The sequence below is a fragment of the Onychomys torridus genome, chromosome 9 (genome assembly GCF_903995425.1).
Source record: "Onychomys torridus chromosome 9, mOncTor1.1, whole genome shotgun sequence".
NCBI lineage: Eukaryota > Metazoa > Chordata > Mammalia > Rodentia > Cricetidae > Onychomys > Onychomys torridus.
This window is the reverse complement of record NC_050451.1, coordinates 46425993-46570171: the sequence shown is the minus strand read 5'-3', so window position 1 is coordinate 46570171 and position 144179 is coordinate 46425993. Positions and strand designations below refer to the sequence as shown.

Genomic DNA, 144179 nt, shown 5'->3' with positions numbered 1-144179 from the left:
AGCATGAGTGAGGGAAGAGATCATGAAATCCCATCCACATGTGATGAGCGGTTGGAAGTTGATGTCTACTAGCAGAGGGGAAATCAATTTTCTTCAGGGATGCAGCTCCTGGCAGGGTGCCCATGCCCCGGTGAATGGCCTTACCCCCTCCCGTAAACACGCCAGCAGCACTGGAAGGACTTGGTGGGTCAGTAAATAAGTGCGATGAGTTGGGAAAGACAAATGGTGGAGAACCAAGAAGAGTTGGAAGAGAAGGAACAGAGGCTGGCTTTGCCCAAAGCCTATGTATAAGATTCTCAAACATTAAGTTAAAATGCTGACCTAGACTTTCGCTCAGACTGTTGGTTTGCTTTATCTAAACACTCCCAAAGTAAACAGTTGAAAAAATAATAGTACTAGACATGTAAAATATGGTTAGTTGTTAATAATAATAATAATAATAATAATAATGCTACAATTTCAGAGGCAAGGTCTCCAAAACTATTTTCTCTGTACTTCATTTTATTTTAAAATAAAGTTTTGGATCAACCAAAGTCTTATACTAATGTCATTTTTCAAGGTAATCATCAAGCAAAAAAAAATGTAGTAATTATTTTAATGTGATCAATGTCTAGGAGAAAATTTTCAGAATTTGCTTATGCATTTATAATCCGTCTATCTGCTAATGATACATACATTCTTAAATGCTGGTTCATTGGAGCTTAGCCCTCTGATATTGATGACATTTTTGTCATTATATATTTTAATGTATATGTATCACATGTAATGTGTGACCTGAGACAAAGTCTAAAGAAATACTGAATATTTTCAGGATCTGAGTGCTGTGGAATAATGCTTTTTTACACTGGTTTAATAAAACGCTGATTGACCCGTAGCCAGGCAGGAAGGAAGTATAGGTGGGATAAGCGGACAAGGAGAATTCTGGGGAAAGGAAGGCTGAGTCAGGAGACACTAGCCTGCTGTCCAGGGAGCAGCATGTAATAGCACACAGGTAAAGCCACGGAATACGTGGTGACATATAGATTAACAGAAATGGGCTGAACTTAAGTGTAAGAGGTCGTCAATAATAAGCCTGAGCTAATGGCTAAGCAGTTATATTTAACATAAGTCTCTGTGTGTTCACTTGGGTTTGAGCAGCTTTGGACCAGGCAGGACACAGGAAAATTCAGCTACATCTGAGCTTTGATTATGAAGCTGTCCCCGTTCTAGTCTAGAGACTGAGGCCAGTACAAACTCCAAAAGAGCCGCCACAAGAGGAGTACCTGCAAAAGAGGTCAAAATTCCTAGCAGAAGAAGCCGCTAGTATTGCCAGCACTTAGGAGCCTGAGGCAGGAGGAACACCAGGAGTTCAAGACCATCATGGGATAAATAGTGAGACCATGGCTCAGCCCACTGCCACACAAAAAAGAAAGAAAGAAACCAAATACAAACTAAAAAACCCTGAAGACACTGTGCTACCACAGCTGGAGGAAGCCACCACTGGTGCAATCACTGTTGTTTAGTTTTGCAAACCCAGTTACCCAAAGACATGTCTACGGGGTCAAGTGAATGAATTCATTCTTCTTCAACCTAAAATTATTGAACAAGGACCATCCTTCCTAACACACACACACACACACACACACACACACACACACACACACACACACCAAAAAAAAAAAAAAAAAAAAAAAAACAACAACAACAACTCCATAACTAACTACCAGGCAAATGGGCTGCTGCTACTGGACCACTTACCCATTGGCAAGAAATCCTGGAGCCTCACTGAGCTCTCTGGGCACCCATCTGTAATCTTGATTTAAAACGCACATTCTAGGGCCAGAGAAAAGCTCCATGATTAAGAGCACTGGCTGCTCTCCCAGAGGACCCTGGTTCAATTCCCAGCACCCACATGGTAGCTTACAACCATCTGAAACTCCAGTTCTGGGACATGCAACATCCTCTCTGGCCTCAGTGGGCACCAGGCACACACAGGGTGCACAGACATATATGAATGGGAAACATCCATACACATAAAATAAAAATAAACAAACATCTCAAAAAAATTAAAATACCACTGGTTTAAGTTAACTACAGGTGGCCTCCCACTCACCCAGCTACTTCACCACCACCTTTGGAACGCATGGCCAGATTTCCAACTCCAGAGAACAATGAGGTCATAGAGATTAAGAACGTTAATGCTAACCAAAAGAAGTCCTTCTGAACTGAAGCCTCCACATCCTGTGCATGATCTCAGAGAAGCTCTTTGGGAAAACTGTCCCTTCCTCCCTATGGTGGTTTGAATAAAAATGTCCCCCATAAACCCATAGGGAGTGGCACTATTAGGAGGTGTGGCTTTGTTGGAGGAAGTGTGTCACTAGGGGATGGGCTTTGAGGTCTCAGAAGCTCAAATCTGGCCCAGTTTGTCACTGCCACTTCCTGTTGCCTGAGGATCCAGATGTAGAACTCTCAACTACCTCTCCAGTACTATGTCTGCCTGCATGATGCCATGTTTTGCAACATGGCAATAACTGACTAAACTTCTGAACTGTAAGATAGCCTCAATTAAATGCTTTTCCTTATAAGAGTTGTCATGGTCATGACATCTATTCATAGCAATAAAACCCTAACTAAGACACTCCCCCAAAGAATAATACAAGCTGAATGCAATGATAGGCTTTCAGTCACAGAACATGTGGTTTTCCCACTAAGGCCAGGGGGCCTGGCTCATTCATGAGAAATGCTTTGCTTTAGTAAGCCAACACAACATAAATAGTAAATAAATTTATAGGCACTAAATATTTAATAAATGTATTTGTTACTTTTCTTCAGGTGTGATAAAATGCCTTTAAGAAAGGGTTTGTTTGGGCTTGCTGTTTAAGAGTACATACAGTCCATTGTGGGAGGAAAGACATGGTGACAGAGGTATGAGGTGGCTGGTCACATTGTGGGTACAGTCAGGAAGCAGAAAGTGGACAAAAAGTAGCGCCAGGCTGTAGGAAACAAGTGTTAAAACACATGAGTCTATAGAGGGATTTCACACTCAAACCACAACATTCCCACCTCTGGCCCCCATAAGGTCACAGCCACCTTATAATGTAAACTGTATTCATTCCAACTTCAGCTGGTTTTTACCAGTTCCAACACTATTTAGGTCCAAAGTCTTTTCTGAAGATCAAGGTGATATCTCAACCCTAAGTCCCTGATAAAGTAAAATAAATAATAAATAAATAAGGAGAAAACCCCAGTTATAAGCTTGCAGTATACAATGCTGCAGAGTAGACACTTCTATTTGCCAATAGGGCAAATACCAACCCCTATAGCTCTGTGCCCAGCATCTGGAACACATGGTGGAATCATCTGGGCTCCACAGCCTTCAATGGCCCCACTCCTCTGCTTCTTCCAGTTGCAGTACAAGTAGACTTTCTCTTGGATAGCTCTTCTCTGCCGCCTGCAGCTCTCCTCGGTAAATGCCTAGTGGTCCAGGCATTTCCAGCCTTCTGGGGCCTACATTGCAACTTAAGCATCACTTTCCCTTCTTCATGCAATGACTGGTCAAGCCCTCCTTCAGAAAATCCAGCCCTGCCACACTACCTGTCTTTCACAGCTCTCTAGATCATGGTGCAAATCTCCATGATCCATTCACTCTTGCAGCTTTCATGACTGAAAACCAGTACCCTATATCAACATTGACAAGTTCTCCTCAGCCCCGAGAAACAGCTGCAAAGGGCCCTGTGTGCCTCTGTGTTTGATCCTAGGGAAATGCTTCTCCAGGTGTTTTTTCAGGGAGGATCCCCTTCAGTAGCAGTCTCAGTTCATGCTCTCTCCCCTTCCAGTGAATATGCATTTCACAGGCTTAATTTTTCAAGGATGGGGTCTTACCCTCAAAGAACCTTTCCCATTGTTTCAATCAGAGCAAGACTTGTCTTTTTAAAAAGTGTTAATCTGTAACAACTGCAGATCTTTTAAACATGTTCATGGTTTGTTTTTTTTTTCACCAAGATACATATTTCCCATATATTTCTGCTCTAACTGTTAGAATATCTCATTGGATAAGAGCAGAAAACAATAAACATGCCACAGAATTAACACTATCCTCTACTGAAATATACTCTACCAAACAAATTTGTCTATTACTTTTAGCTTGGCTTCAAACAAGTTCTCAGGACACAGGCAGAATGAAATCAGACTTTTTGCCAGACTATAACATAAATGGCCTCCAATCCAGTTCCCAAAAGAGTTCTTTTCCTTACTAAAACTACAGTCCATATTTCATTGAGCATTGTAGTCTTCCAAACTCCCACCAGAATGACCCATTGGGTTCTGCTTATGTCATTCTAGAACTTCTCAAGCGTGCAGCCCCAAACTCTTCAGCATTCAGCTGGCAAAATAAGTCCAAAGGCTCATGAGCAGCATGGCCAGGCTCATCACAGCCATAGCTCCACTCTTCAGGGTTCCTTGTCTATGCTACTTTTCTTTTGCTGTGACCAAATGCCTGCTAAGAAGCAACATAAAGGGCAAAGGGTTTATTTCTGATCACACTTTGAGGGGTCACCATGGAAGGGAAGGCGTAGGAGCAGATGGTATCAGAAGTGTACAGCTGGCCCTCTTAACTCCTCACACCTTTGTAGAAGTGAAAGCAGGGAGCAGACAGGAAGGAGGGCCACCTATAAAACCTTAATGCCTGTTTGCAGTGACCCACTTCCTCCATCATGGCTCCACCTCCTAAAGGATCCACAACCTTCCAAAACAGTCCAACTGGATGACGTCCAAGTGTTCAAACACCTGAGTCTATGCAGTACATGTAATATTTAAACCACAATTAATGTTTGAGATGCTCTTTTCTTTATATTTACCATTTTACTGTTGGCTACCTGAACTAGAACAGTTCTTATAATGGGAAGGGACTCCTCTTTTTTTTATTAATACACACAGAAACACACACACATATACACACACACACACACACACACACACACACACACACACGAAATATTTTTTTAAAATCAATGCAATCTTAATGTACGACACCCCAACAATCAGAAGTACAGAAAGTAAAAGCAGCATTTTTTAAAAAATCAGCACTTCATCCTGAAGACTCTTCTCTGTCCAAGACGCCATGCCTCACTCTCTGTAAGACCGCTTTGTTGCCCATAGTACAAATATGCCATACTTTCTCAGTTTTCTCCTCAGTCACCAACTGCTTTTCACTGTTCTGAACAATGCTACAAAGAACAACCTTCCACTGAGCACTGTCCCCTCCACTAGGCAGTACCCTTTGCACAGCTTCAGGTAACAGGCCACAGAAAAGGCAACAACTGGAACTGAGCTGAAAGATCTGGGGCTGGGAGTGGGGGTGAGTTGTCGTATTTTGCATGGAGCTGTGGCTCTTACCATTTATTTGTGTTAGTTATTGTCCTAACTGGTGGTTGGTGACCAAAGACCTGGCAAAACAAGTAAAGAAAGGTTTGCTTGGGCTCACAGTCAGAGGACATGGTCCTTCACAGCAGGGAAGGCAGATAACAGGCAGCTGGTCACACTGAGACCACAATCAGGAAACAAGGAAGATGAACGTTGTTGCTTGGCTCACATTCTCCTTGTTATTCATTCTAGGACCCATACTATGGAACAGTGATGCTCACATTCAAGGAAGGTCTTCCCTACTCAACTGGACCTTTCCAGAAACACCCACGTAGACACACCCAGAAGTCTATGTCTGTGATGATTATTAATCAGCCACCTGGACAATGAAGGCTGATCACGGCATCATTCTGCATGAGGAGACGTTTCTTACCTATTTATAATACTCAGTTCAGATGGAAAGATAAACCCACAGATTGAGTTGCTATTCAGTGCTCAGACAGAGGGACTCAGTGCTGCCTGGGGTAGAGTCGCTGCCCTCAGCTTGCTCACCCTAACATTCTATGGAGAGTATCAATCATCAGGGAAAGTGGCAATTCAGGTGGGTGGAACGCCTTTCTAAGCTGTGCTGTGAGCCTATGCTTCTGCCCTCACGAGGTGCATCCCTAACCAACATGGTTGCTCTCTCAGTACCTGCCTAACTTTTTGTTTAGCAATATATTAAAAGATTTATTTTGTGTGACCTAGATTAGCAATGATAGAATCAAAGTTGTTTAACATAGTGTTATTTTTTTCACTTATTCTGAGTGAAAGTATATTATTTTCTTTTTTTTCATTTTTCTTTATTAAGAAAATTTTCTACTCACTCCACATATCATCCACAGATCCCCACTCCTCCCTCCTTCCACCCTCCCAGCCCTCTTTCCCAAGCCACCCCGCATCCCCACATCCCCCAAATCTAAGTCTCCCATGGGGAGTCAGCAGAGCCCAGCACACTGAGCCTAGGCAGGTCCAAGCCCCTACCCACTGCACCAAGGCACCGGATCCGGGAATCCAATTAATGAGAGAGAGGAGAGATTCTGCAGATGAGGGACGTCAAGATCATGATGGGAGGATGGGCAGAGATGACCAGCCACACTAGTGGAAGCCCATAAACTGTGGACTGGTGGCTGTGGAGCACCCATGGGTCTGGATTAGGCCCGATAGATACGGAAGATGGTTGTTTGGCTCGAACTATTGGGGGTCACTCAGGCAGGGGGATCGGGATATGTCCCTGGTCTATGGGCAGGCTTCTGGGAATCCGGTGCCTATGGTGTGACGTCTAACTTTTAAAAGATAACACTAGGACAGTCAAGAACATTTCTTCTGGAAAAACACACTGGCTATATATCTGGAAAATATTATAAGTATACACACACATTTTGTGTGTGAGCATGTGCAACATACCTAGAAGTTATGAACCAGCATCACGAATGAATGTTAAATCAATTAACATTAGACAACAAAAACTTATTTCTTTATAAGCCCCCCATCAACCTACAAGTCAGATCCATGCATCTGTTTCCTAAATACCCAAGGCTATGTGCTAGGCTACACGTATCTCACTAAGACAATGACTTACTATTTACTTACGCTAAATACATTTATGGCTGCTTCAAGTTTTAAAGATACTCTCTGTAACTATGAAGATGAATTTTATGTATTAATTTGACTGAGCCATGAAGTGCCTAGATATTTGGTCAGACACTTTTCCTGCATATGTTTTAAGGGTGTTTCTGGATAAGATTGACATTTTAATTGGTGTTCAGAAGAAAACAGATTGCCCTCCCTAACGTGGGTGGGCTTCATCTATTGAAGGAAGGCCCAGACAGAACAAAAAGCTGAAAAAGAAAGAATTCCCTCTGCCTGACTGACGACCAGCCTTTGAGTTGGCGTTGGTCTCCTGCCTTGGAACTCAGATGTGAGCATGCTCAGTCCGCCTGGTCCTCAGGCCTAGACACCAGCTCCCTCGAACCACTACCCCACGTGCAAATTTTCAGACTGCTCAGACTCCATAATCACACGGGCCGATGTTATACAGTAAATAATACGGTGTAAAGGATGGGGAAGAGTAAACATCCCTAATCTGAAAAGTTAAAATCCAAAGTGTTCCAAAATCTGAAGTTTTCTGACCAGAAAATGATGCCCGAGTAGAAAATCGTACACTGTGAAACCTTATTTTCTGCATAAAATTGTTTTAAATACGGTTTTTAAATTACCTTCAAGATATTTGTACAAGGTATGTATGAAACATAGATGAATTTAGTGTTTATACTTGAGTACCGCCCCCAAGACAGACAGACAGGTAGATAGATAGAGACATTCTGTACATATGAAATATATATGATATATACTATATATATTACATAAATACTATATATAAATGTATATTAATGCTGTATATATGTATGTATGTTGAAATACTATACTTATGTAAAATATCTATGCTATATCTACCTATACCATATGTTTATGCATAGTAGATATCATATACTATATATATGAAATATGAACTATGTATTATATAAGTTTTTTTTTTTTCATATACACGAAAATACTACAAAATCCCTAACATTTCTAACCCCCAAATTTCAGGTATAGGGAACATTGACAGACAATATTGACTGTCGACAAGATTTAGCGCCAAGAAGTCGAGCTTCTAGAAACATCAGTAAGGGATGTTCTAGGTTCGGTTAACTGAGATGGGAAGGACCCATTCTAAGAGGTAGACCACACACAGGAGAAAGCAACTGAGCGCTGGTGTCCACGGCTCTCAGTGGATACCCCATGGCCATGCCATGCCGTGACTGCCCTGCTATGGCAGACAGCACCCTTTAAGTCTGAGCTAGGCCCTCCTTCTCCGCAGCTGCATTGGTTGAGCGTTCAGTCACAGAAATGAGAAGAGTAACTGGTATACGCACCAGCCCTGCTAACCTCAGTTCTCTGAGGAAGACAGCCCTCCGCCATTTTCAGACATGACACTAATTCGTCAACCTGGTTTTTCTCCCATCAACACTGCATCCTGGTTCCCACTGCTGCTCTGCCACCTATTGAAGCCTGGGCTCTCCCCGCCACACACCCACCCACACTTGGCTTGGTTGATTCTGTACTTTCCTCAAGTGGGTAAGAGCTCTTCTTCAGATACTTGAGCGTCGCCAATGAGTCTCATTTCAACTGTCTCCCCGAGCAGAGTGACACAGAGTTCCTTGTTTCAGCTTAATTTTCTTCACCTTTCAACCTCCACTGTACTGCAGATTTCCTGTCACGTCACACCCAGTAGGGTGTGCTCCTCAATGTTACTGAAATGTAAGACCTGCTGCCAGGACTCGGGCCTCATCCTGCTCACTGAGACATCCAGGGCTCTAGGAGAGAAGCTGGTCCTGATTAAGTGCTTGGTGAGGGTTTGTTGATAGACTAAATGAGTGTTCTTGTATCGCTCTTTGATGTTTCAAATCAGATTACCTGACAAGTGTACCAGTTAAGGTGAAAAGCCAGAAAATGAATCACGATTTCGATGGTTATCAGGATGTGTGACTGCGCCTCATAGTTTTCTGCTGGAGTACAAGGAGAAAAACTTCAAGTTCTATAAAACAATTTGTGTGGCTACTTTCCAAATTTTTCTCACTCTCAAGACATTTTATATTCATGAGCCTTGATGTTATGGCAATAACTCTGCCTTCAACCACATTTCATTTCTGGTTTCTAAAAAGCTAGGCACTGTTTTTGTGCCAAGTCCCAGCTGGGCTATTATTGATGAGTAAGCGTACTATTTGGCTTCATAGGTCAATGACTATTAGGTCTTGGATCAGAGACCAATTTTTGAACGAAAGGCTAAGCTAACGCGTTTTACTTTTCATGGTGAGTGGTTATCATCTGGTCAACTTTGTTCTACAGAACTAAGATCTCTAGAAGAATGTGCTTGGCTTGGAGAGGCTAGAGGAGATTGACTCTTAGATAAGGTAAATGTCACCTCTTCCATTTTCTCTGGGTCCTGGGTAAGTTTCCCATTGTTCTTTAAATTATGCAAAAATGAGAGAAACCTGAAAGAGAAATCCGAACAACTATGAAGGCTCCATTAGATGTTGGCAGAGGCCCAAAGAGACCACCAAGCTTGCTCATAAATGTGCGGTGTCTAATAAAAATGTGCTGGTTATTATTATTATACATTTATTGAGTAGCAAAAATGCACTAAATTAAAAAATGTATACTCTCTGGTTTTCATATCTCCTGATGGGGGGATAGAAACTGCTGGATGTTTGTTTGTCCCAATGACTGGCACAACGTTCTCATAGATGGTGGCTGCCAGGGGTCACTATCCAATTCAAAGGCTGAAGTTTCCAATGGACCATGGTCCACACCTCCCTGCCTCACTTCACACTGGTGCCATTAAATTACAGATCAATTCTATCCTCTGAGTGGAGGTGGGTTAGGAATTTTTACCAAATCCATTGAATTTTCCTGTATTTTTCCAAAAGAAAGGCTTCCATTTGAGGTTTCAAAGTGAGCAATTTGCCTCATTTTTAAAAAAATATTTATTTTTATTTATGTGTATGAGTGTTTTGCCTGCACGTATGTAGATGTACCATGTGTATGCAGGGTCCTTGGTGGCCAGAAGAGAGCATCAGATTCCCTGGAGTTGAGTTAGACAGTTGTGAGTTGCCATGTGGGTGCTGAGAACCGAACCCAGGTCCTCCAAAAGAGCAGCCAATGTTCTTAACCACTGAGCCATCTCTGCTCCTGCCACACAATTTGCTTCTTAACCTAGAAATCATGCAAAGGGGACAGACTTGGCTCCCTGCATCTACTTGTGATTGATGTATCACTGAAGGCATCCTTAACCATTAAGCAAACTTTCATTCAAGCTGGGAAGCCAACAACAACAAAAAAAAATTAGTTCCACATAATTAATTAATTAATTAATAAACAAATAAATAAATAACTCCCTACACAAGCATTTCCCAACTCTTAGGCAACCGGTCTTAAAGATAAACACAGCAAATGAGCAGGAAATTACACCCCACACCTGACACCTGAAATGGGTACCTCAGGAACTGCGTGCTGTCTCTAAACAAAGACACAAGAGTAACACACAGTTAGGGAGAGCTCTTAAGGCGAGGCTGATGTCATCCTGGCCTCCTCTTAAAGCTCCACACCACAGTGAGGGCAGCCGAAGCAGAAGGCAAGGGTGACAGGACCCAACTTGACTGGGCACTGTTAGCCCAGCACACCTAAGGCAGCTGCTGAGAAAGGAGACTCCCTTTTGACACCTACAATTATTTTCATGCACTAATAATATACATTAAATTGGTCATTTGTGAGCTGAATTCAGCACTGGCTCCTCATTTTGACCAAATAAGGGATCATTTTCTGGTGAAATTATATTTTACAAGCAATCTCTGTGTCTGCATACCTCAGCTGAGACAAACTCTTAGTGCAACAAATGACAGCAAAAGCATTCTTTAACACTCCACATGGTAGCATCGGGGCTCCAGCCCAGCCGCAGAGTGCTTGCCTAAGACGTGCAAAGTCCTAGGTTGGACCCTTGCAGTGTGGAAAAACCAAAGCAAATCAAGAACACTAAATGCATCAATTCTTCACCTTCCATTTTGAATCTTTCCTAAGACCATGCATCAACAGCAATCATATACACATACAGATTCCAAACAGCTTTTCTTGTGTCTTCTTCCAACTCCAAATCGGTTGAGTCAAACAATTATCCTCAAAGGAAAGCACAATCGTGATGAACAAGACTTTTTTTACCCTCATCAAAGAAGCTCCTTTTTGCAACAGAGGCTCTTACAGAGATTCACAACTGGTCAAAATGAAGAGAATAAATGCCCATGGAGTGCCCAGCTCCATCTGGTACATCTGCAATGCAACCCCAACACCTAAGGCTGTGAGAGCATCGCACAGAGGGAGTAGAAAGATCAGAAGAGCCCACGAGATGCCTGTAGCAATATAGTGTCTTCTGTATATGACAGGGATGCTACACCCATGAAATCTAAAAGATACAGTTGCTTAAACTAGACTTGTATAATGACACCAGTCAATAGGCCAGCATAGATGCAGGAAATTTCCCACAAGTCCCTACCCCAGATGACAAGCTACAGGCAATCAATGGGTGCTGTGAGAAAGAGAATCAGTCTTCTCCTGGGATGAGTCCCCGATAAACTGTCCAATCCCAATTGGTCAGCCCTAAACACATGTAAATATGAGTAAGACTAAGTTATCTCAGTAGGTGTGTTACGATAAGCTATTGGAAGAATTTGGAAGTGAGTTGGGGAGGACACAGGAGTGGTTGAAGAGGGGAGAGTGAGGAGTGGAAATGATATAAAGACAGAATGAAAATATCAAAACTAAAAATAATAATTAAAATAAAGACTTAGCTTATTTTTGAATCTACCTAATTTTCTTAACTCATGCTTCCTTAGGTAATTTTATAATCAGAAATATTTGGCATGCCTGGGTACTCAGTAGCAGAACACTTGCTTGGCATTCAAAAGACCCTTGGATCAATCCCGGCACAGAAAGAAAACACACATACACACACACACAAATGTATTCACACAGAGAAATACACTTGTAGGCTTTGCAATTCATTCATCACCTCTATCTTTCCACGCAGAAGAGTCTGTGCGTCCATAGGATGCTAACTTCAGTAGTATGTTAAATTCAGTGAAAAATATTTTAAACACATCATTAAGGAAATGGTTCTGGTGGATAAATAATGCAAGATTATTCTCGGTGTCAAGGCTAGGATGAGGCGAGTGAAATGTCAAGGTGCAGGATCTGAGAGGCCCCCTCTCAGGAACTCATCCTGTGTATATGATCTCTAAGAGAGCCCCTCACTCTGTGCTTGTGGGTTGCCTCTCCACATGCCTGAGTCATGCCCTTCTGGGGTCCAGTCACTGTTGCCGTGAGTGAACAGGACCGGTCACTCTAACACATGGAATAAAGTCAAGTCCCACTGCATGGGTCACCAGGAGCCATCCTGTCACTGTAAAATAAGGAGATTTTCTAGGCAAGGGCTAACCACACCCACGTTGCCACATGTGTGTTGAGACCTGTGGTGACAAAACAGTTATTTTAAAGTATTTATATTTTTAATTGGTTCATAATAATTGTGCATAGTTAGAGGATACAGTGTGGCCTTTCACTACATGCATACAATGTATAAAGATCAGATCAAGGTTGTTGGCCTACCCATCACTTCCTCAAGATATCTTCAGTCTCATTTTATTTCTGTAGTACTGGGAATGGAATCTGGGGCACTGGGCATGCTGGGCAAATACTCGAACACTGAGATACACCTCCAGACCCAAGAATTATGTTTAGGTCTTACTCACCAACTTTCCATTGATTTCCAACTCTTGGATGTTCTTCTGTCTTTTATTCCTTTGTGTTTCCTCCTCAAGTGTTTGTAGATTGTAAGTGGGAAGTCAGAAGCCCCAAAGGGCCATGGCTACCCTGGTCTGTCTGCTTGGATGTTCATTCACTTGCCATCCCAAACTCAGTTTCTGCAGCCAGGCACATCACGTCTCCCTCTGCATCTTTCTGCTTCCACAAGATGTGAAAATGACATCCAGCCAACCACGCTGAGGCACTGGTCATTCAATGGACATTACTAGGAGACCTGTCGTTGCTCAAATGAGATTAGTCCCTAACTGATGAACACGGGTCTCACTGAAAGGGCCATTCTGTAATTGTTGCCATTAGTGCAGTGACCTTGAGGTAGTCACAGAACCTTCCTGGAGGGACTGGGAAGCTCCAGAGGCCAGGGCACTCATGTAGAACAGAAGGCTCTGTGCTAATTTCCAGGCTCCTGGCCATTAGGGGACAGAAGCAGCTCGTTAGAGGTCCTACCCTCTCAACGCCAATTACCCCAGGATAATGACCCAACGTAGAGCACCCTGGGAACTCTTGGGACTCCACATATCCCTCTCATTCATGATCTCTGCTGATGACAGCTACAGACATAAATAAACCAGGCCCTCACATCTTCTCACAGCCAGGTTGGGTGACACAGCCAGTCATGTGGACATGGGGTCATGTTAATTTAAAGACTGATCATTTTTAGTTACCTGTGTCTTAGAGAAAATGCTTACACTTCACATAAGAGGGTAGCCTAGAACACTGTTCTTTTGTGCTACACACACACACACACACACACACACACACACACACACACACACACCAATTCCTGTTCCTCTGATAAGGAAACAGATTTTTGCAGCAAGGCAAGGCAAAAATTATTAGTTTTTGAAGTGCTAATATCCCTAATCTTCCTTTCCTTGTGTTTTTCCTTGTGTGTGTATGTGTGTGTGTATGTGTATGTGTGTGTGTACATATTCAAGCACGCATGTGTGTGTGTATTCATGTGTGTGCTTTTAGAAGCCAGGAGCCAACTCTTAAAGAGACAGAGTACCTCACTGGATCTGAAGCTCACCAGCTCTTCCAGATTGGCTAGCCAGAGAACTGCAGAAATCTCCCAGTCTCTGCACTGGGATTTCAGGCATGCACTGCCATGCCTGGATTTTCTTGTGCACACTGAGGATCAGAACTTGCCTCCTCACACCTGTGACCACGTGCCTTACCAACTGAACCATCCTCTCAGAACCTAATATCTCTAATCTTTGCAGAAAGCTACACAGAATTGGAAAACTAACCTGGATGTCCTCTCAGCCTGTGACATATTTATTTGGTGGGAGAGAGTTTGGTAGGAAGAAATGGAATTTTCTAGAAAAGCAGAAAATGAAAAAAATTGCTTTGTGCACCGGTATATTTCACCCTCAAGCATTACAGAGCCCTGGCACCAGGGCCTGGATTTTGATAACTTTAATCCAATGACATTAAAGTTTCTCCTCTTCTTTGCTCTCTTCTGCCTAGTTCATTATTTATTTTGCAATTTTATACCAAACCCAGAAGACACCATTTTGGGGAGTTTCCACTTCCTTCTCCTACTCTTAACATACCCACCCCCCCCCCACATAGGCCCTCCTCTTGGATAGACAGCCCCTCTCTTACTCCGAAGTGACATCTGAAAAAAGGAGCCAAGTTACTCAGGTCCCAGCTTGTTGCCAGAGAGGTCTCCAAAGTGCTGTAATAAGAAAACGTACCACACAATTGTTTCATGACTTTAAATGAATCAAGGAGTTGTTTTCTGTGTTATGTAAATATTCTTTCAAATATGCAGAGGCATATTTTGGAGACGGTTTCACTGACAGATCTTGTTCGTAGGCACTAATGAAGAAGATGTTTTTGCAGATAATCCAAATAGCATCAGGCTCGTAAAAGGAGACTGTTAGCAGAAACACCGCCCGTGTTTTTCTAGCGTCTTAAGCTGGCATCCTAAAATCCCAAAGGAAAAAGATGTAACTGTTTGGAACATCGTTGAACCATCAAAACTACATGAAATAAACCCTGCAATGATAAAACAGAAGTCACACATGTTTAATTTGTGGTAGAATGAAAATACAATGTGTGTTCTCAGACAGAAAACATAAACGAGGAATCTAGGCTCCCTCGTGTGGAGGGAGCCGGTACTACCCGTCCTCAATTGCCATCTTTCTCTGAACCGGTGTCCCAAATCCTGTGGATGTGTTTAAGGTCATTATTGCTCAAGTGAGTGCATGTCCTTCTAGACAATAGCGTGATGATTTCTTTCAGCCTATAGCCAGAGGTCCTTTCTCCAAATTTTAAGTTCTTGGGCTAGCTAAGCAGACCCATCTGCAGGTTAGTTACCATTGTAGAAATTTCCTGCTTCAGGACCTCTGTGGGTTATAGAGATGCCAAGTCAGCTCCCTTTGGGACCTGCCCCTTTGGGAAGATACTGAAGCCACCGTAGCCTTATTCATCCACATCTAATGAATTACTTCCTACCTTTTTCAACACTCTGTGAATGTTAGCTTATGAGAAAGTAGGTCTTGTGACCATATGATCCTCAGAGCAGCCATACTGCTGTTCTTAAGTCTTGAAGACAGGCCAGGACAAGAACTCCTCCACAGCAGCCAATGTGATGCATTTGAACTGCTCCTGCCTATGTGAGCCTTCCTCCACTCTCAGTGCTGGGAGGCTGGGGACCGTCCTGTCAGCTGCGACATCTTGCCATTTCTGACAAGCAAGGCATGCTTTATAACATGGGGTTGCGTACATGTCAATTCTACCCACACATACGATATATAAGTATTAGCATGCGTATGGAAGCAGCAAGTGGCAAGGGGAAATGTGGCTGTGGTGGTAAAGGCAGCTCCCTTGGCAGCTGGGTGAGAGCAGAGGACAGAGAGAGAGAAGGTCCGGGCACCCAAACCTCTTAGGCACAGAATGCTCATCTGCCTAATGCACCTTTGCCCAAGCTTCAGCAGGCATCAGACCCGCCTAGGATGGTTGTTAAATGCTGGTTTCTGGGATCCACTGTGGAGACTCTGAGCCAGGGCCTCTGGAGCCCTGGGGCTTGCACCTCTCCTGTACCACCAAGCACGTCAAGGGTCACACTTTGGAAGCAGTTGGTGCAAAGCAGTGGTTTAATTCTCACCCAGACTACATTCAGAAACCACCAGAAGACTTCAGAAATGTTGGGTTTTCCAGAAGACACCCAACACAACTGAAATCAGTGAGGTCCTAGCAGCGGCATTTAAAGGTCTCCCAGGCAGAAGACCTGCATGAAGAACTTTGACAAGATACTCTGTAAGTGACAGAAACATGCACTAAAATGCATGCCTCTACAAGGAGTTCCCTCCTTGACTCCATGGATCTTCAAACAATCCTAAGAGGAAGAAAAAGAAGAAAAAAGAAGCTTCCTTTTTAAAAAGGAGAGGTCACGCATCAAGTGTGAATTCTTGGGCTTAAGTCAGATTTGTTGTTGTTGTTGTTGATGTTGTTAATGTCAGCTTTTAAGTAAAACGTGGAATAGATGCAAGATCCAATTGCAGAAGCAGAGACATCTTGAAAAACAAAATGGATCAGCTGGTCATAGAAACTATAGCAGAGAAGCATGGGATAGCCTAAAGGATGGCGGCAACGGAAAACTCCCGCCACCCAGAACTAAGAGGGAGGCAGTGTTCCTGGAGCCAGGGTCCAATAGTATTGAATTATGGTAGAAGCTATGGTGGACCACTGGATTGGCCATGGAAAAGGGTAAGGCAGAGCAGGGTGGTAAGAGACAGGGAGGAGGAGGAGAGAAGGAGGAGGTAAACAAGAGATGGAAGAGAGAGAGAGAGAGAGAGAGAGAGAGAGAGAGAGAGAGAGACCTCCTGTCTTCTCTTCCCAGCAAGCTCCAACCAGAGCCTTCTTCTTCAGAAGCCACATGACCTGAGAGCTTGGGAACTTGCACAGTGGGAATCAGAAAATAACATCAAGTTCTAAAACCAACCCCATGGAGTGAATCCCGGACCTGTCTGTAAACTGAGTACCCTTGGGTAAGTCAGCCCACTTCTTACAAACGGAATGTTCCAGTCTAGCAAATGGGGATCACAGGTTTGAATTCAGTGGCTGAGTGAGGTGATATTTCCAGACTCTAATTGTCATTGTGTTAAGTACGCACCTTACAAACACTCGTTCCTTCTTGTCGCTGGTCCTCCACTATCAAGCAATGTGGCCTTTCCACTATCCTAGGAGTGATAAAATTCCAGGAAATGATGGATCCCTGCATTAGCAATGCCACCACTCCCATGACCAGGGCTAGGCCTTTTCCCATGAGGCCTTGCTGCTGCCGTTGCTAAAGATATGATCAGATCCTAGGGACAGCACTTGCTAGGGTGACATTGTCAGTGCAGAGTCTGTTGCACAAATGCAATGCCACCACTGTAGAAGTTGACATAGAGGTATGAGGTGCAAACAGGCCCCCAAAACATTACAGTGCCTTCGGGCTGGTGGCCGTATGCTGGAGGATCCGGCAGTTTCTGACTTCCAATAGAATGTGAAAAAGGTAAAACATTTTCCCAGGGTGTTTTCAGATACATGTGAAGGGATTTGTTTGTTTGTTTGTTTTGGGTTTTGTTTTTACATCATTATTTTTTATACTCAATCAGAAACAATATACTTATCCTCTGATCACCTCCAATTAAGAGAAACCGGATGCATCTCATACAAGAATTAATCTATTAAGAGAAAAAATACAACAGAAAGGAGGAAGAGAAAGGAATTAGTCAGATCTGGTGGCACCAACCTGCAATCTCAGCTACTAGGGAGGCTGAAGCAAGAGAATCACAAGTTCAAGGCCAACCTGGGCTAGAGGTAAGTTCAAAAACAGCCTGGGTAACTTAGCAAAACCCTGTCTCAAAATAAAAAAGTAAAAAGAAACAGTTAGTGAGATAGCTCAGTGGTTAAAAGTGCTTGCTGGGTAACCCCGATGGCCTGAGTTGGATCCTGGATGTAATGGCGGAAGGGAAGAACAGACTCCCAAAAGTTATCCTCTGACCTCCATCATTGTGATGTGCCTCATGGACCACATATGCATCCGTCTGCACACACACACAATAATAATAAATATGGCACTTTTTAAAAGTAAAATGAGGGTGGGGCTATAGCTTAGGGAGAGAGTACATGAATACCATGTGTGGAGCCTTCAGTTCCACACCCAGAACTACAAAACATGAGAGAGGAAGAGACGGGGGAAGGAAGGGGTAGGTAAGAAAAGAGAAAAGTATAAAATACCATTTTGTGACGACTTGGTAAGAAGTTAGCAAGACTTCATCAATAGCCTAGTGTGGCAGGATTTGTTTCTTATTAGACTATTTGATAGGAAGTAAAATTCTCGAGGTCCAATAACCAGTGCAGGGAATGGGGACAGCTAGAAAGTTGGCTTGGTGGTTAAGAGCACTGGCTGCTCTTTCAAGGGACCTGGGTTCAATTCCCAGCACCTACATGGAGGCCCATAACCATTTGTAACTCCAATTCCAGGGGATCCAACATCCCTATCCAGCCTCCTCAGGCATGTGGTGCAGGCAAAACACACCGTCTTAGAGTTACTATGGTTGTGAAGAGACACTATGACCACCACAGCAACTCTTACCAAGGAAACATTTAATTGGGGTGGCTCCCTTACAGTTCTGAGGTTCAGTCCATCATGTTGGGGAGCATGGCAGCATGCAGACAGGCATGGTGCTGGAGAAATAGCCAAGTGCCATATACCTTGCAGGCAACAGGAAGTCGACTGATATCACACTGAGGGAAGCTTGAGAAAAGCGACCTCAAAGCCCGCCCCCGCAGTGACACACTTCCTCCCACAAGGCCACACCTCCTAATAGTGCCACTCCCTTTGGGGGCCATTTTCTTTCAAACCACCACACACCCATACACATTAAAAAATTTTAATAAAAATAAAAATTTTTGTTCGTTTGTTTTGTTTTTCCAGGCAGGGTTTCTCTGTGTAGCTTTGGAACCCGTCCTGGAACTCGCTCTATAGACCAGGCTGGCCTTGAACTCACAGAGATCCGCCTGCCTCTGCCTCCCGAGTGCTGGGATTAAAGGCATGCGCCACCACCACCCGGCAAAATAAAATTTTTTGAAAAATAAAGTCTTTAGAAGAAAATACTTGACCCAGTTCTGCTGGATTCAACGTGAGTCTCTAGGGTTGTTTTGTTTCCTTCTTAAACTCGGAGTTAGCAAATAACTTCAAAGGTTTCTTCCAGATCTACAATTATACAGAGTTTTTTTTTTTTTTTTTTTTTTTTTTTTTTTTTTTTTTTTTTCTGGAAAGGAATTGAGTTGAAAAAGAAATTACAAATTATATATTTTATACTACTGAAAATTCATTAGTTGGATTTGGGGGTCTGGCTTTTTTTCTTTCTTTTTTTTTTTTTTGTTTTGTTTTGTTTTTCAAGATAAGGTTTCTCTGTGTAGCCCTAACTGTCCTGGAACTTACTCTGTAGAATAGGCTGGCCTCAAACTCACAGATGCCCACCTACCTCTGCCTCCTATAGGATTAAAGGCATGAGCCACCACTGCCCAACTGGAGTCTGTCTTTTTAACAGAAACAAGATTAAAATATGACTCTGTGACTCCCTCCCTGAGAAGCAACAACCCTATGGTCAAAAGCTGGGTCTGGGCTTGAAGTCCATGGAAGAGTGGCTAGGTAGTATGAATGATGCCCTGGTTTCCAACCTCAGCAACACACACATACTCACAGGCACACACAAGTGAGCCTGAGCACACATAGCAACACACACATGTGTGCCATTGGAATGTCATTTCCATAACTTTCCTGAACGCCTGTAGTGAAACAAGATGACTTCCTGGCATGAATGTTGGGAAGACGGAGTGAGCCCCATGCATTGCTCACCATTCAGTACCAGGGCTGGGCATGTGCGTGACATCATTTACAGTAGCGCTCCTGTTTTTATTACATAGTTAAGTGCTAAGGGGGAAAAAGTTTCTTTTTCTTGGTCAGTATTTCAGAACTTTGCAGAATACTATGCCAAAATTTGTGACTGAAAAAGTATTTTAAAATTCTGAGGTCAACTAAATCGTCATTCCAAAGTAAAATGAACTCCTAGTGAAGGCAAAGATTCACACTGAGGCACAAGATAGGCAAGCAGGCTTGCTTGCTTGTTTGTTAACAATGCCAGCATTAGAATAACAATAACAGCCCTCTGCTCAGGTAACACTTATCCCTAAGGTTTGGGTGTATTTTTTTTTCAGAGCTATTTTCTTTAACTATCTTGGCTAGAGGAAATAATACCAGTTAAAATAAGTTGTGTTTTGTAGGAAATAATAATTATGATGGTTTTTTTACAACCTGAAACTTTATTGAGGAGGAAAAAATGATATACGCTCTGTCATCTTCAGTAGTATTTTTAAAAGCATCACATCTTAAAACAGGCTTTCTTATTAATTATTATTATTAACAATAATAACACTAATTATAATCATCAGCCTCTGGCAGCTGCTCAGACAGAGGAATGAGAGGTTCAATAAGCCTGTTCAAGTTTAAGGTTTACATGCAACATATAATTTTAAAATCTGAAAATAGATTTAAACACAAGTAACTCTATATTTGTTTCCTTAATAGTGTCGTGACATAAGAGACTCCTTCCTATTGGACCTGTTCCTTCCAGCTGCACAGGTAACAGCTCTTCACACCCCTGTAACATACATTCAAGAGAGACAGAAACCGTAATAAACTTCACTAGGGTCTGGAGGAAAGCAACTGATTGACTTTCTTCATCTCAAGCTGGCGAGGTGACTCCATGGGTAAATGTGCTTGCTGTCAAGCCTGCGAGCCTGAGTTTGATCCTCCGGACTCACACAACGGAAGTGTCTTGAGTCCCATGAGTTGTCCTCTGACTACCACAAGGGCGATATGACAAGTGTGTGCCTTAACACACACTAATAAGTAATAATAAGTAAATGCAACTGGAATTTCAAAACCAATAAAAGAAGTTAAAAAATAATAATAATCATTTTAGTCAGAACTTAGGAGAGCTAATTCCACTGATGTTACACATCCTACATGATCCAGAAGTAATAACTTCATCCGAGCATGACTACAGATATTTCTCGGAGAAGGATGTGATGAGGTTCAGCTACTTCAAAGGACAAGTGGTGAGTGACAGTTGGCATGCTTGTGCAATTTCCCTAACATTGTTCCCGTCCCCAATCTTATCTGACTGCATTGCTTTCAAACAGCTTCCCTTATGTCATATGCACTGTGGTGTGCTGTCTCTGTTCATGTCCACTCTATTCTAGTCCATTAAACTCGAAGAAAGTAAAAACACTTGCTATTATCTCCTTACTCCCAAGAATGCAAAAAAATTATGTCGCTTAAATTTTTAAGGACTCAAAACAGCCTGTGTGACACTTATTTGTTCTCAAATCCCAGTGCAACATTAGGTAGTTATCTGGAACCTTCTGGTGCAGCAGTACACACTAGACAGTTGAGCATTGGCAATGGGCTTTTGGTAGTTAGCAGTGTTGGGCATTACTAGGACTCACCAAAGCCTGCTTCTCTCCTTCCTGGGAATACAGAAGGCTGAATGTCCCAGCTTTCTCACAGCTGCAGAGGTCAAGAACACTTCCGGCCAGTTAGTAAACAGGATGACAAGGATCAGACTTGAGTGGGGAGAGTAAGGATTGAGTGTGCTTTCCACCACACTCTCCTAAATATTGACACACTAGAAACTTAGCCACAAATGGACTGTTGGTGCATGTAGTCGCTGTGGCCTAGACACGGGTTGAGATTCCAACTTGTACTATTTTAGACCACTCAGACTAAAATCGTGGGACTTGGCCTATTCTAATTGGTTCATGATGGAGACCCTCAAGGAGGAAAAATAAGCAGCAAACTCTCAGTACAGGTGAGGAGGGGAGGCATTGCTCTGGAGATAAACGTGAACATCAAACTAGCCAGTACTAAGGAATAGGTGTTAAGCTAAGAGGCAAGAATTTGACCAGAGACTACAAAAGTGCAGTGAAAACTATGGCTTCCTACATCCGCAAACTTTAGTTTTAGTTAATAGTTCTCCAGGTTTTCCAGACATTAAGATCAACCAAATATGAGGTTCCAATCAAAACTTACAAAATCAAAACAGAAAAATGACCGTGAGCAAGAATCAGCAGAAACAAACAGAACTGGACACTCAGATTTTTCAGATATTTACATTTCCACCTACGGCCTACAAAATACTCATGTATCATGTATAAACTGAATCACAAAAATTAGCAGTCAACAGGAAATTATCAAAAGTAAAACACACACAATCTGTAAATGAAAAGTAGCAATTCATAAATTAAAGGCCAAAGATTGAAAACCAGAAAACAGAGGTAAAATTAAAATCAGCGTAGTGGAAGTCTTATCTGAGGAAGTTATTCAATATTCAGAAGAGAGGGACAAGAAAACTAAAAGAGTAACTGTAAATACAGTGGAAAGTACAACTCTTAATAATAGGCCAAGAGTGCTGGCACACGCCTTTAATCCCAGCACTCAAGGTGAAGAGGCCAGTGGATCTCTGGGAGGTCAAGGCCAGTGTGGTCTACAGAGAGAGTTCCAGGACCGCCAGAGTTACATACTGAGACCCTGTCTCAAAAACAAACAAATGAAACCTCTAAAATGAAATGGATGGGAGGCATCAGTTGAAAAGATAATGAGGGGTTGGGGATTTAGCTCAGTGGTAGAGCCCTTGCCTAGCAAGCACAAGGCCCTGAGTTCAATCCTCAGCTTAAAAAAAAAAAAAAGGAAAAGATAGTGACATGATTTTACAGATCTAACACATGGATTCTCAGACATTGGATGCAGCGCATTGTTTGGGCAGGCAATCTTTTACTTTGCCTTATGAAAAATTCAATTGTTCCACAGTGAGAGGACCTATCTAGTCTATCAATTTGCTTAGTCAGAAACTCCTAGGTAGTTCTTAAGCTGTACTAGATTCGAGAACCAATAGGTATTACGAATATGTATTAAGCAGGGTAGGTGAGATGGCTTGTAGGTAAAGCACTTGCTGCTAGGCTTGATGACCTGTGTCTGATCCCCAGGACCTACATAGTAGAAGGCAAGAAGTGACTTTCAGTTGTCCACAAGTGTGTTATGGAATGTATAAAACTGCCATACATACACACACACACACACAATTTATTTGTTTATCTATCTATCTATTTATTTATTTATTAAGTATAAACAATTAATTTGTTTTTTTAAGAGGTAAAGGATGCTTCCCAACTGCACATCTAGATGTATTTTAAACTGCTGTTTATAAATTTTTAAAAGATCATTGAAACTTAAAAAACAGATCACAAACCAACAGCGGTATTGTGAGTCGAGTCTCTGTTTTGCTGTCTGGTAACCTCAGTGCCTGACAGGAACAACCTAGGGAGTAAGGGTAGATTTTCACTCATAATTCAGAGGGTTTCAGTCCATCATGATGGGGAAGTCATGACTCCACCTACCCCATGCTCATTTCCTTCTCTCCATCATGGTGGGGAAGCCATGACTCCCACCTACCCCATGCTCATTTCCTTCTCTCCATCATGGTGGGGAAGCCACGATTCCCACCTACCCCATGTTCATTCCCTTCTCTCCATCGTGGTGTGGAAGCCATGATTCCCACCTACCCCATGCTCTGTTTCCCTTCTCTGGCCACCCACCTGCACTTGCCCTTTGTCCTTTATGTCACGTGTTTAATTACCCTCCCTGGTTTCCCCATCTCCTCCCTTTAGACATTTCCTCCCCTGTTTTAGTCCCTTCCAGACTTCCATATAACTTATATACATGTATATATAAATCTATATCTCAGTCCTATAAATGTGAGAAGACATGGACTATTTATCTTTACAAGTCTGGGTTACTTCTCTTGCCCTTCAAGGAATACCCTGGAATGTCATAGCTGAGTCAAGAGGTGGCTCCCATTTGACTTTCTAGAAACGGCCATTCTGATTTCTATATTACTGTACCAGTTTGCATTTCCACAGGGCTTCTCTTCTACCTACATTCTTGCTAGCATTTATTATTTGTTCTCTTGATAAGCCATTCTGAATGGTGTGAAGTAGACTGACGACTCCCAATGTACTTTTAATTCACATTTTCCTAATGGCTAAGGATACTGAGCATTTTAAAAAATATTCATTGGCCATTTGTATTCTTCCTTTTGAGAACTTCGTACTCAATTCATTATCCCATTTACTGCCTGGATGATTTAAGGGGGTTGGTTTAATTTTTTAGTTACTTAGAGGTTGTAGATACTAATTCCTTGCCAGATACACAGTCGTCAAAGATTTCTTTCCTCAGACTGCCTCTTCACTCTTCTGACTGTGAAATCCAATTTTACTTCATAGGAAAGGGAAAAAATTAAGAGGAAGATTTAATTTCATATTTAAGAAGTTAACATGAGAAAGGAAAACAAAGAACTGTAAGAGGGAAAGAATGAATGGTAGGATAAAAATTAGCATTAAGACAAAGAGGAAACAAAGGAGATGGTTTCTGAGGACGTTCAGTTATCTAAGCTGATAACTCTTAACCTTCATTTTTGAAAAATAATATTTTTACTTATTTGTTGAAGATTGCATAGTTATAGAATGTATTTGATCATCTCCATCCACTATTCCTCCCTCCAGCTCCCTCTGGTGTCCTCCCACCCATCTCCCTTCCAACTCCTTGTCTTCTTTGTTGTTGTTGTTGTTGTTATTTATAAACCTGACTCCAATGACTGCTTCCCATATGCACAAGGGTGTTGTTTCACCCACTGGGGCATTGGTAATCAACTAGTCCATGTCCCCAAAGAATAGTAACTCTCTCTCCTTCAACAATCAATGGCCCATAGCTCCTCCACCAAGGGTGAGGCCTTGGGGTCCCCTACCCCATTCATGCTGGAACTTTGACTGGCTTGATGTTGTACAGGTCTTCCACATGCAAAACTACAGCTAGTGTGGGTTGGTGTGCCAGGCAGCCATGGCATGTCCAGAAGTCAGCATTTCATAGCCCTCTTTCCAGTTCACCAGCTGCTACATTCCTTCTGCCTGCTCTTCCATTGTGTTCCCTGAGCTTTGGATGGCAGGATCAGGATTCATCTGCACTCACCGTTAATTGTACTTGACACCTTGACCAGCTACAGATTTCTGCATTAACTGCTGTCCACTGCAAAAGGAAGCTTGTCTGAAAAAAGTTGAAAGCCACACAAATCTATGGGTGTAAATATTTAGAAGGTGGCCTAATAACATGACCATTTCATATAACAACAACATGTTTCCCCCACTGAAGTCTATGATCTCCCCAATCATGGGCTTTTTGCCAGGTTTATAGTACTAGGCATGAAATCCCTCCTGTGAAGCAGGCCTTAGAGCCAATCAGGGAGTGGTTGGTTGTCCCTTAACTGTCATACCACTACTGCACCAATGGGCACATTTTGCTACACAGGTCAGTTAAGCTTTCTTTTTCAGAGAAGCACCCAGAGGGAGTAAAGTGTGGGCTGGCTGCCTCTACCCTGAAAGTCTCTGGTTCAGTAGGTGTAGGGTGTACCTAAGGTTTTGCGTTTATAACTCACCCCTAGGTGCTACAGCTGCTGGTGGTAATCTCAGGACCAAACTTTAAGAATCACTAATCTAAGTTAATGTTTTAAAGTTCTAACCAAAATAATCATAGAGACCCTTTTTTTACTTCAAGTTGCAGAAAGCAGAGTACATGTGTTCATTTACCTTCGTTCCTTTCTTACACCCATGAATGTAAACCTATGTAAAAAAACAAGAAATCCACCAGCAGGTGAACACTACAATAAAGCTTTAGAAGAAAGCCATGGGACTAAGGAAGCAGCCAACAAGGTGACAGACAAACACAGCTTTCTTCAAGACTAGAAAGGTATTGGATTTCTGTTGATAGAACCCACACAAGATCGAGGCCAATAAAGGATGTGATCATAGAAGACAGAGGAAATCAATGAAGGAGAAAAAGAAAAAGCAGCAAAAAGTTATCAGCAAAATACACAAGAAAATAATTCGGCTTCAAGTGTCCTCAGGTCTTCTGGGAGAGAACTATACACAGACCTAAGTATCAAGCTCAGTCAAACTGGATGATCAGGGATGGCAAGAGGGATTCTACAAGAGAAGTAGAATTTGACCTAATCCTCTAAACTGCCATATGTTATGAGAGTTGTATGTGTTTCTTGAAGCTATTTTTCAATGCTTTCTCTTCCAATGCATTTTGAATTATCAATAGGGGTTAAGTCATTACCAAGCCTATTGAATTGCTAAGGGGAAATACTAATTTTAAGTGCCTGGTTTAAAAAAAATAGCATTTTACATGTATCTATAGCTTCAGTGGGCAAACAGAAGTGGGTAACTGGATAGAGTTGTAATTCAATTGGTGAGTACTTGCCTAACATGCTCAAAGCCCTGGGTTTGATCCCCATCATGAAAATGGAGGAGGAGGAGGAGACAAATAACCATAAATTTCGTTAGAAAAGATATTTAAAAGTATATATATAATCAAAGGAATTTAGTTTTACTCCAAAGACCATGAAGTCCAGAAACACTTGATCTATAACATAGCCTCCAGTAGATGTTTGATATTAGGACAGAGTCAAAAGTAGAAAGGAAATTTAAAACAATTGCCTTTAAAGCAATAAGAAAGTTGTAATTCAAAGCATTTGTGGTTCTTTAAATATTCTAGAACAATATAGGGATATTTTGAATATTCTATCTTTTACATTTTGTAAACAAATTAAAGAGAATCAGTGATATTAAATTAATCCATTAATTGGGCTTTTCCTTTTTGTCCATCTATGGGCATGGGCATACATGTACATGTGGGTGTACATATGGAGTCAGACAACAGCATTGGGCCCTGGTCCTCACTTTCTGTCTTGTCTGAAACAAGGTTTCCAGTGGTTTTCCAGTGTACAGTAGACTAGCCTGCCAGCAAACTCTGGGGTGTTCTCTTGTCTCCACCTCCCATCTCCCATAGGAACACAGGGGCTACGGGTGTCCTCAGCTCTACGTGGCTCCTGGGGATCTGAGCTCAATTCCTCATGCTTACACAGCAAATGCTTTCCCCACTGAGCCATTTCTTCAGCCTTCTGCTCTTCTAATAAAGGTTTCTAGTTTAAAGAGAACACTTAACAGCAATTAGATTTTTATGTGGTGGTATAAAATTCGACTTGGCTTATTTAGAAAGGAGTCTTTGTTTGATTGTAATTGGCACCAATCTGGGGACAAACACGCAATTTGCAGTGCTCCTTAAATAGACTTTAATGAGAGGAACTTTCCACCTGTGCGAGCTTTGCAGACTTGGAGCTGTGAGTGACTGCCAGTGTCATATGGGAATATCACCCATTCTTCATCTTTACGGGTGGTGTTCTCCCCAGAGGACATTTTCTTAGACATCTAATGTGAACATCTCACTTTCTATACTTCTTAGAAAGAAATAAGGAGTCTCAGGCACCCTTTACCGATGTTTCAAATGTCCAAGCCATTCAATCATTGTCCAAACCCCCTCTTATTCCTTCCCCTACACTTCCACATCGCCTTCTGCCAAGGGATTGCAGCTGACTTCACAGGCACAATCTAGTATTCTTTTACTGCTAACTACAACAAGCTATGTTGTGTATCTTAGAAGTATAAGTACATGGATCGTCTTCTTGCCCCAGAACAACCTTCATGTCCCCACATATCTACCCATCAGAACAAATTCCCTGAGTTCAAGCAACTTGTATTTCTGACACCTCCCTGCCACCTGGGAGCACTTCTGATGTATCCGTGGGGATGAGAGGCTGTGTGCTAGCGCCACCTGTTGTTGAAATGCTGACATGACTGTGACTTGAGATGACAAATCAAATGATGGAACTACCATTTTGTTTTAACCTACGGCAGAAGCACCATGGCACTAAGGCATGCCAAGCAGTTGTACTATTTCTTCCATTTTATTTATGATTTACAAAGACTATTTTCACTTTTGTGCTATTCCACTGAACTAATTTTATGAAAAAAAAAAAGGTGAGCATAAAGACACAGAGAGATTGACATTCAAATATTAAAGGGACGTTAAATAGTGAATTGTACCAAAAATACAGACAAAATAGTCAGCTTTTTTCAATTCAAAAGTTTAAGATATAAAGTTGGGTGTGGTCATGCACTTGTAATCCCCGCACTTGGGAGGTGGAGGCAGAAGGAGTTCAAGGTCATCCTCAGCTACACAGTAAGTTAAGAAGAGCCTGGACAACGTGAGCCCCTGTCTCAAAGCACACATAAAATGAGGATGCATATGTACACATCTGGAAGCATTCTATGATACCCATTGATATGTGCATAGTTTGTGTTTTATGATTCGGTTGAAAATAAACTTTTAAATTAATGTGGGATCTAAAAAAGCCAGGCTCACAGAATCAGAGAGAGCGGTGGTTGCCAGCACTGAGGAGATGGGAGAAATGGAAAGACGTTGGTCAAAAGGGCATAAAGTTCAGTTATGGAGAAAAACTTATACCAGAGGTTCTCAGCCTTCCTAATGCTGTGACCCTTTAATGCAGTTCCTCACATTGTGGTGACCACCCAACCATTAAATTATTTCATTGCTACTTTATAAGTGTAATTTTCCTACTGTTTGAAATCATAGTGTAAATATCTTTGTTTCCATGGTCTTAGGTGACCCCAGAGGGGCCACAACTCACAGGTTGAGACCACTGCTCTAAAGGATGCTATTACCAATCATTAATAAACTTGTGTGTGGTGTGTGTGTACACATGTGTGTATGTGTGTGCATGTGTGTGTGCATATGCAAGTCAGAAGACAACTTTATGGGGTTTGTTTTATCTTTCCACATCTTTGTGAGCTCTGGAGATAGAACTTAGGTTGCCAGCCTCTCTGGGCAGGCACTTGGCTGCTGAGCCATCTCGTCTACCCTAGTGTTGGTCATTTATAAATCATCTTCAATTTTTAAAAAATTATTTAATTTTTGGTGTGTGTCTATGTGTCTGTGTGTCTGTATGTGGGTTTGTGCACAGGAATGCAGGGGCCTACAGCAGCCAGAAGAGGGCGCTGGATCTCCTGAAGCTGGAGTTACAGAGGCTTGTGAGTGGCCAGATTTGCTAGGACCCAAACTTGAGTTCTCTGGAAAACCAGGAGGTTCTCCTCACTGCTGAGCCATCTCTGCAGCCCCCTCAGTCACCCAATAAGACTTCTTCCAACCAACAAACATAGCTGTCCCTCCATATCCACAGGGATTGCTTCCAGGACCACACATCTCCTGACCCTTGGATTCTAAAATCTACGGATTCTTAGGTACCGTCACTTGCCTTTCAATGACAGAGTATCTAATAGAATGTAAATGTTCTGTAGACAGTTATCTGTACTGTGGGATTCCTGACAGTACGAGTCTATAAACTTTCAGTTCTGACACAGTAATTTTCAATAGCTTTGATTTACTAACGGGGAGTCCACTGATACAGAGAGCTGTGTAACTCTTTAAATCAATCAGCTCTAAGGAAGACAGATTCCCCTCTTCCTAGAATGTTTAAGCCTTTTCTTAACCTATTGTTCTTTCTGTTTAGAAAACGATGCTTTTGTGCCTGGTTTTCCAACCATGGTGCATTTACTCTAAAGGTGGACAAAGTAATATTTCTATTACCTACAAAGGGCTGAGTGCCCTTTCCTCTCTCAAATTCACACTGTGGTTAATAATCTTCACTTTATCTGAGCTCAGTAACTTAGGCCTGCCTGCTCTCTAATTCTATGCATGTACCTCTACTTTCTGCTGGACTGTAGAGACCACAAGCCCCATTCTGCCCTCCGGCTCATCTCCCTGCGGATCTCCCTCCCCCCTTGGCCTGCCCTGCCCTTTTCATGATGGTGCCAAGATTTTACTTGCTCCCTGCTCACCAGCAGCAGCAATCTCTCGTCTGCCAGATTCTTTTGAGTCTACCTTGAACTTCAAGCCCCTGGCTCTCTGTTTTGTTTTTTTGTTTTTTTTGTTTGTTTGTTTTTTCTTATTTCTCAAGTACTGGGCCATTCCAAGAGTTTTTGAGCTAGCCTTCTGCTGTTCCTACAGTTAGAAATGCTGTTGCCTCCCCTATTAAACACAAAATGGAGACCAAACATTACCACCTAGAAGCTGAAGTGAACCCCATTTTCTCGGATTCATAAGCCTTCCTGCCTCATCTTCCACCATATTCCCCATATCCTGCCTATATGGGCGTTCTTCCCAATTGTGCCCCACTGTATCAAATGACAATACCTTGGTTCAAGTACCTGGATGGTGAATCCTTCATGGGAAAGCTGCTAGTGAGTATCGTTTCCATTCCTGAATTCCCAGAACTGGCCGACCTCTTCTAACAACACTCCCATCATGACTGCTCCTCCGCCAAACACAGCAAACCCTTCTGGGGCATTTGTAGCATATATCATAGTTAGTGTGTACAGTCTTTCTCCCCCTAAATTATAAGCTCCTCAAAAGCAAGAACTGTGAGTCTGAAACATTTCTACACATTCTAGCAAGACCCTTCATTCCCAGCAGCCACTTTATAAATACTTGTAATAGAAATGACCAAACATTTCCTCCAGAAGTCAGAATGGGTTAACCCACAGTGTGAGAAAACTCTTTAGGATACTGAGATGCCTTCCTGCTCTCCTCACTTGTTTTATCTCTCCTCGCCGATAGAAACATGTTGGACATTCTACTGTGTGCTATGGGAATGAATGAGACAGGATGGAAGGATCCGAGGACACTGAACAGAGGGACTTTGCAGACCCTGCCCCTCGGTTGGTGCTCAGAGTGTTGCATGGATATTGTCCTGATCATGAACAATAGCATTTCATAAAGTACTGATAACCTAATGGGAACATGCCAATGGCCTTTGGAAGTCCTTTGATCACATTAATATATTTCTTCCTTGCTTTGGGGCTCAGAGAAGGAGGATGACAGAGAAGACAGAGAAGAAGCAAGTGGCAGAAAAGAGTGGTTCAAGAAAAATGAAAGGTCCAAAGAGCAAGTTAAAAGGGCTAGAGATGATTGATGACCTTCGGGGTGTCTGACTGGTACCCCACTCGCGGTACTGCTGGTCTTTGATCTTTCTCTCAGCTCATCCCATCTGCCTCCTGGTTGGGAGGACCAAGAGCGGGGATGCTGCTACTTCTTCCTTTGCTGAACTACAGGCTCCATCTGCAGTCTTGCTTCCTTGTGGCCGGAGTGGATACAGACCTGTATCTAGATATAAAGGGACTCAGCTTAATGTCAGAGCACTTGCCTAGCATGAACAAAGCCCCAGGCTCTGGACTACATTGGAGGGGCATTATTGTGGGTCAAATTATGTTCCCCAAAATGGTATGTTCGAATAGTGGCCCCCAGACACCAATAAATGTGACACCTGTGTGTGTGTGCCAACAGCAGCAACAGCAGCTATGTGACAGTGGAAACAGGGACCAGAACAGTGCAGTAGAAAGAGATGGAACAGGGACACCAGCTCCCACCAGAAAGCTAGAAGACGCAAGGAGGGATTCTCCCCAGAGCCCTCAGAACAAGCAGGCCCCCATGCCTGTAAGAGAATGTGTTTCTGTCGTTTCAAGCCATCCAGTTTGTGGGCATTTGCACAGCACCCCTACGAAACTGATACAGCGACTAAGGATATTGAGTAATCAGAGACCTCAGAGCAAGAAGAAAGCTATGAAAGTTCTCCCCTCCCGAGGCAGAAGCTAATCCATTTGGCTCATGTCACTAAACAATGCGGTCTGCGCTACTTAGAAAATATTTTGTAACATTAAGTTCTGGCCGGACAATTTCACTTTATTAAGGTTTGAAATCTCAGCCAGAACAAAGGAGCTGCCACTGAAGAGAAAACACGGGAGTCGGCTAACTCTTGGCATCTGGTAGTTGTTTAATAAATACTTGTTGAATGAATACATGGAGATGGGATTATCAGAAAATATCATAGGGCATAAAAGCAGAATTTCTAATCCTGAACCCTAGAAGATGGAGCTCCCATGGTCTGAGCTGAGAAAATCAAGAGCCTCAGGGGAGCCCCAAAATTCAGGAGCCTGGCATAAAATGTGTATAAAGTAATGTGCTGAAGCATTGCAGGAAGAACTGTAGAATCAAGTAAACAGAATGGATGGATTCTAGGACAGATCTGACAGGTAATGGAGCATGCACTCACGGCTCATAAAACAGGTAGTCAGGCAAAATAATTGATCATGATGCAAGCAAAGAATGCTTCATCTTTCTTTGTTACCACAGTTCCCTCCTCAGCATCTACATATTGTCTCCCGAAGAAGCAGGAGCAGCTGGCCAAAAGCTCTACGTGAGAACAGCATCTCATGTTTCCCCTCCCTAACAGTCCATGGGACTCTCTCCTTCCACAGCACCCCGGCTGCACCAGCATCCTGCATCCCTTCCCTTCAGTTCAAATGCAGTCCTCAGAGCAACTGCTGTCTGGCTCTGTCTGTCTTGAAGACTTCCAGCCACCCCAGGAACCAAGCTTCCATTTGCTCTGTGTTCTTTGAGTGGCACTGCCCAGCTGAGCTTCTGAAATGGTGAGGTATTCTAGCTGTCCTAACATCTACTCACTTGAACTGTAGTGACAGGAATTGCAGAACTTGCTTTAAAATTTTGACTTATTAATTTAAATTTAAGCAGTTGTTCATGGTTGGCACCTACTGTGTTGATAAGCCAGCATTAGACATTTTTAAGAATACTAGCAATTTTCAGTGTATCTCTCTTCATCTACCTCCTAACCCCTGACTCTGAGTGACCAGAGACAGCTCATGGGCATCCTGCCCCTGTTCTGCTTGTGGAGTGACAAACATATAGAGGACTGGTGAAGTGACAAAGGACCCCACCATCCAGCCACTTGGATAATCCATCACTGGAAGGAATTCTATCACAAGAATGAATTAACCCAGCTCTACTTGGGTTTTCATCTGATGGTTCAAGTGACCTGTATGTCAGCCACTTGGCATTTCTTAACAGCCACTGTGGATGGAGTGACTTTCTAGAGAGTAACACTGCTCAGGAGGGGCTTCCCTCTAACTGAGGAAAATCCATCATTGCTAATGAAATAAAATTCATATTAAAATGAGATATTCAGGATATGTGTGTCTGATGTCTAACTTTTGCTTATTTATTTCATGTCCTGGTGCAAAGTGAACACTTCTTTTTTTGAAAGAGTCCTCTTTTTATTTTGTATGTTTGAGTGTTTTACACACACACACACACACTCACAACTCACTTAAGCATTCATGCACTATGTAAGTGCCTAGTGACTTTGGAGACCAAAGAGGATGATCTGCCTTGTGAGTGCTAGGAACTGAATCCCAGTCCTCTGCAAAACCAGCAAGTGCTCTTAACCACTGAGCCATCTTTCCAGCTCCAAACTCTAGGCTTCTCACAGGAAGATACTGTGCCTTTTCTAGGACACAAAGATTCTCCCATCTCAGTCTGAACTCTTTCTACTTAATGTGGTTCTCACTGAGTTACATCAGGGACTCTTGGGAAATCTTAGAAACAGTCCCCACCTAGTTCCTACCAAACCTGAACTTATCTTTGAACAAGCTTCCCTGATCATGTGTTTACATGCTCATAGTGTTGAAAAGCACTAATCTAAATAGAGTTGTCCATGCTAACTTCAGTGAAAGATATACACACTGGTCTTTGACTGATATTATATTTTATGGGATATTTAGATTATTTGCAGAAAGCTCACCAATTATCTAATTAACTGTTAGGGTCTGCAAGACGCAAAGGAATTAGAAGGACCGTGAGAGGAGGCTACTCAAATCTTTCATATGCTAACGTTTTAGGAAGCGGTCCCCAAATTGCTTGTCACTACTTGGTGAGATAATGAGCCAGAAGAGCAGTTTGCGGCCCTACACTGGCCACAAATCTAAAGGGTAAACTATGACAGTGATTATAATTATCTATGTTTTCCTGGCCCAAAGCTAACAAAAAGTAAGCTCACAATATTACATTCAGGTTAGCTGCCTCCTATCTCAAATGTCCATCTTGGGTTTGGGAGAAACACAAAACAGAGTGACTGCAGAGTTAAACCATCAGAAATGAATGGGGTTCATTCTTTTTTTTTCCCCTCAGTTGGACCAAGGAGACAGAGGACAGGTCTGTGCCCAGGCTCACATCATTCCAAGCAAAATGCAATTTTCACTCCAATAAAAGTTAATAGACAAGGACTCCATGAGCCTAGGGGTTTTTTGTTTTTTGGGTTTTTTTTCCCTGTTTGTTTTTTGTTTGTTTGTTGCAGGTCTGCCCACCTCTCCCTTTTTCAAGGAGAGGCCTCCACAACCTTAGGCTACCTTCTTAGAGGACCAAGGTGACTTTCCCGTTCTCCAGTGGTTTACATTTAAGAAATTCTTTAGTATTGCAGAAAGACATTGAGATTAAAAACTTGCATTTTCTGCTGTTGTTTCCACCTAAACAATCAGAATTATCCACTTAATCACAAAAATACTACACAGAATGTTCTCTTTACCTGTGTCCTCGTTTTGTCCCCAGATTAAAATGGAAGACTAAACTGTTTCAAGCATAGAGAAAGTCTCCCATAACTTCCGGAATTAACGTGAAACTGATATTTAGTAGTCTTCATTGAAAAATGAACCTAAATCCTCCATCTTTAGGCTGTAGTTCGAACCTAAGCCCTCATAGTCTGGGGGCTTAAGGACAGCAAGTCACCGTTTTCTGAAAAGAGATTTGACTGTAGACTCTACAGAGATTGGCAGGCAAAGTCGCCCCAGGAATGTGCCGGCAGCGGGATAGAGTCGAGAAGGAAGCATAATTTCACAGGTGACCCGCCTCCCAGTCTAGGGCCAAAGGCCTTTCCGGTCAGAGGCAGAAAAAAGGTGGTTCCTGTGCGTGCATTTCTGCTCAGCTTCCTTCTTTGGATCTGCTAAGAAGATGACGCTTGCGCTTTTTTCAATTCTGGAAACTGAACCCCAGGTCTTAAGTTCGACGCTGTATCACCCCATCCCCCAGCTTCATTTTCTACTTGCTTTGAGAGACCTCAGACAAATCCGTCCTTACGAGAGACACCTGAGAATTTTCCAGTCTCTGAACATTCCGGGGACTTAGAAAAGACTTTGAATACTACACCGTGTCTTCGGGAAAATCTGATTCTTCTTTAAGAGCTCGTCCCCACATCCCCTCCTTACACCAAACATACTTTTGTGTATCATAAAAGCTCTTCTAGCCATGGAAGCAGACCTGGCTGCAATTAACCGAGGAGACACTTTATACAGGAAAGTGTGTTCTTTGGTTAAAGCACAAATATGAAATCCACAAAAGGAGATGACAAGATACAGTTTGCGTTGCCATTTCTTTATTTCTGTTTTAACCGTGAACTTGTTGCATTCTAATGTACTTCCGGTGTCATACGTGGTAACTACAGTGAAGACTGTAAAAATGACTTGAAATCCCCATGTCAAGTGGGGCGTGAGGATTTGGTTTCATTCTCAAAACTGCTCCGTGGAGACATAGGCGCTACAAAGCTATTCTCATTTTACTCCATGATAACTCCAACAGCTGTGGGATGAATTATAAAATGTATTTAACCCAATCTGAAATTTAGAGTTTTGATCTCTAAAGAAAGCATTTAGAAAGTATAATATTTTGGAAGGGTCTCACACCTGCTTTAAAAAAAAAAAAAGAGTGGGGGGACTTAAAACTTGGATAAAGCATCAGCAAACAGGAAACATTGTGAAATTTTAATAAAGGCCCACCCCCTTAAGAATGCTTTAGATCTACAGTATGCAATCTACTTTGCATATCTATATGGATTAGCAGCATTTTCTTCCTACATTCTCCCAGGCACATCATATTACCACAGACGAAAAGAAACCTTATACAGACTCAAGTGAACACTTCTTTTTTCACATGTAAGTAAATATTACACATATCAATATACTTGGTCATATATATTTGTGTTTTCTGACTAGTCACTCATAATAGTAACTTGTAAACTCAGTGTATCTTTCTCAAGTTGCATCCACCCCTTTGATGTGTTAGCTAATCAGGACCCAGTGTCACAGTGATTTTTAAGTCCATTCATCACAGGTAGCCACAGGAGTATGCAAATAGTCCATTCTGTGGAGCTGCATGTCTGTACTGATGGTCCATAGGACACATACTTACCTTTCCTTCTACCACAAGCAAGCCTCAGACAGGGCTAATGCCAAAGTTTTTCTCTGCACTTTTGGTGAGGTATAATTCATCACTGCCATCACCTCTGAAGAAAATTACAATACAGAATGTGGGATCTTTTTCTGCAGCCTTGATAATCTTGGTATCTTCATTAGAGAAAAATAAATAATTCTGACTCTGTGAGTGATACATGAATGTGGATATGTAGGTGTGTGTGCCCCATACATGCATGCAGAAGCCAGGGGAGGATATCAGGAGACTGTTTTGACTAGGCTGGCTGGCCAGCGAGCTTCTGAGATCCACCTGTCAATCTACCTCTCAATGCTGAGGTTACAGGTATGTGCATCTATGGCCAGCTTTTTACATGGGTGCTAGAGATGCTAAGTGAAGTCCTCAAGCTTGCCCACTAGGCCATCTCCTCAGACCCCAAACAGATATTCTTATATTTATTTTTTAGGTCTCATGTGCTATCTCACTGATTTTTTTATTTTAAATTCATCATAAGACTTTCAGTGAAATTTATAAACACTCTATAATCATCCACAATGGAGTGGTTCCAGGTTTTCATTTCACCATGGGCACCACACTCTGAAGCTGCTAAGTCTCCTGTAAAAATGGCATAGTATTTTCATAGAATCTTACACCTCCTCCCACTACTTTAAATTATCTCTGGATTACTTATAATGCTTGACACAATATAAATTCTCTCTATACATGATAGTCATGTTGTAGCATTAATGAATAATATCCCCCCCAAAGTCTGTACATGTTCAGTACAGATACAACTTTTTCCAAATATTCTCTTGAGGGGTGTATGTATATGTGTATATACATGTGTGTGTGGAGATGGGTGTATATGCGTGTGAGGGCCAGAAGTCAACATCAGGTGACTTATTTAACAGCTCTCTACCTTGGTTTTAGACACAGGGTCTCTCAGTGAACCTAGGGCTCATTCAAAGGACAAGCTGGATGGTCCAGGAGCCTTCCTCTCTGTCTCCCCAGCATTAGTATTCCAAGCCTGAACTTCCATGTCTGGCTTCTTACATAGGTACTGGGGACCCAAAACTGGGTCATCATACTTGCACATTAAATGATTTACTGAATGAGCCAATTCCACAGCTCCTCAAATATTTTGGACGTGTATGTGTGTGTGTGTGTGTGTGTGTGTGTGTGTGTGTGTGTGTGTGTGTGTGTGTATGTGTATGTGTATGTGTGTATGTGTAAGTAATATGATATATAGATATATAGATATTCATAACCAAGACAGAGATCACTAATTGTATTCTGCCTAAAAAAATCAGTTGTTATATTTCTCCATGTCTACGTTTAAATGAAATCCAAAATCTTCTTGTAGTTTGTTTATAGCTGAATGTAGTAGTGCATGCCTACAGTCCCAGTTGCCTGCAAGGCTGAGGCTAGAGAATCACTTGAGCCCAGGAGTTAGAAGCCAGCCTGGACAATAGAGTGGAAACTTGTTTTTTAAAAAGAGTGTTTCTGGCCAAACAGTCACACATAAAATGAAATAAATGGATCTAATTGTAAACAAAGTTTTAAAGAAGGGGCTGGAGAGCTGGCTCAGTGGTTAAGAGCACTCATTACTCTTGCAGAGGACCTAGGTTTGGTTCCCGGCACCCACATGGTGGCTCACAACATCTGTAACTCCAGTACCACGGATCCAATACTTCTGACCTCCAAGGACACTATAATAATAATTTTCAAGAAGTTTATTTGAGAAACAAATGTTTTAGCTGAGCTGGTATTGCACACCTGTGATGAACTTCATGATGACATCGCCATCTCCTCTGAGGTGTGTGACCAATCACAAAGACAAAGCGTCAACCCCTTGCTCTTTCTTGTCATAATAAAAATTAGGAAAATGATGCTCCTCTGCTTGTTCATCTGTTTGCTTATTCATTTAAGAAGTAGCTATTGAGCCAGGTGGTACTGGCACACACTTTTAATCCCAGCACTTGGGAGGTAAAGACAGGCGGATCTCTATGAGTTTGATACCAGCCTGGTCTACAAAGCAAGTTCCAGGACAGCCAAGGCTATACAGAGAAACCCTGTCTCAAAAAACCAAGGAGGAAGAGGAGGAGGAGGAGGAGGAGGAGGAGGAGGAGGAGGAGGAGGAGGAGGAAGAAGAGGAGAGCAGTTGATACCTACTATGAGCTAGGCATTGTTATACGAAACAAAAATAGAGATTTAGGAGTACACAAAATAGGCAAAATTCTCTGCCCTCAAGGATCTGACATTCAAGGACAGTGGTTCCATCCCTGAGGGCCATTCCGCAATAATCGGGAGGTATTTTTGCTTTTCACAGCCAGGGTAAGGTGGCTTACTATTATCCCAGAGTATCTATAATGTAAAAGTCATGGGTTCTGCTAATCATACTGCAGTAGCGGACAGCTTAATGAAAGGAAACCAGAAAGGAAAGGAAGGAATGAAGGAGAAGAAGAGAGAGTTGAGAGAAAGGAAACCAGAAAGGAAAGGAAGGAATGAAGGAGAAGAAGAGAGAGTTGAGAAAAAAGAAGAGGGAAAGGAGAAGACATGGAGACAAGATGGAGTGGAGAAGAGGGGAAGGAGAAGACATGGAGACAAGATGGAGTGGAGAAGAGGGGAAGGAGAAGACATGGAGACAAGATGGAGTGGAGAAGAGGGGAAGGAGAAGACATGGAGACAAGATGGAGTGGAGAAGAGGGGAAGGAGAAGAGAACAAAGAGAGTGGAGAAAGGGAGGGATAGAGGAGGGAAGAGATGAGCAGAGGAGAGGAGAGGTCAGAGGCACCCCTGGATCACTGAAACTGGAATCATGGAGGGCTGTGAGCCACTGTGTGAGTTCTAAGAATCAAACCTGGGTCCTCTGCAAGAGCAGCAGTGAGTAAGTGTTCTTAACCACTGGGCCACCTCTCCAGTCCCCCTCCCCCCAAATCTTAGTTAGGACTTTTATTGTTTTGAAGTGGGATCATGACCACAGCAATTATTATAAAGAAAACATTTATAGTGGGGGGGGGGGCTTTCTTATAGTTTCAGAAGTTCAGTCCATTATCATCATGGCAGGGAGCATGGCAGCATGCAGGCAGAGGTGGTGCTGGAGCTGAGAGTCCTACATCTTGCAGGCAACAGGATGTCAACTGACACACTGGCAGTATCATGAACATAGAAAACCTCAAAGCCCGCCCCCACAGTGACACACTTCCTCTAACAGGGCCATACCCACACCAACAAAGCCACACCTCCTAATAGTGCCACTCTCTATGAGATTATGGGGGCCAATTACATTCAGATTACCACACCCCACAATGGGCTTTTGAACATGTCTCCCCACATTCCTAGCATTTAATACAATTTGTCAACTTTTTCCCAAGAGAAGTTGTATGTGTCCATTGAATTACAAAGCACTATTAAGAAACACAGAAGAGCCAGGTGGTGGTGGTGCACACTTTTTATCCCACCACTCAAACCATGAGGCAAATGAAATCATTCCTTAAGTTGCTTTTGTAGGATATTTTGTTGCAACAACAAGACAAATAATGAATACAGTGAATCTGACAATTATGTAAATATAATCTAGTCCAAGAAAAAGAAGACAAAACAACATTGACAATATGTTGAAAATTGAAGGAGGCAGGCCAGGTGCATTATACACAGATACTCATGTTTTATTATCTCTAATTTTGTTCATATTTACATTCCATTCCATGATAAAAGGCTGAAAAGACACAATATCACCATTTTGCTACTTTGGCTAACAATAGTCACTCCTTCCTTTTGAATTAATGTATCTCTGTGTGATATTCTCTTGAGCTGTGACAGTGATTCAAAAGTAATGTCTAAATTAACTGAGCATTGCATCAGACTTTGTGTCTTTATCACAGATAACTCAAACCAAAACAACTTCCAAGCTGGGCTGTAATGATGTCTCAGTCTTAAAGCACTTGCTGAACAAATATGAAGACCTGAATTCAGATCCCCAAAAGCCATGTAAAGCCAGACGCAGTTCCATGTGTCTGCAACGCCAGCACTCCTCCAGTGAGGTGGGAGGCAGAGACAAGAGAATCCTTAGCAAGTTTCTGATCAGCTAGCCTGGTGTCCTGCTTTTCTATTGCTGTGACAAAGTGCCATGACCAAGACAGCTTATAAAAGAAAGCATTTAATTGGGCTTATGGTTACAAAAGTTAGAGTCCATGGTGGCAGAGCAAACATGTGGCAGCAGGGACAGCTGAGATCTCACACCTTGAATCACAATCAGGAGTCAAAGAGAGAAAGAACTGGGAATGGCACAAGTCTTTTGAAACCTCAAAGCCTACCTGCAGTGACACACCTCCAACAAGGCCACACCTCCGAATCCTTCCCAAACAGTTCCACAAACTGGGGACCAAGCACATGAGCCTATTTTTCATGAGCTGTTTTCATTCAAATCACCACACCTGGTATAAACAAGGTGGAAATCAAGGACCTAAAGTTTTCCTCTGACCTCCAACACATATGCACTGTGGCATGAATGCACCTGCACTAACACATGTAAATATGCGCATGTACTACACACACACACACACACACACACACACACACACACACACACTCCCCAAGCCAATTTCATTTTACTAAATAGTATTAACATTTTTGGAGAAAGCAAGTTTTTGTTGCATCTCTGAATAAATTTTAAATTTTATTTTGTAAAAATTATTTCATCTTTATGCAAAAATTTAAAATTTTAATTTTTAATGTGTGTGGTATATGTGAGTATGCACACATACGTGTAGGGGCATGTATGTATGTGTGTTCATGAATGCTAAAGGTTGGCATTGGGTGTCTTGCTCTGTCCCCCTGCCCCTTACCCTTTGAAGAATACTTGTACACTGTGTACACTGTGTGAAGATGTGTTGCTGTGATTTGGGGTAATAATAAAGCTGAATGGCCAATAGCTAGGCAGGAGAGATAGGCGGGACTTCCAGGCAGAGAGAGGAAGATCAAGATGCTAAAGGAGGCAGACACACAAAATGGGAGAGAGGTAAAAGCCTGTGACAGAACATAGGTTAATAAAAATTAATAAAATATGGGTTGATTTAAGTTAGAAGAGCTAGTGGAACAAGCCTAAGCTAACGGCCAAGCTTTCGTACTTAGTAAGTCTCTGTGTTGTTATTTGTGGGCTGATAACAAAGCTTGCCACATATAGCGTCCAGTGTTGAGTCTCAAATATCCAAACATGGGGTCTGAGAAAGCTAAGACAAGTCCAGGACCAGGAGCTGGACACGGCTTCCTGGTCCCACAGTCTCCAGGCTGATGCTCACTGCATAGAGAGGCACGGATCCCAGCCACTGCCTGTGGGCATGAAGAGTTGGCTCTCCTGAACCAAGTGGGGCATAGCCAGCCACCAAAGCAGTGCTGCAGAGTGCCTAGCTGCTGCCTAACAGTTTAAGACATGTCTCACACAGTCAGTGAATGCTGCAGGAGCTTAGTAAAGCCAGGTTCAGACACAGAAGACCTCTAAAAAAGTACAGTATGCTTAAGAGGGGGCTTAGGTGCTGAAGAAAAGAAAATAGGTACAGGCAGGCATAGGAAAAAAGTTTAAAAATAATAGTCTTAAAAAAAAAAAAAAGAAAAGAAAAGAATGAGCCACATAAGGATGGGAAATATATAAGGCATCTAGATCCTGTATGGCATTTTGTTAACTTTGAATTTTTTAAATGTTGATGAGCAAACAGCAGCTGCTAGAACATAGTGGATTGTGGAAGGGACTTCTGAATTAAACCAACCTATATACTTTAGGGATATCTTGGCCTCAGAATGGAAATCAGGAAATGTGTTGTGTGGGGGGAGAGGTTGTGCTTTTCCACAGGAAATGAAAAGTTATGGATTCCTTCAAAGTTAAACAAGATCAGATTTGACCAGGGGAGACCTCCTGAGGCTCTTGGCTACAGACATGAGGGGAAAAGCCAGGAAAGACTACAAGTTAGGTGATGATTCCTCAACATGGGAACAGCTCTGAGAATGGATGACATGTGATAAATTTTGTTGGCTACAGAATCCTCATGACTCATTATTACATGTCATCTTTTCATATGGCATGGATAGAGGTTTTTAAGTCCAAACGGACTTATAAAGTTGACAGATACCTTTTTCTGTTCAAACATAGAACACAAAAAATAATCTTTAACTGACTTGTAACTGACTTGTACACACTGCACATTCTATACTTGTGTTAATGCAAATACATGCTACCTTTAAAAGTTTGTGTGTTTTCAGAAAAGGACAGACATCAATAAAGACAAGTAGCACAGGTGATCCAGCCTCTCAGAGTGCCTCTGTTGCAGTTTCCTCAAAATTCTGCATCTAGAACAACTTCAAAGCTGCTAGCTGAGATGGTCCAGCCTCACAGACTACTCTAGCCAAGACTTCAGATAATCTCTGCACTTCCTCATCACACAGAGACTGGACAAAAAAATGTTACAGCTAGTTTTTCCAGGAGTTGACCATTATCTCAATTTTCCAGGGACTGCTAAGGATACTGTTGCCCCCAGACAACAGGAGTAATTTTCAGAACACAACGCCCATATTCCCAAGAGGTAGGGTGGGTGGTTTTTGGTTGTTTGGTGGATTATGGATATTTATCTTCATTTAGCGGGGGTTGGCTGAAAGTTGTTATTGGTCATAGTCAGGGAGGAAACTAAGCAAAGGAGATTAGATTCAGATATCTAGTTCCAAAAAGAAAAAGGGGGATACAGGGATGATAGGATAAGAGTCAATTACTGAATCTACTTTTAGACTAAAAAAAAAAAAAAAAAAAAAAAACAAAAAAACTACTAGTCTTAAATATTTTACATTGATATGGATTTTTGTATAATGATACAAATTTAAGATATTTTTGTTATACTGTATATATGTTTCTACTCTTGTTTAAGGTATTTTACCTATGCAGCTCATTTTAAAATGTAATTTAAAGTTCTAGTCCTTAAAGGCTATTATAATAAACTGTTTAAGAAAATTAACAACTGTAAGTTAGTAGTCAGTCATCTATAACAATGAAATTCGTGGCCATGTTAGGTATGTTTTTCATGTCAAATAGAGATATATTTTAGATAGATGGCCTACAAACACTTCAGAGACCTACTGAATATGTCATTTAAGATGTTTTAATAATATATAAGGCTTTTTATGACAGTGAGACATAGCTGCTCCTGGCAGCATCAATTTATTTCAAAAAAGGATGATAGGCATCAAAGAACCTCCATATGAAGTTTTCTTTGTGACAAAGTTAGCCACTGGGCAAGAAACTGCCTTTGCCTCGACTGCTGTCAGTATGCTATCCAAACTGGACAAGGATACAAAAGAAAGTGACTGCCGAACTTTGCCAAAACAATGTAGGACAGTCCTTCAAAATTCCTGCTTCACAGAAAAGTCGGTCAGACATCCTAGGCCTGTAGGTCAAAGAGGATGTCCTAACATTGCAGAGGAACATTGGGTGACTGTCTAGGCAGCCAGATATCTCTGTTGTTTTCTATAGTTTGGGAAGTTGCTTGCTCTACACTTCCTGTATACTCAGATAACATATCATTCTCAGGTCTCTGATGGAGTTGAAGATGATATAGTTATAGTTTTCCTTGTTACCAAATTCAGAAAAGAAACTCACAAAAGAGGTGTAAAATGTATAAGGTTGAGAGACATAAAAGCTTAAATTGTTTATCTAAGAAAATGTTTTGAGGTCTAAAAAGATAGTTTGGGGTTGGTAATGCAAGTTAGGATGGAAACTGAGTTAGGTATAGAACTTTAAACTCATCAAGATAAGATAGATAATGGAGTATTTTCTCTGAATTTGCCAAATGCAAATGGATTGGAGATTGTGAACGTAATTCTTACCTAATAATTGTTCTTATTGTATGTAGTTTTACTGTGTTAAGAGTTAAAACCTTCCCTTTTTATTTAGACAAAAAGGGGGAATGTTGTGTGATATTTTGATTGCACTAGGACACTCCAGAGATGGACAATAAAGTTTACTTTGAATCAGAGGACAGAGCTAGCCACTAGCTGACCAAAATTAGCCATAGAGGCTTCAGAGAACCAAGGACATATAGAGAGACAGAGGAAGTAGAGTGGGCCTTAGAAAGATTCTCGGCCCTTTTTGGATCGAGGAAAGAGAGAGAGGGAGGGTCACTAGTTGCTTCTCCACTGCTTCTCTGATTATTCAGGTTCTTACCCCCGATATCTGACTCCTGAGTTATTATTTATAAAGAATAATTAGATAAACATTTCAGACAGTGTGTCTCACTGAACCCAGAGGTCACTGACTGGCTAGTCTGGCTGGCCAATAAGCTTCAGGGCTCTGCTCCCTAAAGCCCATTGTGCTGGCACAGTTGCATGCCACAGTGAAAATACAGGTTCTGGGTACCAAACTCAAGTCCTCATGCTTGTTCAGCAGGCACTTTCCCAATTCAGTGCCCTCCCTCAGCACCCAAATTTAAATTTTTAGTATGTATTTTTAAACGTTTAGTTATAAATGTGTAGAGTTAAGAAATAAACACATAGATGGAGATCACATGTTGTAAAGTCTTAAGCGAGGACTACTGTGAGAGGCCTGGGCACCACACAGGGAGCTCAATCTTAATTCTCTTTTCACACACACCCCCGGGCATGGTACCATGCCTGGCACGTATTTCACACTCCATACAACTTGTCAAATGAAAAACACAGAACACAAATGTTAGAACTGGGAAAATAAACTGAAACCCATCTTCTCGTTTTCTGACAGGGAGATGGAGGCCTAGAGGTTAAAGCACCCGGCTAATGGACGCGTGCTGAAAGAAATGTTTTAGGGAGACTGAGCTGACATCCAGCTATGGAATGCTGGGGAGGAGGACAAGACGGGAAGCAAAGGCATGCGTTAAGAGATGCTTGCAATCATCACAGCGCGAGGTAATGAGAGTGTAAGCTGGGATGATGGGGATGGAATGAGAACCAGGGGAGGACCTGAAAGACACAGAAAAGGCTCCTCTTGGCAGGGCTGTCTTGCTGTCAGTGAGATTTCATCTTGACCTATTTCTACACATGCTGGTATCAATCATGATCCCCAGATATTTTTACCCATGCCCCAAACTGCACAGAAAGACATAATTAGCAATCCTTTTGACTCATCTAGGGCCTCTGAGAGTGAATCATACCCTCCACCACCCAATTATCTACCATAAACATAGTTCAACCTCCAACTATTCTAAGCAATGGTTCTTTATAACGTCCGTTCAAGGGCTGGTTTCTCCATTAACATTGGACTAAACCCAGCCTCTTTAACTTATCTTTTAAGAATTCCCCGTATTTTTCTCCTCCACCAAAGATAATCAATCTTAATGCACATTCTTCTGTAATGTAACAGTAAACAGCCTTGCAGAATCAGATCACAATCTTTATTTATCCCACGCATGCTAAGATCAAAGTAGCATTTGACTTCATAGCATCTTTTAAGATGTTACAGAAGTACAATGTCCTCCTCAGTTAGAAGAACTGGTTGATTTCTTTGTTCAAGACCAGCAATTCATAGGAAACTATATTATTGTATGTCGGGAGTTAGGGTAACTTGCAGAAAGTCATTGGTGAGAAAAGCCAAAGTGGTCTTGGCAGGCAAAAGACAGGCATGGGGTAGAAAGTGTGAGGTGCAGAGGTCAGCTTCAGGGCAGATGAGAATGCAGGAGATGAAACATGAAGCCACAGGGAAATGTGTGGAAGGCCAAGGGGGCTGACAACTGTTCCCTAGACAGCCACCAGCAAGAGGACATTGTAGACAGTAACAGGCCACATATACAGCCATGGTCCTATAAACTTATAATGACATTGAGCATGGTAGCACAAGTATAATAATCCCAGTATTCTGGAGGCTGAGACAGTAGGATTGTCTTTGGGGACGTGTCATATTTTTGTTTTTGTTTTTTGTTTTTGTTTATGGGTGTTTTGCCCGTACATTTGTCTGAATACCACAAGGCCAGAATCAGATACTTTGGAATTGGCATTATAGAAAGGTGTGAATCATCATGTAGGTGCTGCAAATCGAACCCAGTCTCTTTGCAAGAGTATCCAGAGCTCTTAATCACTGCGCTATCTCTCCAGTCCCCAGATGGGTCAATTTTTTAAGCAGCACATGAATGCACATACTGTGCATCCTCCCACCCCACCCCACCCCAGCCACTAAGACATTCAAGGTCAACTCCAACCCAGCATTTCTGCTCCAAGCCTCATAAACACACATTGTATACAGTCATCTCTACATTCTACCCCGGACCCTTCCTCTGCCTGCTTCTCTTCCCTGTGTGCTTCTCACCCACTGCTCCAGCCCACTGCATCCTACCCCTTCTGTGCAGCCCAATGGTGAGGGACCACCTGGCACTGTTGCTGAATCTAGCCTAGTCTTGCCACCGGTGGGGGGGGGAAAGACCCCCTGTGATAATTTTTTCTGCCATATCATGTTGTCCCTCCTCCAGAGAAAGAGCCCTGAGTAAGTGAATTAAGAACAATATTTTGAAACCGTCCGTGGTAGCATTCTGCTTCTCTCCAATTACCATTTAAAACAGACTGGGTGTTACAGCTGAAGAAGCAGCAGTTCCTTATTTGGGGATTGGTTTATAAACTGCATGGTTGAAAATACATCCCAGCTCAGGGCTTTTTCTATAGCTGGGAATGAAGGAATGAACAAAGCCAGGGCCCCAAAAGACCAGTATAGTCAGCAGCTGCCAGGGACAATTTCATACTTAGCATGCTTAGCTGGCTAGAGATTGGTTCTATTAAAAGACTTTGTTTCCTCTGCAAAAGAAAAGTTTGACTACATTAATTCTTAACTGAGAGCTTGAGGGGCTGGACATGGAACATGAAAACAAGCAAATTACAAAGCAGTTTTCCAAGCAAGTTCAAAGATTTCCACCTTTTAAAAAAAAAATTGCAAATCTAACATGAGGCTTTTGTTCTGAAGAGCAATTGTAGCAAAGCATGTCATCACCCCAGATATGGGGTGTCCCAATATGTCATCAGTGCCATGGATTCATTCACTTATTCCTATGTCTGTTAATTGAATGTCTAGTGTATACTGGACACTGTGTTTGCTAGGTGCTGGGAAAACTAAGAAAATGAAAACATTCTCACCCATGAGGATGTCAAAATGTGGGGGAAACAAGTGTTTTAAATATGCTGAGTGATGTGGCGAGATTCTGCACCTCATGGGCTCAGGGCCATGACTGAGTAGTAGGTGTTAACTCCACTAAATAGGTGATGGAGCTCTGCAAGTTAGACAACTTGAAGCAGATAAAGAAGTGGTTTCTGGAAACTGAGGGTAATCTACAAGATAAGATATCCATTGTGTCTCAGCATGTCCTAGAAATCTATTGAATCACCAAGAGTTAGAAGCAAGCCATGCATCAGTAATTCAAAACAACGGGATGCATATCAAGAATTAGGAAATCTAACAGAGAGGTAAATAAACCTGAGGACGCACATCAGGTGAGACACGAAGAGGCAGGAAGTCTCCGGCTAACGTGGGTTAGTGATCTGGAATCATGGACATCCAGTCAAGCTCATTTGTGATGACAGAGCTCCAGCCAGATCTTAAGACTAACTCCCATCTGTCATGAGTGTACCATGTGCCAGGCATTTGGCTAATCACTTCCTACAAATTATCCCATTTCATTTCCCATCTGAAACTGTGAGAGGGTTGTTTATAGATGAGAAAATTGAGACTTGGTGCCCTTAATCACAGTGATGTTCCTGGTAGAGCCAGAACGCAAACATTGAGGCCTGGCTTACAAGTCTATACAGAGTGAGTCTACTTACTTCCCTGTTAGGAAGGCACGTTGGAAGGGTTTAGGCACCTTGGAGGAAGTGAGGAAGCTATGGTTGCAGATCAGAACAAACTGGCTAGGGTAACGGGAGTGAAGATTAGGCATGGATAATAATAACTCAAGTGGGCTTCTAGGAACTTGTCAAATAAGATTTGGAATGGCAGCTTTTGCTGTTGTCCTTATTACCTTGGAGCACTTCAAAATGGCAGTTATACATCAGGGATTCTGGCACCTCTGACTTGGGCATCACAGCCTTGCTACACCACACTTGCTACACACCCACATAAAGATTTTAATGACTGAGGCCATTTCAGATGTTGAACAAGAACATATTAAGTTTACTCAGTGGTGAAGAACAGAGGAGCCCAGGCTACAAAATGAAGCCAAATCTTCTTCAAGGATGAAACCTTTCTACCACAAAAGAACAACCAGGATGGAGGTCCCGGTCTACATCTGCTCTAGGGAAGGCAAGTGGGGCCCTGGTGACAGGGGCATGGAACAGGTGGGTAACTGCTGTTAGTGTCAGGTGGGAATCATAGCTATCATTCAATGTTTTGTAAGAACAAAATCTAAATGGAACATTCAGTAATTAGCAATTGTTTAAAATACAGTGGCTTTGTCTGGAATTTCTGAAGAAAATCTTTGTCACAAGTCTGAATCAGATATTACTTAATAGAAATGAAAGACCAGGAGCTCATGAGGAGGGAACAAACAGTGGGAGACCCTTGAAAAGTGTTAGCCAGTTGAAAAAATTCCAGAGATTGGTGATAGATTTTGTATAACAATGTAAGACTTAATGTCACTGACCTTTATACTTAAATGTGTAAAATACTAGCATCATGCACATTTAACTGCAATTAAAAACCAAATTTTGGGGACTGAGGACATAGATCATCAGTTAAGAGTTCTTGCTGCTCTTTCAGGGGACCAGGGTTCATTCCCAACATCAGGTTGATTAATACTGTCTCTATCTCCAGTTACAGGGGATCCAACACCCTCTTCTGGACTCTGAGGGCACCCACCCATATGTGCCATACATACCACACATGCATATACATAAATAAAAAAGTAAGTCTTGAAAAATAACATTTAAAGTTTGCTTAGCTGCAAAAATGGAAATCTGTAAGAGTGAGCATGCACACACATTCTTTATTTTCTTTTGACACAGGATCTCACTACGTAGCCATGGGTGGCCTGGAACTGTGCGTAGACCAGAAAGGTAGGAAACTAACTTGTAGGAGTCTCCTGTCTCCTTCCACCATGTGTGTCCTGAGGATCCAACTCAGGTAGTCAGGCTTGGCATGATGTGCCTTTACCCACTGAACCAACTTTCTGGCTCAAGATACTCTTAAAATAAACAGACATGTGCCATTTAGGGCAAATATAGTGTAGAAAATGCAGGACTTTTCATCCCGTACCCCAGGCACTTTGAGGATGGGATTCTACTGTCGCAATCATGCTTACAGTGATGCTTATTAACACTCTTTCCTGCTTATTATTAGAAGCGTCTCCCTCTACAGATCCAAAAGTGCCCACTTAACGCTGACATCCACTTTCCAGAGAAGGCTGGCAAATGAAAAGTCATGCTAAAACGAATTTGGCTCCGTATTTATCATCAAACACCCTTCCGACTTATTCCCTTTTATTTCCTCCCTTTTAAAATCTAGCTTGTCTGATATATACATAGTCATACATAGCCTTCCACCCAGTACCTACTTCCCTTTCTTCTTTTTTTATTTTATTTTTATGGGGGTGGTGGTGTTAAGAGGCCAGAAGAGGGCGCTGGATCCCCTGGGGCTGGAGTTACATGTGGCTTTAAGTCTCGGGAATCGAACTCTGGTCCTCTGGAAGGGCAGCAAGTCCTCTTACCTCCGACCCATCCCTCCAGCCTTGTCTTGGACTGGGATGGTGCCCCCGCCTTGTTTGTACAACCTTCCAGTTAACTCATGGCTGGGAACCTGTCACCCCTACGGGAGGGTCACCTCCAACCACCCTCAAACGTCGAGGAGGCAGCCACACCTAGCTCACACGCGGAAGGGCCGGGGTGGGAGGCCGCCGAGGTCTCGCGAGAGCCAAGCCACTCCTCGTGAATTCCCAGGCCACAGGAGGTGGGGGGCGGGGCGCGGCGCGCAGGCGCTTCCGCAAAGATGGCGGCGGCGGCGGCGGGGAGAAGCGCTCGGCTGGCGGCTTGGGGCGGCAGGCTGCGGCGCGGGCTCGCGGCCGGCCGACGAGCTGTCCCGAGTCCCGGCCCTCTGGCAGCGGCGGTGGCCGGCGTGGCCCTGGCAGGGGCAGGAGCGGTGTGGCATCACGGCCGCGTGCAAGCCGCCGCGCGCGAGGGCAGCCCTAAGGTGCTGGCGCAGGTACGGGACGGGCTCGGCACAGCTCCGCCCTCTGACGCCCCTGGGAGGGAGGCCCCGGAGACCCCAGAGCGCTGCGCGTGCCCGGAGGGCCTGGGAGGAGGGTGGCAGCTCCCACCCCAGCCCCGCCGCCACCGCTGGAGAGCGTGTGGGCGTGGCTAGGAGTGGGCGTGGTTCGGGGTGGGCGTTGCCTCGCCACGCCCCTGCCCACCTGGTGGAGAAGGGACCCTCATTAACCTTTAATGGCTAAAGGTTTCCCCCGATCGCTTCATTGTGTGGACCGGTGGAGTCGTCCTACTATGTGACTTTTTCCAGCCATGAAACTATCAACTGTAAAAGTTGGAACAGTTGGTAGTTATAAATTTTATATGTTCTGATGACTACTATGATTACTAAGTCTTAATAAGCCTTAATGTTTTAGAGGTCACCCGCCTACTCAGCAAGACAATTTTTCTTAACGCCTGGGCTGTTAGGGTGCAAATGTTAATTATCTTACTTCCCGATAAGTATCGCCGTGTAAAAACATTGGGAAGTCTTGAGTGTACTACCTAAGATAGAGACATTTCAGTGTTTTGTTTGTTTTCATTGTCTTAGAATTAAAGGTACTATTTTCTTTCTTTATTTGTTAGGGTTTCTATTATCTAGTTCTAATGAAAAACTCAAGAAACATTAAAATACAACAAAAAGAACAGCAAACCTTACAAATTAAAGGTTGGTAAATGTTGTTAGTATGAAGAAACAATAAATATAGTTTATACGTGCATTCACTCCAGCCTCGCACCACATCTGATTTGAGGTGCAGAAAACTTCTTATGCTATATAGCCTTTTTGTTAAGTTTTTCTAAGATTTATTTTTATTTTATGTGTATGACTATTTTGCCTGCATGTATGTGTATACACTGCACACAGGCACGGTGCCCATTTGCCGGAAGAGGGCATTGGGCCCCTGGAACTGGAGTTACAGGAGGTTGTAAACCACCACATGAGTGCTGGGAACTGAGCCCAGGCCCCTTGCAAGAGCAGCAAGTGCTTTTAATCACTGAGCCATCTCTCCAGCCCTGACATTTTTGTTAATCTTATGTCAAACATTTATTTTTCATTATTGGTTTTTCTGCTTGCATATTCAATTCCACCCTATTCAGAACCTTAGGTTAATTCCCCACGTGGTATTATTTTAACTTAGAAACTACTAGTGCCTTGAATAATAAATTCACCTTTTTTTTCCCTGTTGCTGAGTTTGCCATATACTATGCAAGTGCTCTACTACTGAACTATATCCCCAGCCCTCTACACTTGAAAACTTCGTAATTCACAGCCATTGTAGTCACATTCCCTGTCCTGTTATTAACTCAAAACACTTCCAGCCAGTGACTCACTCACTGTCTAGGAACCAAGTTTAATTCCCACCCACGAGCCCTCAGCAATTTGTAAGATGATTTCACTTCAATCCCCTTTGAATTTTAAGGTTTTTTGTTTTTTTTTTCTGGTTTTGTTTGTTTTCTGGCTCCTTTCTATTTCCACTCTAAATTACTAACTTCACCGTAGAGTTCACACCAGTGTAGGATTTTGGATTCCTTCTCCAACTCTTATCCTCTTCATTCTCTGCCATTCTGTAACCTTCAGCCTAGCTAAAGTAACACAGAATCTTATCAGTGGCTTTCTGAGGTCTGTTGACACAAGTTGGCTTGGTCTGCTCTTTGGACGAACTGAAAATGAGTTTTTGTGCCTTTACTCCCACAGTGGACATTCCTTCCTCAACAGTGGCTGAAAACTAGTGTGATCAGTGTAGCTGGGGCTTGAGAACTCTCCCCTAAGGCAGGGATTTGCGTGCCTTTTCCTGTAAAGGGACCTGTTAATCCCCCTCCACCATTTGGAGTGCATGTGTGCACACAGTTTTATTTTGTGTTTCTTTTACTCAGTACCACGTGTGGATCTGGATTAATATCAAAAATAGCCTTCATTCTCGTTCATCACACTGAATGATTTTTCCAGTAAAAATGGAGAGATCGTGTTAGTGGTATCCCACTCTTTTGTTTTCCATGGTGACCAACAGCTTGTGGTTTGTGTGGGATCAACAGGGATAAGTGTAGATGTCCAGGTCATGAAGCAAGAGACAGTTTGGAACCCTTCTTTCTTTCCTCTCATAACTACTGAAATCCTTTGTACCGAGGACATGTGCAAGGAGTCGGGTTAGAAAGACAGCTTACGTCCTTAGTATGACAGCAGGGGCCAATTTTAATGCAGTGTTGTAAATGCTGGCTGCCCATTGGAGGGTCCCAAAAGAGCACCCAGCACACTCCTGCTTTCCTGAAGGGATGATAAATAAATGGTCATCCTGTGGCTGCTTGAGAATTCATTTGGCAAAAAAAAAAGGGGTGGGGAGGAATACCTGCTCAGGGAACTACAAGGAAGTTAGACTCAACAAGAGTGAGCTATGAGATGGGTGTGTGCAGTGGCCTGGAACGTCATTAAGTCACACAAGCCATGTGGCAGGACTTTTTATCTTAAGGACTGTAGGAAGCTATTGCAGGAGTTCTAAAGTCTCATGGACAGGCACCCACGCATGCACACGCACGCTCCTACTCCCACAGAAAGCATCTTAAGGTGAGGAGGTTACTTTGTTTTCAGTGGCCTGTGATTTAAACTTGTCTAATTAGGAATGCAAACAAGGCACTCTGGACCAACTACTTAACTGTGGGTGACACCCTCATACAGGCTTCCATATGGAGCCATAACTGGCTGAGGGGTTGTTTTTAAAAAAAAAAAAAAAAAAAAAAAAGAACTGCCAAGAATAGAAGGTTTCTAAGCACCCATGACCAAAAAAAATAAATAAATAAATTCAAACATAAAATACACAGTGAATCTCAGGTGTTTCTAGCAGTGCTTGCCAATGTTAGAACATGTGACTTCACCAAAGTCTTGTTCTGAACACACAACTTTGGCTCAGATTCCAGACTGTTGTGTGTTATGAACTGCAGGGGTTTTTTTTGTTTTGTTTTGTTTTGTTTTGCTATATGTACAGTTTTTACTCTTACAGATAAATAGTGATTTAATAACAGAAAAGAAACATTTGGTATGTTTCTACCATCATTCCTCAGTGTGTATCAAATTATTATATCTGTACTTGTATTGTGTGTAAATATTTGCTTGGAAAAATTTAGGTTACTGATTTTAAAAAGTCATTACACGAATTTTGATTTGGGATTAAGACATAACTTCCAGCAATTTCTGAAGTGCTCCTAAATGTTCATGTGTCTTTATGCATATTGTGTGTTTGCATTGATAACTAGAAAAGCAGAGTGTCAGTCAAGTCCCAAAAAAAACCCAAACAAACAAACAAAAACATTGAAAATGCTCCACGTCCTGCAGTGTCAGATCTCCAGCCAGGATTTAAGAAGCACATCTGTCTTATTAAGTACTTTTTAAATTTTTATTAAATGTATTTGTGTTTATGTGTGGGCTCAAGTGCTCTGCACGTGTGGAGGTCAGAGGCAACTTAACTGTTGGAGCTTGTTCTCTCCTTCACCCTGTGGATCTTAGTGATCACACTCAGCTTCAGTCTGAGCAGCAGGCTCCTCTACCCACCCAGCCACCTGGCAGACCCGAGTTTTGGTTTTTTGGGTGGTTGTTTTTTTATTATTCATATGTATGTATGTATGTATGTATGTATGTATGTATGTATGTATGTATGTGTGTGTGTATGTGTGTGTGTAGAGTGTGTGCTTATGTGTAAAATGGAGGTATTGAGGTGATGTCAGGAATCTTCCTAGAACTTGCAGATTCTGGGCGGTCTTGCTAGTCAGATTGCTCTGAGAAACCCGGGTCTGCCCTCTTTCCTAACTGGAACTGCAGGCAGGGCACCGCACCCAGCTGACCCGGCATTTACGGTATCCACGTGAGCTCTGGGATCTGAACTGTGGTCCCAAGTTACTGCAAGTGCTGTAACAGCTGAGCCATCTTTCCATCCTACCCCCAGATTTGCTCTCCTCTTTAATAAATGGTAAAAATGAATGTATAAAAAGCAGTGGTTGTAAGATAGCTTGATAGTTTACTGTCAGTAAATGGTTTGTATACCTGTTTTGCATATCTCTATCCCTAGGGTCTTATCAAAAAAGTTCAGTAAAAGAGGGAAAATGTAAGAAGCCGGGCACTAGCGTTTTACAGCATCCAACTCTGTCTTGAATAGAAATGTTACTTTCCTATTATAATTATTACAGCATCTCAGTATCATTTTGCAACCCCTGAGAAGCCTGACATCTTATCAAGCTGTATAATATTTGCTTTGCTCTGTGGGAAAATGTCAAGGCCTTAGAAAAATGAGTGAATTATAAACAAGTTACAGAGTTGTCCCAGTAATCAGGAAATGGTGGCGCCTTATCAGGGGACTGGTTTACAAGATAAGCTGTACAGATCTGAATTGCACATGTCTTATGTAAATGTGACTATACTGTTTCAGAACATAATAAGTACAACAGGGTAAACACAATACTGCCTCCTGCCAGAAGTTTGTAGTAGAACTTGTTTTAGGGTTCGTTAGTAAATGAATTGCTTCTAAATTTTGTCAAGTTATACAGAATATTGGATACTAGCAGTTTCCCTGGCTTCATTTCAGATTTATTTTCTTTGCTTCTCAATGACAGATTTGTCTTCTACTATCTAATAGTAAAATTATTTGGCCTAACAGTAGACATTACTGCATTTCTCTATTCTAAGTACAAGTTGGTCCACACTTCTTTATTATATAAACTCATTCATATTTTATTCCCCTTAGTAGGTTTAGTTGCATTTGTATTTATAAATTCTTAAAAACTTCTGCTCCACTAATCAGATTCTTCTTCGCTTTTGGAATTATTTTATTATTTTGACTTCTGGTGGAAAGGCCATGTGTCTGTCCATTTTATCTCTGCATTTTGTGCATAGAACAGTGATGGAATGAACTGAACTGCATTGCTTAATAAAGTGGTTTTGGTTTAGCTGGCATCTATAGAAAGGTTAGACAGAAGCATAGAGCAATTCCCCATTGTCCCAGATCAACTCCGTGATACTCCTGGAACCCTAGAGACATGTCATGCCTTGTTTCTAGTACAAGAAAGTGAAGATGAGGCTGTACTCTTCTTCTGTGTTCCACAAGTGTTATGACTGGCATATAGATGCAATAAATATTAACTGAATGAGTAAATTGATATAGCCTTAATTCTAATAATAATTATGTTATTTTCTCAAAAGTGTAAAACTTCATCTCTTTTACCTATCCATATGAAATTGAGATTTTTAATATTACTAGCATTTATGTGTCTCTATACAACAAGATTTTGTCTTTTGCTATCACATTTAATAGAGCAAATGTCAATTTTAGAGTTTATGTAAAATCAATGACTTTACTCCAACTAAACTGAGAGGCTTCCACTAATTAACCTCAAACTAATTAGATTATTTTTAATTTAATAGTCCTGGCATATGGCAAAAGCCAACTGAATAGTATATTTGGGTGTTATAGGATGGTTAGATGCTGGGGATTGGCAAGATGGGTCTGTGAGTAAAGGAGCATTTGCCAAACCTGACAACCTGAGTTGTCCCTAGACCTACATGGTAAAGGGGAGAACTAATTCCTGAAAGTTCCTCTCTGACCTCCACAAAAATGTGCGTGTGTATGCATACAGCATGAATCAGCAAATAAATGTTGTTTTAATTTTTTTTATTATATGCATGCATTTGTGTAATACTCCTCACCTCAACTGAAGGTTATAGAATAATGTCTGCATCTTTGCAATGCCCTCAAAACTTCTTAGGAGAAAGAAATCCAGATAAGTAGCAGGGCCAAAAATAGCTACCTACCCATAGGCAAGGAAGAATGGACAGTGAAGGAAGTAAGGTGTTGGGACATATAAAGCTGAATGTTGGCCCTTTGAAGCTGGCGTGGATAGATACCACAGCAATATAAAGCCTTCTGCTGGTGCAGAAACCTGCCAACAGGAGTCTGCCATTGTTGGCAAGGGTGAATGGGCTGAATCTGGTCCTGTACAGTCATTCAGCTCCACAGCATTTCCTAAGCAGTGCATGCTGAACTGTGTGAGACTCAAGACCCCTCTGGAATTGCCATGGTGTGAAGGATCTTTTCCTGAAGGTGCAGCCAAAGTCATTGTACCTACCAGTTGGAAGTGGCCTTAACTTTTGATGTGGGCCTTTGAGCTCCATCTCTGAATAAATAAAACAGACTGGGACATAGGAACAAATGCCTTTCTATTTTTGGTGTCTTGCAATATCCACTGTCCTCTGTTGTAGGCTAAAGTTGTTCCAGCTGGCAAAGGAGAAGAATTAACAAATTCCAGCTCCAGTGTCATAGATCAGACCTGAGAACGGTGGCTGAGGAGTTAACAGTACACTGGTATAGAGTGAAAACAGTTCCACCAGGTTTCAGGGGACAAGGAAACTCTTAGTTGACTAGTGATAGCAAGGATTTGATATGTGAGCTTTGAAGAAATGTGAGTAAGTACCTAGCCACCCTAGATAGAGCACTGATGGGCCAAGGAAGAGTTCATCAGTCCTTTGTCACAGTGAACTAGTAAGTTTGAACTTAGTTTCCGGAGCATGCGTGATGACAAAACAGCTATATCACTGGAATGCCCTACCCTTGCATGGGTGTCAACCTCCCCAAAACTGCATAGATGGAGTCTCCCACTTCATTAGCTTCCTGCCTCCTACATATACTCGAGCATCTTCCAAGGCCACAGCAGGGACGAATCACACATAGCTGAGAGTATGGGGCTTAGGTAGGAGGAAGTGGCTGAAGTCTTAGGGGAGGGTCTGGTAGTCTTCCTTTCCTGTGAGGGAACTCAACAGACCCAATCTTATGAGGGCCTCTGGCAGGTCGTCCCAGCTGCTATGCTTAAGATGGCAGTGGCTGAACTGTGGGGCCTGTACTGGAAGTGTAGTTGATAGACCAGGTACCATGCTGTCTTAGGATTTCTGTTGCTGTGAAGAGACACCATGACCATGGCAACTCTTATAAAGGAAAACATTTAATTGGGTGGCTTACAGTTCAGAGATTCGGTCCATTATCATCATGGTAGAACATGGCAGCTTGCAGGCAGGTGCAGTGCTGGAGAAGGAGCTGAGAGTTCTACATCTTGCATAGACAACAGGAAGTGAACAGAGACACTGGGCAGTATTTGAGCATAGGAGACCTCAAAGCCCTCCCCCACAGTGACCCTTCCTCCAACAAAGCCATACCTCTAACAGTGCCACTACCTGTGAGCTTATGGGAGCCAATTGCGTTCAGATTACCACACACACCATTAAAGAAAACTGACTGTTTCCAGGAATGGTGGTACACACCTTTAATCCTAGCACTCAGGAGGCAGAGGCAGGTGGATCTCTGTGAGTTCTGGGACAAGATGGTATACATAGTAAGTTCCAGGATAGCCAAGGTTCTGTAGAAATACTGCCTCAAAAACAGAGAGAGAGAGAGAGAGAGAGAGAGAGAGAGAGAGAGAGAAGAGAAGAGAAGAGAAGAGAAGAGAAGAGAAGAGAAGAGAGAAAGAGAGAAGAAGAAAAAAAGAAAAGAAAACTGACTCCCCCTCTTCCAGCAGCAGTCAGATGCCGGCAGCTCCCTCCATGCCTCTTTCCCTCCATGCTGGGATTTCTTCTAACTTGAGCTTGCACGGCTCTTGTGCACATGGTAGCAATTGCTGTAAGTTCATATGTACACTTGCCCTCTTAGGTCCTGCAACAAATGCTTTTAAGGTAGAGCTTTATAAATATTTGGTTGGCATAATAAAATTATTAATAAATGTCAACATACCTTAGAAATAATGCATTAGTATGATTTTTACATCTATGTCCCCTATAATCACCTCCATGATCCAGATCTTTAGACATGTATTTTGCCTTTCAATGTTACCTCATTCTTTCACTATGATTGAGCACTTCAGGGACATCATGACAGACTGCAGAAGTATTAGGGCGCTAGGATTACTCTTCAATTTTAAAATGTTGACATCCACAGTGACATTTAGTTTCTGTTGGTATCAGTTATTCTCACTGTCTATCTCCTGCTCATCCTGATTCTATCCACAAAGATGCTATCCATGCTGTTAGTTAGCATTTGCATTTTCTTATAAGAATCTAACGTCTCTATTATTAGTTGTGAAGCTCAGCTCAGACTGTTTTTATAGTGTGGTCTAGCTCACTGTTTAAATATTAACTTGTCAGAATACCAAGTAACTTTTAAAAAATCACTTTAATAGATTTGAGTATCCTAGCACCTCTATACTTATATTTTAACCTATTCAAGAACACCTCCCAACACACATTTTAACATGTCTGAAACATACATATATATATATATATATCATAGAATAAACCCATGGTGCTTTATAAAACCTTTGTTTTGGCCTGGTGGCAGACATGGCCTATCATTGCATGAGAGTTGAGAACTCAGACATGACTTCTTCACTTCAGTTAAGGTATGCTCATTGTTTAACAGAATTTTCATCCTTAGGAAAGGGAAATCTTGAGTATAGAAAAGACTCTTAAAACAAAAACATGTTATTGGGAGGCAGAAGTAAGTGCATCTCTGAGTTCAAGGAGGCCAACCTGCACCACACAGTGAGACTTCATCTCAAAAATGTGTGTGCCAGGGTTGGAGAGATGGCTTAGCAGTTAAGAGCGCAGTTAAGAGCACTGACTGCTCTTCCAGAGGTCCTGAGTTCAATTCCCAGCACCCACATGGTGGCTCACAACCATCTGTAATGAGATCTGGCGCCCTCTTCTGGCCTGCAGGGATAAATGCAGTACAGAACACTGTGCATAATCAATAAATAAATCTTTTTTTTAATGTGCATGCCTTTAAGCCCAGCACTTGAGAGGTAGAAGGAGGCAGATCTCTAAATTTGAGGCCAGCCTAGTCTACAGGATGAGTTCCGTGATAGCCAAGGCTACACAGAGAAGCCCTGTTTCAAAAAACAAAAACAAAAAATGTGTTTGTGGTACATACCTTTAATTCCAGCACTGGGGAATTGGAGAATTGGATCTCTGTGAGTTCAAGGCCATCCTGGTCTACAAAGTGAGTTCCAGGATAGCCAGGGCTATACAGAGAAACCCTGTCTCAAAAAACCAAAGGGGTGGAGGGGAGGGGGAAGGGAGAAAGAAAGAAAAAGAACAAAAAGGCTACACTTAGTTCAAACTCTGTAGGCCTTTCCTCCTAGCTGTAGTCCATCTCCATTCTCCAAGCATTTCTCCTGTCACTGAGTGGTGGCTTGTCGCTGGAGATTTCTCCAGTCCTGCCAGGGCCCACAGCCACTCAGACCCAAGTAAACACATAGAAACTTATATTACTTATAAACTGTATGGCTGTGGCAGGCTTCTTGCTATCTAGTTCTTATATCTTAAATTAACCCATTTCTGTTCATCTGTAAGTTGCCACGTGGCATATGGCTTACCGGTACTTTATATCTTACTTCTCATGGCAGCAGCTGACAGTGTCTCCTGACTCAGCCTTCCACTTCCCAGAATTCTCCTCTATGTGCCTATACTATACTTCCTGCCTGGCTACTGGCCAATCAATGTTTTATTTATCAATCAATCAGAGCAACACATTCACAGCATACAGAAAGAAATCCCCAGCACTTCCCCTTTTCTTTTTTTTTTCAAAAAGGAAGGTTTTAACTTTAACATAGTAAATTACATATAACAAAACAATTATCAAGCAGGAATTACAGTTACAATATCTAGTCTATTTGTATTTGGCAAAATTAAAGAAGATATCCTATCTATCCTATATTTGTGAGTCTAAGGTTTCATATCTAACTTATCTTTTATCATAACTAAGGAAATTATAACTATCTCGTCTTCAACTACATCAAAGACCTCAGAAGATATAATAATTACCTGAGAAACGGGAAAAGGATGCAAGCAACTTTTGGGAGTCTTGCAAGAGTAGACAGAAACAGCTGGCAGCCTTGACAGTCACCTAATGTTCCTCTGTAAACTTGGGGCATCTGTCTTCAGCCCACAGATCTAGAGTCTCTCAGTCACTTCTCTCTGTGTCCTGTAGAATGTCTGGTAGTTTCTTTTGTGAAGCAGGAACCTAAAGGACCATTTTTCCAAGCAAAGTTCAGTGGTCTCCTTCCTATGGGTCCTGCATGTCCAGTTGATCAAGCAGTCCAGACAAGAACAGTTTCTTGTCCAAATGGCTATTTTTGCCAAGAAGATAAACTCCATATAGAGTGTCTTTGATACCCATCCTCCTCTCTGAGGTAAATCTGTGTTGTCAGAAACAGACATGTCTCACTGTCCAGAAAGTCAAAAATTTTAAAACATTTTAAATGCCATATTCTGTATGTTTTTGAAGTGTTTGAAGATTACTTACGTAATTGAATTATATCTATGTATACCTAGAAAACTTAACATGACTATAAGTTTGACTCTCATAGAAGACTAATTATTAATCTGTATTTTTAAATTATCCATTACAATCTAAATGAATTACATAAACATAATACCTCAAACAAGAGTATAAATATATATAGTATAACAAAATTAAGTTTAAACTTGTATCAATAAATTAAAATCCATACCAATGTAAAACATTTCCAAACAAGTTGTTGCTCTTTAAAAGTAGGTTCATTAATCTACCCTTTCATCCTATTATATCTATAATATCCTCTTTTCTTCTTTAGAAAGAGATTACATTTATAATCAATCTGCTTTAAATAAAAATAGACATTCATAAACAATATTTTGGTAATTTGGGCATAGCTTCATATACTATTTCCTGCTGGATGAGGGCACTGTATTCTTATGGGGACACAAAGAAAATTTTAGGATTATGGAGTAGTCTGTGAGGCTTTATTGTCTGAGCCAGTTGCCTTGAAACCATTCTAGATGGTAGATCATCTGGGCCATGGTGTCATCGGAGACCTTTCAGGGGGTCTTGGCTGGTCTAACCTGATGTATCTTAATCTGCAACAAATCCATAGCCTCTTGCTTTCTGGAGAAATAAAAGCAGAGCCACATTTCCAAAGCAACATATTCTTAGATCCAAATTTTGAAGTCAAGATACCTTTAATATATATATATTGGCTTAATTTAGCAGCCTTTACAATCTATGTCTTTCTATAGTTAAAAATCCCAAAGGCAACACAATCCAGATTCTCTGTGTGATGGCCATCTTTACGTGTGGCTTATTTTTTTTATATTACTTTTACTTTCTCCTTAAAGGTTTTAATTTTTTAAACTATTTCTTTATATAACTGGATATATTACTTTTTCTCTCTCTTTCAAGCCTATGTACATTTTTACATACATTGTAAATAGTCCATCTGAATCTATCTTATTGTGAATCTATTGTTTTAAACTGCAGCATTTCCACCCACCTCAGCTTCCCAACATGGCGGTAGTACATTTACCACCAGCTCTGGGTCTGGAAGCCATGTATACCATCAACTCTCAGAAGCAGTGGGTCTATGCTTCTATCAAAGCAGCTTGTAGCCCAGAAACCTTTTTTTTTAATTAGCAAAGGCTAAATCCACCACACACCATGTTGCGCACTTACACAAACCTCTGTGTAACTCAACAGGAATAGGTCAAGCCCACATGCCATGAACCCGCCATAGAGTAGTAGCTCAAGCCCACATGTTGCAGTATCTCACCGCCCACATGAGACATGTTTTTGGTTCCATTTAGAATTGTTTATTAAGTCAGGTTTTAGGTAGAAACTCAAGCCATTGGGCACCATTTGTAGCTGGAGATTTCTCCAGTCCCGCCTGAGCCTGCAGCTACTCAGACCCAAGTAAACACATAGAAACTTATATTACTTACAAACTGGCTGTGGCAGGCTTCTTGCTGTCTAGTTCTTATATCTTAAGTGGCCAGTTGCTTTGTAGATTGTCCCTTAAAAGAGTTGATTGCTTTTTCCTTGTGGTTTGTGTACTTTTGTTAAGAATACTACTAGCCATACTGTGTCCTTACAGTGCATTAGATCAGAAGGTGAGGTAGAGACATAGTTTTCTCCTAATAGTTATCATATGGTGAGTATTTGTCAGGGTTCTTCACTGTAGACTTAAAACGTACTATGTAGTCACTGGATAATGAAAGTTCTCTGGGGAGCTACCTCAAGGCTTCATTGGGCATTAAAATAAAAGAAAGTTCAATTTTTGTCTGTCATAAATAAAATAGTCCAGGATATCTAGGAAGATAAAAGTAAGCCTCACCGCTGGTGCTGCTGCTGCCCTTCTATGAGTTCAGATGTTTGTTTATGCTGATTAGATACTGGAGAGATCTGTGGTGCCTTAGAAAAAGTGTTGTTGCTGGGTACAGGCTTCTGGTAGAGGGAAGGGTAACAGGAGTCATACAGGCCATGGCAGTGAAAATGCTGTGAGATCTGCATTGCGCATCAAGTGAGTCACTGGAGAGGAACAGGCCCGTTACATGCTTCCTGCAGAAGCATAATTGATCCTGTGATGTAAAAGTATTTCCTCCTGTTTCCTGGAGTTTCCTGTCAGGTTCCTGTAGTAAATATAGCAGAGTCCTCTGTGTGGCCATTTCCTGTCCTCTAAAGCGGAATGCTTGTCTAACGAAAAAGTGTTGGGTAAGGAGCAGCAGACGTGTGCACACCAGTAGAGTCACGGGACGGCGTTAGGAGTAAACGAGTGCTTTTGTATGTGTGGTGTGTATGGGGGCAAAGGAGTAAAAAGATGGTGAGATGTTACCAGTGGGTAAAACAGACTTCCTGGCCTGGACTGAGTGTGTGTGTGTTCATTTGAATTGATGTGCCCCAGGTGATGAACTTTACAGCAAAATGGAGAAGTGTGATGACCATGAGACTCTGTAAGACCAACGCTTACGTAAACTGTCTCACTAGAATGCCAAGAAGGTTGGGCATTTTTTCTTTTTTCATTTTTAATCTTACTGCCTCAGATAAAAATGCCTGACAACAGATAAATGCTGACCAACTTTGATGTTAATAAACCCAAATGGAAGTAAAAAAAAAAAAATCAAAGTGTATAAATGACTAGATTATGAAAAGAAAGATGCCACAGCTATCCCCTGTAATTAGAGATAATTTGTGATTTGGCATAGCTATTTATAGGACGGGAATAAGAGCCTGTCTTCCCGTCCTCATAATAGAACATACTTTGTCTGTCTTACTGTACATCTGGGGAGGAGATTTCCTGCAGCGCCAGGGACAAAAGAAAGACAACTGGCAGGGAGAGAAGCAGGAGGTAGTTCATCTTTCCTTTCCCAGCTCAGTTAGTTCACTGAGCCCAGTAAGAAGTTGCTCCTGCCCGTGCTGGGTCTGTGAGGCTGCTGGGTCTGTGAGGCTGCTGGGTCTGTGAGGCTGCTGTGGCCTGTGCTGTGTGTGTGAGAGGCTGCTGTGGCCTGTGCTGTGTGTGTGAGAGGCTGCTGTGGCCTGTGCTGTGTGTGTGAGAGGCTGCTGTGGCCTGTGCTGTGTGTGTGAGAGGCTGCTGTGGCCTGTGCTGTGTGTGTGTGAGGCTGCTGTGGCCTGTGCTGTGTGCATGAGACTGCTGTGGCCTGTGCTGTGTGTGTGAGAGGCTGCTGTGGCCTGTGCTGTGTGTGTGTGAGGCTGCTGTGGCTTGGCCCTTTTAACGTTTTGAGAATGACACCAATGCGTATTCTGAACTACTCTTGGTAACAATGTATGAGCTTAAAGATCAAGTGCATGCTATAATAGGAGTAACAAATCTGTAATAACCTAATTCCACAGATAACCATAGTATTTAATGTTTCTGGATTTCAATGCAACTTAAATCTAAAGTAATATTTCATGATTCATCAAAATGTTCATCCATGGAAGTCCCATGAATGTATGATATATAGAGTAAAAGTTGTAATTACTGTGAATAAAGTCTTATCCAATCTTAGCTTTACCCACACTCAGTGTTCCATATGTCGTATACTAGGAGCCTCATACCTTAAGATCCCAGGTATCTTTGTCCTCAGTCCCTTAGCTGCTATGCACCTGGGAAATGAACATCGCTTTTTAAGTTAGATAGAATGAAATTTTTGAAAGCACAGGCATATGTCACCAAACTGCTTCAAGTATGGCAGGCTTGTTGTAAAGGGCTTGGCTGTCTTCTGGGGTTATGTACAAGAAGCTGTACATGGTTTGTGTATGCAGTATGGATGTCAAGAGATTAAATCACATCCTTGTGTTTTTAAAACAAAGTCTTTTTCGGTTTCATTTAGCTATAATCACCCAATTAAGGAGCCAGCTTAAATCAAAAGCAGACCCCTAGGAAGGTTTCTCTGCCTGTTTAAACCCACAGTCCTGGAGTTTGTGGGATACGAGGAATTGCTCCAAGATGGAAGTCCAGGCCAGAGCACCACTGTGGTGGTGTGGCAGCACTCCTTTGTCTGTATGTGGCTCAGTAGGTGCCCCAAAGGTAGAGCTGTGACTGCTATACTGCCAGGGGAAAGCAGTAACTGAGTGCCTGAAGGTTCGTCTGATCATCACATGGTTAGCTGAGCCAGCGTCCTACCTGCATGGAAAGGCAAGCTTGCTTAGCCCTTCTGGTAGCTCTCACTTGGATGTACTAAGTATAAAAGATAGTTTAGTGACAACCAGAAAAAGTAAGAAGGAAGCTTTGGAATGTGACCACAAACCACTGTGATCAAGAGAGAACAGTCAAGGGGCTGGAGAGGTGGCTTAGCAGTTTAGAGCACTGACTGCTGTTCCTGCCGCTCATAGCTGCCTGTAACTCCAGTTCCAGTGGACACAGGCCTGCCTCCTGGCCTCCCAGGGCACCAAGCATGCACAGGCGGACATATGTCGGCACGGGCACTCTTACCCATAAAGTAAACAGCATGGGGCGGAGATGACAAAAACAATCAGTATAGCAGTATTTTCTAGAAAGACACTTTCTCAAAAATTCCTTACTGATTAATCGTGTCTTATCAGTGATTGATACTTGCATATTTAACACTCCAGTTTTTTTTTTTCTTTTTAAATTAGGACTTCATATTTTGCCAGTAGATTTGATATGAGCGGTAATTAGGTACATTTATGTTATAGCCATGACAATTATTTCTTGAAACACTAAAATAATATGTAATTACTGAAACTCCTTGAAATACGTTAAGGTCCTTGAAATACGTTAGGAACAGATCTGGAGATGTTTGTTTCTTAAAAGTTACTTATGTTTCATCTTTTTTGTTTGTTTTTTGAGACAGGGTTTCTCTGTATAGCCCTGGCTGTCCTGGAACTCACTCTGTAGACCAGGCTGGCATTGAACTCACAGAGATCCACCTGCCTCTGCCTCTCAAGTACACTGTTATTAAAGATGTGTGCCACCACCACCTGGCTCATATTTTCTCTTATTGGAGTATTTGTATATTATAGAAAATTTAGGGGGAAGTAAAAAAAAAAATGTAAAAAAATTCTGCCTCCTGGCATTACTTGAAAAGACTAGTTACTCTTGAACTTTGGAAGCTATATCTTAAATAGAAAAGTTTCTTTAAACTTACTTAAAACTTTACAGTGCTTTAAGACTCAGGAAGGGACAAAGATATATCCTAAAGCTTCAGGTCAGAGACCTTGAACTTAGTATGTGACTGGACACTGCAGACTGGATCATGTTCTCAGTTCATGAAATTATATAGGAAGTGTCTGTGCATTTTTTTCAGAGACTTAACAAATAGTCAAAAGATGAAGGAAGCTGGCAGTAAATGAATTATTGAAGAAGAAAGCCAGACATGGTGGTGCAGCCCTGTACTCCCAGCAGTTGGGAAACAGACCAATAATTCAAGATCATTCTTCATTACATACCAAATTGAAGGCCAACTCAAGCAACATGTAGCTCTGTGCGTGCGTGTACACACACACACACACACACACACACCCCTAAGTTCTACTATAAAAATAAACCTTTATGCTCTGAAGGTGATAATTAAGGTGGCTCCAAATGCTCTGGCCATAGCAGAGTGAGGTGCTTTGGCCCTTCTAGAAAAGCACACCTTTCCCTGAGTCCTAGTAAAGGTGTATTTTTTTTTTTCTTATTGGGACATCTGCTTGTGTGTAGAGCAGTGAAGAAGGCATCCACAAAGGAAGACATCCACAGTGGCTTTGCTACAGTGTTAAGGAAACAACAGAGTGAAAACAAAATCAGAATTCTAGAGACATCCATGTGAGACTACATCAAGGCAAGCTTTGGTTGGATCTTTCTTTCTTAGGTGCCATCTCTGAAGAGGAACACATTTCCCATTAGGTTTCATGGACGAGAACTCAGGATGTTTTTCCCTCTGGGGTAAAGTAAAAGGACTGTGCTCCCAGTTTTTAGGATCTGTCTTTGTGCCTTCCTGGTTCTTAACATTTGGAAGTCTTCACAGTGTGTTTCCAATGTCTGCAAGAAAGAATGGTTTCTCTGCTCTAAGTGCACAGGTGGGCTTGCCATGAGGTCATGTCCTTTACGGCCTTCCCTCTCGTCCCTCATCACTTAGTTCTTTGGGCCTTTTATTTCTGTTCCAGTGTGCTCTGTGAGCCCTGCTTTACTACCTTATCCATTTACAACTTTACAAATAGGAACAGACACCTTTGTCTGTTGTTCATTATCTATGGAACTTGAAGATTATCCTGTTCCCTCTCTAGCCTGTGAGTGAGTTGAGTAATTCAGGTTTTCACAGCCTAGCAGGTCTACTTATAAATTTATAGGTACATTATTAATACTAGTAAAATATAAAAATTACTGTTTATTGTGTATATTTATATGTATATTGTGGTGGGTATTGTGTTCCCTGAAATATTGTGTGTTCCCTGAAATAAACATATCTGGGGTCAGAGAACAGACAGCCACTAGAACAAAGCCAAAAATGGTGGCTAAAAAATGGGAAGAGTAAGGCATAGCAGAAGTTGGGCAGTGGTGGTGCACACCTTTAATCCCAGCACTGGGGAGGTGGAGCCAGGTGGATCTCTGTGTGTTCAAGGCCACTTTAGAAACAGCTAAGCATGGTGACCCACGCCTTTAATCCCAGAAACCCAACCTTTAATACCAGGGAGTGGGGGCAGAAAGAGAAAGGTATATAAAGCGTGAGGACCAGGAACTAAAGGAGTAAAGCATTTAGTTAGTTAAGCATTTGGTTGGTTAAGCGTTCAGGCTTTGGAGCAACACAGTTCAGCTGAGATTCATGTGGAGGAGGACTCAGAAGCTTCCAGCCTGAGGAAAAAGGATCACCTGAGGAACTAGCAAGGTGAGATAGCTGTGGCTTGTTCTGTGTCTCTGATCTTCCAGCAATCACCCCAATAACTGGCCTCGGTTTGAGTTTCATTAATAAGAACACTTAAGATTCATGCTACAGTATATCAGTAATGAACATATGTAAATTCTTAAAGAAGAGCTTACAAAAATTTAAATTGAGAGACTATACAAGCAATAAATGGCCTATAAATATTCAGAAACTAATTTAAACAAAGTTCCAAAATCTACCCAAATTTTCAAAAACTGGAAGTTACTCTTTGCTATTTCACTAGCAAGGCAGGCAGAATGAGTCTGGGCAGATCTGGTGCCTAAACCAATTGAGAGCTTCAGGGTCCGTCTACTCAAGGCTGCAAGTGTGTGTTCACTCTCTCCCCAAGCCTGGCATCATCTACTAATTATCACCAGAGTTCAGACCCTGAGACCCAGGATATGGCCGGAAAAACATGACTCTTGAAAGTTGACCTTTGACCTCCACACGCATACCACTGCGTCGTGTACAGAGGTGTGCACTCACACTCTCTCCCTGAAACACAGATGTAAATAATAAATAAGGGGAACTAAGTGAAAGATGACCCAAATGCTGGCTCCATCCACAGTCTACCCTTAGAGTTTGTAACAACTTACAAAATTTCATATTTTCTCTGGTTTTTGTCTTTCTGTTGGTGGTGATGATGGTAGTTTTTTGAGACACAGTGTGTCTGTCTGTCTGTCTGTCCACATGATTATGTGGACCACAAACATTCCGGTGCCTGTGGAAACCAGAAGAGGGCACCTGATCCCCTCGAGCTGGATTGCAGGTGGTTGGGAGCCGCCCAGCACGGTTCCGGGAACTAAACCCGGGTCCTCTGGGTTATTCATAAGCGCTCTTAACCATTGAGTCATCTTTCCACCCCACAGGTTTTGTTCCTTATGTAAGATTTTTAGGGGTAGTCAAGTTACATACACCCACACAGGGACACACATGCATGCGTGTAATTAAAAATAAATTGTAAAGAAGAACATTAGGGTTTTTTTTTTTTAATAATTTTTAAATTCTCTGGCATTTCCAGGGTTTGTTTTTGTTTGTCGTTTGTTTCTTTGCTTACATACCTCTGAAGAGCTTCATTGGGTACCGGCTGCCTGACACATGTTACCAGCTCTGCACACTTGACTCACTGGCAGGTTGTTTTGGGGTGTGTGTGTGTGTGTGTGTGTGTGTGTGTGTGTGTGTGTGTGTGTTGTTCCAGTGTAATTCAAATTGCCAAATGGTCTTTTGATTAAAAACCTGGAGCCAGGGGTTGGGGATTTAGTTCAGTGGTAGAGTGCTTGCCTAGCAAGCGAAAGGTTTGATCCTCAGCTCTACAAAAATAAATAAATAAATAAATAAAAATAAAAACCTGGAGCCAAATATTGGGGTAAATGCTGAAAGATCAGAGAGACAAAGGAACAAGCCACTGCCCCTCTTACCTCTAGGACTCCTCAGCCTGGAAAAGCTTTAGCCAGAAGGGCCTTAGTTCTCCTCACACCTTATATACCTTTCTCCACCCAGCCATATCACTTCCTTAGTGCTAGGATTAAAGGTGTGTACCACCACTGCCTGGCTCTGTTTTCTCCTAGACTGAGTCAGTCTGATGTAATCCAGGGTGGCTTTGAACTCACAGAGAACCAGACAGATCTCTGCCTCTCGAGTGTTAGGATTAAAGGTGTGTGCCACCACTGCCTGGCCTCTATGTTTAATCTAATGGCTTGTTCTGTCCTCTGATCTTCAGACTAATTTTATCAGGGTACACAATATATCACCACATTTGGGTTGGTTTGGTTTAGTTGTTTGTAACAGGATCTCTCTGTAGCCCAGGTTGGTCTGGAATTCATGGCTGACCTGCTGCCTCAGTATTCCAAGTACTGAAATTGTAGGCGTGAGCAAGCACACCCACCTGGCTTTTCTGGCAGTTTTACACTGCTACTTTCTTGTACTTGAGATTAAGGTAAAGAACTCACAGTCCCCATTTGACCCCACTTACCATAAAAGCTGCAGGAACTAAAAAAGGGTAATGTTGGATACTAGTAGTGGTAGCGTCTGTTAAAGAAACTGGTTCACTTTCTTGCCGGCTGTTTTATTTTTATTTTTGGTTTTTCAGGAATTACACATCAAATCCAGTACAGAGTTTTAACAAAATATTATCAAAGTATCTTCAGAAATTAATAAGAGCATACATACATCATCATGAACTCGGTTGAGAGTGATGTAAAAGTGGAATGGAAGTGTTGGCAAACCCCAGGTCTTAGATGATTTTGCTACCCCTTTTGCACAGGGGATCCTGAGCAGTCTTTTCCTGAACTATGAAATCCTGTGTTTGCTCTTTGTATTACACACTGACATCCTGTGGTTCATGTGTTATTTGAGTTGCTGGTGACTTGTTATGAGCCCGCAGAATGTGGACAGCATTTCGGTGCCCTCACTGGTGCAACTGCCTGTTCATTGGCTTTCTGCTCGTTTCCTGCGGATGCATTCTAATAGCAGAACTGTTTCAGAAATACAGTATTTCAGGCTGTCGATGGACTCAAAGATGAAGCACAGGGAAAAATCCATTGAGACGTAAACCAACTGTGTAGAATCATTGAGATTGACAGGAGGGTGAGACAGCTAGCTGGTGTAATCCAGGTTCAGAGCATCCTGTTTCTGAGAGATTCCATGGCTTCTGTGCTGAGCAGAACCAAAGCAGTACCCTCTGGTGTAGTTAACACAGCCAGCACTCGTCAATGGCTTCGTTTCTTCTTTCCCCTTTAAGAGAACATATGAAAATCTATAGCAATAAATATGTGTCATTTGCATTTGTAATATAATGAGTACAAAGGGCTTTTCTTTCTGGTCATGTGTGTAGCTCTTTTGTGAAATTGCATGTTGCAGAGCACACACCAAGGCATCTAAAACTTTTAATACATTGTTAATGCTTTGAGATATATGCATAAAGCAGATTTTTGTATATTGAATCTAAGACTAAACTCTTTTCTTTCAAGTTATCTATAGTAGCATCCCGTAAATTTTACTGGTTCCATTGGTTCATGGTATGTATCTTCAAAGTACTAACAGTGTTAGCTGTGTACTGGGCACTGGGGTACGTTTCCTGTTCTTGGGTGCTCTGGTGAGGGGCAGACAGTCCCAATATAGGGCACTGGAGCTCCGACAAGTGTCCTCACAGGGAGGACCCTAACGCACATGGCTGCTCCAGGAAGGGCTCGCAGAGAAGGAAAATTAACTCTTGACAAATAAGGGGGGGGGGGGAACCACACACAACCGACTGTGTAGCATACTCAGCTTCGTCACGTTGTTGCTTTGCAGTCAGAAGCAAATGAGTGGTCCATCTTTCTTCCGGAAAGGTTCGCTGAGGTAGGTCAAAGGCAGCAGAATGAGTGCTAAAGCGAAGGACACCCCAGCGGTCAGATGGGTTGTAAAACAGGTCTGACAGCAGTCAGAAGAACTGTGGTCGACAGTGTGAGTTAGTGCGTGTGCTTCTTACAGAGGCCATTCAGTAAAGAGCAGTGCTAGCAGTGAAAGTACGGGTTTTGATGAGGACTTGCTAACCTGCCCCTTCGTTCTCTTTAGTTTTGTTCATGTGTGTACTTCTGTAGTGAAACTTAAGACTGAATACATTTAAGCTTTCATAATCTTGCCATTTACCTATGAGTTTTCTAACTTCTGTTCTTTCTTTGTTCTGGATAAGTCCTCATTTATGTGCAGTCAGCATACATGCTAGAGGGTTATTTTTTTTTTTTTAAGAATTTCATGTTTTTATAGAATTAAGATGTGGGGACTGAGAGACTGCTGTCACTGGTCAGCAGTGAGCTTTGGAAAGCCGCCTCACTGTTCTCCACTGTAACTGAGGGATCACCTGAAGCCATGTGCCAAGGGTCAGGACGGAGGGTGAGGGAGTACTGGGACTGTGGGGGCACGAGAAAGTGTGGCAAGGTCATCTCTGGATGAATCCTCGCCTTCACAGCCCGCGGCCGCCGGCCTGCAGCTGTTCTCAGGAAGGGGTGGGAGGAGGAAGGGAATCCCTTAATCCAGCCCTTCCTGCTCCACTCTGCATCCACACTGCAGGACACTATCCTGGGTGCTGGCTCCCTGCGGCAGCTTCTGTTCAGGACTCTGCCCCCACAGTATTCCAGGCTTCTCTGAAGCTCCGTTTCTCAAGAGCTTTTTTGCTTGGGTGCCTTTTGTCCCTCCATTAGATCAGAAAGTCTGTCACAAAAGTTCCCTCTTAACTGCTCAGCAGCTCACCTGGGAGGAGCGTTCACACCCCAAACGAATGCTCTCCTACCAGAGCTCTTACTGGTTTATGCATAAGTTTAATTACAAAATCTTTAAAGATACTAGTCTGGTGCATATCTCATAAAAAATAGAAATCTGCCAGGTGGTGGTAGTGCACACCTTTAATCCCAGCACTCAGGAGGCAGAGGCAGGAGGATCTCTTGAGTTCAAGGCCAGCCTGGTCTACATAGTGAGTTCCAGGACAGCCAGGGCTACACAGAGAAACCTGTCTTTGGGGTTGGGGGAGGAGGAAAAAGAAAAATCCTTGAAAAATAGAGAACCAAAATGCCATGATTTATACCCTTCAAAAATAATGGTCGGAGCTTAAATGTTACTCTTATAGAATATACATACTGGCTAACTGCTGCTCACTTCTTTCCTGTCTGGTCCAGGACCACCTTCTGGAATGTCCCTCCACTGGGAAGCAAATAGTCTTTCTATCTCTGCTTGTTGCTTTGTCATAGGAGGTGTGTTCTATTCGTTAAATACTGATGTTAGTAATTGTTGAAAAAGTTCACGCAGTGCTATTTACCTGCTACTATGTAGGGAATAAGCCAAAGTAACTCAACTCTTTCTTTAAAAAAAAACACTATTTATATTTTAAGTGGAAGTGGATGAGACTGGTGCTATTTTAGGATGATGATGAGATTTTAACTGAAGACCCTAGAGTGTGTATGTGTGTGTGATCACTTGAGTTCTAAGTTAAACTTGTTTAGACCACAGAAGTTATGATGTGGATCTTAGAAGGCAGTAGTAGAGAGGAAAAATGAATATTATGCTAAGTAATGTAGTTAGGAAGAAAAAACAAAACAATAAAAGAGAAGATATGTATTTCACTTCCTGACAGCCTTTCTGCCCTAGACACAAGTTGTTTGGAGGGTGGAGGTAAAGTGCATCAGGGTCTGTGTGTTATGTAGTAATAAAACATAACAACAGTATATAATACACACACGCTCACACTCACACACACAATTTCCTCTTGCTGTGTTCTTCTAAGCAAAGCCCCCTCCACTCCCCTAGCTTTATAAGAAGGCTGGAGTATCATCACTGGAGAAACAGTTCTGAAACGCCAGGGAGGTATTCCCAGTGCCCAGGTTTTCTGGGAATAGCTTTTGTCTCCTTGGCTAAGGCTCCATCATTCTGTAGAACTTATCATGAGACATCGCTTACCCAGTGAAGATTTCTAATTTAGTCTGGGGTATTTTGTTTCTTATACAATAAAATCTCCTTCATCCGGAACAAAGTAGAAAATGTGTAATGAGTGAAAATTTCCAATTGTAAAGTTTTCGTTAAGAGAAAACATTCAGTCATGGCACAGAATGTTCAGAAGCAAAGCAATTTTATTTCGTCCAGATTATTACCAATTCCAAAATCAAGGCCCCAGATGACTAGGTCTTACTTACTGTATTTTGTCTAGTGCAATGTGTGTGTATTAGATGTTCTGAAAGCTGTAATACTGTAAGAAAGGCCCTTTCTGTTCCCACTTTATTCTTGAGAAATGTGGACACCAAGGAATGTTCAACAAAGAACAGAGAACTTACTTTTTGTAATTTGTCACTTCATGGATAAAAAGTAGAGACAGAAGGGTGAAGCACCTGTTGCTTTAAAGGCAATAAATGAGTGAAATGTTTTAACAGAAGTCATCGGCTTTCAAAGATCTCTTTTATCCAGTTCCCATCACTCACTGCTCTTAATTCCTCTGTCACATTTTTTACTGCATTACAAGTAATCCTTGAAATCCATGGAGCATTTTATATATAACTAGAACCATGTGGATGGGTCTCACATGCTCAGATAGCCCCAAATCCCAGCAGTTTTTTCTGTCCCTGCTTCCCCGCGTATTTAGTCTTAGATGCAGGTTTGAGGAACAGTCATGGGGTAATAGGAGGAATTCCACCCCCTCACCAGCTTCCACCTAGCAAGTCTCGGAACAGTCTCCCTAGGGTTAGGGTAACAGAGCCTCCAGCAGGCCTGAGCCTTTGATCTCAGCCCAGCATTCTTCCCTCCCTCTTCCCTAGGAGCTGGCTCCTCAGGCAGCTGCTTTGCAATGGAGCCCTCGTTATTTATATGTAACTGTATACACTGGCCAACAGAGTCGATTGTAGAAGTACCTTATGAAATCTCGTCCAGATAAAGAGTAAGATTAGCAGTGTTTATTCCAGTCCTCTGGAATAGTTCTGTTTATAACCAACAGGTTAGAGTAAGAAGGGGCAAAAATTCCAAACTCCCAGGTAAATTAAGTTCAGTGCTGATCCATGGGTGGATGTGTGGACACAGCCCACATCTGCTGCTAACATCACTTCTCCACATTATAGTATAGGAATATGGCTCTGGTTTGGGTGGGTTTTTTTAACATTTCGTTTTATGGAGCTTGATAAGGACATACTCTCATGGAAGCCAGAGGACGGCTAGTAGGCTTTATCCCTCTCCATGTGTGTTCTGCAGACCCAATTCAGGTTAGAGAGTTGGCAGCAAGCACTTTGCCTGCTGAGCCATCTTCCTGGCCATTTTAAGAATCACCTTAGAGCTAATTCTAACCCCACACTGTAGCTTTTTGAGAGAGAGAGAGAGAGAGAGAGAGAGAGAGAGAGAGAGAGAGTGTGTGTGTGTGTGTGTGTTTAAACAAGTTTTATAAGATTGAATCCGGCAATAAAGATACCATATTTGAAAGCCTATCTTAGAAGATGAAAATTGATCAGTCTTTCCTGGGGTATTGTAAAATTATTGAAACATGGAATGCACACATGCAGGACAGTGGAAAATGGTGTTTTCTTGATTTTTTATTTATTTTTCTGTCTTTTTCTGTTTTTACTTAGCTCGGTCCCTTTCCAGGTACTACCATGTCTTCCCTGTGCTCTCCTGACGGTCCGTTGCCTCGCTGATTTCCTCATCTTCCCGTTCTCTTTCAGAAAAGATTCTGTCGTCTCCTGCTGCTGTTCTTGCCTTCATTTTTCCCACAGAACTTTGCATAGGTACTACCTTAGATTGTAAGGAGACATTCTAGCCAGTTATGCCATTTGCCAAAACTTATGTGAATACATTTCCTGATCCTATCCATCTTGATCTAAGGCTCTTTTATCTTTGCATTAAAATAGCTTCTGAAGAACACAACGGTGCTAGTAGCCTCTACTATACAGTACCTGAGCAGTAGAAGATTTGAGAGGTGGCTGGCTGAGCCAGGGACATACCTGTGACCTAAATGTGCTTAGAAGTTCTCCCTGTGCTCAGGTTGGAGCTGATCATATCCAGTGGGGGTGTGCTTTTCAATTTCATTTGTTCTCTCATTTTGGGATACCTGCCAATTTAGCTTCACAGTTCCTAGATCAGTTCCACAAATATAGTATGTTCCTCTCCCAACAAAGTCATAACTTGATGATGTTGGCCCTTCCCTGGCCAGGACCTGGCAAGAAAGGCTGACATTGGGCCTTCGCTGGGCACAGAGTGATGGGGACGTGAGTAGGAGATCTGCTCTTGTCTTGCCTTTGCACAGCCCTGACAACAGTGGTGCCGGGCCACAGGAGGCCTCTGTGCACACCAGAACAGACAGCCCTTCATCTGCACCTCACTGCCCACAAACCCAAGCTGCAGTAGCCCCCCCCTCCCCCATCTGAGGTGGCTCAGGAGTTCACTGGTGCAGACACACTGCATTGTTCTCCCTGGAAGAAGACACTGCTTCTGCCTGGGTTGTCATGGAGGTTCAGACACATTTTACTGTCTGGAAGGAAGGCCCTTTAAGTCAAGTTTAAAATCTTTCATTTTAGCGTCGCTGTTTACTTCTGGGTTTTGGTGTTTTGGTAAAAGTCAAGAACTTACTGATCTCATTAATTTGTAAATTTTTTAAATGACCTTTTGCTTAAAGTAAGAGTTGTCATCAGAAAGATACATTGTGCTGGGTTTTGTTTTGTTTTGGTTGAAGAAAACTAGCGAATAGATCTGATGGCCCCAGATTTTATTTCCTGCATTTGTCTATAAAATGAGAGTAAATCACAAAGGCCAAAGTGCATAGGAAAGGGAGCCAGTAACACCTGGAGCTTCCCACTCCCTCCAGATGCAGACCAGGGTCCAGGACAAGGATTTTAGGTGTAAGCCGCAACATCAGTACTGAAATTTATATACAAAGTACAGTGCTTAAAGTTAAGAGTTCGCTTTCTGATACTTACTATTTTTGTAAGCAGTTGATCTAACCCTAGGATATAATTTCAGTCACATTTTTCTTGGTTTCCTGAAATCCCAAATCTGTGTGTCAGCACACTGGATTTTTGCTCACAAAGATTCTTCTCCTGGTGCCTCGTTATGACAAAGAATGAACTAATAGTGAGCTCTTAAAAAGTGTGTGTTGACATTATTGGGAAGATGAAAGCATGTGTGCCTTGTGATTTAGTTTTATTTGACGTGTAACAGTTATTCATGACAGTGTAGAACTCTGTCTACTTGTACTTTTCCGAAAGACGTTCTGTTTTCACTCATAGCTCTAATCATTTGCAGTTTATATAAGCAAAGCCCTGGTTTGTCCATGGCGTGCACTCTGTAGAGTACTGTGGCCGTCTAGGGAGTCAGGGAGTAATGCTGACTTCATATAGCACAGTAGAGTGTGAGGTCTGACATGTCAGTGAATCTTCCAGATAATTCCAGCTCATTTGTTAGAAGGTATTTTTCTCATAAAAGATTTACATTAAATGCTTTTAAGCTATACTTCTCATCTTCCTACATTTTAAGCAGCATTTTCTGTGAGTAAGTGGCTTCTGGGGGTTATTCATGTATGTGCATTGGGGCCATTGGTTGACAGTAGTAACCTTGGCTGGCCCAAAGCTTTGCAGCCGTGTGTTGTTATCCTTTCCTGTCTCACTGCCTCCCTGCAGCTGTGAGTGGACTGGACTCCAGCATTTACATAGTTGTTAAGTGTGAAATACATGGTTCATAATTTAAAAAACAAACATTTGGGAGGATCCATTCAAAGACACGTTATGCTTAGTAAAAATGAACTGTACTGTACAGGCTGTGACCCAGTATATATTTGTGTGGTATTTACACGTACATTGTTTAGTCTTTGGGACTGGTTAATTTCAGTGTGTGTGGTTTTTTTTATTTGCAGTATTTTTATAATAAAATTTAAAAACAAAATTGGCAGAAGATTAAAATAGAGTATGTGATAGAAAACATTAATGAGAAATACCTTACAGATGGTTCAGACTTAGTGTGTAAGAAATTTAAGTATTCTACACTTCTAGTTTGGATTCAGAAGTTCAAAGAAATTTATAACCATGTCACACCCTTATCAAAATAAAAGTGTGGAGTTGGACTTTGTATAAATCTGAACAATTAATAATTTCCACTGGTTTCTTATCTACCACAGATATGTCATTCCATACTCTGGCTTAGTCCATTTTTTTGTTTGTAAAATTAACAGTGTCTCGATATCACTCTGCCTTTTACCTTCCCAGGTCCCCACTTCTGGGAGCTTCATAAAGACTGAATATTTGTCCAAATGTGTGTGTGTGTGTGTGTGTGTACACCACCTGAATTCAGAATAGCACAAAACTAGAAATTTGTAGCAATTTTAATCAGTACAGACTTAATTGTGAGAATTTACTTCTTCCCATTACCATGTACGCACACACGCACACACATGAGCTTGACTGAGGTAGTGGCCAAGGAGCAAACAGGCAGATGGAATGCCAACTGTTTATCACTAATTTTGCTTACCACTTTGGAAAATCACTGTGGAGAGCTTTGTGTGGCTCAGAAACTATGGACCTGCTACCCCATGGGATTTGAGAGAGGGAGGGAGGGAACGAGAGAGGGAGCGAGCATAGCTGAATTCACTGTACCTGACCATTCTTGATGTTTGTATATGCACAGTTGCAAGCATTCATTTTCTTACTTGGCTTCTTATCCCTAAGACAGAATTCGTAGCCTGTGTTAGCCTCCCTACAGCAGGGATTACAGACATATGCCACCATTCCTTGCTTGAGACAGGCTTTTTAAACTAGCCAAAACAGACCTCACCTGATCAAGAAGTGAAATCATAACTGCTTACAAATATGTTGGTTTGGTTTTGTTTGCTTTTGTTTTTGCAGCTCGCCTTTCTGTCTTGAGGATGAACTTCTTGTGAGAGTCTGGCCCTGAGTATCAGTGACAGGACACTTAAAACATTTGTCCTATCTCCTTTTTCCTTCAGAGAAGCCAGGGGAGGGGCCTGTGGGAGGGGTTAGAGGGAGGCAATATACTATAACCTCAAAGATAAAATAAGAGAATAGTAATATTATTTCTATTATATACAGAAAAACAAAAAACCAGAATTGTTACTTCCTTAAGGCACATGTAAGTTTTGTCTACCTTGCCTTTTATTAGCAATGGGCTCACTAGAACCCTGACTTGGCTCAGGAGTCATAGCATGTTCCAGTTCCCATGAGGGTGAGTCTATAGATGTTAATATTTACATGGAACTTGGTGTAAAACATGCATTTACAATAGAATGTTAGCAGTAAACAAAATAACCAAGTTTATTTAATATGTAGATTAAGTGTAAATAAGTGCTCAGTCATGGTATGAAAATCCTACTTTTGCAGTTCTTTATAAGCCCTAGTATCTTTATATGTGATGACTATTGTATAGACTGTGGGGGCAGAATCTATGATCTTTGGTGCTGGAGAGAGAGCTGGGTTGACAAGCTGTAAGCTGTATAAGAATGGACTAAGGTCAGTTCCCAGAACCCACATTTTAAAAGCTGGGCATGATGGCATGTATTTCTAATCCCAGCACTGAACCCTGGGGCTTTCTGGTCAATCTGCCTAGCCAAATTAGTGATCCCCAGGCCAGTAAGACACCCTGTCTCAAAAAACCAAGGTAGATAGCTCCTGAGGAATAGTATCTCAGGTTTCCTGACATACACACATACACACACACACACAATTGTGCTTCCACACATACACACAGAGGGAAACAACTGTGATCTTTATAGTATGCCACTGCTCTCGTCTGTACATTTTCGTCATGGGCCTCAGAACAGTACATCAGCAGGTTCTGAAATAGCTCCCTGAGCATGGACACCTCTGCCTAGTATATAACACCACTCCACTAGACACCTGGTTTCTCAGGTGCAGTTTTGATATCTTGACATCTGTCACACCTCCTCTCCTCCATCCTATCTGTGCTCACTGAGTCTTCAAGCCGCTTCCTTGGCATCACTCACTTAGGAACTCCAGCCTGCCTCAAATGTACACAATCGGTGAGAGAGAAGACAGAGAGGAGAGGCAGTCAGTGCCCAAAACAGTATGGCTGGTTGGTGGCACTGAAAGCGTCACAACAAAGCCACCTTGTGTGTGTATGTGAGAAAGAGGGACAAAGAATGGTGAAGGGAGCCCGGGCACCCGGGATAGGCCAAAAACAGACAAGAGGAAGGAAGGAAGGAACAAAAGAAGCAGACAGGGAAGAGTGAGGGCTCCCGCCAAAGCATTCTGCAGAACTGTTCAAGGCACTAGAGCAGGATTCGACATCTGGTCCTGTGCCTTGCCCTGTATAACCAAACATGGTCTGGAACTCAGAAGCTGTGATGCTGGTGTTTGCACAGAGCTAGAATTAGATGCTCCCTAGGTCCTTTTAGCTCCTAAAATTCTGGGCTGTACTTTGCTGAAGATACCACATACATGTCTTTATTGCAAGATATGAAATTAAGCTAGAACTGCACCAGAAACTTCCTCCCTGCTGGCAAGCTTTCACATTGCCAGAAGGAGCTATGCATGCTACTGGGGGCAAAAGGGCATCCATCAATTGTCTATGAACCCTACAAACTACAGTACCAAATTGCAAGGTAATACATGCCCCCAGGTATTAATGACACAACATTACAGTGTAACCATTTGCTCTCTGACTTGATCTGAGGCCTGCTTCACAAGAGGGACTTTATTCCTGGTACTGTGAACACAGTCAGGATCCAGTGGCTACAAGTTCTTAGAGAACTTAACTACAGTTGCTTACATAAATTGGTATGGCATCAAATTCCCTTATAAATATTTTATTTATACCCATAGATGAATTCTACACTCAACCCTAATCAGAGAAGCTTCTCTTTGCAAAGGACTGTAGTGAATGCAGAGATTCATGGCTGCACAAGGCCATAGAATAAGTCATCACTTATTATTAACAGATCATCTCTACCACCACCTCCACAGCTCAGAGAACAAGAAAGAAGTTTTGGAAAGAACATAAGAAGGGCTGCAAAATGCTGTCTTTTGGGCATGACACAGCTATTGCAAATAGGATCCCATAACAGCAGAGGTTAAGCTGGGTGGCAGTGGCACACAACCTTAATCCCAGCACTCAGAGGTGGAGCTCTGAGTTCGAGTCCAGCCTGGTCTACAGAGTGAGTTCCAGGACAGCCAAGGTTACACAGAGAAACCCTGTCTCAAAAATAAAAATATTAATAATTATAATACAATTTTTTTTAAAAAAACCAGCAGAGGTTATCTGTGCTAGGCCTGTACAAGACTGAGCCTGTCGTCAGTCAGCCAGCCATGGATGGAGAAGGTTCATGCAGCTGAACTTTTGGCTGCTAGTAAACTCTGGGGAAGGGCAGGCATTGTCTTCAGTTCTGTGCCCACAGGTGAGCCCACCAGGATAAAATGGAAAATTTGAAACCCCTGGTCACACAGATGGCCCTGGTTAAACATAGTATGTAGCAAGTCCCCACCCCAGCCCCCCAAAAAAGAAAAAAAACCTGAATGTGAGGAAGGGAGACTTGTAGGGAGCAGAGGGCTTCATAGGAGGAAAATCGTGGGGGTGCAAGTAACCATAATATGCATGTATGGAACTGTGAAAGAACAAGGCTTTTTTTAATTTGTAAAGAAATCTGGGCCTGGAGAGACGGCTCAGCAGTTGAAAGCACTGGCTGCTCTTCCAGAGGACCTAGCACCCACATGGCAACTCACAACTGTCTGTAACTCCAGTTCCAGAGAACCCAAAACCCATACATAGACATGCATGCAAGCAAAACACCAGTGCACCTAAAATAAAAATAAATAAATTCTTTAAATTTCTGGGTTGTAAATAACAACTGTACTTCCATTGTGTACAAAACAGCAGCTCGGTGTGCTGCTATGCATTAGAGTAAGACAAGCTGAGGCGTCGTCACTCCAGGCTTGTCGGTCTGCATGAAAACCAGGCAGAAAGAATTTGGGTGTTATGATAGCACATCTTTAGGAACTCACACAGTAAAGCATCTTTCTCTTAGTAATATCATGACTGACTGTTGGCTTTATTGACCATCTAGTAGGTTTGAGATTTGATCAAAATAGTTATGAGTGTAAAGTAAAGCAAGATAAAGCCTAACAGATAAAAGACTAAAGCATTGAAACTGGCATTGGCAAGGCAACCCAAAGTATATAAAATAGCCATAAAGGTACAATGACCACTAACTGCACTTGTGAGCCTTCAAAATTTACTTTTAAAATTTGAGTACTGATTGGTTAAAAGATAATAATAGCCCAAGCAAAACTGTGTCGATACATTCATTTGTAAAGTGATAATTTCACAAAGTCCTTCCCTACCCCACCCACCCCTGCTTAAATTTTGTAGTAGCAAACTAATCTATTCAGGACATTCTACTCAGCTTAGATTTGATATAACCAGGGTAATAATGCATACTAGTTAGGAAATGGGCAACATTTAGCCTGGGACTTGAAGAATGGCTAATTCTAAACCTTTTCTTTGTTAATCTCTAGAGTCTAGTTTATAGCCTCCCTTATTTGCATGAGATCTTACTACACTGCAGCTTCTCTCACAGGAGCTACTCTGGGAACTTGTTAGGAACTGAAGTTGGTGCCATATGGCCTGTGCCGTCAGGTAACCACCGTGTTAATCTGGGCAAGCTGGCTGACCTTAACAAGCCTACATCCCTTTTATAAAACAGGGGTGATGTTAAAAAACTTTGGTTGCAACTGGGTATTTTGAGAGAGCATGCTTATAAAGATGCTCCCAGCCTGCCTTGTACATCCTGTTCACTTAATTATCTACTTCATTGCTGCTGACATTTTCTGCTACACAATTATCCCCTTTGGTTCATTTGCATTCTGCCTCCTAGTGTGTTTCTGAAATTAGTAGATGCTCAATTAAGTGTTTAAGTCAGAGAGGGTAAAGCTATGATAAAGAAAGGGAAGATTGGTAGTAAGATGTGAGCTGGGAGCATCCACTGTATACTTCATAAAGGAAATAGAAGGGTACTGTTGACTGAATAGCAAAGTACTCAATCTCTGAGAGAGGCAGTGGAGAGTACCACTGGTGAGGATACGCAGGGTATTGATGCTGATAATGGGGATGGAAAGGCTTTGGGCTAGTAGAATGGGTTTGTTTATACTAGGGAGTAACAGGAATTCAGAAAGCTACCATAGCAAATTAAGTTGGAAGGGTGCTGGCAGACGGTACTGTAGAGTTTCAGCCATCTGCTGGTGAAGAGGGTCACGGTTGCAGGTCACATTTGGAAGTCGTTTGTGTTGACATGACCTGCAGTTCTATGCAAACTTCAAGCTTAGAGATTAGCTAGTAAAAAGGATCCTTATTTCCTCTCTCTTGTATTGTTCACTAGAAAATATATTTAGCCAAAATGTTAACTGGATGCAAACAACCCAATCAACTATCCAACTCTATAAAATGTTACTTCCTAAGGGGTTGGCTCTTCAGAAATGTGAGTCTGTGCGAGTGAAAGGTTCTTAGAGGCACATGGAATATGATAACCATGGTTAGGAGCACTTGACGCCAGCACTTGATTCCCAGCTCCCACATTAAGCATCTCAACAGTCGCCCATGTCTTGAGGGGATCTGACACCATCTTCTGGCCTCTGTGGACACCCACACATGTGTCATATGCACATATTCACATTGTTTTTAATTAAATAAGTATTTTAATAAAAAAAAAAAGATAACCACTAGGTAGAGAAACTTTTAGGACCAAACCTTCTAGGAAAAAAGAAATATGGTATCTTTTACACAACTTGCTGTGAGAGAGCAGTAAGTTTGTGTGTGTGTTTATTTCCTACAAGTCAATTAAGCCCAGGAAAAATAAGATTGTTACAAGGAAGAAGACCAGAATGGACACACAGTAAATTGCCCCTCTGGTTAGGAGACCTATAGACAGAGGGTTGAAAAAAGTATTGGACTGTATAATTGGTTGAGTTGTGAATAGAATTTAAACAAAAAGAAATATCAAAAAAAGTAATTTTAATATCTTTGATACAGAAATTAGAAAAGCACCAATAGTATTTCAGGGTTTGAGGGTGTTCTTTCTCTGTTGTGATTATTCGTTTTTTGCCTTTTTTTTTTCTTTTTGAGACAGAGTTTCTCTATGTAACTTTGGAGCCTGTCCTGGAACTCGCTCTGTAGACCAGGCTAGCCTCGCACTCCCAGAGATCTGCCTGCCTCTGCCTCCCAAGTGCTGGGATTAAAGGCGTGCGCCACCACCGCCCGGCTGGTATTTTCTTAATAGACTGTAAGTTAACGTTACGCCTTTAAAATTCTTCCATATAGATAGGACACATACTCATGTTTGGCATCTTTCTGTTCTAATCCCTAGGGCTTACAAATGCAGTTAGGTTCCTGGTTTTGCTTCAACCCACCCTCCCTTTCCCGGCCATACGCATTTTATAAATTCACTGTCAAAGCACAAGAGACTTCCTCGGAAATTAGTGTTTGTCTGACTTACCATTGCTTTTTCTGTTGTCAAGCAAAATGATACATATATTGCTGTGGGGGGGGGGGGTTCTTCATATATAACATTCAGAAAGCGTTACTATGATTCCACTTTCTGGTTGAGAGGATGAGTATGATACCTGTGAATAAAACTTGCCCTTGGGTTGGAGTTATAGGTCAGGGTAGCACTTTCCCAGCTTGTGCGAGGTACTGAGTTCCCGCCTCATCATCGGTAGTTTTATAATAATAGTGTGTGGGCAAAGAACAGAAAGTACATAGAGACGCTGGCATTGATGTGCATTGTTGATGTCGTTAGTACTCTGTAGGCACTGAATAGAATGCAGGAGGAGCAAAACTGGATGCTCAGCAAGCCTGTTGTCTACTTCAGTTAGGGACTTACATCAGCAAAAAGAGGCCTCTGGTGGCCTTGAATATTGGCTTGAGTCGGCAGTCACCGAGTATGGCCTGCAGGTCAGGGTAAACTCCGGGATCTGTGCCGGGTATGAGAAGTAGGTGTGTCTGGGAGGACGCAGAGGCCAGTGAAAACTGGCCTTATAGCAAAGCAGTCCAAGGTGAGCAGTGCAGTCTCACGTTGAGGCCCCACATCAGCTCCAGTGTTGTCAGCCACTTGTCACAGTCTGTCCAGCACCAGGCTCATCCAGGTGTGAGCGGATAACGTGCAAACTAGAGGCTGAAGGCCTTGAGTGGAACAGAAAGCTTAGGATATTTCAGTGCTGGCCCCTAGCTGTTGGGAAGGCCCAGCCCAAGACCTGAGACTCCAACACCAACAGTGTGGACAAAGTCCCATGGGAGCACATCTGTCTGGTGTGACTTCCGCCACTCTCTTCCTGTCACCGTGGTGACAGTGCCTTCTGCTCCTCCTCAAGACATTGTTCCTCGGGAGAACAGGACTCACTCACCCCTCATGTGCACAGTCTCTGTAAGTGCCATCCTTCAAAAGACCACCTTCTCTCACCTAAGAGACCTGCCACCACTGTCCCATTCATGCTCTGGGTCCCTTCCCGCCATCTCGGTGACTTTACACATCTGCCAGTGCCATCATCCCACTTGAAAGTAACTCCCCTCCAATTAGTCTCAGTTGGTATTTTGCCTTCAGTGCCTAAAACATGGGGACTTAGTTGATATTGTTGTTGTATGGCTAGTGTAAACATTGGGGACTGTGAGACCTAACCTACTCTTTAAATGTAATTCTAGGGGCAATCATACTGAAAAATTTTAATTATTGTTTCTTTTTCTTTTAGAAAAATGACTTGGGACCAGTAGAGAAACTTTCTCTACGTAAACAGCGGTTCATGCAGTTTTCATCCCTGGAGCATGAAGGAGAATATTACATGACACCCCGAGACTTCCTCTTCTCAGTAATGTTTGAGCAAGTAGAGCGTGAGTGGGTTTTTTTTGTTGTTCTTTTTCTTTTTTTTTTTTTTTTTTTTTAAGCTTAAACATGAGCATTGAAAAACCTGTTTTCAAAATTGGTGACGGCTTTTTTGCATTTGAATTATCACCATTTCACGGTTTGTGCATTTTATTGTCACGTGACAGTTGTAAACTTTCATATGTATCTTAGAAGTAGTTGTTTGTATGGCTCTTTCTAAATTTAAAAAAAATCTGTGTTTTTAAGATTCCACTAAAAAGATTATTTAATAATTGACTGGATATTAGTTTTTGGTGGAATTAAGGTTTTAAATTGAGAGGGAAAAAACGAACTATTTTTATATTTATAAAAAGATTAACTGTTATAAGTAGAAAAATCCTGAATCAAAACATATAACCAAAAATTAAAATAACAGTACAAGGACTTATAAAGAGCAGACTCATAATTACCCCGTGATGGCAGAAACCCTAGGTTTATCACCTGAACCAGCCTCTCGCTGCAGCAGGTTGTGTGTGCACACAGTGCTGGAGACCTTCTCCTGCTGACACGGAACAAAATGCTGGGTTCTCTGTAAGTAAGCTCAGGGACAGCAGAAGTCTGAGGACAAGGTGAGCAAGCAGGCAGCAGGACAGAGTGTCCGGGAAAGCAGAGGGAACACTACCTGGCATCGTGGGGACAAGAAGCCCACCAGTCACTGTAGACAAAGAGCGTGAGGCAGTTCTTGGTGATCGTTGAAGAACAAATAAGGACTAGATTGTACAGAAGATCTCAGTGACGGCTCACCTACCCAAGGAATGTATGCTTGGCAGGGCTGTGTGAACTTCATCTTGAGGGAACAATGAAGGTTTGGAAATCAGAAAATAAAGTAATAAAATGTGCTTAGATTATTCTAATAAAGCCCCATGGAAGGAAATTTATCAGTATATGTCAAAACTTTAAAAATGTTGACCTAATAGATACAGTAAGATACTAAACAAGGATTTAAAGAGAAGTTTGGGCCAGATGTGGTGGAGCATGCCTTTAATCCCAGTACTCAGGAGGCAGAGGCAGGCGAATCTCTGTGAATTCAAGTCTGGCCTGGTCTACAGAGTGAGTTCCAGGACACCTAGGACTACATAGTTGAAACCCTGTCTCAAAGAAACAAACAAATAAATAAATAATAAAGTAGTTTAACCTCTGACATGAAGAGAACTTGGACATTATCACTCCTGTCCTCATAGCAGAGAAAGAAAAAAAGGTGAAAAATATAAAATCTGCAACTCAGGCCCATTAAGGGTCACAATAAAATTAAGGTCACAGGGCACTCTGACCTAAAACCTGGAGACAGGTAGATCCAGAGGGTCGGTCAGGGCTTGCTCAGATCAAAGGCTACCCAGAATCTCCCAGGACCTTATGTCAGAAGTATTTAAAGAATGATTGATAAGCTGCTAGAATCTGAGTATTGTTGTAGAATATTATTTTAAGGTGTGTTACTTTTGTTTATGTTGCTTTTGTTTAACTCTGTGAAGCTGTGTTACTGTGCCTGTCTAAAATGCCTAGTGGTCTAATAAAGAGCTGAACAGCCAATAACAAGGCAGGAGAAAGGATAGGCAGGGCTGGCAGGCAGAGAGAATAAATAGAAGGAGAAATCTGGGAGGAAGAAAAAAAGAAGGAACAAGCCAGAGAAAGAGGACCCCAGGGGCCAGCCACCCAGCTACACAGCAAGCCACGGAGTAAGAGTAAGATTTACAGAAGAGAATGAGAAAAGCCCAGAGGCAAAGGGTAGATGGGATAATTTAAGATAAGAAAAGCTGGCTATAAACAAGCCAAGCTAAGGCTGGGTATTTATAGTTAAGCCTCCCTGTGTGATTTATTTGGAAGCTGGTTGGCAGGCTCCCCAAAAAAGAAAAAGCCAACCAACAACAGAATATGGACCAACTTGAGAGATTAAAACTCCTGGAGAAGAGCAGGTAACGTGGCTTGGAAGATAGGAGCACTCAGCTCTTCAGTCCTTGGAAGCCACATGGCGTAGAAGAAGAGAAGCAACAAAGTTGTCTCTAGACTGATACAGCCAACGGTTTGCTCTCACAGAAGATGAGTGTCTGTCCAGCCAGAGGTGAAGAGCACTGACTGCACTTCCAGAGGTCCTGAGTTCAATTCCCAGCACCCACATGGTGGTCCACAGCCATCTATAATGAGATCTGGCGCCCTCTTCTGCTGGGCAGGGACACATGCAGGCAGAACATTGTATACATAATACATAAACAAATCTTTTTTAAAAAATGAGTATATTATGAGAGTTGATAGATTTCACTGAGGGTACCGTTCTGCTCAGCTGCACCCTGCTTGGCAATCTGTCAGTTACTAATATATGTGTTTGAGTTTCCAGTGGTTCACGTGTACATCGTTTCTCCTTTTGGCAGTGTGTGTGTGTCTCTCTGAGATAGAGAAACATTTCTTAAACAAGACAGAGTGCTAACCAAAAGAACAAGATTCAGCCATATTAAAATAGAACTTTATTCATCAAAAGTTACCTTAAAGAAATTAAAACAAGCCCCAAACTGGCAGAAATTATTTATAATTCACAAAATGGACAAGAGTTAATATTTACATATGAAACTACAATTTTACAAAAGGATATGCACATGGAGGAGTGAAGGTCGGGTCATCTCAGTGTATGCCAAGTGACATGGTAATTACTTCAGCGTGACATCACTGGAGAAACTGTCACTACAGAAAGGGCCGTTTGGCCTGTCCTTTCCTACATGCAGCAAGCCATAAAGATTCTCTTGAGAGGGACATCCTTCACAGAGAAAGCCAGGAAATCAGCCTTGATCACCAGGCTGGTGACTGAAGTAATTCATCACAGCCCCAATTAACAAGTTCTTTGAAGTAACCTTTAGCTTCCATTAGCTTCTACCCTCCCCCATCTCTTAAAGACATCTCTAGGATTTACCTTTAGTCGAGAGATCCATTTGTCCTGCCTGTCCTTCCTAAATTGATTGTTGTCTAAATATCAAAGCATCTTGCGTTGTTTGTTTCTTCAGGCACCACTTTCTTATGAGACTCTACATACACGTCAATTTAATAAAACAGACTCCTTAATCAACTCATTCGATCCGACCGAAGAGCCCTCCTGAGGGCTGAGGGTGCTTACCTAGGCTGTGTGGGGCCCTGGCTTCCATCCCTAGAACTGCCGCAAGAAGACTTAGGAGGGAAGAGTGCTCTCCTCCCTTGACCTTTTTCTTGTTCCCTCCCTCCTCTGGACAGCTATTAAAAAGTGGAAGACATAGATATTCACAGAAGAGAAAACAAGAAAATGAACATAAATTCTTCCCTTGTTTGTATTGTGGTGGGATAAAATGTTACACCTGTTATATTGGCAAGTCTCACAACAAAGATCGAAGAGGCCGTAGGTCAGAGGTGGACAGCTCCAAGGACTTCTACACACTCTTATTTGGAAATGGAAATGGACAACTCCAGCTGCTTTGGAAAACAGCTTGTAACTGCCTTGCAAAATTAAATATTACAGAATTGTTTTGCCAACATTCACATTCCTAGACATATATACTTAATACCCAATAGGAACACTTGCTGGTGTTGTGTCTTATGATATATGCAAAACAATGGTATTGCAGCAATATTGGGTTAGCAGAAAAGCTAGAAACTGCCCACATGTCCACTGGTGAGAGAATGGATAAAGCAGGGTGTGTTCGCACCAGGGAATTCTAATCCATAAGAGTGAATAAACTTAGTATCTGTTATGGCAGCATAAGGAACCCATAGATCCACTGCTCACTGAAACTGATAAAAAATAAATAAATAAATAAAAAATAAATGAATGAAGAACCCTATTTAAAGTCTCTGGAAATGAGTCTGGGGTTTTATAGGAAATTTGGAAATACCTATTCAAGTTAAGCTACTAAAATTGAAAAGAAAACGTTCAAGTGTACTTTAAGACTGGCCCTCCCCCTACCGGTTGCAGCTCAGTGAGATGGAATCCCATTCTAAACTTCAACAGCAGGACCCTCTCTGAGGGCTGTTGAGAGGAGCAGTACTTGAGACTCTACTTTAGAACTTGACTCCTGCCCTGCTCCTGGAGGTGGAGTGCTGTGGGGCAGCTGAAGGGTGGGAGCACCCTCTTCCACCCATTCCTTATTTGTGGAGTGGAGTCTCTGCCTTGCATGCTCTTCCACTGGGAACACTGGAAACCTGGCTGCCCTTGTTCTGACCTGAAAGGCAGAGAAGGTATCCAGAAAAGGAGATGAAGACCCAGGCTCCACTTGCTGTACCAGGCATTACTCAGAAAGAGCAGAACCATGGTCCTTCTGTCTGGTTGCAGAACTCTGGCCTGGGTGATGGAAATAGGTTACATAAGTAACTTCCGGTCTCCTCATGTTTAATATAAGATGGGAACTTTCAAGCACTCACAGAAACAGGTACAAGTTAGCTAGGCACACTAGCAAATGCCTGTAATTGTAACATCCTGGAAGTTGAGGCTGAAATATTGCTAATGTGAGGCCAGCTGAACTCCACAGCAAGCAAAATCCTGTTTCCAAAAAATAAACGCCAGGCAGTGTAGCATGCGCCTTTAATCCCAGCACTTGGGAGACAGAGCCAGGCAGATCTCTGTGAGTTCGAGGCCAGCCTGGTCTACAGAGCGAGATCCAGGACAGGCACCAAAACTACATGGAGAAACCCTGTCTCGAAAAAAATAAATAAATAAATTAAAAAATAAATAAACAAATAGGTGTAGGTTGTAGTGAAAGGTAGTTGAGCTGTCAGGGATAGATTCAGTGATGATAATAGGCCTATCTATGTGCTGGCTGCTTTGCATAAGAACACTTAGGAAGGAGACAAAACTGGGGGGCTTTCCAGGGATCATAACAAATATTAATCACCAACAATGGGAATTACTCCTTCATGGGAGCCTAAGTTTGAAAGATGATCTCTAGAGCAGTATGTGTCTAGAGTCTCATCAAGTCAACAGGGCCAAATTGCCTGGACTCAGCACCCTAGTGAAGTAGGAAAGAACTCCAGAACTCCAAAACCACCCCATGCCTCACTAGGACATGCCCTCAAGTGCTTAGCACTGTTAGAGGGCAGGATGAGACACGGTCTTTACTAATACTGTCCAGCCAGACACTGCACATTCACAAGCAGTAAAGGAGCCACAGGGAAGGAGCTGGTACCCAGATTCCCCCACAGTATATCGTCTGAAATGGCCAGGGCCCGACAGCAAAAGCGTCAAACTACAACGAAACAAGAACGTGCAGCATCACTGGACAGAAGTGAGCAACAGAAATTGCTTGTGAAGCCATCAGATAACAGATTTAACAGAAAAAGACATCAAAATAGCCCTAAAATATGTTCAAAGAACTACAGTGAACTATGATTAAAGACTGTGACATTTCTACTTTTATTATTCATTGGAATGCAGTTAAACCATCAGAAGGCACTGAGCCAAATCAAGACTTTAGTAATTTTGCAGGCCAGATAATACATCCTTTATGCATATGATGTTTCATCTTCATTTTTCATCGTGGATAAGATAATCTTGGTTACATTCCTACGGATCACAATGAACAGCAAAACAAAGAAAACCTCAGCCAAAGCGCTGACCCGTGGTCTCTGGGTAAATGAAATGATACAAAACAATCTAAGATTTATTAGATTTTAAACTCCTTTACCTGGCATTTATCTTTTTGGCCTTTTGTTAATAATATGCTTTATTAATACAATTGATGAGGCTTATGTAAGCTCTCTGCATAGCACTTGCAAATGAACACTGGCAGCTCCCTTTCCTGGGTTCCTGCGTGCTTGGGTCTCTGACCTGTGCTCTCCTTGCAGCACGGGCTTCCCTGCCAGGACTCCACCTGCCCTCTTTAGTTCTCTCCTGTTGCACTCCTTCCCAGTGGCGTGTGTCTTCACTGTTCCCATCCCATGCTACTGTTGGAAGTGTCCCAGTATTAAGTCACGTTTCGGAATTTGTATCTCTGGCAACAACTAATTAGTTATCTTACACTTTACCTGATCCCCAATATGTCTATTCTCTGACCTCATCAAAGTGTCTCATGTCCACTGTTCTATCATCCCAAGGTTCCCTTCTCCTCTTCCCCTGCAGCCATGGAGTTTGTGACTGTGTCACTCTGATAACTAACTACTGGATAATGTCCCTTTTCTCCCTTTTATTGAAACTGCTGGGAAGCCACACACAGATTAAAGCCCCTAAATTCAGCCTCCCCGAGATCCTCCCGGTCATGTGGCCTACGCCAGTTCCCGTTCTCTCCCTTCTTCATCAGCTCTCCCAAATTGCTCAGCTTCTCACCCTGTTTGTCACATCCTTCCTTCGCTTTATGATAAGATTTGACCTCTTTTTAACTGAACAAATGAAGGCTGGAAGTCAGGGAATCAATTCAGTTCCTCTCATACTGCCTTATAGAGCCTTTTACCCCCCATCTTGTTTACCTGAAAGGGCTTACCTCCCTTCCTGTTCACCAGGAGGCTGCATCTCCCCTTCAGCTGGGGGAAATGTGACCAACACAAGAGTTTTGGGGGTTTGGTTTTGTTTTTCGACACAGGTTTCTCTGTATAACTGCCCTGACTGTCCTGGAACTCAACTCTGTAGACCAGGCTGACCTCAAACTCACAGGTAGCTGCCTGCCTCTGCCTCCTGAGTACTGGGATCAAAGGCGTGCGCCACCATACCTGTCAAGAAGATCTTTAACATTGGACTGAGGGGGATGATTTGAGACGCAGAAGGGTAGAAGGGAGGATTTTTCTAGGAAAAGGGCCCTGAGAGAACAAGGGTGAAGGAGCATGGTGGAAGCTGGAATTAATCAGGATCTTAGAAAGGCCCTTTACAACATCAGGAAAGGGATAGATACCATCCCTGTTCTGTGTTCTCAGTGAATGAGAAAGCAGTTACAAGTTGTAAGAAAAGGAGGCATATCAAAGGGCTTGCAGAAGTAACCTCAGCAGTAAGACATAATGGACTAAGAAAGGCAGTGTGATTGTCAGTAGCCTTATTAAAGTTTCATGTGGGGCCAGATAGCAGTCTCTCAAGAGATCTGAACTAGAGGCCCAGAAGTGAACCGTCATTCCCTTGCCTCTGTGGGCCGGTCTCACTATGCTCCTGTCTTGATACCAAGAGCCCTTGAGGTATTACTCTGATCAGTTAAATTTGAGAAGTCTTTGGACATATGTGAGGTGACTTAACCATGGGATGTATCACTATGCTAGGACAGAGGGTAGTGCATGGGAGTCGCATGGACCTGGGGTCAGTCCCATTGTGTCCCTGGGTTAGCACCAAAGCCTCGCTGACTGTTTCTAGATCCACAGCATAGTAGTACAGAGTACTGTAAGGACAATGAAGTTAGAGAGCATGAGAAAAAAGTCTCTCCATTTCAAACTGGAGCTTTACAGTCTGCAGAGTAGAAAACACAGTCTACTCTACAGAACCAGCCAGAACCAGGAGCCCGCCACCTTGTAGTTACCAGCGTTATTAGCACACACCTTTTTTTGGCCTGTAAACTTTTTTGCAGAGCTATAATTCACATGCCATGAGGTTTACCCTTTAAAACATACTCTTTTACTTTCAAATGTAAGACCACGCATTGTCTACTGTGTGCTTTACAACCTAACATTTTCTGTTTAATGCATAATGAGTAGTTTCCCTTTGTCAGTGTTGTTTGGAAAAAGTTTGTTTCATTGTATGTTATAATTTAATTGGTTTCCTTATATTGGAGCATTTAAATTTTCTGCAGTTATTTTACTAATATAAATAATTTCATAGTAAGTACAGTTATTTTATAAGTCTTGGCTTAGCTGATTGTAAAATAATTTTCTGAACTTGTAATCATGAAATGCAAACACTAAGACTTCTTAAGAGTATTATCAAATTGTCCACTAAAACAAAGAATCTAATGATTCTGTTTTCTGCCTAACTGGAAATTTTCTCATCAACTTTTCAATAATAAATTGTTTGATTTCATTACATTTATCAAGAAGCACTACTTTTAGATTTCAAGAGCACAGTTTTACCCTAGAGTAATAAAGATGGACAGAGAACATCACCTCCTTTCTGAGTAGCATATTTAGTGTGCAGAGCAGTGAGTTACAGATGGCATTTCCATATCTGCCTGTTAGCAAACTGGATCGTGTTCACCTCCCATCCTTCGCTCTCCTTCCCCACGCCATCCTCTTCCTTTCTTTTATGTGTTTTTATTAAGATTTTACATATGAAAGAAAATGTGTTTGTCTTTCCGAGCCCACTCTAACTAATATCTAATATGATGCTCTTCAGTTCCTTCCATTTTCCTGCAAATGACACAACTTCTTTGTGGCTGAAAAAGGTGTCATTATGTATCTGGAGCGTGTTTCCTTTTCCCTTTATCTGGTGTGGACACCTAAGCTGGTTCTGTACTATAATGCAGTGGTGAACATGGAAATTCAAAAGTTTTCAAAGCACAGGAGAATGCTAAAGTCAGTGTTGAAAACTGTGTCAGCTGTGAAGACTCACAAGGACTCTAAGGAGTCTTGTTCCCCCTTACTCCTGCTGAACAGAAAATCAGTATTCTCAGGGCACTTGAGGCTGGTACAAGAGTGGCCAGCTTCACAGTCACTTGATAGATGACATTTCACCCTGGGCTTTTTGAACACACGCAAGCGCACACGTACACCCTTGAGATGGAGCCCAACAAGAATATTCTCAGTTGTCACCCTGCAAGGTGGCAAATAATTTGAAACTTGCTTGTCCCCTGGTACATCATCATCACATCCCCATCTGGGGACTGGATGTCCTTTGTAATCTTTGGGACAGACTGCATCTCCCCTCCAGTGCAGGAACTTTACCACCCTTCTCTCTCTCCTAAGTTCTGCAGACATTTCTCCTGCTAGTCGATACACTCATTGTGACACTCACTGTTACCTCTCACACTGCGAAAACAGCTACCAGACACACTGTTGCCATTTTACTTTTGTGTTTATTTCAGTGGGACACTGATAGGAGCTTCACTGTCCATCTTTCAAAGCTCATTTCTATTTTACTTTTGTGTTTATTTCAGTGGGAAACTGATAGGAGCTTCACTGTTCATCTTTCAAAGCTCATTTCTCAACATCAGGTTGTACTGTTTAAGAATATGACGGCAAAGAAGTGTTAGCCCAGAAGATGTAGGTAGTGCCCAGAACATGGCAGCCTCTCCCCTTCGGCAGTTGAAACAGTTCATTGAGTTCCCATGTTATTCTACTGTGTTTATAGAGCAGAGGCTGGTCCCAGGTCCTGCCTCCATGCTCCTGTGACTGAGGAGTGGTGCGGTGGTACATCAGGCCGCACACCAGCCTGGTGCTTATAACACCCACTCCTCTGTCTCATGATCAGATTCCTCTATACAAATCAACAGACCTTGTAATTATTTGAAATAACCAGTGTCTCTGTTTTAATGCTTATTCACAACAACAAAGCTGATGAATCAGTTCTGTGAGGAAGAGTCCATAGTGTTCCATCACTGTCTTCACTTGGCTCGTTGGCCAGTACCTGACTTTTCAAAAATCTGGTTGAGAATACAAAATTCCAGTGCCTAAGTCCTCTTGCTTGTTTGTTTCATATGTAAGATGGGGATAACACTATATCCAAAAGCCCAGGATCTAGAGGAAATGTTATGAAATTTAACTTTTTTTGTTCAGATATTAATTCCACACTTCCATGCTGAGCACTCCACCTACACAACTAAGCAGATATGAGGTCTCCCTTCTTCAGGAGCTTTTAGAGTTTGCTTCTTGCCTACAATTCTGGTAGTATATTATCACTTGTGACTTTATTGTTGTATTGTTTAAAGTCAAGAAAAGGGATCTAACTATCACATAAAAGCCACCTCAGATTCCTGATCCTCTTCTCACGACACACTGCCAGTTATTGCTCCTCCCGGGCTTTCTGAATAGAGTGTGGTCTCTTTCAAACACTGGTAGGACTGAAAGGAAATAGGCATGAGAATGGACTTTGTCACATAAACTTTAAGAAAACGTCAGGAGATCATGCGTAATGATGCACACCAAGACCGCAGGGTCCCAGTCTCAGGCCAGCCTGAGCTACATATAGCAAGGCTACCCTTAGAGAAATAAAAGAGAAAAGCATTGTGATGAATTTGAATTATGATCAATTTCTTTTAAGTAAATATTTTGAATTTTAATTAAAAGTCATAAAACTACCTCCATAATTATATGCATAATTAGACTGTTAGATTAATAGTTAAAATACTCCTGGGCATGTTGCCATACAAACTCATGAAGTAAGGCAGAAGGGTGACTGATTTCAGGTGTACCTGTACTACGAAGCAAGTTCCAGAACAGTCTGGACTATATAACATCACCTGTCTCAAAAACAAACACAATATATATATAGTGCCATTTTCTAGAGCAAGTAATCAGCATTATATTACTACATTTTATACACACTGTATTACAGACACTTGAAATATAAATTAGATAGTAATTTACCTAGCTAGTAAGATGCCATGATGGCACCTGAAAATCAAGAACTTTTACCCAGAGGCACATAATGCTCAGCAGAAAAATTATACTGGGATAGTAGCATGTAACCTCACAGATATGATCATAGATGTTTCTACAGCTGCACAGTAATACTCATCACTAATTTTGAGGTAGAGGTAGATACTGCTTATTATTTCTAGGGTTTTTTTTCCCTCTCATTGATATTTATTGTCTTTTCTTGATTTGGGGAACCCACATAAGGAGCCAAATGCACACTTCTGTAATTCCAGCACTTCTACAGTGAGATGAGAGTTGGAGACCAGAGAGCTGCCCAAAAACTTGCAAGCCAGCTAGCCTGGAGTACACACGGAAGCCAAAACATGAGAGACCTGCCCCCTTAGCAAGGTGGTGAAAAGGGGCTCTTGAAAGTTGTCCACTGATCGCCCTGCAAATGCTGTCATGCACACGCCAACACTCACATAATAATAATAGTAATAATAATAATAATAAAGTTTTTTGGGGGGTGGGCTTGAGACAGGGTTTCTCTGTGTAGCTTTGGAACCTGTCTTGGAACTCGCTCTGTAGATCAGGCTGGCCTTGAATTCACAGAGATCCGCCTGCCTCTGCCTGGAGAGTGCTGGAATTAAAGGTGTGCACCACCACCACCCAGCTAATACTAAAGTTTTTAAGGAGTCTGAAAACCTGAAAGAACTTTAGGTCTCTGTTGTCTAATTGACATTATGAAGAGCAACTGGGACAGTCTTGATCAGCTCTCAAAACGGGCCGGAAAGTGGTACACTCGAGAGTGCATCCTAGGATCTGGACGAACAGGGGACTGTCCAACACTACCCTATTGATACGACTTCTTGGTCTTTTCTGTGTCGAACACGCAGACTGCAAGCCCAGCGCCACTTAGAGATCTTTCACAACAGTTAACTCTGCAACTCTCACATTATTGAGCCTGTATGATAATGAATATTCAGAGATGGGTAATGCCTGGGGGCGCTCACCAACCTAAGACAGAACGCCTGTGTGGCCTGGACAGGTGTCTCCATGACGGGTAAGGTGACGTGCTGACATCCCATGCAACCTAAGTCAGAAGCTCATTTTTTAGTAAAGGGGGGTAACCTGTAGGTCCCTGGCCCCCGTTTTGGGTAACTGTTGCATTACTTGCCGACCTTGACCTCAATATCTTCCCTATACTAATTCCCTGTGAGATTCCACCCTCCTGAATGCTTAAGGGAAGCTCCTTGTCTGTGTATCCATCATATTGGGCATTAACAGCTTAGATGCAAGATTGTAAAACATCAGAAGCGGGGCTGGGGATTTAGCTCAGTGGTAGCAAGGCCCAGGGTTAGATCCTCAGCTCAAAAAAAAAACATCAGAAGCAAACTTCTGCCCTCCAGGGTTCTCCCATTGTGCTGTAAGCCTGTATTTAAGAACTCCTTCCTCCTTCAAAAAATGAAGAAGAAGAAGAAGAAGGAGGAGGAGGAGGAGGAGGAGGGGGGAGGGGGAGGAGGAGAAGGAGGAGGAGGAAGGAGGAAGAAGAAGAATAAAAGTCAAGATCATGATGGGGAAACCCACAGAGACAGCTGACCAGTCCTAGTTGGAGCTCACAGACTCTGGACTGACAGCTTGGGAACCTGCATGGGACCGAACTAGACCCACTGAATGTGGGTGATATTTGTGTGGCTTGATCTGTTAGTGGGGTCCCTGGCAGCAGGACCAGGACTTATCCCAGGTGCATGAACTGGCTTTTTGGAGCCCATTCCCTGTGGTGGGATACCTTGCTCAGCCTTGATACAATGGGGAGGGGCTAGGCTCTCCTTCAACTTGGTATGCCAGACTTTGTTGACTACCATGGGAGGCCTTATCCACTCTGAGGAGTGGATGGGAGTAGAGTGGGAGGGAGGTGAGGAGGCGGGAAAAGGGGAGGGGGGAACTGGGGTCGGTATGTAAAATGAAAAAAAAAAATTAATAAATATATTTTTTTAAAAAAAACAAACCAAGAAAGGACAAATCAATGCACAGTGCCCACAAGGAATAAAGATTCTGGGATTTCACATGTGTGAGACTGAAAATTGATCTTGCAGAAAACTATACTATCTTTGTATTCAGATTCAAAATTCTATGGCTCCTGATTTTGCATTAAAGATATTGACTAAAACCACCAGCTTTATTTCTTACGTAGGGTGTTTGTTTTAAACATCATTTTCTTCTTTAATGCAGTCTGAGTTTGGGGAAGAAATGTGCGTGCTAAGTCATGGTTCTTCTTTGTTGTAGGTAAAACACTAGTCAAGAAGCTGGCAAGAAAGGTAAGCATTGCTGGGGCTTTTATTTGTTTGGGGTGACCTGGAAAATGAACTTATATACCTTACATTGAAAGTTTTTAACTTGTGTATTCAAAGGATATGGAGGATGTACTATCAGGAATCCAGACAGCACGCTGTGGATCAACGTTTTTTAGAGACCTGGGTGATAAAGGTAATTTTTAATCATTGCTAAATTTCTATGTATAAATTGTATTTAATTAAGTAGCGTTAGATAATTAAACTGGGATATTTATATCATGAAATTTAACTGATGTTTCATGACATAATAAATGATTAAGAGATAACTTTTTCAAGTTTTTTAAGCAATTGAAGATAAATTATTAGAACATCAGTGAGTAAGTCCTAGAGAAGGAATGAGGAAAAGTGGAGAGCAGGGGATGAGGCCAGTGTGGAAATCAAAAGATGGCCTCAGAGAACCCTGAGGAGTACTGTGCAGAGAGGCCATTAAAAGGCCAGGCAAAATGGCCAGAGGAAAATGCTGAGAATGTTTCACAGAGGCTGAGAGGACATGGTAAAAAGGAGAGTTAGGCCAGGTGTGCAGATGCACACCTGGAGTACCCAGTTTGTCAAAAGATTGTCCTGTACTGATTGAAATGATGATGTGATTTCAGTCTTTGAGTCTGTATGACATCTCTTGGTTTTCATATATTGAACCATCCTTGAACCCTGAAATAGAACCAACATGGTCATAATGTTTGTGCTCTATAATACCTTCTTAAGTTTAATGTGCAAATTATTGAGAATTTTTATGTCTGTTTATCAGGAAAATTGGTCTTCAGTTTTCTTTTGCTGCTGTGTGCTTATGTGGTTTTAGTGCCAGGGTTAAGACCAGCTTCTCGCAGTGAGGTTTGCAGTTTCCTTAGCTTTCTGCTTCCTGGAGTGGTTTGGAGAGTGTTGGTGTTGCCTCTTCCTGGGTAGGGTTAGGTCTCCCTTCCTGAAGTGAGGGTAAGGTCTGTGTGCTGCTGTGAGAGCCTCACTGTGTCAGCCTCCTTGCTGGGTAGAGATCTGCCTGAACGAATTCTGTCCTCTTGATTGACTTTGTCGGGTGCCTGTGGCTGTGACTTCACTTCCAGTGGTTTTAGAATATGGATTTTCAAGGTAGTCCTTCAAATGATCCTTTGGAGTCCATTAGTATCTGTTGTAGTGTCGCTGGTTCCATGTTTGATTGAGGGATTGCATTCTTCCTCTCTTTTAATTTGACTAATAGTTTATTTTCTAAAAGTTACTTTGATTCATTAAGTCTTTGTTTCGTTCTTTTAGTCCAGCTCACTAATTTCTACCCTCGTATTTCTTGCCAGCTACTGCTGTGGGGGTTGTCTCGTTCTTGTTTTTCTAACACTTGCAGATGCTCCTTTAAGTCACCCGGATATAAGCTGACTATTTCTCAGTGTATATGCACGAGCTCATGTATGAAGTTGCACATGGAGACCTGAAGATAACCTGTGGTGTCATCCTCAAGAATACTGTCTACCTTTTTGAGCCACGATTTCTCATTGGCCTGGAGCTCACCAATTAGTCTAGACTAGCCAGCCAACCCAGGAGGTCTTCTTGTCACAACCTCCTCAGTGCTACCGTTACAGCATGCTCCTTTGCCCTGGGTTTTAATGTGTTGATGGTGATGGAACCCAGGTCCTCATGCTTGCAGAGGAGGGGCTTTACTGCCTGAGCCATTCCCAGCCCCACTATGGTTTCCTAACAGCCGTCCTAGTTAGAGATGCTGCAGAGACCTTACCTGCATTCTGGTAAGTGTGCTTCCACTCTGATCTGATGGGAGGAAGTTGTCATTGTCCTTCCTGGTTTCTTCAGTGACCCGTTACCTAAGAGTACACTGTGCAGTACAGAAATACGTGTATAGTTTCAATAGCTTCTTTTGCTGTTGATTTCTACTCTTACTGTACTATGATCTGAAGAGATACAAGGAATTATTTCACGTCTCTTACATTTGTTAAGACTTGCTTTACGGCCTATGATGTCATCTATTTTAGAGAAGTACTCAGAAGAATGTCGGGTAGAGTTCTGTGTAACCATCTCATTGGTCCATTTCACCCATGATGCTTGAAATTCAATGAATAATCTTTAGGTAATTTGCTCTTGCAGGCAACCAGGTTTCAGTTCCCCGCACTCATCCATAGCTCCAGTTCCAGGGGATCCAGTCCCCTTTGCTGACTTCTGGAGGCCCCAGGAATGCAAGTGGTACACATGCATTCATAAATGCAGATAAAACACTCATACATATAAAATTCTTAAAATACTAGAAAAAGACAAAATACTAATAAAAAGAGTAGTATAAAGGGGAGAGAGGAAAATGACAGTGACAAAGAGGAAGTGTCAGAGAGACTCTATCTGAGTACTGTAGGAATGGAGTCTGCAGAGGGCCAGGGCCTGTCAGTCAAACTTGGAGCCTTGTGTCATGCTGTGATTCACACTGGTGTGAGGCTGGACTGGACCCGGGTTAGAAGTCAGCCAGGGCAGTCTTCACTTAGGTAGCTTCCCTTTGAGTGTAGGGGCCCTCTGCTGGCCACAGTTACCTTTGCAGACTGTGGGCCAGGCCACGCGGGTTTTCCCGTCCTCCTGAGAGCCTCATACTGGAGAGCACAGCACTGAGATCTTTACAGACAGACCTGTCCCCTTCAGTTCAAACCCACTGAGTACTAAACACCCTGCTGGAGGGCTGCAGCCGTGGTCAGGTAGTTCCCTGTAGCTTCAGAACTCTCAGTCTCTACATCAGGATCCATGTGGCAAATAGATGGCTCTTGAGGCTGACCTACCCACTGACCTCAAGCTTAGGGCTGTCAGACTCAGACTCGGGTGTCTTTCTCATTGGATGGATCAGCCACCAGGAGCAGCAGGATTTCCTCCTATACTCTTCACTGCCGGCCAGCCTCCAGCCACAGTCTTCAGTGTGTGATTACCCTGTGCTCAGGCCTCAGTATCAGTCTTAAACAGTAGGATCCTGGTCAAGATGGCACCCGCCACAGCCCTCTAAGTTGTGAGGAATGACAGTATGGAACTGCTCACCACTGTGGACTCACTTTCTCACCAAAACCTAACCTGGACAGAGGTTTCTGAGAACTGTGGGCTTGTGCTCTGAGCAATATTGCCAGTCCCTCCCCATGGCCTCCTGCATTTCCTTCCAGAGAGGCTTCTGCTCCCCACCCCCACACTGGAGCTGTATCGTTGGAACTCTGTGTGGCCGAGTCAGCCATGATTTCTCCAAGCTATCCTGTTACCCTTGGTGGTTTCTGGTGCTGTCCCCTTCTCCCTCTAGAATCCAGTCTGCTCTGTTGATCCTGGCTCCTCTCCTCCATCCTTCACATAAACCAGCTGCTAGCCCATTTTTGTCCTGAGTACTTGATACGTAGAGGGATATAGGTCAGTGAGGGGAGAGATAGGAAGCCATCTTGCAAATTTTTGAGAAATGGGTGCCATCATGAGAAAATTTAATGGAGCCTAGTTGAGAGACGTGCGCATAAGCAAGGGAGTGAGAAGGAGGAAGATGGGGGTGAAGACAGATAGTGAGGGCATGTTGCTTAGTCATGATGGAGAGACATGAGCACATTTCTTATTGATGAGAGAAAAGGGGGAAGTTTGAACATGATGAAATCCCAGAAAGTAGAAGAAGAGGGATTCTTTGAAAGCCAGAGGGAAAGTCCTTCATGCCACTGGCTGCTGGCGTTTCTATTGTCCCAGGAGAGAAGAGTGAGCAAATGATGCCCATCTGATGTACTGTGTTGGTATCAAAACTGGGGAGCAGCCCGGACAAGACAGAATAGTGGACTGAACTATAGAGAAACAAAATAATTGTGAAAAGCTGTAAGCAGAGATGTAGTTCCTGAGGATTAGAGTCACTGGTCAGCTGTGTGATTGTCCTGCATCTCCCGTGGAGCAGTAGAATGCTGCACTTGAATTGAGTTAGGGTTATGTTGAGCAAGTAGTGGACAGTCCTAGAGGAAGCCATTGAGAATATTGACTAAAGAAAGTTTGACTAATTATCTACAGACCCTAAACAGGACAGTAGAAAAGGAAGTCAGATAGGAAGGAAGATGAAGAGGAAAAGTTAAAAGTCAAGAGAAAGCAGCCAGTAAAGTTGGAAAGCATGCATAGTGGGGAAAGAGTAGTTGGTTTGAGAAATAAACACTTAGAAATCTTCAAAATAGCTCTAGAGGTATGGCTCAGTGCAGAGCTCCTGGCTAATGTGTGAGGCCCTGTGTTTTATCCCCAAGTCCACAAAATAAAAAATTGTATGTGTGCCACTGTACATTTTAGTAAATAGTAATTGATAGCTGCTTGTGTTGATTTCTGTTCATTCCTCAGTATGTCAATATGTAGCAGGCAGCACAGATTTCATTATGTTGCTTACACTGAATTACCTAATGACCTTTACACTGTGGTAACCCCTATTGCAGCAACTCTCAGCCTGTGGGTTGTGAAGAGGTCACATATCAGCTATTTACATTGCAGTTCATAACAGTAGCAAGATTACAGTTATGAAGTAGCAACAAAATAATTTTATGATTGAGGTCACTACAGATGAGAACTGTATTAAAGGGTTGCAGTATTAGGAAGCTTGAGAACCACTGCCTCCCAACTGGATCCCTCCCAGTCACAGCACCAGAATAAACCTATGAGCTTTAGAGGTAATAACCTTCTACCGTTTTCACACTGGGAAGTTGTGGGCATGTGTGTGTTGTGAGTCAGCACAGTGAGTTCTCCTGTATTTGTGACCAGGAGGAAGCAGGGATGGATAAATTCTGACACGCACGCTCTCTCCAGCTTCCGTTACCTCAGCAGGGATCCCAGAGTCTGGTGCGAACTAACAGTGAAGTCTGATCATCACAGATAGAAAAAAGTTGAGGAGGGACTAAACGGGTTTTGCTTGCTTGTTGTAGTTTTCTGTTGAAATCTATATTTCCAAGGAAGAAGGAAAGGCTCACCCGTACTTCACTGCTAATGTTAATAAAACTGTGTAAAGAACAATTTAAGATACTGCATTTCACCTCATATGAGATCTATCAGAATTTATAACATAACCAACAAGAGGTGGAATGCTCTTGAGATGGAAGAGAAATAATTCACTATGCATTAGAAAGAAAAGTATATTGTAAGTTTTGCTTATTAATTTTTAAACTGAGCTAGAGTCTCAATGTCACACTTGCCTCAAGGATGTTCTAACCATAAGTTAAGTTACAAGACACATTGTTGTAAGAGCCCCATGGAAGAGAGATAACCCAGCCACCTTGGGAAATACTGTTCTCAAAATACTGCTACTGAACAGACCATGTTTGAGTGTGGTTCCAACTTTAATATATTTCTGAAAGTGTAGGAACTGTTCACTCATCGTTCCTAGCGGCCCTTAAAGATTCTTTATCAAACCTTTAAAGGTAAGCTATAGAGACATGCCGTTTGGGCTGGAGAGATGGTTGGTGGTTGAGAACACAGGTTCGGTTGCTGGCACCCACCTGGCGCCTCACAACTGTCTGTAACTCATGCGTATGGTGCACAGACTTGCAGGTAAAACACCAACACACATAAATAAAAACTTTCCTGTCTATCATGCAGCTTTGAAACTGCCACTTACAGCATTCAGTTTCCCATTCTGAGTAGCAAATAGGCACTGAGCTGTTTTCCTGCGTGTGCCCTCAGATGTGTGTGTCTGTCTAGAAGCGCGTTCTGAGACGGCTGCAGGGGCGCTGCAGGGCTCTCTGTTTCTCAGCTGTGCGTATTTAAACCTCTTACTGAAGTCAGTGTTTCAGAGAAAGTCCCTGGGATTTTTCTTTTCAAAAGTCATCTATGCTTAAAGGGCATTTACCTGTGTCTAAAGAGAAGAGAGGTCTCCCTTGGCACCAAGCCCAGGACAATCTAGAAGTTGGCCTTTTTCCCCCTTTGCTCTATTCCTTTGAAATATAGAAAACGCTATTTTCCACTTTTTTCAGGCTGCCAAGGGATGAAATGCTTTGATCCTCCAACTAACATTAGAGCACTTCTGCCAGGAGCAAGATATGACAAACACATAGAATTTATTCTCCCTTCATGTAAACATTGAACAGTCTTCAGAAAGAAGTGTCCAAAGACTGACTACGTGTCCTCACCCTGAGAGAACACAACTGCTCTAAAATCAAGTAAATAGAGAGCATTTGAGTATTTACCTGTGAGGCTTTGAAATGATAGGATATGTAGGATTTGTTTCAGAATAATCTAGTGAGAGGTGGGGATTAAAAGACAAAATAAGGCTCACAAATTCATAATTATTAGGTCTGGATTTCATTATATCATTACCTAATATAATAATATATAAGTATTCTGTGTAATTTTATCTGTCATGGAGTTGTTCATGATAAAATTTGTTCAGTTGTAAATTGTACATTTTGCTAGTATACCAAGCTTCTGATCCAGAGACAACATTTTTATTTAGTGACCAAATACAGAGCTTGCCCTAAAGCTTCCTTGATTTGGAGCTCAGACACACCCAGCAGCCATCTTTCAAGCCTCCCGGTTAAATATGGGCTCTCAGGCTCTGAATACTGCTTTGTGTCAGTTCCAATCACTTTGCCCATAGCCTCATAATCCTGAGTATAACTCTCACATCATCGAGAACACGCACCATCCTCTCCACAAAAGAAGTCGGTGATCCAGCATTCTCAGTAGAAATCATGCAGTACCACTCATACTAGCCACTTCAGTCATGAATTATCCCTGAACCAGTCCACTAGAACCATACTCCTGCAACCTGTTTACCAGCTAGGGTCATTCAGGAAGAGGTGATCTTAATTGAGAAAATGCCACGATAGCAAGTCTGTGGAGCATCTTCTTCATTGAGGATTGATATGGGAGAACCCAGCTCACTGTGGTGGTGGCACCCCTGAGTGATATAAGGAGCCATAGGGAGCAAGCCAGTGAGCAGCACTTGTCCATGGCCTCTGCTTCAGTTCCTGCCTCCAGGTTCCTATCTCTACTTCCTGCCCTGACTTCCTTATATGTGAGACTGTTACATAGAACTGTAAATGAAAACAAATAAACCCTTTTCCTCCCCAACCAGGTTGCTTTTAGTCATGACATTTTACCACAGCATTAGAAACCTAAGACAGCATCCCTCCTTCAGCCTCATGGAAACGGAAGGAAAAGCGAGGCATCCCACCCCAGCTGCATGCTTGAGAATGGAAAAGAATGGCTTCTCAAGAGAAAGGGCGTTACTGTAACAAAGATTGAATTGTTCCATTTTAACTAATACAGTTTGAGTTTCTGTGTCTCCAGAGTTATACTACTATAATTTTAAATTTCCTTCAGTCGAGTGAGGTATTACCAGAAAACTAAGTCTAAATGGCACAGCCTACGGATGAGATGCTAGTGAATGTCTGTTACTTGCTAAGCAGCCTCTGTCAGTGTTGTCCAAGGAAGCAGAGCCCACAAGGAGACTTGCAGGTTTGTGTGACCTCTGTAAGCTGGAGCCCCAAGAGCCAGGGTGGGATTCAGTCTCAGCTCAGAGTCTGGAGAGGCAGGAGAGGCAGGAATTGAAGTCCCCGTCTCAAGGTAGAGGATGTCCAGCAGGTAAGGAAAGGGGAAGGCAGACCCGAATTCTTCTTCCCTCAGCACCTTGCGGGACAGACTAGGTGATGCCCAGACGTTGAGAGCTCAGTCTCCTCTACTGAGTCTACCAGCTGGAGAACCTCATAGATACATCCAGAAAAAAGACCACTCCTTGCCCAGTCAAACTGGCACATAAGATTCACTATCATGACCTCCTTGCTGGGGGTAAAACTTGAAGCATGGTGTCTTTCTTTTTAATCACTGAGGCTGTATTTCAACTCTTGTTATACAGTGCTTTCTACTATACCAGAGGGAGAGTGAAAAAACATAGATTTTTACAAAGGTGAAGTTTCAATACTGGTTATTTCCATGGTTCTCATCTAAAATGTATCTCCTGATTTGTTATTTTTTCTCCTGCAGGGGTAATTTCATACACCGAGTATCTTTTCTTACTTACAATCCTCACGAGTAAGTATACTAGTTCTCTTTACAACAGTCATGTGGCGTTTGCATCCTGAACAAACAGGACTTGAAATGTGGTTTTTGTAGGTTAACATGATTACTATACAAACATGACAGCCTCAGTTGAGACCCCTAGCACTCAGAAAAAGCAGGCACGGGGTATGTTCCTGTTGTCCCAGTCCTGGGGAGTGGGGCTCACTGGCTAGCCAGTCTAGTAAAATAGAGGGAAGAGCTCCAGTTTCAGTGAGACAGTAGCCCAAGCTATACACATGAGCCTCTGACTTCCACACATACATGCACAGACTCAAATGTACACACCGCGTACACATGAACCTCAATCTCCACATCTACAAAATGATAATGTTAAATTAGAGTGTGTTCTTCTACCCCACACACTATGGCACTCTGTAACTTTATGTTTCTGAGACAGAACATTTCCTGAACAGAAAAATCATGGTTAATGTTGTCTGAGAGAAAGAAAAAAGTCATGGTTAGTGTTCTCTGAGGAAGAGAAAAATCATAGTTAGCCTTCACAGGGAGAGAGAAGGGGCAGATTTTGTATTTTATTTGGGGAGGTTGGTTTTGTTTCGTGAAGAGTCTCACAGTGTGACCTGGCCTGGAACTCTCTTGAACTCAGAGATCCTCCTGCCTCTGCCTCCAGGATTAAAGGCATGGGCCACCACGTTTGGCCTCTTAGGGATATTTTTAAAAGACAACTTAACAGGACACTGAACAGGATTCTTGACCTTCAAAAGTATTCCAGTGGTAAAAACTAAGAAATGGTTAAAGAGCTCTCGTGCGTGGATGAGACTGAGCAGACATGGTAACTGAATGCAGAATACTTTACATTGATTCTAAGACAAAACACAGCACTAATGAAAATTATAAAGCCTGCTGCTCATGGTTCATGATGCTGTACCAGTGTTAATATCTTAGTCTCAGTAAGCGTGCTGTGGATATGTAAAGTGCTAACCCCTAGAGGAAGCTGGCTAAAGGCTATGTGGGCATACATTATTGTAGTTGTCAAACAATGGCAAATTAAAAAGTTACAACTCGGAAGGAAAGTAAAAGAGAATAATAATAATAACTGCTCTGAAAATGGCAGGAGTGCTGTGGGAATACACGAAAGCCAGAGGTGAGGGGAATCAGCAAGTTCTCATGGGAATCTGTTGCAAAGGGCCAGCAGGCCAGCACAGCTTCCTGGGAGACGTTGAGAGGCAGAAGCTTCAACATCAAGTACTGCCTGAAAGAGAACCTTCTTAGCCGGGCGGTGGTGACACACGCTTTTAATCCCAGCATTTGAAGTCAGAGTCAGGTGGATCTCTGAGTTCAAGGCCAGCCTGGTCTACAGAGCAAGTTCCAGTACAGCCAGGGCTACACAGAGAAACCCTGTCTGAAAAAAGAAAGAAAATAAGAAGGAAAATATGAAACAGATCCTTCTTTTTTCTGTCTAGCTCTTTCTTATATACTTTTTGGTTATTTATTTTAAATTTGAAGTTTTTCCTAGCTACAAATGCTTAGCATTTTGCCAACAACTAAATACTTGTCTATTGTTCACTTCCTTGCAGAACCTCACACTGGGTTCCATGTTGCTTTTAAAATGCTGGATGCAGATGGCAATGAGATGATTGAAAGAAAGGAGTTTGTCAAGGTGAGCACATGCTTGATTGGGTCTTGTGCAGTGATTGTACATTTCCTTCAAAGTCAGAACGATAGTCACTGTTTGCACATGAAATGTCAAACCATTTGCATGTTTAAAAACTATTTTCTCACAGCTCAGCACTTCAGAGCACTCATGCTCTTGCAGAGGACCTGGGTTCCATTCCCAGCACCCACATGGCAGTTTTGGTTTGGTTTGGTTTGGTTTTTTGTTTTTCGAGACAGGGTTTCTCTGTAGCTTTGGAGCCTGTCCTGGACTAGCTCTGTAGACCAGGCTGGCCTCGAACTCACAGAGATCCGCCTGCCTCTGCCTCCCGAGTGCTGGGATTACAGGCGTGCGCCACCACCACCTAGCTCACATGGCAGTTTTTGACTGTCACTCCTGTTCCAGATCTGATGCCCTCTTCTGACCTCTGCAGGCACCAGACACACATGGTGCACTCGTGTGTGTGTGTGTGTGTGTGTGTGTGTGTGTGTGTGTGTGTGTTGCTAGAAACAAGATGATGCTCGGGTTGAAAAACAAAATTGCCGTCTGTTTTCGAAGTTAAGTACATGCTTAGCATATGACTTGAGAATTTTATTCCTAGATCTGTAGTCAAAGAAAAGAGAATATATAGGTGAGTGTGTGGCTCAAGCCTGTAATCCCAATACTTGGTAAATTTAGAAGGATTGCCATGAGTTCTAGGCCAACCAAGGCTATAGAGTAAATTCTAAACCAGCCTGGGCTACAGTGAGAGACCTGTCTCAAAAACACAAAATAGCTAGCAAGTGAATCTCTGTAAGATGAAGGCCAGCCTTGTCTATATACCAAGTTCCAGGCCAGCTAAAGCTACATACTGAGACCTTGTTTCAAAAAATAGTAAAGATAGAAAACATATGTTCACCCAGGACCTGAATATGAATATACATAGCAGTTTTGTTCATAATAACCCCAGTCTGGGAGCAACCAAACTGTTTATCAAGCGACTAAATAAATAAATGTTGTTTATGTAGCAGAATTCTACTCAGCAGCAAAAAGGGACAGAGTATTAAGTAGTCAAAAATACAGATGAATTCAAGTGAAAGAAAAAGTCCAAACTTAGGGTTCTGTGTATGTACAGTTCTTCATGTCTATACTCAAAGAAAGCAGATCCCTGGTTGACTCAGCCAGGAAGGAGTAAGGGTCGATCGAATGCCTCCAAAAGGAAAGGGAGCGAGAAGAAATGCTGAGCATCTTCAAGTCTTGATCACTGGTGCTTACATGGCTATGTAAAGTGTATTTTGTTCTGTGTAAATTACACCTAGTAAAATTTTTGACACAGTTCCATACCATAACTTTGAAAATGGTTTATTTTGTTCAAGAAACTATTGCAGAGTCTGGGGCAGAGGAAGAGCAGAAATGGACTGAGGCAGAGAACAAACTTTAAATTAGTGGAACCCCCAAAAAGTAGGCTTGCCAGTGCTTAACATCCTTAGGAATGATCCACAGTAGATGTGTGCATCCTAGCATATGGGGAAACAGGGTAGATGATAGAAAACTGAGTAGGCTGTATCGTGACTGGTGGCTCCTCAGGGTTAAAGTGCAGAGACCATTTTACCGGAAGTGACCAGGAGTGGTACTTATTGTGTTCATTTTAAAAGTTTGTTGTAGGGTGTCACTTTTTAGAAAGTAAGGCCCTCAGCTAGGGAGATAGCTCGGTGGCTGAGAGTACTGTCTGCACAAGCCTGAGGACCTGATTCAGATGACCAGCACCCATGTATGGCCATGCATGTCTATGACACCAGTGTTGGGGGATGAAGCTAGGTGGATCCTGGGAACTTGCTGGCCAGCCAGGCTAACAGAAACGAGTGAGAGACTCTGTCTCTAGGGAATAGGACAGAGTGACAGAAAAGGACATCTGTTATGGTGCTCTGGCCTCTGTACAAACACAGACTCACACATATACCTGCAAATATACATGCATATACCACATATACATGCCACAGTAAATAAACAAAAATATCTCTGTAACAAACACATGATTAAGTTAAATGCCTGATCTAGAATGAAGGCTTTTTAGTTAGATAGACTAATTGAAATTCCTTGTTACTTTTCTTACCTCCATCTAGATGTATATATGTATGTATGTATGTATGTATGTATGTATGTATGTATGTATGCAGTCTCTGCAGCTGCCAGTGTCCTTTGCTTTGAAGTGCAGCAAAGAGCACTCAGGAGGCTAAGGCTAAAAGATCACGAAGTTCACACCAGCACAAGCAAGATCCTGTCCAGAAAAAATGTTTTGCCCATTATGTAAAGGTACTGGCAAAGAAATCTAAATAAAGAATCCTTATAGAAGTCTACCCTTAGGAACTAGGAGCAGATTTATCAGCAGTATGTATTTATCACAGCTCAGAAGCCTTCTAGAAATAGTTCTCCTCAATCTCATTTCCAGTGATGAAAGTAATTGGATTGCCAAGAGCAGTAAGCAGAGTCCTAGAGAGTCCAGAAGGCCCAAGAGGAAGGCAAGCAAATCCTGGGAAGAAAGGAGGAGTATAGGGACTGTTTAACACCGTTCCTTCTAAAGGAACGAATAGACGGGCTGAGTGGAGACAGCTGAGGTTTTGTGGGTCAGCAGAATTGTTACAGAAACATTTCAAAAAAGAGGTAAGTGGCCTAGATAGATAGCTCAGCAGTTGAGAGCATTTTTTTGCTCTTGCAGTGGACCCAGGTTCAGCTCCCAGAACCGAATGGTAGCTCACAACCATCTGTAACTCCAGTTCCAAGGAATCCTATGCCCTCTTCTGACATTCACAGGCAGCAGGCACACACATAGTGCACATACACACATGCAGTCAAAACATTCATACACATAAATAAAATCATTTAAAATTTTTCAAGAGAAGTAGAGACTGGAGAATTAATAGGAAATGTAAAATTGCTATCAATAAGTGTAGGAAATTATTTTGAGATTTTTTTTTTACTTGTGTGTGTATGTATACATATGCACATGCATGGAATATATGTGGAACACACACATGCCATAGGACAGCTTGTAGGAGTCAATTCTCTGCCTCCACTGTGGATCCCATAGTTCAAACTCAGGTCACCAAGCTTGCCTCTGACACTCTGAGCCATCTCTCCAGCATCCGTTTTGAGATATATGATGATTTAAAAAGGAACTTAGGTTAAAGCTAAGGAAGGAAATGTGCTTGCACATAGAACCTGAAATGTCACTGCTGTGGTTTATAAGACACCACTGCTCTCCAGCTACTTCATCTACCTTAGAGGCAAGAAACAGTGGTCGAGCTGTTAGAATTTGCACATGTGGATCTGGAGAGATGGCTCAGTGGTTAAGAGCACTGGCTGCTCTTCCAGAAGACCTGGGTTCAATTCCCAGCAACCACATGGCAGCTCATAACTGTCTGTAACTACAGTTCCAGGAGATCCGACACCTTCATACAAACAAATGTGCACATAAAAATAAATAAATAAAATATATTAAAAAGAATTTGCACATGTGTTATTCTCTGAGACCTGGATAAACTTTGTGGTTTTATTCCTGGTAGTCATGAGGTATGTCTTTGGTAGTGGAGTTAGAGGTGATTTTCTTTTTCTTTCTTTTTTTTTTTTTTTCTTCCTTGTTTTTGAGACAGGGTTTCTCTGTGTAGCTCTGGCTGTTCTGGAACTCTCTCTGTAGACCAGGCTGACTTTGAACTCAGAGATCCACCTGCCTCTGCTTCCTAAGTGCTAGAATTAAAGGCGTGCACCACCACCACCCCGCTAGAGGTAGTTTTCTCAGTATACTGAACAAGACCCCTGCAGGTGTCACCAGCACAGTTCCAAAGCCCAGAGTTATGTTGCACTTCAGTAATGTTTGGGGGTGACATGAGGCAGAAATCACAAAGCTGGTAGTCAGGCATGGAAGCTCGTCTGAAATCTTGTCAGCTACAGAAGATGATAAGTACTCAGGGTGACTTCCAGACAGTAGTGACTAATGGCAGATTACCCAAGGTTGATCTCTGACCTCCATGTGCACAGGCACCACATACAGAAAGAAAACAGAAAACTATTAGAATGCATCACTGACTGTTTGAAGGTTAAGGATATAAAGCCAATCTTAGATGCCTATAGTGGCTTCTTAGTGCTGGCTATAGAAATGGAACTTGATAGCCAAGGGGGTTGATACATGTGTCAGTTTTTGAAGAAAGGATTTCAAGGGAAAAAAACTACATTTATGTTAATTATTTTAATTGTTTCACCTCCATGGTCCTATTTTTAATAAACTAGTATCTTTCATATATATATATATACACACACACACACACATATATATATATATATATATATACACACACACATATATATATACACATACACACATACATCTACATATATGCACACACACCTATACATACATGCATGCATACATACATACATACATATTCATATTCTTGAAAGAGCCAGGTATGGGTGCAGTGATAAGATACATCGCTGTACTGTCTTGTGAAAGTATCCTAACACGCAATTGCCTTAGTTTGTAACTTTGATACTTGTGAGCACTTGTGCTTTATTAACATCCAGATGAAAAGGCCATGTCAAGAAGCATGATGCTTACTTCTCAGTCTGAGAACTGGTGAAAGATTCGCCATCTCCGTGAGTTGCTCTCTGTCAGGTGTGATAAACATTGTGGACAGTGATCAAAGCCAGTAAGAGTTGATCCATGTAATCTTCACCTTGATAGATGGTGCATCTGCTTGTGGGCCGAGTGCCAGGGTTTTAAGCAGCTTCTCTAGACAGTAGATTAATGACCAGTCTGTTCACCGGGGAAACGGCTCCTTAGGTGGTCCCTTCATTCCGAGCTGCTTTCATACTGGTGGAAAGGACTGTGCTCTTAATATAGGAGTGTTAGAAGTTGATCAAACTAAATGCACCTGCTAGAGTTGCTGCTAAATACATAGAAAAGCCTTTGGTAGAATTTATCCTCCTTGGTTTTGTAATGATTCTCCCATTCCTGAATGTAAACTGTCTTGGAAGCAAAGAGAAGTAAAATTGACTCTGCCTAATTCATTTTCAGACTGAAATTGAAAGTGTTGATCAACAGAGATTCATAAATCCATTTCATACGTCCTCAGTCATTCAGAATCTGTCTAGCGAAGGGGCACCTTGAGGGTCACACAGCTAATGTACTCTACCTCTACCTATCTGTTTCTGTGACATGGCACTCCCGTGCCCAATCCTTGTTCTTCCCTCTGCTTGGGTTTCCTCACCACACTCCTTCAGGCACTTTGAATCGTGCAGAACCGCCTGGAGGAAGCTGCCTGCACCCCAGCAGTCTCTCCTGCCCTGCTTCAGAGTTGTATTCACAGGGCTCAGCATCTGCAAATGCTCCACTTGTCTGCTCTCCTCATTAGAGCGGAAGTCCAGTAACAGCCGGGAGCCTTCTGTCCCTCACTGCTGCCCCAGCTCCTCCAGCAGTGCATTCCCTCAGAGCAGGCACATGCAGCTGTGACATGAGCCGGTCCTACACTACCATGTCAGAGTGTCTCAGGGGAAGAGAAAGACCCTCTGGCCTGAGTGTCAAACTGAGATGTTTAGGGTCATACTCTCAAATGGAAATGTTGTACAAAGCTGAATACAAGCACTGTATAATCTTTTAAGTCACATTTGGTCAGTCTCTCTCTCTCTCTCTCTCTCTCTCTCTCTCTCTCTCTCTCTTTCACACACACACACACTCACACACACACTCACACACACACACACACACACACACACACACACACACACACACACACACACACAGCCTATGTGTGGAAGTCAGAGAACCACTTGTGAGAGTTGGTTCCCTCGTTTCCCATTGTGTGTCCTGGGAACTGAACTCAGGTTCCCAGGCTTGGCAGCGAGCACTTTTACCCACTACAGTCTTCAGTGTTCAGAGGCTATCAGAAGCTCTTTCTGAATCCAAACTTAAGTGTTTCAGGTAAAGCCTGACATGGTAAGATTTATCTAGCACAAAACCCTTGCTGTTCTAAATTTCACACTGTGTTATAATAAGCCTCCTAAGAAACCCTTACTTTAACTAAGTAATCACATAATTTTTTGTTTTCTTTGTTTTGTAACTTTGTTTTTGTTTTGTTTTGTTTTGTTTTGTTTTGTTTTTCGAGACAGGGTTTCTCTGTGTAGCTTTGCGCCTTTCCTGAAACCCCGCTTTGGAGACAAGGCTGGCCTCGAACTCACAGATCCTCCTGCCTCTGCCTCCCGAGTGCTGGGATTAAAGGTGTGTGCCACCACCGCCCGGCCTGTTTTGTAACTTTTTGAAGAAAGACTATATGAAGATTAAATTTAACTGTACTTAATGTTTCATAATGAAAACAAGTTTTAAGCTTTCTAGAAAACTTACAATTAGCCATTTTATTGATTACATCCATCTTAAAATGTTTATTTAAAATCTTTATTTATGGGCTGGAGAGATGACTCAGAGGTTAAGAGCACTAGCTACTCTTGCAAAGGCCCCAAGTCAATTCCCAGCACCCACTGGCAGCTAACAACTATCTGTAACTCTATCTTAGGGCATCCAGCACCCTCTTCCAGGCTCTGTACGTGGCAGCAATGCATGTAGTGTACACTCATATATATGTTTAGACCAAACATCCATGTGTGGTTTTTTCAATTTTACTTATTTACACAGTAACTTTTTAGAGATTTATTTATTTCTATTTTATGCATATGAGTGTTCTGTCTGCATATTTCCTGTGCACCACATGCATGCAGTGCCCATGAAGGCCAGAAGATAGCATCTGATTCCTTAGAACCCTGTGTGTGCTCAGAACCAAATCCAGATCCTCACAGCAGTTCTCAACCTAGGGGTTGCATATCGGATATCCTGTGTATCAGATGTTTACATTACAATCCATAACAGTAGCAAAATTACAGTTGTGAAGTAGCAATAAAATAATTGTATGGTTGGAGATCAACACAATAGGAACTGTATTAAAGGGTCGCACGCAGCATTAGGAAGGTTGAGAAGTGCTGCTCTTGTAGAGTCTACAAGAACAGCAAGTGTTCTTAACCCTGAACCATCTCTGGCCCCTTATGTGATAAATTTTCATATTAATAAATAATCTAGAAAGGGAGGATACATTAACAGTACTTTGAATCAAAGAAGACAGTGTCACAGATGCTACTGATAGCCAAGTGCAGAAATGGAGTATTGTGGCAGCCAGTTCATATGAGCTCAGAGAAATGGACTCATGTCTTAAACACAACTAACAAGACACGGTATCTAAATATGAACAACTCTTCATCAGAAGCCTAGAAATCACTCTCCCAAAATCTTCCCACAAAGAGGCATTGAAGAGCAGATGGGTTCACTGGGATTAAGAAGGCAGTAATGCCAAACTTGTACAAACCCTCCAGAAACACAAGACAAAGGAAAGGAAGCCCAGGATGTAGGAAAAGACCTGCCAAGAAGTTATTTCTAGTCCTGTCCTCACAAACGAAAATACAGGATTCTTCAGATTACCCAGAAAAAGCCAGCCACTCCCTGTGTGAAGTGCAGAATGAGGTCAAGATAGAAATACCAGTGAGCCCCGCAGGTAAGAAATCCGTGAGTGCAGTCCACCATCCTGACACAGTAACAGGTAAGAAACCCGTGAGTGCAGTCCACCATCCTGACACAGTAACAGGTAAGAAACCCGTGAGTGCAGTCCACCATCCTGACATAGTAACAGCAGAAGAGGCCATTATACATATGCTGTCTGTTTCTTTGTGGACCTTTGGAGACAGCTCTTCTGTAACACCCAGGCTGGCCATGAACTTCTGATCTCCTGCCTCCACCTCCAAGTTCTGCAGGTCTGTGCGTGCACCATCATGCCCAGCTAATCATGTCAGTATATACAAGGCACTTAACCAAGTGAATCATTGTGAAAAGTCAGTGACATAGGAAAACAGTGTCTTTGTTCTGATAAAGAGCATTTACCAAAGCTTACAGGGTCTGGCGGATAGCTCAGTAGCTCACATGCTAAATTGCATCAGACCCTGAATTCAATCCCCAGCACCAAAAAACTAAAAAGCAAACCCAGCATGTTGCTTGAAGGGTGAGAAATCCTGAATGTCTTCCATGCCACATCAGGAGCAAGGCAGAGAAGTTTGTTTTTAACTCTTATGTGCAGTGTTTGATGGACATTCCAGTGATCGCAGCCATTCAAGAAGAAAAAATAAAACAGGTGAAAAGGTTGGAATGGAATAAGTCAAATGTGGCTCATCTCCAGCTGACACGAGGAGCCAACCACAGACGCACAGCCCGTTCCAACAAGTGAGTTCAAGATGAGCCCCAGCTAGAAGATCAGTGTGCAGAAATGAAATCTGTTCCTAGGGGAGAAGTAGTTGGAAGGTAAAGCTAGTCAGCTCCACTTAGGACAGTCTGAACCAACAGAAAATAGTTACAGGTTAACAGAGAACTTGCGCTGAAACCTCGGTGTTGCTGGTAGGGCCTGGAAAGGTGACTCGGCCCTGGGAACACTTGTTGCTCTTGCAGAGGACCCAGGTTCAGCTTGCAGCACTCACATCATTAACGGCTCACAACCATCCATAACTACAGTTCCAGAGGATCCAGTTCCTCCTCCTGACCTCCGTGGGCACCAAGCAGCTATGTGGTACACACAGAGATATACAGGCAAAACACTCCAAAAGTAAATCAGTCTTCAAGCACAGAAAGTGTTGTTCAGTTGCTGGTGTGAGCATAAGGAGGCAAAAAAAAAAGTTGATGGATGAATCAACTTTCCCAAGCAAACGAAAAGCAGGTGTTTTTATAGGCGTTAGCAAAATGGTTTTGAAGCATGTGGATTACCTAGCATGCACAAAGCTCTGGGTTCTAATCCCCAGGTCTGCAATACAAGGCTTAGTTTAGAAAGTTAAAAAATAATTGAGCTGGATGGTGAGTTCGAGACCAGCCTGGTCTACAGAGCAAGTTCCAGGACATGCTCCAAAGCTATACAGAGAAACCTTGTCTCAAAAAAATAAATAATAGGAAGAAGAGGAGGAGGAAGAAGAAGAAGAATTAAGTGTACATGTCAAAATAGAGGGCTGAGACGTGAGTCTTAAGAAACAGAATCGAGGGTTGGGGATTAAGCTCAGTGGTAGAGCACTTGCCTAGCAAGCACAAAGCCCTGGGTTTGATCCTCAGCTCAAAAAGAAAGGAAGGAAGGAAGGAAGGAAGGAAGGAAGGAAGGAAGGAAGGAAGGAAGGAAGGAAGAAAAGAAAAGAAGGAAGGAAGGAAGGAAAGAAAGAAAGAAAGAAAGAAAGAAAGAAAGAAAGAAAGAAAGAAAGAAAGAAAGAAAGAAAAAGAAACAGAAGCGAAGCTGGCTGACGCAGCAGCTGGCAGACTCAGGCCTCTGTGGCTCTGCGGTACTGATGTGGAGGTCGGTCAGTGGGAAATTGTCGACAGAGTCCATACTTTGTGCTCACTTGCTTTTCAGTAAAGACACCAAGTCAATAAATAGGGAGAAAGGGTTGGGGATTTAGCTCAGTGGTAGAGCGCTTGCCTAGCAAGCACATGGCCCTGGGTTCGATCCTCATCTCCAGATACATAGATAGATACATAGATAGATAGATAGATAGATAGATAGATAGATAGGCCGGCCCTGGGTTCGATCCTCAGCTCCAGATAGATAGATAGACAGATAGATAGATAAATAGGGAAAGAATTTTTGTTTGTTTGTTTGTTTGTTGTTTTTTGAGATGGGGTTTCTCTGTAGCTTTGGAGGCTGTCCTGTAACTCGCTTTGTAGACCAGGCTGGCCTCGAACTCATAGAGATCTGCCTGCCTCTTCCTCCCAAGTGCTGGGATTACAGGTGTGCACCACCACCACCCGGCAGGAAAGAATTTTTTTAATTAATAAATTGTGCTAGAATAACTGATATATATGAAAGGAAAATTAGCCATAAACAAAAATAAACTTCTGGGTTGACAGAACCAGAGCTTTAAGTTGGCCCACCCCATCCATAATCTACAGGAGCACATGAAGGAGCCAGTCCTGCAGACCCAAAGCTTCAGGATCACCATGACACAGAACAACAACAGGATATCCAAGAGGACTCCCAATGAGGGACCAGCATCAGTAGGGTGGCAGAAATCAGAAGCCTGGAACCAGACCAATGACTCTTTGCAATGAACACTGGCAAGTAAAGATGTATGGACAAGGGTTTACTGCATGGCTCACTGGTCACACTACAGCTTCCATGATGAGATTTTTTTTTCTTTTTTTTTTCTTAAATTTTATTTTATTTGATGTGGGGATTGCAAGAGCAGAGGGCAGATTCAAAGGGACAGGTAAATGAATGGGATCAAGATGCATGTTGTGAAAGAGACAGAATATATAAAAAGAAAATTAAAAAAGAAAACCTCTGGTTTGAAAGTATCATCAGCTGGGGTGTGGTGTGGACCTTTAATCCCAGCACTCAGGAGGCAGAGGCAGGTGGATCTCTGTAAATCCAAGGCCAGCCTGGGCTACAAAGAGTTTCAGGACAGCCAAGGCTACACTGAGAGAAACCCTGTCTCAGAAAAAAAAAAAAAAAAAAAAAGGAGGAGGGAGGAAGGAGAAGAGGAGGAGGAGAAGAAGAGGAGGAGGAAGAGGAAGAAAAGAAGAAGAAGAAGAAGAAGAAGAAGAAAAGGAAGGACGGATGGACGGACGGATGAACGAACTTCATTGAATGGCTCGGCACACATGCCTTTAATCACACACTTGGGAGGCAGAGGCAAGTGTATCTCTGTGAATCAGAGCCTGGTCTACATAGCAAGTTCCAGGACAGCCAAGGCTTCAGTTCACTTTGGAAATGTTTGACAGCTTTGGTTTTGTTTTAAATAAAGTTAAACAGTGCAGTTACCCTGCTGCATATCTAGCCAAGGAAAAATTAAACCAGCATCCATAAAATTGAGCTCTACAAAAATGGTCATGACAGTTTGATTCATAGATAGCCAAAACCGCAGCCATGGATGACAGGCAGATGAATAAGTTGAATAGTGTAGTCAGACAGTATAACAAAGCTCAGCAGTGAATAGAAACAAGCCACAGGGATGAATCTCAAGACAACCATGCTGAAAGAAAAAAGATACACACACACATACACACAGAGAGAGAGAAAGAGAGAGAGAGAGAGAGAGAGAGAGAACAATGTGCAGTGTTCAGTTAAAACTAGATGAAGGGCTGGAGAGATGGCTCAGAGGTTAAGAGCACCGACTGCTCTTCCAGAGGTCCTGAGTTCAATTCCCAGCAGCCACATGGTGGCTCACAACCATGTGTAATGAGATCTGGTGCCCTCTTCTGTATACATAATAAATAAATAAATCTTTAAAAAAAAAAAAACTAGATGAAGTTAATCTAGAGGCAAAAAACAGAATTGCCTCCATGGACATTCAGGAAGGACAGACGGACTGACAGACTACAGAGAGAAAAATTTCAAGTGTGCAAGGCTAGGATCTGGGTTTTAATGTGTGTAATTTTCTCTGATGCATTGTCCATAGTAACTAAGCAGGGAGCACCAGGTGAAGCCCAGCTGAGCCAAGCATGGCAGAGTGCTCCTGCCTGAGGCTGAGTGCTCCTTACGTGGTAGTCCAGTGGATTATGTTCATGTCTGCATGGAAGAAGTGAAGGTGTTGGGCAAAGGGAGGGATTCAGAGTGCAGGAAGTGGGCTGGCACAAGAGGTGAAACCAGTGTTTCCCTTAAGTCTGAAAGGGGTGGAGCACAGCGGAGGGAGGGTTCTAGAGAACCCAGCACAAGCCATGTGTCTAACCAAACATAGAAGGGGTGCCGAGTTTAGATTGATAATTCATGATTTAATGTTAGCAGTTTGTGATTACCAACAAGTCACATTTTTTTAAAAGTCCTGATGATTTTTTCTCCTAGTTGATTTAAACCATAGTTTGAGATTGTGTGTCCATCTCATTTCTCTTTAATCCTTTTCTTTTAATTTGCTTTCCTATGAAGACTGGTACAAATGACTCTGAAAGGTAGGTAGGTTACTTAACATACTCGGTTTTAAGAAACTGTTAGTTTTATAATTCACAAAAATGTAAGTATTTCAACATGTTACAAATAAAGAAAAGGAAGTGCATATATAGAGGAATGGCCTTGTATGTGGTATGGATCTGAAAATGTGGCTGTAAACTATCAGTGGTTTAAGAAACATGCCTGAATAAAAATCGCCCAGGAGGAGGACAAGGTAGAAGCCTTGCAGAATGCAGCTGTTAGAACTCGTCTGTTGGAGGAGCTGCAGCTAAGCAGAGAACTGTGGCCATGGTGGTGTCTCTCCCTGCTTCCTCCTGCAGTCTTATATGGCAAGCAGTCAGCCGCAGACAGCTAGATGCCCTCTGACAGCTTAGCATCTGTTTCCAGGTTACTTCAAAACCTTCATTAGACAGACTTATAAGCTCATTTCTATAATCTTTTCAGCTGCAGAAGATCATAAGTAAGCAAGATGACTTCAAGACAGTGAAGACTAATGAGACAGAATACCAGGTATGTAAGAAAGCACTTCCAAATACACGGGTCAGTAACAGCTGTCATCATCCCAGGTCATTGTGGGATTCATGAAGACTTGGTGTCCTGGCGGGAGGAGGCTGAGAGAGGGAACCACCCAGGCCTTTGGAATTTGCCCCACGTTGGGCGCCAGATCTTGGTGAAATTATTGTGGCCACTCCACATAGTTAAAAGGGAGGTTTATTTTGTGGGGGTAACTTACAAATGAAGGGATAGGTTGCAGGGTCTGAGAAAGGTATGGCGCAGTCCAGCGGTGTTCTCTGGAGAACTCTGCTCGGTCTACCTCCAGCGTCCAGGGTCCCAGAACCAAGAGAGCCCTCCTCTCAATCCTGGGTCTTCATTGTCCTCCCTCAGCCCCGCCTTGTGGGCGTGACCATTACCGAAGCCTCAGTGGGAGTTGGAACTTCCAGGCCAATGCTGGGATGGCTACCCACTCTTACTCCTACTGTCTACTTGTCTAGCCCACACACCACCAAGCTATACAGGTATATGCAAATGGACGGGGCTATCCTGCCAGTGCCAGGCCCCTGCCCAGGGTAGAAAGTGTGGTTCCTATGTATGGCCAGGGTCTTTTTTCCTTTTGTTTTTCTGGGAGACAAAGCTTCACTCCATAGCTCAGACTGGCCTTGAACATCTAGCAGTCTTCCATTGGCCTCCCTAGTGAACATGCCCAGTTTGATTTTCATTTTTATATAAGCAGTAGTATACTGTACATGTTTTTCTTAATTTGTGGGGAGTATGTGTGTACCACAGCACAGATGTGGAAGTCAGACCCCAACTTCTGATGTCTGTCCTTGCCTGCCTAGTTTAGAACTCTCCCTTCTGTACCTCCCATCTCTGTACAGGAGTGCTGGGATCATGAACAGGTGCTGTTGCTGCTGACAGTGCGTAGATTCTGAGGATCTGAACTCAGTCCCCACTCTTGTGTGATCAGTACTCTACATACTAAACTGTCTCCATAGCTCAATATCTCATCTCATTGTGGCTTCAAAGTGCATTGTAGTATGGCTATAATATTTATGCTGTCATTTCCTTTTGGGGAGTATTTGGCATGTATCTCTTTCATAGTTCATAAAGCTGCAAGGAATAATCTTAGGATTATACTGTTTTATAGGCATGTGACTGTATCTTAGGGATAACTTACCACAAATTTAATTGATGAATCAAGAGTGTGACTGTTGATAAAGTTAACAGACTTTGATGAATATTAACCAGTATGTCCTGTGGGACATAAATTTTCATTTCTACCAGTGGTGTATACCAATACATTTTGACTGACAATGTTCTATAAATGTAACTCCATCCTGTGAGATTTTCTTAAACTTCTGAATCACTCCATCTTTAGAACATATCTATTTCAAAATGTGTAAATTTTTAAAAATCACAGCCTCTGTCAGGAGCACATCTGTATCCCATCACTTGGGAGGCAGAGGCAGACAGAGCTCTGTGAGTTCAAGACCAGCCTGGGCAACACAGTGAGACCCTGTCAAAAACCAAAACAGCCCCCCTCTACTGACAGCACAGCAGGGAAGATTTAATGCTGGTGCCAAAGTTGTCTTTTTAGGAAGAAAAAATAGTTTACTGAAGTTAGCCCAGGCTGGGAAATTGCGCAGTTGGTAAACACTTGCATTGGAAGCCCAAGGACATGAACTCAATCCCCAGAACTGATGTAAAAGCTAGATTTAGTAGTGCACACTTGCAATCCCAACACTGGGAAGGCAGGCAGGAGTGTCCTCGGGGTTCCCTGGCAAGCTCATCTAACCTAACCTAGTTGGTGAGCTCTGGGCCAGTGAGAGATATGGTTTCCAAAGAAGTAGATGTATTCCTGAGGGTAACACCTAGGGTTGTCCTCTGGCCTATACACACAAAAAAACTATTGTTAAAAATTACAATAATTAAGAGCTGGGGAAATGGCCCAGTGTCTAAAGCACTTGTGTAGAAACATAAGAACTGAACTCATGTACACACTGGGCAGGTGAAGGGGTCACGGTGATCACAGCTTTGCAGACACAGGGCTTCTGACAGCTCAGGGCCCAGTTAGACCCTGCCTCAGCACAGTGGAGAGGAGCCTCCTGTGTCAGCCTTGAGCATCCGCACACATGCACCACACATACACAAAGGCAGATATGTATAATACATGAATAAGAAACTCCTTGAAACAAATGAAAACTTAGAAATATTTGTTTGCTTAGAGCAAAGTATGTTGACATTATTAAAACAGCACTGTACTCCTTGAATCTCAGAATCGGCACCTCTGAGGTAGAATTGCACCTTTAAGGCCAAGTTGGGCTATGGTGAGATCCTTAACTCAAAAAAAAAAAAAAAAAAAAAAAAATGGGGCTTGAGGGGTAGCTCAGTAGTTAAGAGCATTGGCTGCACTTCCAGAGGTCCTGAGTTCAATTCCCAGCACCCACATGGCGGCTCACAACTGTCTATAACTCTAAGCCTATAGGATCCAATGCTGTCTTTTGATGTTCAGACATACATATAGACAGATCTTTAAAAAGGGGAAATGGGCAAGGAGACTGAAAATGCAGCTCAGTGTGGGGCTTACAGAGCATGCACAGAATCCAAGGTCAGTCCTCAGCACCTCATAAATAAAGCATAGAGGTGCAGTCCCATATCCAGGAGGTCATGGTCATCCTTGCTACAAGAAATCCTGTCTCCAAAGAATAAAAGTTAGAATAGACTTGTAAAGTAACTCAGCAACTCATAAACAGGGACTTCAAAGCAGATGTGGTGTGAGACTGTCACTTCATTTAATTTTATGTTGAGCAAAACTTAATCTAAATCTAACTAGGAAAACAAAATTACCAGGGATGTAAGGGGAAGAATTGGTAAATATGATCAAAATACATTGTATGAAATTCTCAAAGAATTAATAAAAGTATTTTAGCTACCATAAACTTTTATTCATGCTTTGACATTTGGTCTGATGTTTGGTAAATGTTAGAAGTAAAAGCTATCCTTCTGAAGGGAATGTGAAAGTGTAACATTCTGTCTAAACACATAGCTTACACCCCACAGACTTAACAAGGATCATGTTTTTATGAAGTTGAATGTTACTCATATTACTGGTACAATCATAATAGTCAGCTACTGTTAAATAGCCAGCCCATCAGTAAATACTATGTAATGTTTGGGGAATAAAACAGGTTTTTTCTGAGCTTAAATTTTGGGACATTTGGCTATTTAATTGATTTGTCCCCTGATTCTGTAATCCTGAGGCAGATACCCTTAGCTTCATTAGATATGTAGAACCTTAGTACTGTGGAAATTTCAATCTAAAAATAAAAATTTCTAGTTCATAGCCAAACAGTGGGAGAGAGTATAAAGACACTCTTTCACAGCTAATGGTATTTGTGGGCCCTAGGCAAACACAGGCCTTCGCTAAGAGGTGCCAAAGAGCTCCCTCCAGTCCTTCAGTTATGTGAGTTAGGCAGCCCCTGACTGAACTGCCGCTCTACACAGAGAGAAGTCAGCACTGAAGACAGGAGCATAGGGTACTAGACTCCAGACCAGTGTGGTGTAGGCTTCAGAGAGCCTTCTGGGTAGCATTTCAAGGAGCACTAGAAGGGGCTTACACCATTAGTCTAGATGTGGTAATACACACCTGTAATCCCGGCTGTACCGAATGAGGGTGAGGAGTAAACACCCTGGACTCTTTCTAGATTTGTGACTTTCCCCCATTTGGTATAATTTCGACTGTAGGCTTGTCCTGTTAGGATGTGTCCCTTCTCTACTAGTTTCTGTAGGGCTTTTACCACAAAAGGATGTCAAGTGGAGGGGGGAGAATTTGTCAAGGAATCAGCAGGAGTGACTACCCCCTCCCTTCTTGTCCTACAGGACACACTTGTGGATATTTCCTGAAGCTTCCACCCACAGGTTCCTTTTTGCCTTTTTTATAGGAACCAACAGTGAAAGAGCCTGGAGTTAACACAACCCTTCAAGTGCGTTTCTTTGGGAAAAGAGGAGAAAAAAAACTTCATTATAAAGAATTTCGAAGGTAAACATAAAATATGGGAAATTTTTATATGTAAGAAATTAAGAAACTGGCCAGGCAGTGGTGGCACACACCTTTAATCCCAGCACCCAGGAGGCAGAGGCAGGCAGATCTCTAAGAGTTCAAGGCCACCCTAGTCTACAGAATGAGTTCCAGGACAGTCAGGGCTACACAGAGGAAACCCTGTCTCAAAAAGCCAAAAAAGAAAAGAAAAGGGGGGGGGGGGATGAAGAAACTGAATATACTCATTTCCTAGAACTGCAGACTAAAGCAGCAGTTCTCGGCTTCAGAGTCATGACCCCTTTGGCAAACCTCTGTCTCCAAAAATATTTACAATTCCTAACTAACAAAATTACAGTTATAAAGTATCAGTGAAATAACTTTATGGTTGGGATCAGCACAGCATGAGGAACTGTATTAAAGGGTCACAGTGTTAGGAAGGCTGAGAAGCACTGCTTTAGACCAAGATACGATTTATGGTTCTTTAAGGTATTTATCACTGAAAACTTGACCTATAAAACATAAAGTTACTATTCTCAAAGTATTCTAGCCTATGTAAAAAATAATGTCATTTATAAAACGTAATAGTTCTTTTTAGTTACTTGATACTGGTAACTAAGAGACATACCCCTATCATCACTTCAAGAGATTTTTGTTTTATTTTGGTGTTTTGGTTTTTTGAGACAGGGTTTCTTTGTGTGCTCCTTGTAAGTAAATTTGTTGCAACTCTGTGGGTTTGGTCCCAGGTTTTGGCACCAAAATGTGAGTTTTGCAACTCTGGGGAAAGGTATCCTGACTACTTGGGGAGTCAGGCAACACCTTGAGCTGCTTAGGACAGCTCTGACAGCTGGAGCTGCAAAGAGACAGCTCAACCACGGAAGGCAAGGTATCCCAGACACCTTGAACCTGAAGTTGTCCCGGACACCTGGAGCTGCTTAGGAAAGATCTGACAGCTGGAGCTGCAAAGAGACAGCTCAGCCCTGGAAGGGAAGTTTTTCTGACTGTTCAGGAAAGTCAGGCCTGGAACTGCTTCATCAGGGAAGGGTATTCTGACTGGAAGAGTCAGGCCTGGAGCTGGCAGGAGCTCTGCAGGGAAGGGTATCCCGACTGTTTGGAAGAGTCAAGCTATACCTAGTGTGATGGGGGTGGTCTCCCCACAGGATATAGCAATCCTCTCCTGGAGAGCTGCTACAGCTGGGCTTTGCTCAGCCCCCCCTTAAGGAGACTTACTAGCAAAGCTCTGCTTCTCCCGCCTAAGATGCTGCTTCTTTTGCTTCACTCTGCAAAAAGGGAAACCCCTGCAGAAATGTAGCAATATCCTCTGGCTCTGGAGAAAAGTGTTACTTTTTCAGCTCTCTCTTGCTCTATCTACTGAGGGACATCTCGGCAAGGATCTTCTCTGTGCCAGTGAATGAAGATCTTCACACCCAAAACTCTTTTGAGAAAGAGGTTTATTTGGGAAGGAGGAGTCCAGGAGAGTAGCTGCTTCTACCAGGGCGGAGAGAACAGCTCACAACTGACCAGGCAGGGCAGTTTACACAGGATGTCTTGGGGGCAGAGTCAACCAAGGGTTGACTTGGGGCCCAGGGTTCTACTGTCCTGTTCTGTGATTGGTTGGTTTCACAAGTCAATTGGACAGGGGCAGAGGTGGCTCTGAAGGGAGCCAAACTGTTTCTTTCACTGGCCTTACTTAGCTTTTTGACACTAATTCTAAGGCCAGGGCACATTTCTTTCACTGACCTGGTTCTAGGGACCAAGAGTGTTATTTTGGCACTAGTTTCAGAATCAGGGCATATTTCCTTGGTTCTGGGTTTGGAGATAAAGTTCATTTCTCTGGCTCAGGTCCCAAATGCAGGCTGTGTTTCTTTCCCTGGTCCTGGGCCCCCAGGGCCAGGGTTTTACTGTTCTGCTCTGTGATTGGTTGGTTTCTCAAGTCAGTTGGCCAGGGGCAGAGATGGCTCTGATTTAAGCTAAACCGTGTTTTTTTCATTGGCCTTATCTGAGCCAACTTTCCCTAGTTCTGGGCTCCAGGGTCAGGGTCAGTTTCTTTAGCCAGCCCCTTTTCCCTACACTCCTGGCTGTCACTCTGTAGACCAGGCTGGCCTTGAACACAGAGATCCGCCTGACTCTGCTTTCCAAGTGCTGGGATTAAAGTCATGTGCCACCACTGCCCAGCAATTTTGTTCTTACACAAAACAACCAGCCACATTGTAAATGTATAAACAAGGCCATGAGCTGTATCCCTGAGTGCAGCTCTGTTGTGGCCAGCACCGGCTAATCTCAGCAGGAGTTACTGTGCATTGAAGCTGTTCTGAGATGTGGGGACTCAGCTCTGGTCTACAAAGGCCTCTTCTGTAGAGGCCAGCATAATCTGCATAACCCAACAGCTGTATTATGAAAGCAGCCAGAACAGTGCATTAGGAAGCAGGTAGCTCCATGTCTCGGATAAAGCTTTATGCTAACACTGACTTTTAGCAGTTCGCTTAACTTTCTTGAACTCATTTCTTTGTAAAATTGGGCCAATAGAGTATCTGGTTACTGCAGACATGAACACAGTGGAGCCCTGCTCACCTCCTCCCTGGGCCCCTATAGTGCTCTCTGGAATAGTCTCTAACAGTTACTAGAAAGCAACAGATCAGAACCAGAAAAACAATGATCTGGAAGGCAAAGGGCCTGCGCCTTATTCAGCTTACTGCATTTCTGCTAAGATTTACTGTGTGTTTGTATGTGTGTGTGTGTGTGTGTGTGTGTGTGTGTGTGTGTCAGGCCGTGTCTCAAATACTAATCTCTTTTGCAAGCTATGTGGTAACATGCCCACCATTCAGATGTATTGCACTAAGTGCCTGTGTCAATGAAAAGGTGAATTACTAGCTGATTTTACCCCATGTGGGAAGTTAGGAGTAGACAAAGGGGAGACCCCCATGAAAGTGTGTAGCCCATGAAGTTATACAGGTTCTCATGTATGTTTATCAGATGGTTTTCTTTAAAAAGGCCTTTGGCATTGCAAGGAAGCTGAAACGGGAAGAGATTTTCATAACTGACACCAGTGACCAGAAGCATACTGTAGTCAGTGCTATTCAGACGAGGAGTCACCTCTGCTTTCTCCTCCTTCTCTGTCCAGTTGGTCACCAAATACCTTTAATTCCCTTTTCATGGTCCCTTGGTCCTTCACTTCCCCCAGTGCTGCGGGAGCCCAGCACAGTTCTTTGCCTCTTACTGTTTCTTCAGTCAGCCTACCAGTCTCCTACCGCCTGGCTCCTATCTCACAAGACAGAAGGGGAGAAGAACAGCACAGCTCTTTTGTGCACATCTCTTCGTTTGCTACACTCATCTCCAAGTAAAGATTCTGTACCGATCCTAAGGCAGCTCAGTCCGTGACGTGCTTGTTCTGTAAGCACAAGGACCAGATGAAGAAACAGACATGGCTGCACATGCCTGTAGCCTGAGGGCAGGGGAGGCAGAAACAGAAGGCTCCCTGGAGCTTGCTGGCCAGCAGGATCCACCAGTCAGCAGTGACAGACCCTGTTTCAAACAAGAAGGTGGAAAGTGATGGAGAAGATGTCAAGCTTCAGTCTATAGCCTTCACAAGCATGGAAACACACACTACCTCACATGCACCCATATACACACATAATGAAGCACATGCACACACTAACACACAAAAAAGAATCATTGAGTATTATCATAGTACATAATACAATAAAACTCAGTAAAACAAAATGCAAAATATATCAGTAAAATATCTCTTACCCATAAATTCAACCCAGAATGCATTCAGTTTTAGACAAAATTCTGCTTTGACCCAGAAAGAAACATAGTATCAAAAAATCTGCTTCTGGTACATTCAGCTAATGTTGTAGGTGACAGGCACTCATCACAGAGGTAGACACCTACGCCCATGCTCCCTCCACACTTGGAAGTGTAATTACAGGAGAAATGCAGACCCTAAAGCCAGCTGTTAACAATGGTGCTTTTCTCCCACTGGACTGAAGGTGTCTTTTTCTATCCCACGTATATATTCCACCCATTTCAAACTGTGATGTGACACACACACAAATAAAAATGGATTTTAAAGGAGATTGCAACACATGAAAACATAGGATGCTCAGAATGGCTTTCACATGACCTGGGTAATAATCCCTAGTACAGCTCTTCTGGGTTCTTGTTCAAGAAAGTGGAAGTTTGATCTTGCAGCCATTCATCCTGTACCTTCCCAGGAAGCTGTCGGTGTGGCTTTGCTCAAAGTGCCATGCTGTTTGATGAAAAAGAAAAGAAAAGGCTTGTTGAGTTGTAGACTTTCACACTTTTGCCCTGATAACTGCAGATAATTTCCTGTAGACCTAAGCTTCTGATACAGTCATTGTCCCTGTGTTGGTGTCCATTCATTATTTAGCTAAAAAGGAATATCCTCTCCTAAACTTTATTTTTTTCCAGTTATTGATGTTTCTACATTGGGAAAAATGCTTTCCACAGGATGTTAGTTTCTGTGGATCTATTAAAGCAACATTTTGCATAACTTATGCCTTCCCGTTCATCACAGCTTTGGTTGCCAGGTGTAATCTTCACAGACATGCTGGACTATTGGACTTCAACAGCTTCTCTGGCTGCTCTCTACACAGCCCCGATGCTTCCTTATGCTCATCTGCCAGAGGGCAGCCACTTGGTAGGGGGAGAGATGTCTTGAAGCCCCACTTAAAATATTGGGTGGAATACCACTAGCTGAATATATTGTGTATTTTAATATCTAGATTTATGGAAAATTTACAAACAGAAGTTCAAGAAATGGAATTCCTACAGTTTTCTAAGGGTCTGAATTTCATGAGAAAGGAAGACTTTGCAGAGTGGCTCCTTTTCTTCACTAACACTGAAAATAAAGACATCTACTGGAAAAACGTGAGAGAAAAGTTGTCGGTAGGAGAGGTCAGTATGCCTTTTCCTGTCCCTGGGATGGACGTGACTAGAAATTCCTATACCGAGGAAAGGAACCCTAAATACCTGAGACAGTGCTCCTGGTACTGGAGCCTGAAGCCAGGTCAGGGACACTTTCTGAGTACAAGCTTCCTGTCGTGAGCTGCCTCAGACACAGGACAGCCTCCGAGCCTGCAGCTCACCGTGAGACAAGGCTCTACCCAGTGCTGACTGCTTCTCTGGAGAACTTAGCCAGTGAAGATGAGCAAGGTTGTTGGTAAAGATTGTAAACCTTTGAAAGGGGGCCATGGTTGTCTCTGTTTACATAGGATTTGACTCTGTAGCCAGCAAGACCAACAGAACCCACTTGAAAACCTCTAGGAACAATATGAACTCAGTGAAATGCCTGTTATGTCATTAGCATATTAGAAGTAGCTATGCCGTGTGCACATTTTAAGTGAGAAAATGGGATGTGTGTGTAAGATACAACATGGTAATCACCAAACCAGCAGTCATGGCTTTTGCACGTGTCTGAGTTACGTTCCGTTGCTGTGATAAGACGCCATGACTAAACACAGCTTACAAAAGGGAACGTTTAACTTGGGCTTCCGGTTTCAGGGTTGAGTCCATGGTGACATAGCAAAGGTTTGGTGGCAGGGACAGCTGAGAGCTCACATCTTAAGCCACAAGTTAGAGGCACAGGGAGAGAGATGCTGGGAACAAAGACATAAGTCTTTTGAAACCTCCAAGTGTGACATGGTATTCCAACAAGGCCATGCCTCCTAACAAGGCTACACAGAGAAACCCTGTAATTAAAAAATAGAAAGAGGCCCTGGGTTCGGTCCTAGGCTCTGAAAAAAAAAAAAAGAAAGAAAGAAAGAAAGAAAGGAAGGAAGGAAGGAAGGAAGGAAGGAAGGAAGGAAGGAAGGAAGAAAGAACATACAAGTGATCTCCTTTCTCTCCCTCTCTCAATGTTGTCCAGTTAGGCCTTGTATTTGTAATTCTTCTGCTTCAACTTCCTGTGTGCCACCATGCCTAGATGGGCAATACAATTGATAATTGAAATGGAAATACATAATTACAAATGAATTTAATTTTTACAATTTTTTAACTTATTCTTTTTTAATTTAATCTTATTTTTATGTGCATTTTTTGTGTAGATGTGTCAGATCTCCTGGAATGAGAGTTACAGACAGTTGTGAGCCACCGTGTGGGTGCTGGGAATTGAACCTGGGTCCTCTGGAAGAGCAGTCAGTGCTCCTAACCCCTGAACCATCTCTCCAGCTCCTAATTTTTAAAATGAAGAAACATTTACAATGGTGATGCATGCCTTTAGTCCCAGTACTCCAGAGCCGAGGTAGATAGATCTTGAGTTTGAGGCCCTCCTGGTCTACAAGCTAGTTCAAGGACAGCCAGGGCTACAAGGAGAAATTCAGTCTCAAAAAAACCCCAAATTAAAAATTGTTTAAAAAGGAAAGCAGTGTTTACAACCTGATTAAATACGAGGAAACAGCTGGTCTTAGAGCTGCTGCTGGTATTGAGTAGGGAACAAATGTTTTACATAGAAATGCTCCTCCTGGGCCCTGTCAGGTTGACAGCTGAAGCTAACTAGCACATAATGGACTCTTTTTAAAACCCATGACCCTCAAACACTCAGAGGATCTGAGACTTCTCTATTTATATGAGAATTTAAAAGATCAGTCTGTCAACTACTATAAAATATCTGAAATTTTTATGTTTCCAAATTACCCTGCACAATTTAATGGATGCTTACAGAAGATACAAGATTATTGGGCCAGAGACCAAAAACAATAAAAATAAACAAAACAACACAACCAGTACTCACAGCACGAGGGTGAGCATCCTGTTTGTGTTAATTTATCCTTACCATCCAAAGCCCTAACAGTGATTGGGAGAGTCCCTGAGGAAAGCTACTGTACAGGAGATCATCCACAGCCAAACACATCAGTCCTTCAGAAGAGGCCGGAAGCAAAATTTTCTGACCTCTCTGCAGAAGGGCGCCTTGTTGTTATTATCCTGGCAGTAAATAAGTACTCCTGTGTGTAGTCAGGGTGCCTGTGTGGGTGGGCCACCCCTGAGCTGGTGGCCTTGGGTTCCATAAGAAAGCAGGCTGAGCAAGTCAGTAAGCAGCACCCCTCCATGGCCTCTGCATCAGCTTCTGCTTCCAGGGTCCTGCCAGGCTTGAGTCCCTGACCTGATTTCCTTCAATGATGAACAGTGATGTGGATATGTGAGCCAAATAAACCCTTTCCTCTCCAAGTTGCTTTGGTCATGGTGTCTGATCACAGCAATGGTAACCGTCATCAGGACAGGACATACAGTCACGAGAAGAGAAATCACATATGAACAGTGTAAAACCTCATTCTGAGGATGTTCGGGTTCAGATAAGAATGAGGTGCCGTTTCCACCTGTAGAAAAGCCTTGCATGCACAAGGTCCTGAGTTCAGGCCTCAGCATGCTGGAAAGAGAATTGGGCATTGGAATGGCTGTACTCCATGCCTGTTTTAAGATCATGATAAGATATACAGAGAAATGTTCCCTGTTCACACCTGTGCTGACAAATTCACTGTGAAAAAGAAAGAAGTGGAGTGCAGAAACGCTTGAGAAGGTGGTTCCAGTCAGACAGGCAGTCTGTGTTGTGTGGGGTGCACAGCGGCTTTTACATGAGCTGTGTATTTCTGGATGTACAGGTCTGTCCACGCCTTTGCAGTGAGGTCAGAAGAGGGGTCGGAGGAGGAAAGCAGGCTCCTTATCCTTCACACTGCTGCCATGTTTTAACCTTGATGGTGTAGTCTTCAGTTTTTTGTGGGGACTGGAGAGATGGCTCAGTGGATAAGAACACTGGCTGCTCTTCCAGAGGACCCGGTTTGATTCCAGCCCCCACATGGTGGCTCACAACTGTCTATAACTCCATCTAGGGGACTTGATGCTTTCTCTGGCCTCCATGGGCAGCAGGCGTGTAAGTGGTACATAGACAACACCCATACACATAAGAAAAATAACAAATTTTTTAATGTGTTGTCGTTTTTACAAATAAAACTTTAATTATTCCACAAAGGCCCACAAAAGCTGAGAGCAGTGAGACTTGCGTAGACCATGTGTGGACAGAGGGCAGGTCCTGAAAGGCCCTGCAGGGATAAGATCTGGAAGAATTTTCTTTCAGATTGGGAACCTTCACACTGTGGCTCGGCTGGCGTGTACCTATAATCCAGCTACTCTGGAGATCAAGGCAAGAGGGACAGTGAGTTTGAGATCAATCCAGGAGGAGAGAGTTTTCTGAGTTCTTTTTTTAAATTTAAGATTTATTTATTTTATGTATGAGTGCTCTATCTGGTGTATGGCTTTATGCCAGAAGAGGGCATCAGATCCCACTATAGATGATTGTGAGCCACCATGTGGGTGCTGGGAATTGAACTAGGGACCTCTGGAAGGGCCATCTCTCCAGCCTCTCTCTGATTTCTTTTTACTGGAAAAAGTAGCTTTTTAACTTAGGTTTTGTTTGTTTTTAAGTCCATAGATACTGAAATCAGATAGACCAGGGTTCATATCTCATTGTTCTACTCCATAGACCTCGGACAAAGGAAACTAAGAGGCTCCCGTCTTAGATTTAGGCTAACGTCACACACATCATGGATGGCAGAGCTGAAGTTTCAGCATAGGCCACCTTGCTCAGTGCCTGTACACCGGCTAAGTAGGAGTGGCCCACTGAACAGGCAGGCTGTCTTAGTCTCCTTGGCCGTGGTCACAAAGTACAGAAACCTGTCGTCTTCTCTGTGTTCTGGAGATGTGACGTCTAAGATCAAAGTGCCAGCAAGGCTGAGTTTGACCTGGTTTTGTGGTGAAATTCCTCTCAGCTTCCACACAGTGTCCTCTGTGTCATCAAGACTGCTGCTTTTTTGGGGGGTGGCGGGGTGCACAGGGAGAACAGGAAGGAGAGCAGCAATGGGCGCTGATGAGTATTCCCTCAGACATCAGCCTTGCAGGACTGCAACCCTCCCATGATCACAGCCTCCTTACCAGGGCTTAGAACTTCAGAATGAGCCTAAGGAGGAAAACAGGGCTGGTCCAGAGAACCCAGTCCACACAGCACATGGTAGCGCTTGCTCTCATGGACCTTCCTCAGCTTGAGAATCTAGTATCCGTTCTTATTCTGTTTAACATTTCATCAACTTGCTTAGAGAGATTGAAGTTCAAAAGCTTTAGGATAGAAGACTTAACATCAATAAGATTTTGATGTATATACAAAATTGTAATTTAAAAAACTTTCTTTTTATTAGAGCATTAGTTTGGATGAGTTCAAGGCATTTTGCCATTTTACAACGCATCTGGAAGACTTTGCTATCGCCATGCAGATGTTTAGCTTAGCTCATCGCCCTGTGAGACTGGGTAAGATACGGATCATTTCATTTTTATTGTCTGTAAGTAGTTTCACTATTCAGTAGATGATGCCGACAAGGAGAGGATTAGCAAGCAGTAGAATAATGCATCTTGGTTATTCTCAACTCGTAGCACCAGCACACTACTTACTCAAGAGTTACTTTATTGCTTTTATTTTCTTATTCTCAAGAAGGGGGAAGAGGGAAAGGAGTGGAATTGACTGTGTGACTGGGAGCCTCGATTCACTGGAAATGGCCTGATTCACTCTTGTGGCACTTCTCAACCAAACGCATGATTTGAATACACCTCTCAAATCGTGGCACTGTTTATTACGTCACTTAGACTAATTTGCCTGGTTGACTACGGTCTCTTGTTTTGCTTTTCAGCGGAGTTTAAGAGGGCTGTGAAAGTAGCAACTGGACAGGAACTCTCAAACAATGTTCTGGACACCGTCTTCAAGATCTTCGACGTGGACAACGATGAGTGCCTCAGCCACGGGGAGTTTCTTGGAGTATTGAAAACCAGAATGCATCGAGGGCTATGGGTAAAGGATTTTAGCTCAGTTCTTGTTTTGTTTTTTTAAACCTCTGTTTTTACGTGTTAGTGACAATGGTATTAAACCGAGGATTTAGGACAAATGTAATACATTAAGTGGAATCTTAATCATTTATACAGAAACTATAACTACAACCAAAACACTGAGCTGTCTTTTACAAAGAATAATATTTAGCATGTTCTTTGCTTTAAAAATAACCTAAGTCTGGGGAAATGGTTCAGTTAGTAAGTACCTGGGTTCAGTCCCCAGAAACCATATAAATGCCAGGCACGATGGCATGTGCTTGTAATCTCATTTCTGGAGAGGCAGAGATAGGCAGGTTCTGAGGGTTTTACTAGCTAGCCAGACTAGCCTACTCTCTGAGCTTCGGGCCAGTGAATAACACCCAAGGCTATCCTCGGACCTCAGTCATAGTACATACTTGCACATGCGCTTGGACGTACATGCATACACACTTTTATATTTGAATGTGCACACGCATGTGCACACATAAATCTGAATCTAGTAGAAAAACCGCTGTTCAGAAATCACAGCCTTGGATCTAACCTGGAGTCTAACTTTGGATCTGACCTTAGATCTGACTTTGGAACTGACCTTGGATCATTAGGTTCAAATCCTGCTCTGTCATGTATTAACTGAGAATCTTGAAAAGCCACTTAGTTTTTCTGTGCCTCAAGTACCTCATCTAAATAATTAAGAAAACTAATAGATTTACCAACAATAGCTATACTGGGAACTAAATATAAAGCATGCAGAACTCTCAATACTTGTCGTGGCTGCTCATAGTCATGTGCTGGGCTCTGACTAGGTGACAAATAAAGCCCAGAATTTTGTTTGCATTAGCATCTACAAGATGTACTCTCATGAAAGAAATTTGCATTATAACTTGGGTCTAAAGCATCTCCACAGACAGTAGATAGTTAGGAAGAGAGCCAGGAAAGAGCGATAATAGAGATTGATGCTTGTGTTCATAGCATAAGGTTATTCATTTACAATTTAGAAAAGAGATCCCGATTCCCACAGCACATGTGATCTAGGAGGAATTAATAAATATGGTCTTCATTACATCCATTTGGCAACATAGCCCACCCTCAGCTTTCTTTAAGAAGTGTGGAAAGGCAGTGAGCAGGACCGTAAAACAGGAGACCACGCCGGGCGGTGGTGGTGCACGCCTTTAATCCCAGCACTCAGGAGCCAGAGCCAGGTGGATCCCTGTGAGTTCTAGGCCAGCCTGGTCTACAGAGCAAGATCCAGGACAGGCACCAAAACTATACAGAGAAACCCTTTGTTGGGAAAAAAAAAAAAAAAAAGACAGGAGACCATGCCCACACTCAGCTTTCTTTAAGAAGTTTGGTGCCGGGCGGTGGTGGCGCACACCTGTAATCCCAGCACTTGGGAGGCACAGGCAGGTGGATCTCTGTGAGTTCGCGGCCAGCCTGGTCTACAGAGCTAGTCCAGGACAGGCTCCAAAGCTACAGAGAAACCCTGACTTGAAAAACCAAAAAAAAAAAAAAAAAAGTTGGAAAGGTGATGAGCAGGGCTGTAAGACAGGAGACCTTGTCTAGCCTGATCCCATGACCGCTGGTCTTTCTCTCGGCTAACAGGTGTCGCAGCAGCAGAGTGTGCAAGAATACTGGAAATGCGTGAAGAAGGAAAGCATCAAGGGCGTCAAGGAAGCCTGGAAACAAGCTGGAAAGGGCCCCTTTTAAGGAAGAGATGGGTAGCAATTATATCGTTTGAGGTGCCAGAATTTGTGACATTTTCTCAAAGAGTGAACTGGTTTTCTCTAAGTCTTCATTGAGTTGCTTTGTAAAGATGCCATGTACTCATTTTCTGATTCAGGAAATTGGGGGGGGGGGGGCAGAAGTGTGTGGCGCAGTGTGCATGTGGAAGCCAGAGGCCAGCCTGTGGGCGCCAGTTCTCTCCTACCATGGGAGTTCCGGAGATTGAACTTGGGTCGTGAGCGTTGGTGTCAAGTGCCTTTACCAGATAAGCCATCTCACCAGCTCTGACTGAGTCATTTCTTGGTAAATTTCATTAAAGAATAAAAAGAACAAAGTGTTCCTTTACAAAAACATGCTGTATGCAGAGTGATGCTTCGGTAGGCTGGCGGCTCTAGGTCGTCACTGAGGTCTTGGACATGAGGATGTGAAATGCTCTCTAGAAAGCTAATCAGGTGCCACCAGGGGAGGGACTTCATTCTCAAGCCAGCTGTGGCCGCCAGCAGCTGTGGTGTCCCAGGAGTGAATGCACTGAAACATGTGCTCCAGTGTCTCTCGGCTGTGTCCTCTCCTGTGTGACTGTCCCTTAGCGGTGTGTTCCCTTCCTTGAGAATATCATGTGACAGTGTCTTATCTGGAAGCAGGATCAAGTATTTACATTGATACAAGAAAAATATGCCTCCTTTAAATTTTCCATGCTTTTGAGATATAAATGCATTACCCTCTCCCAAACACATAGGTTTGGGGGCTCAGCCTGCATAGGACACAGCTGAGTACCACACTTTGCTAACCACACACACACACAATTGTCATAAGATCAAGGTCTTATAAGATATATTGGGTTGTGGGAAACATTCAAGATGACACTATAAAATAGTAGGCAATAAAATCAATATGAAATAATGTTATGGGGAGATGTATGTACATGTTTATGTATGTGTGTTCAGGTGGGCATGTTATATGTATGTGGAAGCCCCTGCTCCTATAACCCCTCACCCGTGCTCCTGAAATACAACCCCAATAAACCCATTAGTTCACCAAGCTAGACTGGGATGATACTATTACTTTGGTCTGGTTTTTTTATTTATTTATTTCATGAGTGTAGATGTTTTGCCTGCACTGTGTGCACCTTGTGTGTACCTGTGGATGTTGCGAGCCACCATGTGGGTGCTGGGAACCAAACCCAGATCCTCTGCAAGAACACATCAGAGCAATTCCCGTGATCCTGGTCAGGTCTATCAGAGCAGTCCACTGTGATCCTGGTCAGGTCTATCAGAGCAGTCCCCTGTGATCCTGGTACCAATTTTTGTTCTGGTCTGTTTTCTGTTGCTATGGCAAACATCACAACTAAAATCAGTTTGGGAGGGAAAGCGTTACTTCAGCTTATATCTCCTGATCACAGTCCATCATGAAGAAAGTCAGGGCAGGAACCTGGAGGCAGGAACTGATACAGTGGCCATGGAAGCGTGCTGTCTACTGGGTCTGCTTTCTTACACCACCTGAGACCACCTGCCCAAGGATGGCACTCCTCCCAGTGTGCTGGGCCCACCCACACTGATGATTAATCAAGAAAATGCCCCCACAGACACGCCTACAGACCAATCTTATCCCAGCATTTTCTCAATTGAGGTTCCCTAGCTTATGTCAAGTTGAGCAAAAAAACAAACAAACAAAAACCCATCATACTCCTAGGAATTCAAATAAACACATGCTGATAGTCATTGTACATTTAGGCAATATATGTAAACACTCTGGTGTCCATCAAAAGATAACACAAAATGTTTTGTATACATACAGTGCAATGTTACTCCACCATGAAGTTCTGGCACATGCTACACCACAGATTGATATTGAAAATATACATATGCAAAATGAGAGCCAGCAGAAAGGACTGATGTACAGTGGTCATGTACCTAGAGCTAAGAGTTGAGTGGGGGGAGGGGGTTGGGCAGTCACTTGTGATTGAGGAATGTTAGCTTGAGTTTATGAAAAATGTTATGGCCGGGCGGTTTGGGCGCACACCTGTAATCCCAGAGGCAGGTGGATCTCTGTGAGTTTGAGGCCAGCCTGGTCTACAGAGCTAGTCCAGGACAGGCTCCAAAGCTACAGAGAAACCCTGTCTCGGGGAAAAAAATAAAAAAATAAAAATTTATGAACACATATTGATAATGGCTACATAACAGTGTGACTGATATCAGCCTCACATTTGTAAATACTGAAAGTTTCCACTTCTGTGTAATATATATTTTACCACAATTTTTTAGATTAGTAGTGTAATATAGCAAAACCCATTAAATGTGTACTTGAAATGAGTGAGCAGTATAAGATGTGATTTATATCTTAATATATTTGTAAACAAGATTAACCAATGGATTGGAAAGAAGTATTTGGAAATAGCAAGAAAAAAAAAAAAAAGATTAACATTGAAACTGGAATTCTCATCCTTCTTTCCTCCCCACAACCACTAGTATTTTTTAGAAAAATTCAATTACATATATTGGGGGAGGGGCACACACATGTGACATGGCATGCATGTGGAGGTCAGAAGATAACTTGAGGAAGTCTGCCCTTCCACCATGTGGATCCCAGAGATCAAACACACATCTTCAGTCTTGTCAGCAACTGCCTTTACACCCTGAGCCATCTTGGTGGTCATTACCACCGTCTTTAACAGATATTCATAATGTCCGTTTATTACTCAGGTATCTACCCCAGTAACAAATACCTGAAGTAATTGACTGGTAAAAAGAGAACGGTTTGGCTCATGGGTTTAGAATATTTCCAGTCCATGATCAGGTAGAGACCCATTGCCTGCAGGCTTCTATTGTGGGTCCAAGATGGCAATGATGGGAAGTGCATGATAGGACAAAGACACTTACCTTTTAGCCAGAAAAAGGAAGCAAGCAACAAAGGTCTCTCATTCCCCTGGGGGACATATTCCTGATGAACCATAGCATCCTAACAGCACCAAGATGATGACCAAACTTTTAAACATGGGTCTTTGGAGGACATTTAAGATCCCACCCGTGAGGTGGCTTAGCGGATAAAAGCATTTGGTGCATAGGCTTGATGACATGAGTTTAGTCTCTCTAACCCACAAAGAGGACTGTATATAGTGGCTCATCTCTAATCTCAGCATTCCTACAAGAGATGGGAGGAAAAGACGGGAGGATTTCACACCTATAGCATAGTGAGAAATGTTACTGATTTTTGTCTTTACTCTCTTGGGTGGCCTGCCACCCAGCTCCCAAATAAATCACACACTGAGGCTTGTTCTTAATTATAAATGCCCAGCCTTAGCTTGGCTTGTTGCTAGCTAGCTTTTCTTAACTTTAAATTGTCCTGTCTACCTTTTGTCTCTGGGCTTTTACCTTGCTCTTACTTCTGTAAATCTTACTCTTGCTCTGTTGCTAGCAATGTGGCTGTGTGGCTGGCCCCTGACATCTTCCTCTCCTTGTTCTCTTGGTCCTGCTTCTTTTCCTCCCAGATTTCTCCTATTTATTCTGTCTGCCAACCCTGCCTATCCTTCCTCCTGCTTCACTATTGACTGTTCAGCTCTTTATTAGACCAATCAGATGTTTTAGACAGGCAAAATAACACAAAGTAACACTTCACAAAGTTAAACAAATGGCAACATAAAAGAATGCAACACATTTTGCATCATTAAACAAATGTTCCCACAGCACAAATGTAACACCTTAAAATAGTATTCCACAACATTTCCCCCTTTTAGTCTAAATAAAAATGAAAGGTTTTAACTTTAATATAATAGAACTACATATAACAAAAGCAGTTATCAAGAATTAATTTAGAATATTCAGTCCATTTATATTTACCATATTTAAAGAAACTATTCCATTATATATCTTAATAAGTCCAAAATTTTATATCTAACTTACTTTCTATCATAACTAAGGAAAATATAACTCTAATTATTTAGTCTCTAACTCCATCAAAGATCCAAAAGGATGTAATATTTTCTAACAACAGAGACATTCGACCGCCTAGGCAGTCACCCAAAGTTCCTCTGCAACTTTGGAGCACTTATCTTCAGCCTACAGGCCTAAGTGTTTGGCAGACTTTTCAGTGAAAGGAAATTTTAAGCACTATCCTGCCTTGTATTTGTGAAGTTTGTCAGTTGCTTTCCTCTGTGTCTTGCAGAATATCTGGTAGACTCTTCTGTGAAGCAGGAATTTTGAAGAACTGTCCTGCCTTGTATTGGCAAAGTTCAACAGTCTTTTTCCTGTGTGTCCTGCATGTCCAGTCTACAGAACACATTGTCAGCAGTCAAAGGCAAGAGCAGTTTGTTTGCCTAGTGGCTAACCTTGCCACAATGAAAGCAAACTCCACAAGGAGTTTCTTTGATGCCCATCATCTCTGAAGTAAATTGGTGCTGCCAGGAGCAGATGTGTCTCATTGTCATGAAAACCTTTTGTTAACAAAATTGTAAATGCCATATTCTATAGGTCTTTAAAGTATTTGAAGACCATTTAATCTAAAATACATCTATTTAACCTTAAAAACATACCTAATGTTACTACAAGTTTAATTATTATACATTAACTACTAACCACATTTCTTACTTATACATTGCATTTTTAAATGAAACTGCATAAGTACAATACCCTAAACTAAAGTAGAAATGTATATATAGTGCAACAAAATTAATGTTAAATTTATATCAATATACCAAAATCCATGCCAGTGCAAAATATCTGAGGTTATTAGTTGTCTTTTTATCCAATTTTCCTATATTCCCCTAAATATAGCAAACATCCATAACCTACCAAATAGTGAAAAGTCTCCCACACCCCTCTTGGGAATGTGGGCGTCATGTTCTGTCTGTGGGCAAAGGCATCTTTAGGGTCCCTTAGAAAATTTGAGATAATGGTCAAGTCCTGGGAAGACCAGCTATAACCTTTGTTGATAGATATCACCTGTCAAGTTTCAGGAGATCCCTTGATCAAACCTGATCAAATCCACAGCCTCTTGTTTCCTATGGAAACAAAAGCAAAACCACCTCTCCAAAGCAATGCATATTTTAAGTTCCATTTTACAAATACATTTTTTTTACTTCTGCTTTGAAGTTAAGATAGCCCTAAAGTATCTAGGTTAGTTCAATTTTGCAGTCCTGTTCACAATCCCATGTCTTCTAGCAGCTGTCTTTTGCTCATCAGCATTCAAAAAGTTCAAAATCAACACAATACCATACAGGATCGAGACTCCCTGTATATTTTCCATCATTGTGTGGATTTTGTTTTTTTTTTACTTTATTGCTCTCTTTAAAGACTTTATTATTTTAAACTGTTTCTTTCTATGACTGTCCATACTCTTTATTTCTTTCTTAAGCCTACACACGTTGTAAAACACACTGGAACCTGTTTAGAGGCTGGTTTTTGTTTTTGTTTTTTTTAATCTGGACCTGTTTTACTATGTATCTCTAGTCTTGTTTGACTGTGAGCAAACTGCTAAGCTACAGCTGGGTCCTCCTTGCTGCTCCATCTGCTGGCTACACCGGCTTCTCAAGTCTGAGAAGCTCATGGCCTGGTCAGAGGTGCACTGGACCAGGAACTGCATTCAACCCCCCCAACTCTGGAATGCCAGTGCCTGCACAGTGGCAGGCATTTTTCACTTAGTTTTTTGTTTGTTTGTTTGTTTGTTTTATTTAACATGAAAAGGGCTGTTTCTGTACAGCAGAACTTTTTCCCCCCACCCCCCTGGAGCTGAGGACCAAACCCAGGCCTTGCACTTGCTAGGCAAGTGCTCTACCACTGAGCTAAATCCCCAACCCCCAGAACTTCTTAAAAGAATGGTATCCATATTTTTTTTTCTTCTTTTCTTTGTTTGTTTTCAGCTTTCTCAGACCCTAGGGATATTCAAGCCCCATGTTGGTATGCCAAAATGTTGTTTGTTGGTTTTTTAACAACAAACTTTTGGCTCTTTGTTCTTTGGGGCCCACCACTCAGCTCCCAAATAAATTACACACTGAGGCTTGTCCTTAATTATAAATGCCCAGCCTAAGCTTGGCTTGTTGCTAGCCAGCTTTTCTTAACTTTAAATTATCCCATCTACCTTTTGCCTCTGGGCTTTTACCTTTCTCTTACTTCTATATATCTTGCTTTCACTCTTACTCCGTAGCTGGCTGTGTGGCTGTGTGGCTGTGTGGCTGGGTGGCTGGGTGGCTGGGTGGCTAGGTGGCAGGGTGGCTGGGTGGCTGGGTGGCTGGGTGGCTGGGTGGCAGGGTGGCTGGGTGGCTGGGTGGCAGGGTGGCTGGGTGGCTGGGTGGCTGGGTGGCTGGGTGGCAGGATGGCTGGGTGGTGGCACCCTCCTCTCCTAATTCTCTTGCTCCTGCTTCTTTTCCTCCCAGATTTCTCCTATTTATTCTCTCTGCCTGCCAGCCGTACCTATCCTTTCTCCTGCCTCGCTATTGTCTGTTCAGCTCTTTAGTAGACCATTCAGGTGTTTTTGACAGGCACAGTAACACAGAATTAAACAAATGCAACATAAAAGAATGCATCATATCTTTGCATCATCAAAGAAATGTTCCACAGCATAAACAAATATAATATATCTTAATATTCTACAACAGAGAGATGAGAGATCTTGCCTCAAAACAAAGTGAAAGAGAGAACTGGCTCCCACAGTTATGTAGAAGCCCATGAATGCACACACACACATAAATAAATGATAGAAGGACTAAATATGAAAATATCCCAACTATAGCGGTCCTTATTAATCTTTCTAAATATTTATTTTGTTTGTTTGTTTCCATTATTGCTTTTCTTTTTTTCCATTTTTTGGGGGAGGTTTTGTTTTTGTTTTTGTTTTTGTTTTTGTTTTCTTTCGAAACAGGGTTTCTCTGTGTAGCCCTGGCTGTCCTGAAACTCACTCTGTAGAGCAAGCCAACCTTGAATTGGGGCCCACCTGCCTCCGCCTCCCAAATGTTAGAATTAAAGGCTTGCACCACACATTTATTTTTTAAGATAAAGCTGTAACACACATGAGTTATAAATAAAATAAAATCGCGTGTAACCAGGAGTTCAGGCACAACTCAGGCACGACTGTATTGGAAGAGTTTCCCTAAATAAATTTACATTTCTGGAATACCCTGAGTCAATGCCCTCTAGAATATCTAGCAGCTGGGTAGAGAACCACTGAAGAGGCTGGACACAGTTGGGTGCTCCGTAATCCCAGCTATTTGGGAGGCTGAGGAGAGGATTACCTGAGCTCAAGGTTTTGAGGCAAACCTGGGCAACGGTGAGATGTCCTGTCAGAAAGGAGAGAAGGGGAGTGATGACTGCATTCCCCAGGAGGTGGGAGAGCGCACAGCTTGAGCCGAGTCCCTCACTAGTAAGCAGAGCACAAACGAAGACAAGATACCAATCCATACTTATCAGATGGCAAAAAGTAGAAATGTGATCCTGCAAAGGTTAGCATGGAGTCAGGAAACAAGATCCCTGTGCCTGCTGGGACACCTAGGAGGAGCCTGCCTCCCAGACAGATGCACCCAGGGAAGCATGCTAATGTGCTCCAGGGTGGCTCCAAGGCTTCCTGCCAGGACTGCCCACACCAGTGTTCACCACTAAGGAAAAGCAGGAATAAAATGAGCCAAGGAAGACAGTGCTTGGTTAGAACTGTGATCTGAGTCAGCAGGAATATGAGTCCAATATAATAAGCTTAGGACATGGGAAATGTGACTTACATGTAGCAACCACAATTTATGTAAGTCAGAAATGAGAGCCACTGCAGGTGGATCTCTGTGAGTTTGAGGCCAGCCTGGTCTACAGAGTGAGTTCCAGGACAGCCAGGGCTACACAGAGAAACCCTGTCTCAAAAAACATAGATAGGGCTGGAGAGATGGCTCAGAGGTTAAGAGCGCCAACTGCTCTTCCAAAGGTCCTGAGTTCAAGTCCCAGCACCCACATGGTGGATCACAACCATCTGTAATGGGATCTGGTGCCCTCTTCTGTATACAAAATAAATAAATAAACAAATAAACAAATCTTTAGATAGATAGATAGATAGATAGATAGATAGATAGATAGATAGATAGATAAAGGTCTTGCCACCACACCTGGCAATCTGAGTTTGATCCCCAGGACCCATCTGGTAGGAGGATAGAAGTTGTCCTCTAACCTCACATATGTGCTCACTATGGCATGCAAGCCACTGTATTTTTTTTGTCTGATGATACTGTTTGTCCAATCAGAATGTAATTCCACAACACAACAGCGGGTACGTTTGTACCCACTGCTGTGTCTCTGAAACCTCAAACGACGCCTGGCACATAGTAGGGGCTTTGTAAACTGCAGATGAGCACTCAGCTAAGTAGAGAGGGCAGCACAGGACAGATGAAAGAATTGGATGTGTCCAGAGCTCAGTTTGATTTTTGCAGCCCAGCACTGCAAAATGAAATAAATTGTAACTCTTTTAAAAATTGAGGGAGCAGGTGCGAACACCTGTAATCCCAGCACTCGGGAGGCAGAGGCAGGCGGATCTCTGTGAGTTTGAGGCCAGCCTGGGCTACCAAGTGAGTTCCAGGAAAGGTGCAAAGCTATACAGGGAAGCCCTGTCTTGAAAAATAAAATTGAGGGGTGCCAGGTATGGTGGCACACACCTTTAATCCCAGGACTGGGGAGAGAGAGGCAGGAGGATCTCTTTGAATTCAAAGCCACCTGGTCTACATAGAGAGCTCCAGGACAGCCAAGACTACATAAAGAGACCGTGTCTCAAGAATAAATATTCAGAAGCCTATGAGATGGCTCAGCAGCTAAAGGCACTTGCTACCAAGGCTGATGACCTGAGTTCAATCCTCAGGACTCACATGGTGGAAAGAAAGATCTTGACTCCCAAAAGTTACCTTGTAACCTCCAGATTGGCTCTCCCACCCACATACAAAATAAATTAAAACTTTTTTTTATTTGTTTGTTTGTTTGTTTTTGTTTTTTGTTTTTCAAGACAGCGTTTCTCTGTGTAGCTTTGGAGCCT

General features: G+C 42.5%; 1 protein-coding gene across 2 annotated transcripts; it reads left to right on the top strand.

Moving 5' to 3' along the window:
* The first annotated feature begins 49867 nt into the window (after positions 1 to 49867).
* Positions 49868 to 136232, top strand: Micu2 (mitochondrial calcium uptake 2). 2 transcript variants are annotated; one of them, XM_036199003.1, is made up of 12 exons: positions 49868 to 50095; positions 84535 to 84673; positions 97416 to 97447; positions 97541 to 97616; positions 105410 to 105457; positions 107020 to 107102; positions 119519 to 119584; positions 123514 to 123611; positions 128357 to 128528; positions 132815 to 132923; positions 133301 to 133458; positions 135075 to 136232. In XM_036199003.1, the coding sequence occupies exons 1-12, from the start codon at positions 49883 to 49885 to the stop codon at positions 135177 to 135179; spliced, it is 1299 nt and encodes a 432-aa protein (XP_036054896.1). In that variant the 5' UTR covers positions 49868 to 49882; the 3' UTR covers positions 135180 to 136232. The 2 variants fall into 2 exon arrangements, with proteins under 2 accessions (XP_036054896.1, XP_036054897.1); XM_036199004.1 differs by lacking the exons at positions 133301 to 133458; positions 135075 to 136232 and adding an exon at positions 133105 to 133294.
* Positions 136233 to 144179: the final 7947 nt, after the last annotated feature.

What these genes read in the sequence shown, in the direction of transcription:
- Micu2 (XM_036199003.1), top strand. Translation starts at nt 49,883, where the DNA reads ATGGCGGCGGCGGCGGCGGGGAGAAGCGCTCGGCTGGCGGCTTGGGGC. An exon ending in GCCCTAAGGTGCTGGCGCAG is followed by an intron (nt 50,096 to 84,534) that starts GTACGGGACGGG and finishes TTTTTCTTTTAG; the next exon opens with AAAAATGACTTGGGACCAGT. An exon ending in CTAATGAGACAGAATACCAG is followed by an intron (nt 119,585 to 123,513) that starts GTATGTAAGAAA and finishes CCTTTTTTATAG; the next exon opens with GAACCAACAGTGAAAGAGCC.